Below are 126832 nucleotides of genomic sequence, written 5' to 3' on the forward strand. Positions count from 1 at the left end.
CAGGTGCCACACCATCCCCACCACTTCTGCCATTGGCGGAGAACCGCTGCCACCATCAGCATCAATTTGGGGCAGGATCATGTCTATTTTGGGTGAGATCTCGCCCCAAAGAGGCACAATCTTGCCCCCAAATTGACACAGATGGTGATGCCACTTCTCCACCAGTGAGAAATGTGGCATAGCAAAGGGGCACTTTTTGTCTGGGTGCTCTTGCTTTGTAAATATAAAACTCATCAGTGGTCCATCAGATGGGGTCCAGTAACCATTTTAAGACTAAGCACCGCACAAGACTGAAGCCAGCAAATCCTGGTTCAGAAAACCAGAATTTCTTTCCTTTCATTGCATTCATCTCCCACCTTTTCCTCCAAGGAGCTCAAGGCAGTGTAAACGGTTTGCCTCCCCCTTTATCACACCAACCCACCAGGGAGCAGCTCAAGTTAACCTGTGAGCTTCATGACTGGGTGGGGATTCGAACCCTGGTCTCCCATATTATAGCTCAACACACTAGCCATTACACCACACTGGCTGAAGAGCAGAAGGGGATCCCTGAAGCCAGGACAGTTGCTGCCTCCTTCCTCCACTGCAGGAGACCACCTTGACCCTCCATCTCCTTTGCTGGGGTCATGTCTGTGTGTGTGTGTGTGTGTGTGTGTGTGTGTGTGTGACAATGATCCTGCTGGAAGGTTGTGAACTGGAGGATGGGGGGAGACACGTCTCCAGCCAATGTTCTGGGCTTGCTCGGTGTTCTGTTCCTTTAGTAATTGCAGAGGGCGAAATAGTACAAAATACCTGAGCCTGACCTGCTTCTGATCTCCACGCAAGGAAAGACAAAACATGCCTGGAGCCAGGACCGAGCAGTTCTTCTCCTGTCAGAAGCAAGAAGCCCCATCAATCCTCCAGGGACACAGGTGGCGTCCTCTCACCTGAGGCAGGAGAGGGCATCCCACGTGCTGAGGAGCCCTTGTCCCTTGCTGGAGGGATGCCACATCTACACACAAACACATTCTCTCTCTCTCTCTCTCTCTCTCTCTCTCTCTCTGCTCTTCTTCTTCTTCTTCTTCTTCTTCTTCTTCTTCTTCTTCACCACCCTGTGCAGGGAATTCCTTCTCACCCAGCATAGAAGACTCTCCATTTTCAAAGGATGAAGGATGGTCTACTGTACGCTTCCCTCTAGCAACTCCTGCAGCCAAGCTGGTGCTCTGCTTCATTTGGACCACATCAGCGAGGCCGGTGTGTGTGTGTGTGTGTGTGTGTGTGTGTGTGTGTGTGTGTTGTCCTCTGGGCAGCCCTCCCTACACGCTGCCCAGGCTTGCACCCCAGGGAAGTCACTTCAGTGCTGCCAACACAGTGCTTTGACTTCACCCCTGGAGGTGTACTCCATTGTCTCTTGAGACAAGTAAATTCCGACAAAGGATGGTCATCTGTCTGGGATGCTCCAGCTCTGATTCTTGCTCTGTAAGGGGTTGGGCCATAGACGTAGCCAAGGGAGGGCAGGGGGGCAGATGCGATACCACCCCAATCAATATAAATAATTAAAAATCAATAGAAAATTGAGGTTCTGCCCCCTCTAACAAAAGCCTCTCCTCCCCCCAACAAAAACCCTGGCTACATCCATGGGTTGGACTAGATGAGCCTCAGGAATCCCTTGCAACTCTGCAATTCTATAATTCTATGATGCCCTGCTTGGACTGCAAACACAGCTGTGGAGCAGATTGTTTGTCTCCAAACAATTGTGTTCATTGAAGCCCTTAAACTTGTGTTATGGAAACATCCCCTTATCGTTCTTTGTCTTCAAGAAAGCATTTGTTTATCAAATTGACTGATAGCGGTTTTTAAAAGGCCTTTCACCAGCTGAGTTTTTCTTCAGAGGATAACTGTGTTTTGATTCGCATATTGCTTTAGGAGATGCACATTTCGTAAGCTTGCCTTTAAATGCAAATGAAATTGAATTTCTTCCTCCTCCCTACTTCCCAATTGCATCCCTTGAAAGTCCTGCTCTATCTGCGGGCTCTTGGTCAATGCAGCAATGGAAAAACACAAAGACCCTGGAGCCAGAAAATGCTTACTGAGAGCCAGCAAGCACCTTTATACCACGAACTTATACCCATTTTACTTTGGTTTCACTGGCCTTGAAGAATTCTGTGAATTGGTTTGCTGATAAGGAGATCACTCTCCCATCCTGGGGCAAAAGGGGGTGCCTGAAATGCATGGTGTTCATTTCAAAGAGCTGCAGTCTGTGGGGCAGGACCAGCAAGCCTCTCAGCACTTCCACCTCACCCCCAGGATTCCTTGGGAAAAGGAAGCTACAACTGTTAAAAGTGACAGGGATATAACTGAATTTGGTCCTTTTCGGGGGAGTTACAGGTTTAGAACAAAACTGAGAAAAATTAGCTGATCCCTCATTATCAGAACAGGCCTTTTTAAAATTCAAACAAACAAACTGGGGCTACTATTGTCTCACACTGGAACCCCCAATAGCAGTGCAATGTTGATGCAAGCAAATAATCTGTGGGTCTGGGGAGAAAGAAAAGGCATCCTCTTCATTGCATATTTGCTGTGATTTGTACTCAGGGTGGTCAGACACTTTCAATACTACTTGCAGCTACAAAAGTTTTGAGGTGGTCATACTGCTTCATTTGCAGTTGCTACATAGCCCATAACTTCCTCCCCACCCCGCATAAGATTTTATTAAAGCTTTTTCATATTACAATAAGATAAAAGAAACTCATCTAGATAACAACAAAAACAGAGAAAGAAAGAGAAAAGAAAATGCAGAGTCCTCTGTCAAAGGTAGATCTTAATCCTTGTCTCACACAGAAAGGGGTCGGATTTAGGTTTGAGGAGGCCCTAAGCTCTTGAAGGTAATGGGGCTCTTTATATGTCCAGCTGTCCTTTGTCAACAACAAATTGTTGCTGTTTTTTGTGTTGAATATATAAAAAGGTAAAGGTACCCCTGCCCATACGGGCCAGTCTTAACAGACTCTAGGGTTGTGCGCTCATCTCACTCTATAGGCCTGGAGCCAGCGCTGTCCGCAGACACTTCCGGGTTACGTGGCCAGTGTGACGAAGCTACTCTGGTGAGCCAGAGCCGCACACGGAAACGCCGTTTACCTTCCTGCTAATAAGCGGTCCCTATTTATCTACTTGCACCCAGGGGTGCTTTCGAACTGCTAGGTTAGCAGGCGCTGGGACCGAACTACGGGAGCGCACCCCGCCGCGGGGATTTGAACCACCGACCATGTGATCGGCAAGTCCTAGGCGCTGAGGTTTTACCCACAGCGCCACCCGCGTCCCTTGTTGAATATATACTATATGGTAATTTATGGAGCTAATAGGTATCTGACAGTGGAAGACAGAAGTGCCTGGCGTGCTCTGGTCCATGGGGTCACGAAGAGTCGGACACGACTAAACGACTAAACAACAACAACAATAGGTATCTAAAGTCATTTGCACATAACACAAAACACTGTTGCTGTATGTAGGTTTTGTTTTATTATTTTTTATCTTATATTTTGGAAATGTACATCCAGGTTTTTTTCCCTTTAATTGTTTTTGGGGGAGCCAAGAGAGTGAGGCCCTAAGCTATAGCTTGTTTAGCTTATACGTAAACCCCCACTGGAGTGGACCCTCCCAGCTCTCACCTGGGAGCTTTCCTTTCTTCTCCCAGCCTCCCACCCTGGGAGATCTTCCCTTCCCTGTCCATATCCCAAAACGACTTGATGAAATCCCATACCTGTTCATACCACAAGTGTTCAGAACCCCCAATTGGTTGCACTATGGCCCCTCTGGACAGCCATAAAGCATCACTGAGACTTCCTCCAAAAGTGGTGGACTTTCCTTCATCGGAAACTTTTAAAGAGAGGTTGGATGGTCACCTGCTAGGGATTCTTTAGCTGTGCTTCCTGTTCTGTAGGAGGGTTGGACTGGATGACCCTTGAGGGTCCCTTCCAATTCTATGATTCCATGTTAAAGCAGGAGAAATCCACTGCTCATGCCTTGATATTGTGTCTGTAACATGTTGCAGAATTCACCCACAATAAAACACCAGTCTGGTTGGGGATGGGGGTGAGGCAGGAAGAATGGCCCAAGGAAGGGTGTTTGGAGCTGACACCCGGAACAAAGGAAGAAGAACCATGCGGTTTAGGAAGAGACGCCGCAACAGCAATAATTGCTTGAAAAGCAAAAGCACCATCTTGGGCAGCCTTTCCCTCTGCAGGTCAAAACTTGCTGATCCTGAGGCACCAGGAGATCTCAGAAAGGGAGGAGTTGCATTTCAGGGAAGGCCCAGGTGGAGACACCTGCAGAAGGGATGCAGTTTTGCCGTGATGCATCCAGGGCTGCTGAGGCGGCTGCTGCAGAAACGGAGCAGCTCGGAGGAACTGGGAATGCGGGCTGGAAGAGGACAAACAGGTGACTCAGGAGAGTCGCTCCCTGAAGTTGCTCATCCGTTCAGACCTGGGAGCACCCAGCTTGAGAGGGACGTGGAGCTGCACCCCACCAGTGCCTGGAACGCAGGGGCCACAGGGAGCCCCCACCCCTCTGTAAGACACTCTGAGGATGTGAGGCTCACCAACCAGTATTTGCTGGCTTCTTCTCCGAAACAGAGGGCCACTTTTGTAGCCAAACTTCAGCTTCTGACTTTTCTCCATTTCTGTGATTTTCTGCAGCTGGCACAAACCCAGCAGGTCACTCCTGGAATAACAGACCAAGGGGGAATCATAGGATTGTCAAGTTGGAAAGGGATCCCAAGGGTCAACTACTCCAAACCCCTGAAATGCAGGAAGACAGGCACTGGCTGTGGCACTAGGGAATGTTCCATCTTTTCCCTGCTCAAGGATGAACCGGATTTCACCCAGAAGCGAAGAATGAAACACTAAACACTTGAATGTTCATCTACCCGGTTTTTCTTTAAGACAGACAACGTGCCTGAATCATGGTGGCAGGATTGACAGGTGCTCCAGTCTTCATGTCACTGCTTTGTATGCCTGTCATTTCAATTTGTTCATTTGTTATTGCAAACCTTCATCCAAGGAGCTTGGGGTGATGTATGTGGTCCTCTCCGCCTCCCTTCTCTCTTCAAAAAATCACTGTGTGTTTAGCAAGGCTGAGAGAGACAGAGAGACTGAAGTCACTCAGCAAACTTCAGGGCTGAGTTTGAATCTAGTCTCCCTGGTCCTAGTCTAACCACTACACCACATTGCCTCCTCAGTTGGGAAGAATCTGGGCTCACCCCAAGGCTGGGGGTCCAAGTGTGAGGAGCCTTCTCTCTGATGCTTTCCTCATGTGAAGTGTGACTAGAGTATGAGAGTTGATAAATGAAAGTCACATCCATACCATACATTTAAAGTGTGTTTATACCACTTTAAAAACCATGCTTTCCCCCAGTCCTGGAAACTGTATCTCTCCAAAAGCTACAATTCCCAGCACCCTTGACAAACTGCAGTTCCCAAGCTTCTTTAGTAAAAGCCATATGCTTTAAATGTGTGTTAAATGGTTTGGAAGTCACCAAAGACTCACATTTTTTCATAGTTCTGGGCAGGTAGTTTACTTTCATGGGCATGAGGGTGGCGGGTGAATATTTAGATTTTATGCTTTATGGAGAGCTTTTGTATACCCTTCAGTTGAAAGCTGCTCTCAAATTTGCAAAGATAATACAGGCTAGAGAGAGAAGGAGTGGTTCAAGTTGGAATGGCAGAGAGAAACGGGGGGGGGGGGAGCTGGAGAGGCTGCCCAAAAATTGTTCCCTGGAAGATTTTCTATGTTTTCCTCTTTGCTTCTACTTGGGCTCTGCTTGTTATATGAGAAACGAGGGGGGGGCTCTCTCATCTGAAGGAAACAAAACCCCAAAAGAAAGGGCCATGCACCTTCACAACAGAGCAGTGGCGTAGCGTGGGTTGTCAGCACCCGGGGCAAGGCAAGTAATTTGCGCCCCTGCCAGGTAGGGGCAGAGAGCTGCGAGTGCGAGTGCGCGCCCCCCCAGATGTTGCGCCCGGTGCGGCTGGGCCCCCCTGCACCCCCCACGCTACGCCACTGCAACAGAGTATCTGCTTTGCACATAGAAGCTCGCAAGGTTCAATCCTCAACAGCATCTCCAGGGGAAGGTCTCCTCTCTGAAAAACCCCGCAGAGCCATTGCTGCCAGTCAGTGCCGACAACACTGAGCTTGATTGATGGACTCAGTCTATGTTCCCTCTAGTCATTTCCCTAGAATGTCTCAGTCAGGGAAGCACATGACTCTCCCTGACGTCAGCCTCCCTCACCATTTCCTAAGAATGGAACTGTCCTCTCTCTGCTTTGCTGTCCTTCCATGGGGCAGGATTGCAAAAGGGCCAGAAAAGGGACAACCTGGGTCATCAAGGGGATGATGCAGCAACACGCCTCTGAAGAAAGGTTGTTTTCAACATTTGGGACTTTTTAGCTTAGAAAGAAAGGCAAGTAAGAGATGACGTGATAGAGGCGTATAAAATTAAGGTGTGGAGAAAGCGAATAACGTTTTTTCCTCCCTCTTTCCTAATACCAGAACTCATGGACATCCAATGTAGTTGAATGTTGGAGGGTTTGGGACAAATTAAAGGACTTCCTCAAAACAGCGCAGAGTTAAACTGTGGAACTCACTTCCCCAGGAGGCAGTGAGGGTCACCAACTTGAATGGCCTTAAAAGAAGATTAAAGTGGTACCTTGGGTTAAGTACTTAATTCCTTCCGGAGGTCTGTACTTAACCTGAAACTGTTCTTAACCTGAAGCACCACTTTAGCTAATGGGGCCTCCTGCTGCCGCCGCGCCGCTGGAGCACGATTTCTGTTCTCATCCTGAAGCAAAGTTCTTAACCTGAAGCACTATTTCTGGGTTAGCAGAGTCTGTAACCTGAAGCGTATGTAACCTGAAGCGTATGTAACCCGAGGTACCACTGTATACAAATGCATGGAGGAGGGGGCTATCAGTGTCTCCTAGCCATGATTAGTAGGTTCTCCCTCCACTGTTGGAGACAGGATGCCTGCTGGGAAGCACAAGTAGGGAGAGACCTGCTGTTGTGGGCTTCCCATTAGGGCATCTGGCTGGTCATGGAGAGAACAGGATGCTGGGCTAGATCCCAGCATCCCAGATTCTTCTTCTTCTTCCAATATGGGTACCAGGAAAGATATAAGCCTAATTTTTGCACAGTTGGACATCCAGGTGACATCCAAATCACTTCTGGAAACTAGCTGTGATTTTTGCATCGCAGGGGGTTGAATGAGATGACCCTCTGGGTCCCTTCCAACTACAGGGAACAGCTGTTTTGTGTGCATTCAAAGCACACATGACCATGCACACATGGGCTGTTTTTGGACCTGGAAAAGGACATAATGGAGGGGGGCAGGGGCATAACAGGGCATAATGGGGACAGGGTGGGCTTATGAGCTTACCAGTGCACACAGTGACCCAGAATGCAAACCCCGTGCAAATCACAGGTTGCCTGTATACAATTCTATGATCCTATGAAATGCTGAAGAGAGACATCTGTCGGTGTTCACTCCAGACATTGAAAGCTCTTGACTTCCCCCAAAGAATCCTGGGAACTGTAGTTTGCTAAGTACTGGGAATTGTATCTCTGTGGGGGGAAGCTACAGTTCCCATTATTCTTTTGGGGGTGGGCTGGGGAGGTGTGTTTTAAGGTTTAAGCAGCTACACAGGTGCTTGCCAGCAATTCATGTCTTGAAAGCAAAACCAGCCTGCCTGCTGCTCTGAGAGCCCTCTGGCTTCCCCAGCTGCCAAACTCATCATGAACCCTTTGTTTACACAACTTAGAGCTTCCTTCCCGTGCCAAAAAACGGTCCCCTGGGCATTGTCTTATGTGAGCTTTGCTTGCTCGTGCATTGGCCTTTTAGAACGATGCATTCATTCTTCCAGAGTTCCACTGAGAAAAGTGCAATGGCCACAGCCCGGCACTGTAAGTCATACATTGCACATGAGGCCCCATGATGTGAGTTTCGGCAATTGCACAAGCGGTGGAACAAAACAAAGAGGCAGCGTTGGCGGGGGAAATGTCAGGTTCAGAGTCAACAAACTATCCTGGAAGCTTTTGTGGAGGACAGCAGAGAAGTCTTTAGAATAATGTTGCTGATAAGGGTCTGCATATTCCATGTTAGGAATGTTTGAAGTAACTGAGAAGAGGGCCTCTAGGCATGTGCAGAGTGCATTTCTCTTTCTAGGCTTCCCTCCCACCTTGCTTGAGATCAGGGCATTAAAAGGGGGGCACTTGGGCTACACAGACCAAGGGACATGTTGCATGGGGTTGGTCTAGATCAGTGGTGGCCAAACCTGGCCCTCCAGCTGTTTTGGGACTACAATTTCCATCATCCCTGGCCACTGGTCCTGTTAGCTTGGGATGATGGGAGTTGTAGTCCAAAAACAGCTGGAGGGCCAAATTTGGCCACCACTGGTAGATGATCCTTGGGGGTCCCTTCCAACTCTACAATTCCTTAAGATGGCACCTTCAGATGTTCCTAAGCATCCTCCTGCTTCTCCTCCTCCTCCAAGGAAGCCAGCACAGTCAATTCCAGCTGTGTGTCTGCCATCAGCAGGGCTGTGGTGAACTCTGCAAAGACACTTGCTATCTCTGGAGAGGAGAAGGCAAAGAGACCAGCCCTCATGAAGGAACAAAGAGGTTTGTGGCCAATGTGTTTGGTTTCTCTCCAGAGAAGCATGGAGTTTATCTTGGAATGTGCAAAGTCAGAAGCAACAAACAGTGGAGAGGGAGCAGGCTCTCTGGTCAACTTTGTGCCCCGCTTGGTAGCCCTGCAGGGGCATTGTTGAGACAAGGACCCTGCACATGGGTCTGATCAAGCCCATCCCTATCAACACCTTCCTATGTTTAAATGGACAGTGTCCCATGAGGACATCAGAAGAGCCCTGCAGTGCTGAATCAGGACCTAAATAGACTTCTCCTGGATTTGGAGGTTCCATAAGAAAAATTCTGTGGCCAGGTCAGGCCAGAGAGGCTGCATTCAGCCCAGAATCTTGTTCTTGCAGGGGCCAAAGGGATGTCCCAATCGGAAAAGACACCAAGGAGGAACTGAGCGCCACTGGAGGGGAGAAACCACAGGAGGCTCTTATGCTTGAATCCCACAGGCAACTACTACTAACAGGATGCTGGACTAAATGGCCCGTTGACCTGATCCAGCAGGCTCTTCTTACGCTCTCTCCCCACCTGCGATTCCCAGCAACTAATTCAGAGGCATTTTGAGGATTCAGGACGCGAAGGGGCTATGAGCTGGAGGAAACCTGTCCTGGGCTGGGTGGTTGCTCTGCAGCAGACGAGTCAGGCAGGTCCCGATTCCCCTCCTTCTCTGCTCTGCCCCGCACTGAAAGGTCGCCAGAAGGGGTGGGCAGCGGGAGCAGCCTCGCAGCCCTGGTAGTCAGAAGCGCAGCGCCCCCTGTCGGAAAGGTTGGCGTAGAGACGGCTTCTGCGCATGTTCAGAGTGCTTTTTCTTCCCTAAGCCCGGCACGCCTTCCTTTGCCAGCCCGCCGACGGGGAGGAATCCAACTGGAGCCGCATCCTCCCGCTTGGGAAAAGCTTCGCCGGCCGCATTTCCGCCTGCCAGGCCGTTGTACTAACTAGACTGAGGAAGAGGTGGCGACCTGCGGGTGGGGGCGGGCGAGGATTTGGCAAGTGAACGGGAGGGGAGTGGGAAGGAACGGAGGGCGCTCCGGGCAACAGAAAGGGGCAGAGGCGACGGAGGAGGCGGGAGCTCCAGGGAAAGACGGAGCCTGAGACGGAGCCGTCGGGGAAGACGCAGGAAGGCGTCCGCGGGACCAGCGGGAGCACCTGCCGCCAAGCAGGCGGAGAGGCAGGTGAGGGATGGGCGGGTCGCTCCTTCCAAGGACCCCTCCGAGCCGAGTGGGGGAAAAGGGAATCAAACTGTCCGGGGGCTCCGTCGAACCGGAGGGCTCCCTCTTCCGCCGGCTCCCCTCAGCGATCATCTCCGGGAGGGGGGCGCCCCTGATCCCACCTAAGGGATCGAGAACAGGAGGAATCCCTAGCAGAGCGGGAGGGGTCGCCTTCGATGAAGACAGAAGAGGTCCCCGTGGCTCAAGTTCATACGACTCTTGCTTATTGGAGTCCGGAACGTTCCCTCTTCCAAGAGGTCTGAAAGCTGCCTCTCTACATCCAAAAAAACCCCCCTCCTCTTTACTTGCGATTATTATAGGATGGAAATCTCTCTCCTCCCCCCCCCCCCTTAAACCTTAAGAGAACCTCCCTGGGTTAAGAAAGGAGTTAACTTCATTCCCAGGGGGCGAGCAAGTGCCAGAACCCTTCACCCACCTGGGCGCTGCTGCTGCTTCCCCCCTCGTCTTCTAAAGCTCTCCACCCCTCAATTGGCAGGGAGTTCCAGTGGCAGAGCACTACAGGTGTAGACAAATCCATGGCGGTGAATGACGCTATCCGTGGCTACCAGCCGCGGTGTCTGTGCTGCGCTCAGGCTCTGTTTGTGGGCCTCCCAGAAGAGGGTGAGAACAAAATGCTGGACTAGGTTACCCTACCCCGTGTCCTTTGTCCTGATCCAGTGACCGTAGGGCTCCTCCAATGCTCTCTTGACCGTAATTTATTTTAACTGATTTAAATACAGTGGTACCTCGGGTTACATGCGCTTCAGGTTACAGACGCTTCAGGTTACAGACTCCGCTAACCCAGAAATAGTACCTCGGGTTAAGAACTTTGCTTCAGGATGAGAACAGAAATCACGTGGCGATAGCGCAGCAGCAGCGGGAGGCCCCATTAGTTAAAGTGGTGCTTCAGGTTAAGAACGGACCTTAGGAACGAGTTAAGTACTTAACCTGAGGTACCACTGTACTGTAATGGCGTTTTTAGATTGTTGTAACGCCTCTGGAGACCTCCGTGTTGAAAAGGTGGAGGGGTAGTAATCTAATGGCCACGCTGAGGCCGTTTTCTGGCTCAGGGTTAGCTAAACCGGGAGAATAATGACACACACACCCGCAATTGGGAGCAGGGATGCACAGTGTTGCCTAAACCTGCTCCACTCCTCTCTACCAGGGCCAGATTTGGCTGCCCATTGCCCCTCCCCAAGAAACAGAATTGTGCAAGACTGAAAGCACCAGCTTTTCGACAAGTGCAGCTCATGTACATGGTGGAAAACGTGCGTTTGGCATGTGCACCATGTTCTGCTGTTATATGGGAAAGTGTGTAATGTGTGAAGTGACCCTAGGAGGGGGATAAGGGTTTGGAGCAGATCATGCTGGCTGTGGGGAGGAGGCGGCGGCGGCAGCACACAGGAAGGGATAGCTCAGTTGTTAGAGCATGAGACTCTTAATCTCAGGGTTCGAAACCCATGTTAGGCAAAAAAGTTTCCTACAGGGGGTTGGACTAGATGACCCTTGTGGTCCCTTCCAACTCTGCGATTCTATATGGGCACAGCATTGGAGGTAAGAGTCACCAAAGTGCATTGCCTTTCCCCTAGTTCCCGCTAAAGACCCAATCCTTTTTATTTATTTTTTTATACCGGTAACCATTTCCAAATCCTTTTTTTTTTTAATTCTCAGGAAAGGCTCCTTTGAAGACCCTAACCCTTCCCCAACCTGGTGCCCTCCAGAAGTTTGGGGCTACAGCTCTCACCAGCCTCTGTGCCCTGCAGCTATGCTGCCTGGGGCTGATGGGAGGTGCCACCCAAAATATCCAGAAGGCATCAAGTTTGGGGAAGGGTGGTTTAAGCCAAGCTGATCACCAGCAAAGGAAGCACTTCTTTATGCCCTGCATAGTTAATCTTTGGAACTCCCTCCCACTGGAGGCAGGGATGACCACTGACTTGGATGGGTTTAAAAGGGGATTAAGCAAGTTTATATCAAGGGCTACTAGCCATGATAGCTATGCTCTGCCCCCAAAGTTGGAGGCCGCCGTGCTTCTGAAAACCAGTTGCTGCAAACCACAGGAAGGTAGAGAGCGCTCTGGGGCTGAAGTCCTGCTTGTGGGTGTCTTATAATAGGCATCTGCTTGGCCACTTTTAGAACAAGATGTTGAACTAGATGAACCATTGGCCTGATCCAGAAGACTCTTCTAACGTTCTTATGAAGCAGGTATCAATCAATAATAATATAAAAAAAGCCAGTTATTGCTAGAAATACTCGAATAACTCCCGCCACCTTTTGCTTGAATAAGTCCCTAAGCCAAGAGCTGGAGGCATCCTTAACCGGCCTATCAAAGATCTCTGCTTATTTAAATGGTGGTTATTCCAGTTTCCAAACGAGGAGTCAAAGTTCAAGAAGCTCAGTGAGTGATCTCAGGTGGTTCAAACTATTTGTTCTTCCCAACCTGAAGGCTTTGGGCTCTGAGCCACGGGCAGCCTGAATGATGGAGGGAGGACCTTGCGCTGTCTGGGTGCCAAGAGTCTTGGACTCCCAGAGTCCAGTTTCTGCCTGTTTTAAGTGAGCAACTTTGCTGTGCTCATAAATGTCCTTCTCTTCTGCCTTGTTGCTCAACTTCCCTGTCAAAGACCAGCTCTTGCAATCCCCAGTTTCTGCATGCTAGAAACAGCATCCAAAGAGCAACACAGAGCTGTTTCCCCAAATGTGTCCCATTTGCCGTGCTAGCCAGAAAACATCCTCAGTGCTCTGCCAGGTGAAGTGTGTCCTGCTGAGCTTGATGAGAGGCCAGGTTGTTGTGGGCGGCGGAGTTTTTTCCCCAGCGTCAGGGATGCCAATCCAGTGCTCCCAGCTGACGCTCGCAAGCCACACCTTAGTTTCAACAGCTGAGTGAGCAGCACAGGTGGAACAGCTGCTGGAGGGAGGGCTTCAAAAACCCCAGGAGATGTTCACCTGTCTCCCACACCCTTGCACTGCATCAGACCATTCAGTCCTTCTAGCTCAGTACTGTCCACACCGACGGGCAGCAGTGGTTCTCCAGGGTTTCAGGTGTCTCACCCAACCTGACCTGGGGACTGAATCTGGGACATTTTGCTTGCATTTCCCTTTAGTTCTCAGTCACACACTCAGGCTTGCTGCTGCTGCCGCCTTGGGCCCATCTAGCTTCCTTGCCTACCTGGAGATTTTCCTGCAGTCTCTTGCTCCTCTGTTGCCCTACATTCCCATTTTGCATTTCTACTGGGGGATCTTCATGGATCCTCTGCAGTGTCAAGAAGTTGGAGCAGCAAGTACCAGCTCTGATGGCATCTGTGAGAGTAGTTCAGTCCATAGAGCAAGCGACTCTTAATCTCATGCTTAATTTGCCCCACGTTGGGCAAAATATTCCTGCATTGGAGGGGGTAGGACTATCAGGGGTCAGCAAACCTTTTCATCAGGGGGCCGGTCCACCATGCCTCAGACCTTGTGGGGGGCCGGACTATATTTTTTTTGGGGGGTGTAAACAAATTCCTGTGCCCCACAAATAACCCAGAGATGCATTTTAAATAAAAGGACACATTCTACTCATGTAAAAACACGCTGATTCCCAGACCGTCTGCAGGCCAGATTTAGAAGGTGATTGGGCCAGATCTGGCCCCTGGGCCTTAGTTTGCCTACCCCTGGACTAGATCAGTGGTGTCCAAACTTTTTTCAAAGAGGGCCAGATTTGACGAAGTGAAGGGCCGTGAGAGCCGACCAAAGTTGTTAATCTTTTTTAAGGGTTGAAGTTGTTGAGGTTTTTTAGGATTTTTCCCCCAGGAAATAAACAGCCACAGGGGCCAGATTAAACTGACCAGTGGGCCAGATTAGGCCCCCAAAATGGACTTTGGACATGCCTGGACTAGATGAACCTTGTGGTCCCTTCCAACTCTACAATTCTGTGATTCGATGTAGATTCAAGCATTTGTGTTCATCCCCCTGCCCCATGAGATGCTTCTTACCTGCATTGAGAAAGACTGCAGGGAGGATCCATTTACCCCCCTACAATCGCAAAGCTTAACCCAAATTTTAAAATCTGTGTGCATCCTTTCAAACTTTGAGATCTTCAAATGTTGAGAGGAGAATCTGAGGGATGAGTTTTAAACTTGCTGCACTTTCAAGGCAATTGTGCCTCCTGTCTCTGCATAGTGTAGGCTAAAAACACAGAAAACTGCTAAACAATTTGTTTTAAAGACATCTCTCTGCCTTAAAAGCCTGAGAAGAGTCTTGTGGCACCTTAAAGGATAACAAATTCACAATAGCAAGAGCTTTTGTGGAGTACATGCCACTGTATCAGGTGTATTAAATCATATATTGAGTTGCAGGTATATAGTCACATAGGTGGGGTTTTTTGGAGGGAAGGGGCATTGTCAACAGTGAAGTCAGAAGGAAATGAATGCAGAAAGGGACAGGTGGTGATAATGACATTTTTAACAGTGGTCATTTATAATCTGCCTCTTTCCCCTTTGCAGGAGACAAAGGAGACATCCACTTTTTGCACACGTGTAACTCCAGGCTTGTTCTGCTCCCGAAAACAGCCATTGCTGCCAACGCCTGAGAAATTCTGCCGCAGGAAGGGGCTGTTGGTTGAAGCTCCCTTAGCTCTGCCTGGGACTTGAGTGGGTCTTGGAAGGCACTCGCCTCCCGTTGGCGAATGGAGGACAGCGCGCTCTGCCCATTTCACTCCCCCTGTGGCATCTTTTGAGCCAACGCCATCCTAGATCACTATGGATCCATCAGCAATTACTGGAGAAGACAGAAGCTCGCCAGGTAAGGCACAGGGAGGCTGCACCTAGAAAGATCAGCTGGGTGGACCTAGCTCAGTTTGCAGACAGGCTCAATGCAGTAGTATCCTGCATGGCGAAATGGGTGGTGGTGAAAAACCAGGACAGGTCCTAAGATGACTCTCTCTGATCCATTTCTCCTCTGGCAGTTATGCCTACCAGGCTCCCTCCTCACATGGAGTGATCCTGGATACAGGACTCCCACCAGTGGCGTGTAGAAGCAAATAAGGAACATAGGAAGCCGCCATACTGTCAGACCATTGTTGTAGCTCAGTATTGTCCACACTGACTGGCAGCTGCACTCCAGAATTTCAGGCAGGCAGGAGTCACTCCCAACTCTAGCAGGAGATGCCATCAAGAATTGAACCTGGGACCTTCTGCTTGCAAGGCAGATAGCTCTGCCACTGAGCTATGTCCCCTCCCCAAATTCTGAGTTCCGGGTGCTCTACAGCACAGGTTCCCTTCTAAGCCTATCCAACAAAAATGTGCTTTTGGCCGGGGCAGACACAGTGGCTTGAACGCCCAATTCTTTCATCCCTTCCACTTTGATCAACTTCCAGCCTGTGGAAGAGATCTGGTGGACTCAAAAGCTTGCTCAGTTATTCTGCAGCATTTCTGTTGGTCCTAAGAAAGCGGCTTTGGGATTTTCTCAAAATAGAAGGTGTGCTTGAAACCTTGGCCATGCGTGCTGATGGAATTGATTCCCCCTGCGCCTGCTTAGCTTCCGTGAGTGGGGACCTCTCTCTGAGAACAGCTTCTGACTTATTTGGCATGCAGAAGATTGGCTATGATCTGGGAGAAGATGTGGTTGTCCCCGCCATGGAATTAATGGTGAGGCTTTGGCCTTGCTCCACTCCACCGCTGGTTCTTGCCAGATGTCCTCCTCTTCCTTCCTGTCCGTTCACCCTGAGGTGTCCTGGGGAAGGGATGGAGGTGGGCCCTTGGCCACCCGAGGGCCTGCAAGAATGAGGGAGCCTCCTGGTCTGCCAGCCCCCAAGCTCCTTGGCTGCTGATATCTGCCAAGGACTCAAAAAATGCCAGTCCCAGCTCTGCCAAAGGAGCAAATCAGGGCTGGGATGGTCTTACAGTAGTGCGGTAAAGGTAAAGGTACCCCTGCCCGTACGGGCCAGTCTTGACAGACTCTGGGGTTGTGCGCCCATCTCACTCAAGAGGCCGGGGGCCAGCGCTGTCCGGAGACACTTCCGGGTCACGTGGCCAGCGTGACAAAGCTGCATCTGGCGAGCCAGCGCAGCACACGGAAACGCCGTTTACCTTCCCGCCAGTAAGCGGTCCCTATTTATCTACTTGCACCCGGGGGTGCTTTCGAACTGCTAGGTTGGCAGGCGCTGGGACCGAGCAACGGGAGCGCACCCCACTGCGGGGATTCGAACCGCCGACCTTTCGATCGGCAAGCCCTAGGCACTGAGGCTTTTACCCCCAGCGCCACCCGCGTCCCCTCCACAGTAGTGCTGTAGACCCAGCTGAATGGGCTTCCTTCCAGCGGCAGAGCATATACCTGCGCTGCCCAGGGTGGGCGCACTCCCAAGGGGGGCGTGGTGTGGAGGGTGCCCTCCCAGGATAGCCGCTCGGGTGTCTGGAGCGGCCTGCAGCCGGAGGCGGAGCGAGCAGCCCATGGGAGTGGAGCGTGCCGCCCATGGCGGACATTCAGCGCGCCACCTGCCCACAACTCCCAAGCCTCCCCCAAGCTGTCAAAACAAAGTGGGAAGGAGGGAATGCTGCCGACAGAGTGGCACAGCTCCCCCAATAACCCCACAGCTCAGGGTAGGCTTGGGAGTCACGGGCAGGCGGCGCGCCGAATATCACCCCCTCAGTGAGGGCACCTGGGACGGTCTGCCCCCACCGGCCCCCTTCCTACGCCCCTGCTTCCTTCTCCTGCAGTCATCTCTCTTTCCACATCAGGGAGATGAGTGAGGCAGAACTTGTCCTCCACAATTTTTCCACTTCTGGCTTTTCAAAATGTGTAGTGCCTCTTTGCAAGTCTTCCTAGACTGGACGAGAGCCATAGCCACACACAGTGGCGTAGCGTGGGTTGTCAGCACCCGGGGCAAGGCAAGTAATTTGCGCCCCCTAACCCGTGGATTTTAGCACTCGAGTGCGAGCGCGCCCCCCCAGATGTTGCGGCCGGTGCGGCCGGCCCCCCTGCACCCCCCACGCTACGCCACTGGGGCTGGGGGCGAGCAAAGGAGCCAAGGACCCCCCCAAAGGCTCAGCAGGAATTTATTAAATTTATTATTTGCGGAGCCCCCGCGGGCCGAGGCAGCCGAAGCCCCCTCCCCTCGGGTGCCTCCCCGCCCCCTCCTCTCCTTGGGCTGTAGGTGGAGCCCGCGCTCCGAGGCGCTCCAGATCCAGGCTTGGCGAGCGCCTCTTCTCCTCCCGGCCAGGTCCGGGGGCTTCCAGCCGTGCTCCGTCCTCGCCCCCCCCCCCCCCCCGCGGCTGAGACTTGCGCTGAAAGCCGGAGCCAGCGGCGCCCCCTTCCGCTGGGAGACCCTCGCCCACCCGCCGGCTTCCTCTCGGAGGGTTTTGGGGAGGGCAGGGCGCGTCGAGGCCCCTCGGAGCTCTCCTCCCTTCCAGTCAGCAGAAGCAGCTGTGGCTGGGCCGAGGGGATGGCGGCGGCGGCGGTGGCGGGGTGCGAAGGCTGCCCGTGCCCGGCCAGGCGTCGGTGGTGGCGGCGGCGCTGCTGCAGCGGCTGCTCCTCCTGCGAGCAGTGAGTGGAGCGCAGCTGCAGCGGCGGCGGGGGGCGCGCGCTAGGGTGCAAGGCTGGCGGTGGTGGCGGGGAGCCTGGTGGAGGAAGGAACTTGTCCCTTCCCTCTGGACTCGCGCCCCCCCCAGATGTTGCGCCCGGTGCGGCCGGCACCCCTGGCACCCCCCACGCTACGCCACTGGCCACACACACACACACACACACACTGCTGTTTGCACAAAGAAAGAAGCCTAAAGATTCGTCCTGCTGGTTCAGAGTTTGCCAAACACATGCAACGACAGCTGACTTCGCAGGTGCTCCCCACCAAAGCAAAACTGCGGCCAATTGTAGCACAGATTCTGCATGCCCGGCAAATGTTTCCTTTGCCTGGTCACAGCGCATTGCTTCTGGCTTCCGCCACTGGCTCCCTGCCACTCAGCCGGCCTGCCAGGCTGGAGATTGCAAATGCCTCCTGATCGGACTTCGTGCGCCGTCTGCAGACACCCGTTCCGCTCCCTGGGCCTGCAGTGCCCATGACCAAGGTGGAGAGGCCTTTCTTCCCAGCCTCAGGGAGCAGTGGGTCTTAGCCTGGCTTGACTTTGGTGCAGTCCCTGAGATGACAGCATGATTGGACGCTGCTGCCTTCTACTGAGCTGGACCTTTGGTCCATCTAGTTCAGTAGTCTCTACGCGGAGGGCTCATCCAGACTTCCTTTTGTGCTTCATTTTTAGGTACGGGCCCATGTTTTAAAGCTCCATCTCCTAGCACTTTATTTATTTTTATTTATTTTTGGCCCTGTTGCTTTCTCTGTGAAAACCTGCTCTTTACAGCTGAAAATAAATCCACATAAATCCCAAATTGCCGTTCAGCATTAAAGCCTGTTTTCGTGGGGGAAATGTCATGGCAAACCCCGCACCCCCCAAAATGCTCAGACATGGACTGGGAAAGTGTGGAGCAGTACCTAGAAATGAAGTGTGGATTTCATTTCACTTTTAATTTGTATCCCACCTTTCTATATGGCGGTACCTCAGTTCTCAAACGCCTTGTTACTCAAACAACTTGGAACCCAAACACTGCAAACCTGGAAGTAAGTGTTCCCTTTTGCGAACTTTTTTTCGGAAGCCGAACGTGCTCCATTTTGAGTGTTACACTGAGGTCTGTCTGTTTTTGCTATTTATTTTGTGTCTTTGTTTTTGCGGCTTTTTTGTTTTGTTTTTGTGACTGTGTGGAACCCAGTTCAGCTACTGATTGATTGATTGTGTGCCTGCAGTACATTGTTTATTGCTTTCATTTTATGGATCAATTGTCTCGATAGATAGTAAAATTCATGTTAAATTGCCGTTTTAGGGTTTGTTTTTAAAAGTCAGGAAAGGATTGATCCATTTTGCATCACTTTCTATGGGAAAGCGTGCCTTGGTTTTGGAACGCTTTGGTTTTGGAACAGACTTCTGGAACGGATTAAGTTTGAGAACCAAAGTACCACTTACTATAAACAAGGTGAAGAAACAACAAAATAGCAAATATCACACACCTAATAACAATTGGACCCAATACAAAAAAGTCGCAGTAACTTTAAAATAAACAACATATATCCAATAAAGCAATATTCAGCAATCCATTGGAATTATTGGATGAGCCCTGACAATGGCAGCTCTCCAGGGTTTCAGGCAGGGGGACTCTCTCTCCCAGCCCCACCTGGGGATAGAACCTGTGCACTTCTGCATGCAAGGCAGCTGCTCTGCCACTGAGCTACGGCCCTCCCCTTTGCCTTGTGCTTTTTCACAAGCCAGCTTGCATTTTCTGCACATGCCGCCGTCAGGTTTTGCAGTGTGTGCGTTCATGGTTGGGAAAATCAAAGGCACCCAGGAAGTGTGCTGGTGCTTTGCCAAAGGTAACGTGGGCTCCTGGCCACCTCTCGTTAGCTACACAGCATCCCCATTTGCCCTCTGGGGAGATGAGTGACTCATCCGGGAACAAACACCCGCGCCCAGAGCGCCTGGCATGGCAGCCTTTGCCTAGCAGAGTCTGAGTGTGTTTGCTTCAACCTGAGTTCATTCTTCTCTAATGGGGTTTGCATACAGAAGAAGAAGAAGATGGCCCCTGGGGGAGGGGAGGAATCTCCATCTGGCTCTATGAAAGAGCAATTTGGGGCAGGGCAGCGAGAGATGAGGATCTGCAGGAGACCAAGGCGGGATTCAGCTCCTGATTGTTTAGCAACAAAGATGGTCAGCATTATGGAAAAAAACAAGACCTCTGAGGAACAGGTGAAGAATTGGGTGTGTTTATCTGGCCTCTTCTGTGGTGATTCCCCATTTGTAGAGTTCTTTCCCCAGGGAGGTTCACCTGGTGCCTTCATTACATATCTTTAGGCGCCAGGCAAAAACATTCCTCATCTCCCAGGCCTTTGACTAATTAAACATGGCCTTTTAAACTGGGAGAGGAGGTTCGTTTTTGTTTGTTACTATGTATTTTTGTGTTTTTATATTGTAAACCACACTGTGATCCTTGGATGAAGGCCGGGATAGATGATAGATAGATGATAGATAGATAGATAGATAGATAGATAGATAGATAGATAGATGATAGATAGATGATAGATAGATGATAGATGATAGATGATAGATGATAGATAGATAGATAGATAGATAGATAGATAGATAGATAGATATAGATAGATGATAGAGATAGATGATAGATGATAGATATAGATAGATAGATAGATAGATAGATAGATAGATATAGATAGATAGATAGATAGATATAGATAGATAGATAGATAGATAGATAGATAGATAGATGATAGATAGATGATAGATAGATAGATAGATAGATAGATAGATAGATAGATGATAGATAGATAGATAGATAGATAGATAGATAGATAGATAGATGATAGATATCTGAGAAGATGAACAGTCCCCACCTGGAATCTTATGTCCAGTTATGGGCACCATAGTTGTAGAAAGATATTGACAAGCTGGAAGGTGTTCAAAGAGAGACCAAGTTAATCAAGGTCTGGAAATCAACATTCGAAATTCACCAGGTATCAGGCACATTTTGTACCTGTGCTATCGGCCACTTGCAACCAAGTGAAGATGCCCGGATGCCAGGATGGCACCTGACCTCTCTACCATCTGGAGGTGCATTCCTGGGGATCCTGGGATCTTGACCCTTTTCACACACTAGCAACACATCCTGTAGAATTCTATCCATTACATTTTATCTGCACAATCGGAATGAATTTCAGGAGCCAAAAAAGTCTTATTGAAAAATATGACTTTCAAGCCATCTGGCCCCAAAATGGCAACTAGGCATTCCCTTTTGGTAGATGAAACCCTGGTTTAAAGAGCCATTTGGTGCCTAGCTTATATCTCTGAGTTTCTAACACTGCTGGAAACCAAGGCCGTTGAGGAATGGTTGAGAGAGTTTAGCCTAGAGAAGAGACTGGGAGTTGATTTGATAGTCATCTTCAAAAATCCACATGGAAGATGACACAAGCTTCTTTTCTGCTACTGCAGAGGGTAGGATCAAGCCAATGGAGGACAACAGAGGACATTCCCAGCTCCACCTGGAGATATTGGGGATTCAACCTGGGATTTTTGTGTGTGAAAAGCAATACTCTACTTCCACTGAGCTATGGTTCTTTCCTTTAAAAACAACACAAGGTTCCAGTTCTCATTGTTCTAAATAAAGGGCTGATTTAAACCAGGACATAGGAAACTGAGTGAGACCCCTGGTCCATCTAACTCCATATTATCACTTGGGAAGACAAGCGAACTAATGCCAGTGCAATGGAAGAAGCAAAGATCACAAGTTTCGAAGCAATGATTCTTCAACATCAACTTTGTTAGACTGGTCATGTTGTGCTTATCGTCTTCCAAAGCAACTACTCTATTCCAAACTTAAAAATGGAAAGCGTAATGTTGGTGGTCAACAAACTAGATTTAAAGACTCTCTCAAGGCAAATCTAAAAAATATAGTTTAAACATCAACAACTGGGAAACACTGGCCTGCAAGCGCTCCAATTGGGGAACAGCCTTTACCAAAGGTGTCATGGGCTTTGAAGACGCTCGAACTCAGGACGCAAGGGAGAAACGTACTAAGAGGAAGGCACGCTTGGCAACCCCTCACCATGATCCACTGGCAGAGGAAGGGGATGTGGGCGAGTGAGGGCCGCCCTGGGTGTCATCCCTGAGGGGGGGTGACATCGCCACGCCACCCCCGTTGGAGGCGCCAACCTTGTGCTCGCTGCCATGCCCCCATGGGACACTCGCCATGCCACACTCGTGGGCGGCTCGCCCCGCCCCCAGGTGTGTAGCATGTGCGCCGCTCTGCCTCTGCCATGATCAACTCCTTCCCTGAAACCTGTCCCAACTGTGGAAGGACATGTGGATCCAGAATTGGCCTCCACAGTCACTTACAGACTCGCTGTTAAAACCGTGATCATGGAAGACAATCTTGGCTACGAGTGATCGCCAAAGAAGACGAAGATCTGTGCAGCCTGGCAGTGACTCTCCAGGGTTTCTGACAAGGGGCATTTCCATCCCTACTTGGAGATGCCACTGAGGACAGAACCTGGGACCTTCTGCATGCCAAGCAGGTGTCCTGCCACTGAGCCCTGCTGGCCTTGCTCAGATTAGCTCTGGCTTCATCTCTTAGGGCTTATCCACACTTTTCCTTTCCTCTCTACTTTCCAGCCACGGTCTGCACTTGAAAGCTCTATGTCTGAGTGTGTGTCCCCCCCCCTTTTTTTTTGGCTTTCCCCGCGAAAACCCACTCTTTAAATCAGAGAAAATGGCAATCCAATTCAGCTTTAAAGAGTGGGTTTCTGCAGGGAAAGCTCTGGAGCAAAAATGAAAAAGGGTGCTTCAAAGTGCAGGCCTGTGCCTGGAAAGAACAGGGCCAAAGGTCAGTGTGGATGAGCCCTTACACCTTACAAATCGTTGTCTAAGCACTCGTTGGATTTCTCTTTTCTCTCTCGTTTCGACATTCCACCTTGGGATCGACCGATTCAGAAATATGCATCCTTGGCATGCTAGAGGAGTACAAGGCGTGCCTTTTAGGACTCGCGAGGCCAATGCAAACTCCGCCGCAGCCCTCCATCGGCAGAACAAAATGTACCGATGGTATCTTAAAGGCGAAAGTATTTGAAAAACATAACCTCTGGTCCTGCCCCTGCCAGGCAGTTCTTTCTTGCCTGGGAGGAATCTTCCTCCTTCAGCCTCTAGGAGAGCAGAGGCTTGCTGGGGGGCGGGGGCAGCTATGTTCCTTGCTTCCACTGGGCAGGAGGGAGGGTCTCTAGAGACCATGAAAGCTGCACCCCTAACAAGTCACAGAGGATTGGAAGGTGCCCCAAAGGGAGCTTGGAATCATTTGTTTCCTCCTGCAGCTTCTGAGACCTGTCGCCAAACACGGGTGAAAGTAGTTGGGAGGGGATAAGTGGAGCGGGTGGGGGACACAGTCCAGCTCTTATTCCATGCCCTCCAACATTTCTCCAATGAAAATAGGGACATCCTAAGGAAAAGCGGGACATTCCAGGATCAAATCAGAGGCTTCTCTAAATCAGGAACATCCCTGGAAAATAGAGACATTTGCAGGGTCTGTTCTTCCTTCCTCCCCATAACTCCACCATGTCTGCTTTGTGCCTGAGACCAGTTCCGGGTGACCTGTTTACCGACCATTCATCTTGTTTCATTGGCACAAAGTTGGCTGTTTATCAAGCATTGTAGGGAGGTTGCTTTTGAGTTGCCCGTTGGGGCATCTGGTTGGCCACTGTGAGAACAGGATACTGTGCTAGATGGTGGCCTGATCCAGCAGAACTCTTCTTCTGTTCTTTACATGACGTCAAGCAGTTGCTAACGTACACTTTCTACTCCCTTTCCCCCTCGCCTCCCTTCCCGCAAAAAAATTGGGATTTGGGGGATTGCGCAAGAGCACCCAACCCGCTACTTTAACTGTGCAACTTGAATTGGCTAGTCTACGATTGGCTGCCCTGGAGAACAGTCTGGAAGCAGCCTGAGGAGTCCTGTGGAAGTGTTGCTCTGGCGTATGACACCCTAACTCCCTGGCTCTTCATCGTGAAGGCTAAAATGGCCACCACTTCACAGGGAATTGGTTTTCTGTGGCAGCCAGGCCTTGGCAGGCCATAGTCTGCTCCCCTGTACAGATGGTGGAAAAAGAGCTTTGCCCATCTGCATGGGTTTGCATAGATGGAGAAAGGAGTGGCAGGAATATCTCCTGCTTTCCAGAGAGCAAATATGAATCATTCTGGCAAAATCTAAATCCAGGGTTGACCAAAACATTTGGTGCCTTGAGTGGAAGATCCACATAGCACTTGACTTCCTCCTCGATGACTCCAGCAGGGGCCCCAATCCACCAGGCCTGGCACCACTGTCCAGTTCCCGTTCATTTCAATGAGGTTTACGGAGAACAAATTCCTGGTAGATTTTTCATACCCCCCTGCTCCGGTTCAGACCCATCTCCATCCCTGTCAAGGACCATTTGTTTATTTAGTTTTTTTTATATACTATGTTGTACTTCAAAGGAGACTCTAAGTGGTTTCTATCAATAAAATCAATGCCAATATATTCAATTAAAATTCCGCATTTTAAATGTACAGAACAATTAGATATGATGCTCTTACAATGTAATTGTGAATATCAACTTTCTCAGACCCTATTATCAGCCGGTGAGGTTTTGTTGGTGGTACTGCTACTGGGGGCTGCCCAGTTGGTGTTAACCCATGACAGGGACTTTTCAGCGGTGGCTCCCTGTTTAATAGAATGCTCTCCCTCATTATTGACTTTCAGAAGGAATATGAAAGTATTCCTATTTACCTAGGCATCTGATGGTAGAAGGACACTGTTCTTGGCAACCCTGAGATCCCTTAAAATGTTTTAAGTGTAACAGCTTTAGAATGTGATTTTTTGAATATTTTAAACTGCTCTTGGAATGCTTTTTAAAAAAATGTTTTGTTGTGGGTATGATCCTGCCAGGGTTTGAAATTAGAACAATATGCTAAGGAGTTTAATAATAAAGAGTAGAGTCTTTTGAAAAAGTATGGTCCCAATATTTTTATCGTAAACACCAAATTAAACATGTATTAACAATTTCTGTTAAAAATGTGATATTAACAGTGTGTCACTTATGTGAATTGCATATTAGTTCATGCTTATGAAAATAATAAATTAAAAAGTGTTGCCAACCACACCACCCCCCATGGCAACTAGACATTCTGTTTTGGCGCCCAGGTCCCAGGAGCCATTTGGCTCCAAGCTATTCCATCCCAGTTTCTAACACTAGTTCCCACCCTGGGCTCCTCCAGGAGGAAGGGCAGGATATTACATAGTAAAATACATACATCAATACATAGTAAAACAATACTAATGAAACAAGTATCATTGGGGAGGGGCCACAATAGCAGCTAGCAGGCCTCTATCCCATGATGGGGACTGGACTGATGGCTGCTTCGAACCACAAAACCCGAACTGTTTTCTGTAGTGCCAGGTGGAAGATGCCAAGTTTGCATTACAAGGCAACTCTGGGTGTTGCTTTTTGGCAACTCTGGGTGTTGTTTTTTCAGACGGTTTTCGTTAACGGGTTCTTGTTTCCTCCAATGACAGAGCCCAAAATGACCCTGAAGCGGTACTTTGTGAAGGCTCTCCATCGCCTCCAGAAGGGTCCCGGCTACACCTACAAAGAGCTGCTGGTCTGGTACTGCGATAACACCAACACCCACGGGCCCAAGCGCATCATCCGTGAGGGACCCAAGAAGAAAGTCATCTGGTTCTTACTGACCCTGCTCTTTGCTTCCCTGGTCTTCTGGAACTGGGGATCCCTCATCCTAACATACCTGAGCTACGGTGTCTCCGCCTCCCTTGCCATTGGCTTCAAGACCATGACCTTCCCTGCCGTCACCATCTGCAATGCAAGCCCATACAGGTGAGCTGCTTCAGGACAAATGTCCTCGGACTCACCGCAAGGCGGGCATCCAATATTGCAGTCCAGCATGGGGGGGTGGATTCTCAGCGGTTCTCAACCTGTGGGTCCCCAGATGTTGTTGGACTACAACTCCCATCATCCCTGACCTCTGGCCTTGCTAGCTAGGGGTGATGGGAGTTGTAGTTCAACAACATCTGGGGACCCATAGGTTGAGAAAGGCTGCTCTAGACAGTCTAGATCAGGAGTATCATTGCTTCTCCAGTTGCCATCACCCCCCAGGGATGGGGCTTGATGATGGGAGTTGGAGTCCAACAACCCACAGCTTCTGCACCCTTGATCTGGAGGTTTGCAGCTGGTCTGCCGAGTGGTGATAATAATGATTATATGATTTGTACCCTGCCTATCTGACTGGGTTGCCACTGCCCATCTGGGCAGCCTTGTCTGAAACAGGTGTTATGTGGGCTTTCTAGTTTGAAAAAAAAAGGCAAGTAAGGCTGTGTGTGAGACAGAGGTGCATAGTTGTGGCTCCTGTATTGCAGGGGTTGGACTAGATGACCCTGAGGGTCCCTTTCAAGTCTACAGTTCTAGGATTCTATAAAGCTTTGTGTGCTGCGGGACAAAGTGGAGAGGGAGAACTTCCTCCCTCGTAATACTAGAACCCAGCAGGGTCACCCAGTGAAGCTGTATGGTGGGAGATGGAGAAAGGACTTCTTCATACGGAGCAGAGTGAAACTATGGAGCTCCTTGCCACAGGAGGCAGTGATGGGCACCAACCTAGATGGCTTACACAGATTAATGGCTACTAGCCACAACAAGTAGGTTCTCCCAGTGGTGTAGTGTGGTGTAGTGGTTAAGAGTGGTAGTCACGTAATCTGGGGAACCGGGTTCGCGTCTCCGCTCCTCCACATGCAGCTGCTGGGTGACCTTGGGCTAGTCACACTTCTCTGAAGTCTCTCAGCCCCACTCACCTCACAGAGTGTTTGTTGTGGGGGAGGAAGGGAAAGGAGAATGTTAGCCGCTTTGAGACTCCTTAAAGGGAGTGAAAGGCGGGATATCAAATCCAAACTCCTCCTCCTCCTCTTCTTCCTCTTCTTCTTCTTCTTCTTCTTCTTCTTCTTCTTCTTCTTCTTCTTCTCCCTCCACGGTTGGAGGCTGTTATGCCTCCGAATCACACCGATTTCCGGGAATCACAGGTGGGGAGAGGAGTGCTGTCATGCTTATTTCCAGTCTGTGGGCTTCCCATCGGGTCATCTGCCTGGCCACTGAGAGTAGAGGACCCTGGACTAGATGGGCCATTGGCCTGATCCAGCAGGCTCTTCTTATGTTCTTAGATCAGTGGTCCTCCCTGGGGTGGTTTCCCATTGGGGCAGGATGCTAGACTAGACGATCCCCCTCTGGCCTTATGCAGCTTCCAGGTCGCTCTTTTGTTTTTATGTGTTAAATTAGTTGGGATTAAGAGATGCCACTTGAACCCCAAAGGGCGGCAGCTCCTGAAGTCTACCCACATGGCTGCACCTGAGGAGCCATCCTCCCTTGGGCAGCATGGCTGCAGGATCTGCTGCTCTCACTGCTTGCAAGGGTTATCCTCTGGAATGCTGCAGAACAGACTTTTCATTCTGGGGATTCCTGTGCATAAAAACTATCTGCCTTGGACCTTCAAAGACAAAAGTTCATGGTCAGCGTACACACCACCAGTTGGAAAGCAGTTGGCACCCGTGTGGCAAGAGCAGGGATGCCCAGGGAAAGGTGTTATGTTTTAGGGCACCCTTTCCCCCCAACCTGGTGCCCTCCAGGAATTTGGGGCTACAGCTCCCACCAGCCTCAGCTTGCTATGACTGTGCTGGTGGGGCTGATGGGAGGTTTGGGTAAGCCTGTCTCAAGGGTCATAGGATGGAGGATGTTGGTAATTTAGCTGGAACTGGCAGCTTTTAGAGAAAGTCAGAAGTAGAAAGGATTTCTCCTAAAGGACTTGGGCATCAGAGAGGAGGAGGAGGACCCTAACTCTCAGCCAGCCACTTTCCCAAGTTCCAGGAAAAATTATCCCCAGGATCAACTTGCTGGTGGAAATATCACTCTCTAATCTAGCCTTCCCTCCCTGCTACTTTATCCCTGACCTGAGGGTGAGATTTCTGCAGTAGTTACCACTAGTGGGGAGCAGGGGTGGGGGGAATTGGCATTCAAAGGTGAACCGGCTAGATTTCCACTTTCTGAAACAGTGTGCGGGCTGAAATGCAAAAATGTGCCTATGAGAAGAAATTTGCAGCACGATATTGTTGCATTTTCATGACATTCACAGGCGAATGGGGAGAACTGAACTTAAGGTTGGTTGCTTTCCAGATATTCCAAAGCAAAGCCCTACTTGCAGGAGTTGGACAACCTCATTAACGCCACCCTTGAACGAATCCTGCAGCCTCCCAACGAGAACATGACTGTGTCTAGCCCAACAAACTCCAGCCAGGATCTGAACATGCAGCTGTGGAACCAGATCCCCCTAATGCTCATTGATGAAAGCAACAAGACTCATCCAGTCATCTATGACATCCTCGGGAACCACTCCTCTTTTGCAAACCTAGATGGCAAGAACTGCAAGCTGGCCTTAAAGCTGGTAAGGGGAGGGGGGCCCACGGGACCAATGGAGGTGGGGGGGACCCAGTAGGTGGAGAGGGGAGGGGCACCACTGAGTCATCCTGCTCTGCCCCAGGTGAAAGAGGGGGAACACTGGGAACATGTCACCGTGTGACAGAGAAATTCTTCATGCAATGCATTGTTGAATAATGGAACTCCCTCCCGCAGGAGGAAGTGATGACTACCAATTTGGACGGCTTTAAAAGAGGGCTACACAAATTCATGGAGGAAGCTAATAGCCATGATGGATAAGCTCTGCCTCTCTATTCTATATATGGCAGTGCCTCTGAATACCAGTTGCTAAAAGCCACGGGAACCAAGTGTTGCTTGTGTGCTTAGTTCCTGCTTGCAGGTTTCCCACGAGCCACAGTGGTTGGCCACTGTGAGAACAGGATGCTAGACTTTGGCCTGATCCAGCCAGCTCTTCTTAAGTCCTTATGAACCCTGGATGTCTGAAACCGGAAGCAAAGGAGAAGAAGCTGCTGCTGTCTCTAGCCTTCCCCAAAGCTGTTTTTGGCCCTCTTTGTTGCACCTCCATTCGAAGGGGTGGGTCCGTCATCTCACCTAGTCAGGTGCCTCTGATAAAGCCACAAGCAGGCAGCAGGGGGGAGCTAAAAAAATCAGGCAATCCCTGCAGTGCTGGATCAGGCCAAAGGGGGGTCAACCAGAAGCAGCAACAGGAAGAATCCACAAGCAGGCCCTGAGGGCAACAGGAGATCCTCACCTGCAGTTCCCAGGTGCAGCATGACCCATAGCCATTGCTAGCTGACTCCTCCATTCATTCATTTGAAACCTCATTAGAACCCAGGAAGCTGGACCGCTGGTCCATCTAACTCAGCATCGTCTGCACTAACTGGCAGCAATGGCTCCCCAGAGTTCAAGGCAAGACTCCTAGACCTACCTGGAGATGATGTCAGAGTCTGAACCTAGGACCTTCTGCATGCCAAGCAGGTGCTGTGCCTCTGACATAGGTCCCTTCTCCTGTGACTCCAGCTGCCCCTGAACATAGAGGTTCCATTTAGTGATCTCTTCTGCAAAAACGTGCCTCCTTTTGCTTCTCTCCCTCACCACTCTCTAATTCTGCTCAAAGTGCACCAATAACGGCACCAGTTGCACCTACCGGAACTTCACCAGCGCAGCCCAGGCAGTGACCGAGTGGTACGTCTTGCAGTCCACCAGCATCTTGTCCCAGAAGACAGAGAGAGAGAGGATTGAGATGGGCTACAAGGCAGAGGAAATGATCCTGGCCTGTCTGTTTGGAGCAGAGCCTTGCAATTACAAGTAGGTATCTGGGGGGACCTTGCCGTGTTTTTGTTTAACTGAAAATCTTTAAATGAAGCAAGGTACCGAACTTTGTACGGATATCAAATGCTGTGGAACAGTGCTCATGTAATAATGTAGTCACAGCATTTGATATTTTCATTTACATACATTCATTTGAAATAAGATGAGTTTATGAAGCAATTTTATATCCTCCCACCATGCTGACGAAGAATTCTACAAAACAGTAGTCTAGATCCGGAATCACTGTTCAGTGTTGGACATCATATTTGCTGAATACACAAAGCTTCACAGCTTGTCTTTCATCGTACAAAGTTTGGTACCTCACTTCATTTAAAGATTTTCAGAGACTTTGAGACTAAAGATTTCATTTTAGACTTGTTATGGTTTGAAGGAATTCTATAAAAGATTGTTTATTGCGTATGTACATGGTCATCGTGTTGCCTGTACATTGCCAACGTTCTCTTTGCAACACAGGGGTTTGTTTGATTCTGAGCTTGAGCAGAATGGTGGGGGCAGCTGCATGAAAAATCCAATGCACAGCAGGAAAGGAGTTACCCTGACCCCAGCAGAAGAGCCCAGCTGCTGGATCAGACCAGTGAGGCCCAGCCTGGCCCAGCATTCTCCTAGCAAGCAGCACCTGGCAGCAACAGCTCTCCCCACCTGCGATTCTCAGCACATGGTACTCAGAGGCATATTGCCTCCAACAGTGGAAGCAGAACATACCCATCATGGCTAGTAGCCATTGATAGCTGTGTCTCCTCCGTGAATTTGTATCACCAGATCTGCAGTACAAGATGACATGTGCAAGCTATGAAATGTGTGTAAGATCTGCAGGGAACTATCAATAATTTCCATTCCTTCCTTGGCTCAAATTGCACCCGAAATCCAAGGGTGGTACTGCACAGTTGATCTACAGCAGACTCCACCAGTCTAGGGCCTTCCAGCTGATGTGGACTATAGCTCCCATCAGCCCCTGCCAGTGCACCTGGGAGTTGTGGTGCAAAACAGCTGGAGGGTGCCCGGCTGGCAAAGGCTAGAGCTGTTTCCTAGTTCAGAGGAGATGGCTGGGGGTGTGTGCAGAGGGTGGATTTAAGGAGCCGTCCCATCCTGCTCCACCCCACTCCCACTGCCGCCTTAGTGCTTCTTACTGGCACCAATAGCCTGATTTGATTTAATTAAATTTCTAGCCCAATCTCAAGGTTTCAGGTGGATTACTGTCTGAAAAATGACATCCAGTGTACTGGAATCAGATTTTAATAGACCTAAAATCCTAGACCCTCAGAAGCTTAGAGGCCAGAACAAATAAGACCAGTTTGCAGAATCGCTGAAAGGAATGCAAGTCTTGGTCAGCTTCCAGTGGACAATCTGCCGCCGCCACCACCTCTGCCCCCACCTTGAAATGGACACAACTTTTGGCCCAATATTTCAGCTGCTGCATGAGTCCCATCCAGCAGGAGAAGCAAAACTCTCTTTTTGTTGGATTGGCTAATGGTAAAAATGCTTGGCGTGTGACCTTTCAGATTACACAGAAGCCTTTTTCAGACGCAGATGCTCATTGCCAGAGGAATCATAATAAAATTTAAGAGCGATGTTCCACGTCCAGGCTGATGTCAACCTGGTAATGTTGCATGGTAATGAGAAGGATTTCTGCTTTTGTATACAAGGACTAAGAATTAATCAGCAATCTGGTCTTGCTTGGGACACTGAAGAAGGCTTCTGTGTAGCTGCAAAGTTTGCTCGCTGCCTGCATCTGAAAGATGAGGAATGGCTTGGCTTGCTCTGTAGATGGAGGGTTTTCTTTCCCTGCTGCTGAGTCACCCGTGTCCAGTACATTGCGGCTAATTATCAATCAGCAAACACTTGGGGCTATTTAATTAAACCAGGAACAGATTGGTTAACAGATTGGTTATCAGAGCCCCAGGCTAGGCGGGCTGACCTGGGCTTGCTGCAGTCAGGCTCACCTGGCCACTGGCCAGAGCTCTGGAACTCACAGAAGCGCAGGACTCATTTCCTCTCCCTCAGCCGAAACAAGAAGGGCCTCCTACTGGCTCCCTGCACATCTGCCGGCCAGCACTGTGCTCTGCCCACATTGGCTGTGACTGCAGCTCCTGTCACATAAGAGCAACGCAGGGAGGATCACAGCCTCCTCAGCCCCTGTCCTTGTTGCACACGTATCTCCTACAAAGGCGGTTCAAAGAAGCCTCAAAACTGCTCTCTCTGCCTTCCCCTTCGCCCCACAAGCTTTGGGGCAATGGAGTAGACATTCTCCTGGTGTGCAATGGCAGATTTGGCCAATGCCCTGTCTAGTCCAGGCTCCTGTTCTCACAGTGCTCACAGTGTGCTGTGGGAAGGACTTATCTGTCCAGAATCTTCCAACATTCCACTTCCATGAATTCTACTGTTAGGAGAGAGGGAGAAAACTTTGTGGGCAGATCCTGTTTTAGAGTCAGACTTCCACAGGGACAATTCTAGAACTGGAGGGGTCTTTGAGGAAGAAGAAAAAGAAGAGGAGGAGGAGGAGGAGTTTGGATTTGATATCCCGCTTTATCACTACCGAAGGAGTCTCAAAGCGGCTAACATTCTCCTTTCCCTTCCTCCCCCACAACAAACACTCTGTGAGGTGAGTGGGGCTGAGAGACTTCAGAGAAGTGTGACTGGCCCAAGGTCACCCAGCAGCTGCATGTGGAGGAGCAGAGACGCGAACCCAGTTCACCAGATTACGAGTCTACCACTCTTAACCACTACACCACACCACCCCCCTCAGTTGATGATGCAACTGCAGAACAAGAACCTCCCTGAACCCTGGCTCTCTGGCCTGGGCTTGTGGAGTTCCAGCAAGGGAGAGTCCACGCTCCATCTCAGTTCTTTCTCAGGTCAGGGTCAAATTGCTCTTTTCATCCTCCAGACGACCTCTTGACTTTATTTGCTTGCGCAAAGCTGGCCCGGTCTTCACTGAGTGTTCCCTCTAATTTGTTTATGGGGCGGTTACACAACAAAACAAATCCTTAATCCTGGTTTGCAGGCTTCCATCAATCACCCCACACTTTTCAACGTATTTACCCACCATTTAAATAACTGCAAAAAGTCCTCTTTTCTCTTTTTTTAAACTGGACATTGTGCCAGGGAGGCAGAGGACTCAGATCCGCCTTAATAGCACCAACCTAAAGCTCTTGTCTGCTCTTGAATCCCTCCTGCAAAATAGCGACACAGACCTAGAGGCCCCCGATGTGTCTTCTGCTGCCCTTCTGAGGTCTATCCTGTAACTCAAGCCCACTTTATTTTGCCCAAAGGGTACATTTCCCCCCTCTTCCATGGGACAGGTATCCCTACCTCCTGCTCCCCAGCCTCCCACAGTCTCCTTCCTTGGAGGTTTCTAAGCAGAGCTTGGATGGCCATCTGTCAAGGATTCTTTAGCTGCAATTCCTACTTCACATGGGGTTGGACTAGATGACCTCTGGGGGTACCTTCCAACCATCCTATGATTCCATTAAATATGCTCCAGTTCCTTCAACCTTCCCTCACAGGACTGGTTTTCCATCTTCATTGCACTTCTCTAAAGCTCTTTGTTGGTGTCCTTCAAGAGTGGTGTCCAGCACTGGACCCAGGAGTCCAGATGAGGCTGCTCTATTGCAGAACAAGAACTGAACTCTCTCCCCTTGACTTGGAAGCCGTCTTTCCATGGAGGCAGCCTAAAGGGGCCTTGGCCTTTCCTCCAGGGCTGACCCCACCCCGCTGCTTCCCATCATTCTGGCTGAGAAGGACCTTCTCTTTGGAGTGACGTCTGGGATTTCGCTGAGAGCCACCCCCTCACCCCCCTTCCAAGTGCCAAAAGCCAAATGTCACCCGACTGGCGCATCCCTGACTTTCCTTCTGCTCCACTTGGCTCTTCGCTCTCTTGTTTGCAATTTGCTTTTTTATCCCAAGGCCTGTCTGTCACCAGACCTCTCAGGTTCTGTTTGTGAGGACCAGAAATCAGGTGAGCAAATAAGTTTTGCCTGACGACATGCACCTGACCTTCAAGGCAGGCCCTGCTCCTTTTGTTGTCAAGAAAGGAGAAAGAAAACCCCTTTGGCCAAAGGCCATCAAGATAGCAGTTGACATATCTTTTTAGCCCTTTAGGATGTTTTGATGGGGCAGGTGTTGCTTGTAGCTCAGGGAGCTTGGTGGGAGAGGGTGGGGTTGCCTTCTGCTGCAGTTTGTGGTTTGGGTCTTTGGCTCAGGCGCTTTTGAGAGCTCCCCCCACCCTCCTCAACTGGTGCCTTGATAATATGATGCAGAGTGAGGTGGTGGCTGCTGGCTCTGATCATTTACAACCAGCTTTTTGGCACTGATAAATACAGACAGGGGACAGAGGAATTAGCAGTGATGGATGGTTGGATGGATTGCATTTATGCCCCACGTTCTTTCCTCCAAAGAGCTCAAGGCGGCATACATAGTTCCAGTGCTTTAATTCTGGCAGGATGCAGGGGTATGCATACCCCTAAACATTTTGTGGATCTTTGTACTTTTGTCCATTTACTGTATTTAGTTTTCCCAATTCGAACTATAAAATGGTGGTTTTCTTGAGACAAAATGAGAGTACCCCTAAACATTTTATTTTTTTTAGAAAAAAGCACTGCATAGTTCTCTTCCCCCACATTTTATCCTCACAACAACCCTGTGAGGAGGTCAAGCTGAGAGGCAGTGACTGGCCCAAGGTCACCTAGTGAGCTTCATGGCCGAGTGGGGATTTGAACCCTGGTCTCCCAGGTCCTGGTCTAACATTCTAACCACTACACTACACGGACCCTCAGTGCAGGAGTGGAAGACCCAGGCTCAAATCCCGCTTCTTTACAGGAGGTCACCCTGATCTCTCAGCCTTTATTTGTCTGGACAGACAGGAGAGGGCATTTTGGACACTGAAAGGTTTGACGCAAAAAATAGCAAGTTTTTGTTTCTGTTGGCTGTGGCAGAGTGGTCCTCAAAATGGGTGGAACTGCACTTCACTAAGTGTGAAAAGGGGCAACAGGGGGTTGGGACTGGAGGTTTAAATGGCTATCGTGCTCTGAAAACCTTGGTATCCCTGAATCAAGTTCATCAGTGTTGTTGAATGAATTAAACTAGTTTTAACTGCATGTTGAATAAACACACATTTCTACTTCACAGGGGGTGTGACTGTTTTAAACTGTATTGGGTTATTATCTTCCTTACTGGGTCATGCAAACCACTATTCTGAATAATGCATTATTTGGGGTGGAGGGGACTGGAGAGGAGTTTAGGGAACCAAGGGGGTGAGACCCCCCAAAAAAAAAATGTTTGGAGACCACTGGTGTATTAGAGGGTCCCTCCCCAGAAGGTTTTTGTTTTGTTTTGTTTTTTGCAAGCCAAGTAAACTGCTCCCTTCCCAAATGTGCGCCCCTCCCCCCTTTTCTCACCTGGGCTTTCTTCTGCAGGAACTTCACCCACCTCTACCACCCAGACCACGGCAACTGCTACATCTTCAACTGGGGCGTGGAGAAGAAGCCACTCATCTCTTCCAACCCTGGCGCAGAGTTTGGTAGGTAGCGCAGAAGAGGCAAAGGAGTAGCCCTGACATCTGGCTTTGCTTTTCCCTTCCAAATCTGAATGTCCTTGCAGGTTCCTCTTGGTAGGAAGGAAGGGGGCCCTCTGGAGTCTTAGGGTGCCATCGTGAAAAGGGGCCTGATTCCCAGGCCTCCAGGTGGAGGGAGTGATGGGGAAAGTACCTGCTGTTTAGCTGGGCATTCCTAATCCGTTCTAGGCGGCTTCCAACAAAATATTAAAATACAGTGATGCATCAAACATTAAAAGCTTCCCTAAAGAGGGCTGCCTTCAGATGTCTTCTAAAAGTCTGGTAGTTGTTGTTCTCTTTGACATCTGGTGGGAGGGCGTTCCACAGGGCGGGTGCCACTACCGAGAAGGCCCTCTGCCTGGTTCCCTGTAACTTTCCCAGCCCTGTGACCTTTTCACTGGAGATGCCTGGCAGAGGTTTGAACTAATGCTCTGCCCCGAAGCCATGCAGTCCTGCAAGGCCTGTGCATGGCAGGCAACCAGCCACCCCAACAGCAGGGCCGGCTTAAGACATTTTGTCCCTGGAGGCAGAAGAGCCAAGGGAGTCTTCCCTCCCAGCATGAAAGCATGTCCATGTTATTTTGCCACCTGAGGCCCTGATGGCTCTCTTTTTTTCCTGCCTGAGTCAGCCACCTCCCTCTGCCTAATGGCAGAGCCGGCTTTGCTCCCCAGACTAGAAGAGACCACAGAGTCCTCCCCAGGCCAGGCCAGACAGAGCCAAGCCCTCTCTTCTCCTCTCCAAAGGTGCCTGTTGCAGCTAGAATGAGGCTCAGGTGGGGACTTTGTGTCTCTCTTTGTGCCCACCCCCCACTGCCGATTCCAGCTCCCGCGCTGCTTGCTGGGGGCCGCAGGCTGACGATTGGTCTTTGCTCCCTTTGCCCAGGGCTGAAGCTGATCCTAGACATCAGCCAAGATGACTACATCCCCTACCTCACCTCAACGGCCGGGGCCTGGCTGATGCTGCATGAGCAGAAGACCTTCCCTTTCCTGAAGGATCAGGGCATCTATGCCATGTCTGGGACAGAGACCTCCATTGGTGTCTTGGTGGTAGGTGCCTGGCATGTCCCGACTGTTCACAGAACTTGGGGCGGGGATGGGACTGGCTGAGACTCTCTTGGGTCCAGCCAACTTGGGTCCAGCCAGTAGGGAGGTGGGACTCTGCTTTGTTGTTGTTTAGTCGTTTAGTCGTGTCCGACTCTTTGTGACCCCATGGACCAGAGCACACCAGGCACTTCTGTCCTCCACTGCCTCCCGCAGTTTGGTCAAACTCATGCTGGTAGCTTTGAGAACACTGTCCAACCATCTTGTCCTCTGTCATCCCCTTCTCCTTGTGCCCTCAATCTTTCCCAACATCAGGGTCTTTTCCAGGGAGTCTTCTCTTCTCCTGAGGTGCCCAAAGTATTGGAGCCTCAGCTTCAGGATCTGTCCTTCCAGTGAGCACTCAGGGCTGATTTCCTTAAGAATGGATAGGTTTGGTCTTCTTGCAGTCCATGGGACTCTCAAGAGTCTCCTCCAGCACCATAATTCAAAAGCATCAATTCTTTGGCGATCAGCCTTCTTTATGCTCCAGCTTTCACTTCCATACATCACTACTGGGAAAACCATAGCTTTTACTATATGGACCTTTGTTGGCAAGGTGATGTCTCTGCTTTTTAAGATGACAGGACTCTGCTTTTGGAAGACTCAAACGCCAAGCCTTCCTTGGCCGAAACTCCTCCCCACCCTGAAGCCAAACTTTATCCAGCAAGACAGAAAATCAGGGTGCCTGTTTCAGTACACCTAAAATCCAGTTTCACCAAGAGTCAGGGCAAGAGGGAGTGTCCTTCCTTCTTGCTGTCCCGCAATACCAGTTCCTGGGAACCACGGGCAGGTGCAGAAGGTGCTTGTGTTCAGGTCCTGCTTGCAGGTTTCCCATTGAGGCATCTGGTTGGCCAGTGTGAGAACAGGAGGCTGGACTAGGTTGGGCCCCTTTGGTCTAATCCAAAAGCAGGTCTCTCCTCCTGCTCTTATGGCACTGTCCTCTGTCGGAGGCAGTACGCCTCTGAATACCAGTTTCTGGGAATCCCAGGTGAGCTGAATGCTGTTGCTTGCACAGGAGGCTGGATTAGATGGTCCTCTTTGGCCTAGTCCGGCACCCAGGCTTTTCTGATGTTCCTACTTTGCTTGCAAGGCTGCGTACACATGCTCCAGTTTATTCTGCATCAAGCGTGCTCCCACAACTGGTTTGGGAAGAGGCGTACACGTGACATTAGCCAATCCATACCTATCCTGCCGTTTCCTATGAAATTCTGCGTTATGGTGCACTTCCCCACAAAACCAGCTTTGATCTTAATTGAGAAAAGTACGACCTCACTGTGTTTTCAGCCCGGGGAAGTGTACACAGCCTAAGACTTCAGGAAAACATACAGATGTTTCTTGATGCAACAAAACAGAGACTTTTGCATGCAGGGAGCAAAGTCCCCTTCCTCTCTTCATTTCAGGGCAGTATCACTGCCTTTCAGGGATCTGGTGCTTCTTTTATGGGGTGGCAGGAGAACTGAGAGCAAGAAGCAACTGTTCAGGGATCCCGCCTGCCCTTAAGATTCCTTTCTTTCTTTCTAGGATGAACTTGTGCGGATGGGAGCTCCTTACAGCGATTGCACAGTGAACGGGTCAGACATCCCTATAAAGAATCTGTATCAAGACTATCCTACTTACCAGGTGATGATTTCTCCACTGCACTCCAATTATTAATTTAGTATTAATTTATCATCATCAAGCCCTCCACCCTAAGGTCCCAGAGTGGGTTACAACAATTAAAACACAGTTTAAAACAGTGGTTCCCAATGTGTGCTGCCCCCTGCGGGGGTGCAGGATTACCTAAGGGTCTGCTCAGAAGCAAGGGGGCAGCGGGGGGGGGGTGTTGGAGGTGTGAATGACTATCAGTATCACGGGATCAAGTCTGTCAGTTTTGTTAATGAAGCTAAATATTTTAAACTGGATTTTGAATAAATGGGCAGTTAATGGCGACTGTTTTGAATTGTGTTGGGTTATTGTCTTCCTAACTGGGTCCTGCAAACCGCTATTCTGAATAATGCTTTTTATAGGGTAGAGAACACTGGGGATGAGTTTATGGAACCAAGGGGGCAGTGGCCCAAATGATGTGGGAACCACTGGTCTATAACAACTCAGAGAAGGGAAACACCTTTCAGTGCCTGCTCTCTTGATTTTAAGTCACCCTGAGAACGGATGTCTTTCTCTGGGCAGTTGGGTCCCAAAATTCAAGACTTAGTCTTAGGTGAGTTTGGAGGCCAGGAATCAGCTTAGGAACCTGCAGATTATAATTATATATAACAGCAAAACCACACAAATGGGATGTCCTTGAGCATGGGCAGAGCGCCTTTCCCTCTTCCCTCTGTCCTTGTGTTGGGGGGCAGTTTTGCCTCCTGGCCAGAGTAGCTCCCAAGCATGCAGGGTGATTTTGTTTGTTTGTTTGTTTGTTTGGAAGTAACCCATAGCTGTGATTCCCGCATTGCAGTGGTTGGAATAAATGCCCTTCCAACTTTACAATTCTGTGATTCCCCTGATGAGCAGAGGTTGCCTCTGCAGAGCAGAGAGGGTGGCTTGAGTGGTGGGGACTCTCCTTTGCTGGAGGCCTCTGCTCCTGCCACGCATATTGCTGCTGCTGCTGCTGCTGCTTTCTGCAAAGCAAGTCGAAGGGCAAGTTTCCCAGCATTCCTCCCCTCTTGCACAAAATCCCAACAACTGTAAACTGAAAAGCCAAAGTTTGTTTCAGCCAAGGGGCAGGAGGCTGGGGAGGGAGCAGCCAGCTGCCTCCTCCTTTCCCAAGTCCCTAAGTACTTCTCCGCTGCTCTAAATGTGTCTCTGAGAAGGAAAGGCTGGTGGTCGCCTCCTTCCTTCGACTCCTGCTCATGTAAACTGTTTTCATGTAAACAATGGCAGACAAGCCCTCCAAACATGGAAGGCGCAAGGTGTTTGGTTTCTTCCATAGCCAAAGGCAACTTGCCTTACTCTGCCTTGGCCACTCTGCTTCCTGGGAGGGGAAATCACCACTCATGTTGTAAAGGACGTCAACAGGTTTAAAAGCCCAGTAAAGAACGGCTGGTAAATAATACCTGTCTGATGTGTGCCAAGAGGCGAGAACTTCAGTAGCGCGGATCAACTATTAACTAGGAACATAGGAAGTAAATGCTCTACTACCACTGAGCGACGGTCCTTCCCTTAAAAACAACACAAGGTTCCAGTCCTCTTTGTTTCTGAATCAAGGGCTGATTTAAACCGGGACAAAGGAAGACACCTGGTCCATCTAGCTCAGTATTGTCTACACTGATGGGCAGCAGATCTCCGGTGCTTCAGGCAGGGGGCCATTCCTATTCCTATCTGGAGATGCCATTTAGGATTGAACTGGATGTTCTGCCATTGAGTTAAGCTGCCCTCTGGATGTTTTGCATTACAACCCTTCTCATCCGCCCCAGCCACCAGTGGCTATGTTTCCATACAGCCGGCTGTGGCTGATGTCCAAAACATCTGGGCAACAGCAGGCTGCAAAAGGATGGACTAGGGAATGTAGGGACATTATAAAATCCAATATGCACTTTTTTGCCCATTCCAGGCTTAGGATGAGTCAGGTTTTTAGACTGAATGGAGCCTCCTAGTCTGCAGAAGAACGTCTCTTGCCAAGATGAGGGAGTAGGCAGCTGGGTCACAACCACTTCTAAGTCCTGTGATGAGATGTTGGGTGGATTCAGATAAATGGAGCTTCCCCAGTGCCTGGGGGCAGAGTTGTTTGGGCTTTTTCCCTGATCCCTCCACTAGGAATTGAGCGGAATCAGCTTATCTGGTCGTCGGTCAGGGATTCTTGAGCATTTCAGGGGGTTGGACTAGAAGACCCTTGGAGTCCCTTTCAGCTCTGTAATTCTACAATCCTAGGATCTGGTCTCAGCAGGAGATGATATGGTGGAAACCTAACTCACCTAGGTTGCCCTCTTCCTCAGGGACGGGTAGCTGGGACAAGGGGCAAGGAGGATTTCCTGACCCAACAAATCCAGAAAGGTTTTACTTCTCCCCTTCTCCTCCTCCTCCCTGCAGGAGGAAACAGTGCCGACTGAGCCCTGCTCCAACTGCACCATGGAAGACCGCAAGGAGAGCTCCACAGGAGGGGTCTACAGGACAACCTACTCCATCCAGGTAAGTAATACAGACCGTGTTCTGTTCCCCCTCAACCATCCAGTCAAGCAAGATAGTCCCAAGTTGTGTCTCCTTAGCAACTTTTGATGCAGTTTCAAGAAGGTCCGATAGTGGTGGGTTGCTGAGGTCACGGTTGGACCTGCCCCAAGGTTTGATTTACCTGTTGCAGCACTCCAAGCCACTCCTGGCTAGAAATACAGGTGATGTCCTTTCTCAGTTGGTCTCCCTCCTCACATGGGGGATGGAGGCTGAGAGAGACTTAACGCAAGGTCCCCTCTTGGCGGGATAGCTCAATCGGTAGAGCATAAGGCTCTTAATTTGAGGGTTGTGGGTTCGAGCCCAACGTTGGGCAAAGGATTTCTGCATTGCAGGGGGATTGGACCAGATGACCCTCGTGGTCCCTTCCAACTCTACCATTCTATGATTCCAAGTCCTCTTGGGAACTCGCTGGCTCTAAGCAGAGTCCTCTCTTCCTCCAGGCTTGCCTACGCTCCTGCTTCCAAGCTTGGATGGTGAAAGACTGCAACTGCTGCCACTACTCCTTCCCTAGGGTCCAAGGGAAGCCTTACTGCAACAATCAGGAGTTTCCAGACTGGGGTGAGAATGGACACAGAAAGGACGCGGGGGGTGCTCCCCTTCTTGGGGAAAGTGTGTTTGCCCTGCAAACACTGCCCAAGCAGCCCAGCTTCCTTGTTTAGTTACAGCGATTTGGTTTATTTAGTGGGTGTTGGATATTGTGTGTGTTCCACCTGTGTAAATGGGTCATTGACTATGATGGATTAGTCAAGCAATGAAGGGACACTGGGAGCCCGGGCATTGCCTTGAAAGGGCCAGGAATTAAAACTCATGCATCTGTTTTTGTTTTGAATGTCTTTCCATCGTTTGGTGTTTTTTTAAAAAAAGTGAAGTGTCAAAGCTTGCAATTTTAGATTCAACTTGTGAAGATAATCTGTTTTGTTTTATTTCATAGAGTCTTTATACACCACTTAATCGTAAAAACACAACCCACCTCAAAGTGGTTTACACAAAAAAAAGCATTAAAAGTGTAAATCAACAACAATAATTTAAATGTTTGAAAAGTTTAAATAACAATATATTGAAGACAGTTTTAAACAATTATGTTTTCAGCAGGTGTGCAGTGAAGGTGCCTGCCTGATATCAATAGGCAGGGAGTGCTGCCACACCATAAAGTCAAGTTCTTATGAATGTGGGACGGGTTGCCAGAGCAGTGTGGACCTTCAGTTCCGCTCCGGACAACAGCAGCTTGACTTGGGGTGAGGGCAGTGCCGGATTTACATATAAGCTAAACAAGCTATAGCTTAGGGGCCCCACTCTCTTGGGGGCCCCAAAAAAATTTAAAGGGAAAAAAACCTGGATGTACATTTCCAAAATATAAGATAAACAAATAAAATAAAGCCTACATACAGCAACAGTGTTTCTAAATGGCTTTAGATACCTATTAGGTCCATAAATTACCATATAGCATATATTCAAACACAAAAAAACAGGGACAATTTGTTGTTGACAAAGGACAGCTGGACCCATTACCTTCAGTAGCTTAGGGCCTCATCAGACCTAAATCCAGCCCTGAGTGAGAGAAGCAGGAACAATCCTCCCCCCTTTGGCACTTCCACGAGCTTTTAAGCCCCGCAAATTCAGCAGGGAGAAAACAACTCCACTCAAGTTCCTGAAAGCAAAGACTGTGCTTTGTTTGAACTCTGCAGCATATTGCTTCTCTGAGCTGCGCAACCAACTGGAGATCCGCCAGACCTGCATCGAGTCTTGCAAGGAGACCTGCAAGTAAGTACAGGCGGCATCCCACAAAGTTCCCGAGGCACAGAAGTCCTGCTCTCCGTCTTGCACTGACCCCTGGGCCTCTCCAGTGGGGCAGCTGGAATAACCCAGCTGGGCTTTGCTGTGCAAAGAGACGGGGAAGGGGGGACAGGGAATGACAACTCTCTCTCCTTCCTTTTTTGACAGCAACACCCAGTACAAGATGACTATCTCCATGGCTGACTGGCCTTCTGAAGCTTCTGAGGTGGGTCTCCCGGAGATGTTTTTGGGGAAATCTTTTGTCTTCTGGATGTTCTGAAGATCTACCCACATGGAGTTGGGTAGATGCTAAGGTGGTTGGTGCTTTTAAAGCAGCTCAGTCCCAGATTCGGGTGCGTAAGATTAAATTTATTTTAAAAACACAAAGAGAAGTGGCTCGATTTAAAAGGGATGAAATTCATCCAATAGGGAATATTAAAAATAAAAAAATAAGCTCCTGTTTTAAGAACATAATAGCCTGCTGGATCAGGTCAAAGGGGTCCCATCTAGTTCAGCTCCCTGCTTTCACAGCGACTAACCAGATGCCCCATTGGGAATCCTGCAAGCATTCTCCCCTCGTGTAGGTTTCCAGCAACTGGCATTCAGTAGCATTGCTGCCTTCATCCATGGAGGTAGAGCATAGCCATTGTGGCAAATAGCCATTGATAGCCCTCTTCTCCATGAATTTGTTTAATCTTCTTTTAAAGTCATCTAGGTTGGTGAATATGACTGCCTCCTGTGGGAGGGAGTTCCATAGTATAACTGGGTGAAGTAGTACTTTCTTTTATTTGCCCTGAATGGATAAAAGTGCTTTATGTTTCTAAAAATGTACCCACGTCAGAAAGGCAATCAATTAATTCATTTACATTTATTCATTTGCAAGGCACCTGACGTTGCATGTACAAGTAAGGAAAAGGGGGGGGGGACGTCCTGCACACAGATGGCAGTCAGAGCATCCCTCCTTCCAGAAACCTTATTTTGTTTCTTCTTTCTAGAACTGGATATTCCATATTTTATCCTATGAAAGAAATAAGTCACGCGATATCACTGTGAACAGGTGAGTAAAAGCCAGCTGCTCCATGAGCCACAAGGAGTGGGTGGGGAGACACAAGGAGGAGGGCTGGGGGGAGGGTTAGACAGGGAGATGCAGAAGAAGGGAAGGTAAAGGTAAAGGGACCCCTGACCATTAGGTCCAGTCGTGGCCGACTCTGGGGTTGCGGTGCTCATCTCATTTTATTGGCAGAGGGAGCCGGTGTACAGCTTCCATGTCATGTGGCCAGCATGACTAAGCCACTTCTGGCGAACCAGAGCAGCGCACGGAGCAGTACCTATTTATCTACTTGCACTTTGACGTGCTTTCAAACTGCTAGGTTGGCAGGAGCAGGGACCGAGCAACGGGAGCTTACCCCGTCGCGGGGATTCGAACCGCCGACCTTCTGATCGTCAAGCCCTAGGCTCTGTGGTTTAACCCACAGTGCCATCCGCGTCAGAAGAAGGGAATGCAGCTACTTAAGCTGTCAGCCTGGGGCTTGAAAGACAGTGTGGTGCAGTGGTTAGAGTGCCAGAGGAGGACCTGGGTTTGGATCCCCACTCAGCCCCATATGGGGCAGCTGCTGCCTCTCAGTGGAACCTACCTCACAGGGTTGTTGCGGGGATTCAGTGAGAAGGGGGAAAGAAGCATGTATGCCACCTTGAACCCTTTGGAGAAAAGGGTGGGCTATGAATGCAATAGAAATCAATGTGTGGTAGAGGCACGGTTGGCTCCAGGGCTTGGAGGGGCCTGAGGCAAGAACTCATCCAGCCCCTGCCCAGCTCTCTGGCTGCTCCTCATCCCTGCCATGTAACTGCTTGCCAGGCAGAGAGCAAGCAGAGATCCATCAGGCTGTGGCCTCTCCTCCCCACCTCCAGGATCAAGCAAGTGGGGAGGAGGGGGAGGGAGCCCTCAGCAGATTCCCAACCACACCAGCCTGTAGAGCCGAGGTATGTGGGATGAAGGCTCCTTCTCCAGGGAAGTTTTTGTGATGCTCAGCTGCTGAGGGCCAAGCCCAGGGCGCTGTGCTCTCCCTGCTCCTGTCAGGCCTTCTTGGGATAGTTGCTGCTCCTTATGCATGGCTCCTCTTTTTTGCGTCTGCTCTGGCCACAGAGCACAGGTGAGAACCTCCAAAGCCTCCTCTGGCTTCTGAGACTCGCCCAGCCTAGCTGCTCTCCCTGCTTTCTGAGGCCCCAGGAGGTGCCAATCTTCCAGGCCCAGAACCCACTTTGGAAAGCTCTTGTGGCAAAGGCAGGCCCAGGAGGAATGCGCTTCAGCCAGCCCCAGCTGTTCCAGGCAGTGCATGGTCCCTTGCAGCAGCTGCTGCCGCCATATTGCAAGCCTTTTACCTCCACTGATTGCGAAATTGCAGCTCTGCAAAGTGTCTCAGCCTTCTCCCGCAAACTGCAACCAGTTTGATCTTGGCTGCTCCGGAGCAGCCGGAAGTTGGGCAAATGGCCCCAGGTTTATAGGCACACTTTGCAGCTGCAGCGGCTGCCACAGCCTTGTTTGCTGAGCCTTCCTGTGTGCCACGTACACCAAAGCCACCAAGTGAGAGTGGGGTGCCTGTGGCGTGGAGAAAATGGATAGGGGAAAGTTTTTCCCCCTCTCTGCTAATGCTCAGAAGTCCAGTGAAGCTCGGAGATTCAGGACAGGTGGAGGAAAGTATTTCTTTGCGCAGCACAGAGAAACTGTGGAACTCCCTGCCACAGGAGGCGGTGATGGCCACCAACTTCAGGGCAGGAGCCTATAGGAAGGGAAGGGCAGGATCTCAGGCAGCAGCTTATCAGGCCTGGTGAATGAATGTTTGATGAAGAGGAGCTCATTGTTTCTCCTCTCGCTTCCTGCAGGACTGGGATCATCAAGCTCAACATCTATTTCCAAGAGTACAACTACCGAACCATTGTGGAGACAGCAGGGACAACTGTAAGTGGGCTGCGTCCAGATCCCCTTGCTCAGCCTATTCTATGAAGCACAGGGTGGGGGGTTGTATAATAGTAATGCGGGATGTGTTTTAAGCCCCGCCCTCTGCACTGGAAATGCATTTCCCTTCTCTCAGGTGCCTCCTGGTTTGGCTTTTGTTTCTGAGTTGTCACAGAAACTGTCTCAGGGATGCTATTATTTCACATGTTGCAAAGGGTGAGTTGTGGCCTCTGGGAAAATACTGATTTGGTGTTAAAGAATGGGAGCCGTCTGTGAGCAGGAGAGCTCTACAGGACTATGATGAGATGGGAAAGACCTCAGAGCTCATTCCAACTTTGGAATAAAGACAAGCTTAAACTGTTCACTCTTCAGCTTTTGAATCTCCAGCACTCCCCCCGATAGTTTATTTAAAAGCTGAAGTCTTGTTAGTTTCCCCTCTGAAATTGGTTGTGTCCTTGGCTGGGAATACAGTGGTACCTCGGGTTACATACGCTTCAGGTTACATATGCTTCAGGTTACAGACTCCGCTAACCCAGAAATTTTACCTCGGGTTAAGAACTTTGCTTCAGGATGAGAACAGAAATTGTGTAGCGGTGGTGCAGCGGCAGCAGGAGGCCCCATTAGATAAAGTGGTGCTTCAGGTTAAGAACAGACCTCCAGAATGAATTAAGTACATAACCCGAGGTACCACTGTACTACAACACAGTCGTACCTTGGTTGTCGAACGGAATCCGTTCTGGAAGTCCGTTCAACTTCTGAAAATGTCCAACAACCAAGGTGCGGCTTCCGATTGGCTGCAGGAGCTTTCTGCACACAACTAGAAGGCACAAAAGCCACACTGGACGTTCGGCTTCCAAAGAACGTTCACAAACCAGAACACTCACTTCCGGGTTTGCAGCGTTCGGAAGCCAAAACATTTGACTCACCAGGCATTCGGGATCCCAGGCATGATTGCAAAATAAGGATTTTTGTGATAAAAGTCCAGTGAGGACAACTTGAATACAAAGCCTATTCCATCCACTGGACTTGTTCCACTGGAAGGCCATCCTCAAAGCAAACAGTTTCCCCCCTGGGGTCAGGACCCCCCTTACCTCCCCCTGCTCCAAACGCCTTCTCAACCTGTGATTCTTTCCATTGCAGGTTGTCTGGCTTCTCTCAAGCCTGGGTGGCCAGTTTGGCTTCTGGATGGGAGGCTCTGTGCTGTGCATCATTGAGTTTGGAGAGATCCTCATCGACTTTGTCTGGATCACTGTCCTGAAGCTGATTGGCTGGTTCAAGGGGCTGAGGAGAAAGCAGAGCCAGCCCCCGAAGCGGGACACTCTTCCCACCGTGTCCGAGAGAGTGGAGGCTCACACCAACCTGGGCTTCCAAGGGGAGGAGGAAGGGGAGGAGGGAGCCAATGGCAATCCTGGGGACGACGACTTGGCCGCAGATGGTGAGGCTGGGTCTGAACCAGGAACGCCACCTCCCCAGTACGACTCCCTCCGCGTGTCAGCCATGGATGTCATGGAGACGGATAGCGATGGGGAAGTAGATCCGACTAAAGCTTAATTCCCAGCTGATGTGGAAGGGGAGCCAAGAAACCCCCTCTGTCCTCGAAGGGAGCTTCATAGAATTGCAGAATGGAAGGGACCTCAAGGGTCTTCTAGTCTGTGCAGGAATGCCCACCTAGACAGCCTGCTCCTTCTCCCTCAGCTGCTTGCAGCCTGGGACATTTAGGGATTCAAGAGTGGCTGCTAATGCAAAGCCCTTTCTCTTTGGGCTCTTGGTTCAGCTTTTGTCCCGATTGGATTGCACAGAGGTCAGGGCATGCACAGTCTGCTTTGAGTGTCTGTTCCGCTTTGTTTACGGCAAATGTGCATTCATTCTGATTCACTTGCATAATCAATAGTTCATCATCGGTACATTTCTCTATCCCTATCCTAACTGCCCAAAGTCTGTCTGTAGTGGTGGTGGTCTTTTTCTCCCCCAGTGGATTCGTTGGGTTAGAGTGGCAGAGCACTTTTAAGCACAGGAACATAGACGTTCCAGTCTGTGCTGGACTCCCCCCTGCAAAACAGTGATCAGTTGGAGGTCTCCCATTTTGCTCATCTGCTTAGTTGGAGCATCATATCTGGCTGGAGGAATGTGCATGGCTGCAGCTTCTGTGGAACCCTTTAGTGTCGGGCAGAGCCTGAGTTGTAAAAATGGGGGTTATATTGCAAAGCTCCATCCAGACACCTCAGTTAACCCAGCCAGGGCTGACGTTTCAGTGATGCTGGAACCCTTTTGCTGCCTGCCTGAGCTGGCTGCCCATGCACCTGACTCTGCTGCCCTCAAACTTTGGGGTTTTGAAGATGGTGACGCTGCAAGGAGGGGAGGGAGTTTTTGTTTGGAGAGAGAGGGTAAGAGTCCTTTGCAGAATACCAACTCACCTGTGGTGGAAAACATTTTATGAGTTGGACTCTTTGTGGGTGGGGTTTATTTTAGATGAAGAGAAGCAGAAGAGGAGTCCACCATCAACCTGTGCTTGTTAAGAGAGCAATACAAGCAACCTCCCATTTCCTACAGCTCAGGCCTTTCTGTGGGCTAACAATAAACGAGACAGACAGAGCAACTGCCTTGCCTGCTTCCTCAAACCTCCTCCTCTTCCCGCCCTCTCCTCTACTTGATGTGAATTGGAGCATAGGCTAACGTGCTCTAGGAAAAGAGGAACATGACACACCAATAAAGAAAGATGCTGCTTCCTTTTCGATCTCTTTGGCAGAATGTGCCCAGTTTTGGTTGACAACCAGGTGGCCTCTTCCTCTTGGCAGACACTCTACCTGCACATGGGAGCCTCTGTGATGCACCAGCCTCCAGCGAGGAAGGTGGCATGATAATCAAGGGCTTATGCCTTGTGCCAGCCACACACACTGACACACATGCACATGTTTAGTATAAAATGGATGAAGGTCTGTGCAACTGGCCTCTTTCTGGCCTAGTGCCAATTAGCAGAAGGGCTGGGACAAGGCGAGAACCACAGAGCTAGAAAAGGTAGACGAGCGTCACATCAAGCAATGCTCCGCTGGGCTGATCGCCTCCTAAAGGGAGCTCAGCAATACAAGGGGGCAAAAGGGGAGTAAATAGCCCCCTGGTGGGGATATATAGATACTGCTCTCTGGCCACCTGACTCCTGCTTTCCTGAACTGCACTCCCCTAAACTTACCTGGGAGATGGAGGAGGAGGAAGTGGTAGGAGGGGTTCAAAGAATCAGGCCAAGTGCCTGAAATGCTCCACAGCCCTCTGCCTACCACGGACAGTGCCTGCCTCTCCTGACATGGCTATTGACACCTTGCATTAGACAGATTCCAGGCCCCAAAAGTCACCTAAACTGGGAAGGGAAGGGAAGAAAGAGCTGCTTTTGGGCAACAAAATATCTGGGACTGGGCTGTGCAGAGATGATGGGAAGGTGATAGCCTCAGGGTGTTGGGGGAGAGAGACCTTCCTTCAGCCAAGCAACCAATCAAGGCTCCAGCTCCTTCCTCCCACCCCCACTGACCATACCAGAGGACAGAAAAGAGCCCCCAAGCTGTAGAGACGGACCTGCCCTTTGCAGCAGGCCTAGAGTTGCCTTGTGCAGGAGGAGCTTTGCTGCAGCCTCCCAGAGGCTGGCTCTTCCCAACCCCAACACACACACCCCCAGCACTGATGTCGCAAGTCACACCCCTGTCCTGGGTGAATCAAGAGCTGAGCCACGAACAAGCCCATAAAAATGGGCAGGATGGCAGCGAGGGCAAAGTGATCCCAGGAACTAGGAGAGGCAGCCTGCTCCAGACAGCTGGATCCGGTCTGTGCAGGCCACCGCCTGGCTCAGGCTGTCCGTCAGAAAGGGGCCAGCCTGATGGACCAGCCCAGGAGGAGGAATGTCCACAGCCAGCCCATCCCACCTGGTCGCCAGAGCACATGGCAAGGCTGCCCTCAAGAGAGGATGCTGTGCCAGGCAAGCAAGGACTAAGCCTCACAATCGTTGGCTCTCCTAAGCCAGGCTCCTCCCCATTTCCCAGCCTGTTTTCGCAAGTTGCAGAAAACGGCACCCAAACGCCACATGCACAAAACTGATACCTGCCGCAAGGTGGGCTAGGGGGAGGAGAGGGTGCAGTCCAAGCCTCACGTTGCTCTCCTGCCTGCTCCACTCATGCTGTGCCCTGAGCCTGGAGAAGAACACCCCTCACCCCCTACACTGCCAGGTTTTTATTTTTTTGTTACAGAGCCAGAAAGAGGGCCCTTGAAACAGGCAAGCCCCATCAGCTCACCTGCTTGCATAACCCACCTGACCAGGCCAGAGTTAACCCCAGACTTGGAGGGGAAGGAACATTTTAGGTGCAAGCTTCACTAGGCTGCACCAATTACAAGCAGATGCAAGTTTTGAATTTGACAAGAGCTCTGGTGGCTAAAGAATTATGTGTGAAATGCAAAAGCCTGTCTGGCTCCTAGAAAAGTCGAGTAAAGAAACTGTGTTGCTTTCTCTTCTTGCTGGTTCTTGTGAGTTCAGAGGTTTTGCTGGTTGGAAGGTCACTTAGTCCTCATTAAGGATTTCCATTAGATCAGGCAAAAAGCTCCCATTTGGTGAAGTATCTGCTTTTTGCAGTGATCAGCCAGATGCCCCAACCAGAAGCCCCAAAGCTAGAGATGAAGGCAAAAGCCTTCTCTCAATCTGCTGCCTCTCATGGGGAAGGGAGTATCAAGCCATTGTAACTGGTAGCTTTCGGCCATAGACAAGGATGGCTACCGAGTTGGGTGGCTTTACACGGGAATGAAACAAATTCATGGAGTTGAGTGCTATCGGAGCACCTACTAGTCGTGATGCCTACATATTGCTTTGTGGGTCGCAAGAATCATTGCCTCTGAATACCAGTGGCTGGAAAGCCCAGGTAGAGAGAGTGTCATGGGTCAGGAGTCAGCTTCACCTGTTGAACAGCAGCCTGAAGGGGGTGAAGGTAAAGTGACTCCACCTGCACCTGATCAGCCTTCAGGGTCACAGAGCAGAAGGCACCAATGAGAACCAGCTGGCTCTGGGCTTCTTAAACAGAGCTCTCAGCAGCAGTCAGGTTCAGAAACAATGCCTATGGTTCCTGGCCCTACCTTGCTACTTCCTGCTCTCCATCTTGACCCTTGGGCTCTGTGATCGTCTGGATTCCCTGACCTTTGAACTGTCTGACTTCATATGTGTATTCTGCTCTCTGGCAAGTGTTCCTCATAGACTCCTAGCCCTTGCTTGCTCGGCAACGAGACTTCGATGGGGCTACGACATAGAGTCCCTGTTGTGCTCAGGTCCAGCTTGGTGGCTTCTTCCCTTTGGGGCATCTGGCAGAAACAGGACTACGACAGGCCCTCTTTTTTATCTGATCTAGCTGAAGCCAGACTCTCCTGATGTTCTCAGCCATCCTGGCTGCCCTATGTTCAGTTGAGGCAAGAACAAATTAGGGCTTTTTAGAACCGGTGACTGGATTTTCCCAGGAAGGAACAAGAGCATCGCATCCAAATTCCAAGAAAGGAGCCTGGGCCTCTCACAAGGCAGGCAGCGTTAATCGCATTACAGCAACCCACAGAACTGGTTCCCTAGCCTAGCAGGCGCACCACAGACAGGTCCCTTCAGGAGGAGCCTCTACCTGCTGCATGAGGACACCCTTGAACAAGAGGTGCTTGATGCCTGGCAGGTATCGTGCCCCATCATGCCAGAGCTGGCACAAATTAGCAGGCCTGTCCCTTCTGCAGCACAAGACAGGAGCAGTGCCCCAGCCTTGCCTGGGTATTAAGAAATGTGATTATGGAGCAGGCACTGCTTGAAGGGATTAGAGGGGGCAGTCTGATGCCACTTGCTCCCTTGCCTAATTTTAATCCAGCCCCATTTATGGTCTGCCACACCTCTTGGCCTTACCCCTAGCCAGCCCAGCACACCTTTGGCTGGCTGCCAGCAATGGCATAGCATGGGGGAGCCACGGGGCAGTTGCCCCCGGCGCAAAATTGTTAGGGGCACAAAATTTCAACACCCAGTGCTGCCTCAATACAGCTGCGCACTTCCATTGCTGGGATCCACTGAAAACAGCTTCTCCTTGCGAACCAGGAAGTGACCTCTCCAGATAATGGAACAACTCATCTTATTTCTACGGCTGTGATCTCATGGGTGATGCGGAAGCCGTTAGACACTTGAATGTGCATGCGTACTCCGTCAGTTTCCCTCCAACCCCACCACGCGGTCCCAGGTACTGGCAACTCATGCTACGTCACTGATTGTCAGATTTGCTGCAGTATTTGGATTCCACCTGAGGAAATGTTTGTTGGAACTCCCCATTCCTCCAACTCATTTCTGCCTGTTCTGGAGCTTCCAGGTACAGACATCCCCCTACATACACGACCACGTATACACGTGGCACCAGGAAATAATTAAATGGTTGAATTCATACCCAGAAATGGAGGGAGAGAGCTGGCTCATGAGAAGCACCTCCCCAGAGCCCAAAAAGGGCTTCCGTGAGGGTGGAGATGAGGCTGGAGGCGCAACAGGGCTGTTTAGGCTGCTCAACTTCCCCTGCAGCAGCAGCTTTTCCATGCAGCCTCCAGCCAGTCCCCGAGTTTCAATTCCAGTCGTGGATATTTTTGATACTGTGGTTTTTAAAATCTGGATTGGAGAGGGAGCGGCGGATAGGACATTTAAAGGGTGTTTAGAGGCTGTTCCCCACTTATGTGATTTTTGGGGGTGGCAGAACGTAACCCCTGTGTAAGTTGGGAGTGGTCTGAAGTTGAAATCAGAACAGCAGCTGGGTACTGGTTGAGGAGCCTTGCCCCTTCACCCTCCCACCCACTTGGTCTGATTCCAGCAACCATTCTCCCAGATCTGATCAGCATGGTGATGGGTTCCTCCACCCCAAATACAGGTGACAGCACTGTTTGCATATGTTCAAGGTCTCCCCAATCTCCGAAGAAGCCTCCTTGGGGAACAGCTGCCTCTTTTAAGAAATTTATTGAGCGACTTACAGATAAACCCTCTCCCTCGCAAGTGCCCACATCTCTTCTGTGCTTTGACAGCGTTCCTCCACCTGGGAAGGAGTCCGTCCGTCCTGCTGCAAGGAGTTCTGAGTCTCCACGCACCTCGGATGTTTCCGCATCCAAGTGCCAGTCTAGAATTCTGAACTTTGTGCTAGGAGCAATCAAGGAGTTTAGTAGTCCAGGCCCCTCATGGCTGCGATGCTGGTGGCCAAGCGACGGGGAAAGCTTTTGGCTGTCTGCTTGTAGTCCTCAGGCTTGGTCTTCAGGAGAGCCACCATGTTCTGCAGAGCCTTGGAAGGCTGGAGGCCCAAAGCATCCATCACGTTGGCCAGGTAATCTGCAAGGCCAAATGCCGGTCAGAGGGAAAAGAAAGAGGCCGGGCAGCCCCCTCCCCAACCCTGACAGCCAGGCGTGAGATCTGTCAGGACCAGACATCAGCCTGATTCAAAGCCCTGATTTGTCCAAAGCAGCTGACAGCTGCACCCAGAGGAAGGGATGAGTCCCAACAAGGTGGCGCCCAAATCCTTGTCCTGGTGGAGATTCCCAGGGGATCTTCACTGACACGCAGTGTTGTATAGTGGTTAGAGTGTTGGGCTAGGAACTGGAAGGCCAGGGTTCAAATCCCTGCTCAGCCATGAAACTGACTGGGTGACTTTGGGCCAATCAGTGTCTCTCAGCCTGACCTAAGATAACCATGTATCCCACCTTGGGAGAATGGGATGGGATGTAAACAATGAAATGGAGGTTGCGAGGACAACCTCCTGGATCCTAGCCAGAGCGAAAGCACCAGCTCCCTTCTGCGAAGAGAGGCAACCGCCCTTACCGATATCCGTGGCCAGCTGCTTGGTGGAGTGTGGGGTGAGCTCGGGGATCTGGAGAATGACCTCACAGTACGTCTGCATCGTGGCTCTGGCGAGGGAGCCCAGCCAGTAGTCGGCCATGTTGTCCAACTCGGGGAGGTCATCACCTGGGGGCGACAGGGTGGGGGGAGAGAGAGAGAAGCATGTCAATTGGAAGTCACCAGAACTGAGTTCCGGCACCTCTCAAGTGGGCGTCATTGCCATTGTAAGAGAATAAGGGAGGTGTTCATGGTGAGTGAAGTGTTCTATGGCCTGAAGGAGAGTGGCAGCCCTAGTCTCTAAGGAGAACACCAGCTGTCCCCAGCACCAGTTCCTGTGCCCCTGCACTATCCTGCCTAGGAAGATTTGCAGCAAGGCCACCTCCGACTAGGGCTCCCCAGCTGGTCCTGTGAGGGGAAGGAGTCATAGTCCATGGGAAGAGCACCCATACTTTGCACAAAGGAAGTCCCAGGTCCCAACCCCAATGGCATCTCCAAGTGGGGCTGAGAATGTCCCCTCTCCGAAGGAAACCCTGGATAACTGCTGCTCATGCAGATGACCTGATCTAGAAAGACCAACAGCATGATGGTTCCTCAGTTCCAGCATTTGCTCAGCTGAAGGCAATGTAATGAAGAGGAGGAGAGACACCCACTCCTGGCCTGCTGGGGCACCACCGAGCAGGCTGCCAGCTTTCAATCCACACACCCCATACCACAAGCAACCTGCAGGTTTTTAACTTTTGCCCAACCCTTCTTTCCTCTCTCGCTCTTTCCAAAGGGCTAGCAGAGTGCGGCTCTGGAGAAGACCTCCAGCGGGAGGGAGGGAAATCACTAAGAACAAGTTACAGAGAGAGTCCATAAAGGCAATGCTTGGCATCCAGAAGGACCTGGACAGGATTTTGGAATCCAAACAGCAGCCTAAATTATACCTAGAAGTCTAGTGCCAGGGCAGACTGCCTTACACTGAATCAGAAAACTGTCCCATCTAGCTCAGTATTGTTGACACTGATTGGCAGCAATGGCTCGCCGGGGTATCAGGCAAGGGACATTCCCTGGACCTGGGCAGTTTTGCATGCAAATCTGATGTTCTGCCACTGTGTTACTACAGCCTTCCCCAAAAGGGAAGATCCTGGGGCACCAGCAGCCCATTTGGCTTCATGGAACATCTCAGGGACGGCTTCCAACCCTTCACACCTATAAGCCAGACCACAGTTCTCCCAGACAGATCTGGTCCACGGCGACTGCATGCCCTGAGACACACAGACAGCTGCCTTTGTACAAGGGGCTGAGCGCCAAGAGGGAATTAGAACATGGTGACCTGGGCCACGGCCAACACTCCCCCCTTTCCAGCCCATGGGTAACAAAGGCAAGATTAGTCATGCTCTGCTAATGTTTCCCCGGCAGAGACTCCTGGGCTGAGCCGTGCGGTGGGTGCCCCACTCCCTTCTCATCATCCCAGCACCCAATGCTCAAGAAGAAGTGAGGGGTGAAGAGGGGACCCTCGAGGCAAGGATATCTCCCAAAGGAAGGCAAATCCTGATCCTGGCCAGGGTGAGGGAGTGATGTAGGATGGCCCAGCTCCAGGCACAGCTGTCCAGCTCCCTACTAGAATAAGCCTGGAGAAGAGGAGAACTGAGAGGTGATGGGACAGCCGCCTTCAAATATCCAAAGGGAATATCTGCAGGGAAGATGGAGCCAGCTTGTTTTCTGCTACGGCTTCAAATGGCAAAGAAGGATATTCCTACTAAAAATTAGGAAGAACTTGTAACAAAGGAATGGATGACCTCAGAAAGTGGCAGGATCTCCTTTGTTGGAGGTTTTTTAACAGAGGTTGGGTGGCCACCTGTCAGGGATTCTTGAGCTGCAATTCCTGTCTTGCAGGGGGCTGGCCTGGATGGCCTTTGGGTTCCCTTCCAAGAATGCAGTTCTATGAATCTATCCCTGCCTGGCCTGCCTCGGGAGCAACACAGTCGACAACAGGATTCGTGGAGAGGTAATCCTGGGCCATTCAAGCAAAGGAAAGAGCAGCACAGGCAGCTGTGGGAAATCCTGAGAGCTGCTCCCTTTCAAAACTTCGCCTTTCCCCACCTTGCTCTGGAGGAAAGGGCAGCTTCCCAGCATGCAATGCCAGCTCTAGAGCTGAGTCTTCCTGGGTCACAAACGGTTCCAGGTGGAGAGGCAGAGACATGATGTACTGGCCAATCTAGGAAGAAACAGAGGGGGCTCCATCGTCACACAGTCATTTATTTAAGAAGTTTACATACCGCTCTTTGTCAAAAAGGCTGGTTTACAACATAACAGCATAACAAACAACACAGGGTACATACATACCAAAATATCCGTAAAGTACACACAAAAACACCTGCAAAATGCAAGTCTAAGAACCGAAGACTAAGTAATTATCTGCGCATTTCAGATACAACTATAAAGCACGATACATATTTAACAACAGCTGTAGTTGGTTTTTTAAAAAGTATTTCTGAATCAGGCCAGGGGGCGGGCATCCAGTTCAGCCTCCTGCTCCCACAGTGGTCAACCAGACACCCCAACAGGAAGAAGCCTACAAGCAGGGCTCAAGTGCAACAGCAGCACTCTGCACGCCCGCAATTCCCAGCAATGGGTTACATAGAGGCATCTTGCCTCTGATGCTAAATGTAGTAAGAACGGAAGATGAGCTGCTGGATCAGGCCAATGGCCCATCTAGTCTAGCCTCCTGGACCAAACAGATGCTTGTGGAAAACCCACAGGCAGGATTCAAGCACAAGAGCACTCTCTCTGCTTCTGTGGTTTCCAGGAAATGGTTTTCAGAAGCACTGCTGCCTCTGGCTGTGGAGACAGAACACAGCCATTGTGTCTAGCAGCCATCAATAGCCTTCTCCTCCTGCATGAATTTGTCTAATCCTCTTTTAAAGTTGGTGGCCATCACTGCCTCCTGTGGGAGGGAGTTCCATAGTTCAACTATGTGCTGTGTGAAAAAGGACTTTCTTTTGTCTGTCCTGAATCTTCCAACATTCACTAGAAATCCATAGATCTCTAGTGTTAGGAGAAAACCTTTTCTCTTTGCCATACATAATTTTATAAACTTCCACCCTGTTGCCTCTTACATGCCTTTTCTCCAAACTAAATGCCCCAGACGCTGCAATCTTTCTTTATGGGGGAATGGCCCCATCATCCCCTTGATCATTTTGGTTGTGCTTTCCCTGAGCCTTCTCCAATTCTACAGTATTCTTTCTGAGGTGACACAACCAGCATCAGGGCAGGTCTTGTGTTTTGCTGCCTGCCTGTCTGTCTCCCATGCACACATGCACGCACACACAAATGATCTTACATTGCTGATGTATTCCAGGGGTGTGAGGCTGAAGTTGGGCAGCTCATCTGTCAGCATCTCCCCAGTGCCACTGGTGCTCCAGCTCTGGAAGGCAACAAAGCAGAGAAAAAGGCAGCTGAAGCCATGCAGGCGCCAAGAGCAGCACTGGCATGATGGCTGGAGGGGGAGCCCATTGAGCAGGGAGGTTCTCCCCGAGATGCAGCAACATTCTTGGAAAGATTGCCCCACCCCACCCCCTCCTCATCGCAGGAATCCTAGAGGCACCCATTGGAGTTTCCCTCGCAAGGTGCCGCTCACCTCCATCTTGGAAACCAACAAGAGCTGCTGCTTGATGCGAAGAAAGACGGAGTCGAAGGCCAGCTGGTGGGCCTGCTGGTTGAGGCGCATGAGGGCCGAGCGCGAGGCTGACAGCAGGTTGTGGCTGGTCCCTTTCTCCTAGGGTGGGGAGTCAGGGAGTCAAGGCCAGAGGACACAGGACACACTCAGCCCTACCAACGCCACCCATTTTTTTGTGTGAGTCTTGTGCACCCTGAGGACCAGGGACCACTGGTCCATCTAGCTCAGTAACGTCAACACAGCAGCTCTCTGGGGTTTCAGGAAAGTCAACCCCCCCAAAAAAAAACCCAACCTGGAGATGCCAGTGACCAGGGTCCTTCTACAAGGAAGGCAGGTCCTTTAGCCACTGAGCTGCCGTGGTCCATCCTTGAGCCAACACTGAGCATCTGCTTTGCCTATGGAGCCTGAGCTCTGGAGCCCATAGTACAATGAAGCATCTTCAGGAGGATACTTGGTTCTCAGGCTTGTGGGGAGGGGTGGAGGGGGCTTGTTTGGGCAAAGGACAAGATGGTGCCCTCCCCCAAGGCACTTACAGAAGCCAACTGGATTGACAGTTAAATTGGACTCCAATATGAGAGAAAGGATAGTGTCTTCCACTGCACCTGAGGGCGGCTGGCTAGCATGGGTGGTACTGGGAAGGTGGCATGGCGCCTGGATGCTCACCACACCTCCGCATCTGCCGCTTAAGGCGGCTGCCTCACTCTGTCCCATCACAGGGCCGGCCCTGACCCCTCCCCTCCTTCCTGACACCATGGAGAGCTGCTGGGAGCCAAGCAGGAGATGCTTGGCCAGGTGTGACTTGCTCAAAAGGCCCCACACTGTGTGGCTTGAGGCAGCCTCTTTTGCAGCTGCACTGAGAAGGGCCCTTTTGGGGGCCACCTGATGCTCCCTCCCTCACCACCACCTGTCATCAGTTCATGCAACCATCCTGGCTTCTCTCCATGTCCCGCGGGAAGAGTGCCCTGCCCTTTCCAAAGAAACAACTGAACAGCAAAAGAGAGGTCAACTGGGGCCAGCCAGGACACGGCATTCCCAGAAAGCAGAGCCGGCACACGGGGCTCTCGACACCCAGCAGGCACGTGGCGGGGAGAGTGACCTCAGCAGGGGCGTGCCCTGAGCAGCAAGAGATCCCAAACCCCCGTGAGAAAATAAGCAAGGGGGCAGGAGCACCGCAAAGAGGCCCCCGGAAAAGCAAACAGGCTGCTGCAGGGAAGGAGCTGTAACCAGAGCTGCTTGCATCCCCTCCCCTGGGACAAGTTGGGAATAGGCAGAGACCAAGGGCAGCCTGGGAAAGCACCAGCAGGAAAGGAAGCCTCAAGGGTTCAGGGTTGCAGGCGCACCATGTATTTAAAGCACATCCTCCCCTTCCAAAAACAGAACGCTTGGGAGCTGTAGCTTGCTCCTTACATAAGAGGAGCCCTGCTAGGTCAGGTCAATGACCTGGCTAGCCCAGCCTCCTGTTCTCATAGCGGCCAGCCAGATGCCTGTGGGAAGTAGCACCCAAACACAAGAGCACACACACACACTCCTCCTGTGATCTTCAGCAACTGGGATTCAGAAGCATTGCTGCCTCCAACTGTGGAGGCAGAACATAGCCACCCTGGCTAGTAGCCATCGATAGCCCTCTCCTCCATGAATATGTCCAATCCTCTTTTAAAGCCGTCTGGGTCACTGCCATCACTGCCTCCTGTGGCAGCGAGTTCCACAGTCTAACTCACAGAAGTATGGTTCCCTTAAAAAGCGCCCTGAAAAGCTACAGTTCCCAGGATTCTTTTTTTGGGGGGGGGGAATGTGCTTCAAATGCACTTTCAATGTATGGTGTGTGTGCACCCCCTGGTTCCAGACGGCACATTCTCTCTCTGCATCTCCCCATCCACCCAAGTGTGGGGGACAGCTCAGAGCCAGGAGGAGCCCAGTCTGCCCCCTAAGTACAGAGCTCCGCCAGCAGCCAGCTGGAAGCCCCACCTTGAGCGTGTAGAGGGTCTCCAGCAGGGCAGCATACTCAGCAGGGCTCTCTTGCTGCAGGTAGTTGTGTTCCTGCCAGGGGTTCTTGAGGGGGCTCTGCTTCTCTGTGCTGGTGTCTTGGAGGCCACTCAGGCTGCAGGGGCTGTAGGAGTCCGAGAGGTACTTCCCTGCGGCGGACAGGATCCTGCAAACGGCAGGAGGGAAATGGAGCTGAAGCTCCTCCATGGGGAAAGATCCTTCCCCCTCCCCAAGCCAAACACCACCACCCCCAACAGGTCAAGGCCCAACCAGACCTCCAGATCTTACATCCTGCACGGAATCTGTTGCACGACAGACAACCGACAGCTATCACAAGGCGACTGGCACCCTGCTCCCCCTGAAGCCCACCCAAACTTTGCACAGAAGACATCACCTGTTTGCCAGCTGCTGCTCAAAGTCTCCACACTGGCGCAAGAGCTCCCCACAGGTGGCGATGATCCTGGGGGAGAGGAAAAGCACCTGTGACATCACAGCATTCGTAAGCCGCCACCAGGCCCAATGGCAGGAGAGAGCAGACATTGTCAGAGCATCTGGTTGGTAAGAACAGGATGCTGGGCCAGGTGGGCCAGGTGATTCCCATCATGCAAACATCAGAAGACCCTGCATGGCCCAACTGTATCCTGTTCTCAAAGTGGCCAAAAGAGTGGACACACCGTTTCCTTCTCATGCTGTATCCAAGAGCAGAGAGAGAACCTAGACATTGTGGCCGGCAGCAGCTGTTTATATCTGTATCTCCCACTAATCTTTTAAAAGCCATTTCAGTTTGGTGGCTGTCATTTGTCTAGAAGCAAATGACAACTAGAAGCAGCTTGTTGGAGGGGGGGAGTAGAGTTGCCCCCAAGAATCAGTGGGTGGATTTTTTATTAAGTTCTGTCCAGTTACGGAGCTTGGAACGACTTTCCCTTTCCTCAGCAACATCTGCCTTGGCTCACAACCTTGAGCAACCTGTAGCCTTCAGCTCCACAAATGCAGCAGTGTAACTAGCCACTTTGGTGCCTGGTGCGGCATGTGTGTCCTGCAGCCGGGGATGAGGCGTGCTGCATGGAGCCTCTTTGCTGCCTCCCCAGGGGGCCGAGGGAGAGGCAGTGGGCAGACACAAGCCCCATGCTGCCGTTTCAGGCAGCGCGGAGCCTGCAGGTGCCCAGGAGAGCCTCATGGCTTGGGCACACTGCAGGCCCTGAGGTAAGTGCTGGCCCCTGCAGTGTGGCACCCAGTGTCAGCAGCATTTCGTTACGTTGTTGACTAAACTAAAAAGTTTCGTGAGCCCAATTTATTATTTTTATTATTTTTTAAAACTCATTTTTTGTCATTTTGCCTCCTCCTCAGTGATGACACCCAGGGCTGCCCACACACCCCTCCTCCACCACTGCACAAATGCCTTCTGCAATGCACCTGGCTCTCTCCATGTGTCGTGTGCTGGGGTGGTCTGAACCATTCAGGTTATTAGGGGGGAGCTGGGGTTAGTGGGTTGGTACTGCAGAGGAGGGGGGCTCAGCGTTATGTTTAAATCTGCTCCCAGCTTGCGTGAAACCACAGCTACAGGTACACCATACATTTAAAATATGTTCTCCCCCTGCCCTGCAAGAATCCTAGGAACTGTAGTTTACCCATACCAGAGCTACAATTTCCAGCACCCTTGATAAACTGCTACCCCACTCTCACCGGATTGCGTTCTGGAAAGCGGTCCAGTCTTCTTGGAAGAGCGAATCGGAAGGGATGTCCTCCAACTGGCACTTCTTCCTGATTGACTGGAGGGCGTTGCTGAAGTCAGAGGTGTATCTGCAGAAAGACCCAGAAGTTCAAGATGCACTGAATACCATGCCAGTTTATGATCTTTGATGGCAGGGTCACATTACTGGTACGTTTCTAATTCTTCATGTGTTTTTAATCCTTGCATATACGTTGCTTTGAGAAGACAACTAAGAAATCTACATCACCACCACACAGGGTGAGAGCTGAGCACCAGCCCTCCAGGCAGGGCAGCCATCACAAGAGAGGGAAAGCAGGGTAGTCAGGGCAGCAAGAAGCTACATCCCCCAACTCAAATAACCAGGCTTGCATCTTCTCTGTGCTAAAACTCCCCCACCCCTCCAAAAAGCAAAACTCTGTGGCTTTCATATATTGCCCAGTGTGAGCAGAACAACACAGACACATTGGATTGCATCCAGCTAAGTTCTGCCCTGAGTGGAGCTCAATGAGTCACGCCTATCAAGTTCAATGGGTCTACTCTTAAGCATGAGCAGTGCTAGAATACAACCCACTGTTTTGGAGGCATCTGTTATTCTCCTTGTCACAGGAAGCAGCCAGGAACTATGTTGGGAGGGGATTTGAACAATCAAACCCCCAGCAACCCTGTGGTTTTGGGGAATCTGAATCCTTTGCTCACAACCACATTTGGGGGTGCATGGGTGGACTGGCACTCACTTCTAGAGAATGACAAAATCCAGCTGCCTTTGCCAATGGCAGGGAAAGCTTCAAACGTCCATCAAAGGAAGGAAGGAAGGGAGGGAGGGAGGAAATAACAGCTGACTTGCTAGCCAGCTCCCTGAGACTCACTTGCTGAAAAGGGCTCGCAGGGCCTTGAGGAGGCCTCCTACCCCCAAGCCGTCCGTCAGCTTGAGGCAATTGTCCACAGCCTCCAAGGCCAACCTGAAGAGCTTGTTCACGGAGTGGCTGAGCTCCTGCACGCAGTCAATGACCTCCCCGTGCTCCTGCACAACCACAGGACATAAGTCATACCTGATACTAAAGAGACAAGAAATCAAAGCAAATGTTTCCATTCGGACCCAGAAGCCTCCATCATTCCTCAACGCATCCAGCAAAAATGAAAAAGCCCTCAGCATTTAAAAAGAGCTGGAGGGGGAAAGGTTCATCTCTGCCATCACTCACCTGGCAGGATAGGTAGGACTGGACCTAAGTAGCTTGGCAGGTGTTTTCACAAGATAAACACCCTCCAAAGGCAGCAGAGCGCCTCAGCGGTGCAAATACCCCCGAGGAAAAGTTCAGGGAGCAAAAGCAGCCAGAGGCTTCAGCCGTCAGTGCAAGGGGTGACTCAGAAGCCCTGGCCTACAGGAATGGTGGGTGAGCTTCTTCAAAAGCCTTCCTGGACTGGAGTAATGAGGAGGCTCAGAGGCCCTCCTGCTTCAGAACCTAAGAAGAACCTGCAGGATCAGATCTATGGCTCATTTGGTCCAGCATCCTGTTCTCAGAGTGGCCAACCAGATGCCTATGGAAACCAGAAAGCAGAACTTGAGTACAAGAGCCGTCTCTCCTTCTGCGGCTTCCAGCAACTGGTATGCAGAAGCACTGCTGCCTCCAACTGTGGTGGCAGAGCAAAGCCATCATGGCTAGGAGCCATCGATAGTCTTCTCGTCCTCCGTGAATGTCTAATCCTCTTTCAGAGCCATCCAAGTTGGTGGCTCTTGTAGGAGAGAGTTCCATAGTTTAACTATGCACTGCCTGAAGAAGGACACTTTTTCCATCCCGAATCTTCCAGTGTTCACTTTGTACATCGCAGGGTGGGCTTTAGATGGCACCTCCCTTATGAGGGGGGCATTTGTGCATTTGGCTGGTCAAACCAGCCTTCCCCACCCTGGTGCTCTCCTGACATCGTGGGCTGCAACTCCCACCCATCAGTTTCAATGACTCTTGGCACTGCACTTTTTGTTGTTGTTAGAAAAGTGGGTCACACACACACACACACACACACACACACACACACACTCCTCACAGACAGGAGGGTCAGCCAATGTGGTGCCCTCCACAGGATGCTGGACCGCCAGCCATCATCCCTGCCCCCTGGCCATGTTGGTTGCTGGGGCTGGGAGCTCAATGCTCCTGGAGGGTCCCTTGGGGTCAACAGGCAGGCAGGCAGGCAGGCAGGGCTCCCTTACCAAGGGGACAGCGCTCAACTGGATGAGGAGGTTCTCTTCCTCCAGGGCTCCATACTGCAACTGGAAGAGCTTGTAGGGACCATAGACAGCTTCCACCAGCTCTGTCACCTTCACCATGTTGCATTCCCCTAAAAGCTCAAGGAAAGAGCATCACAGCACTTGTCCCCAATGCTTTTCCTCCCACCACAAAAGTCCCAGGACAGGTCCTAAAAAACCCCACCCTTTAATCCACTATAGGCATTTTCACACACTCCCTGCCCCCTCCCCCCGTTAGACCCCAGAAGAGACCCCCTCCCTCCATCCCCCAGCTCTTTCTGGGTCCTACACTGGCTCCCACTGCATGTCTTGCTGAGGCTCCCCACTCTTCCCCGCAGTTTTCATCAACTCCTTTGTGCTGGGGAGGGGTGGGTTAGGGTACTTTGGCACCTTCCTGGCACAGCCCAGTGTACCCCAATTTTTCCCTCTCCTGAAAAGGCCTACGCAAGCAGAACAGGCAGAAGGACACTGTCCTGGCACAGAAGGAAACTGCATTGTTCATGGCACACATTTTATTTTATGATGGCGATGTCAGCTGCCTTGTGAGGCCCTAAAATGCTGCAAATCAAACAAACTGAACACCCAGCTTGGGAAGGGTCCCCTGGGGTGAGAGGGAAATAAAAGGCATCCACATGCTCTTGGCGCTGTGTTTTTAGCCTTCCTTGACTAGAAGTCTTCAGTGAGTTCCTCACAGACACCAGGACAGGCTGCTGCTGCTGCTGCTGCCAGCCAGAGCTGGGATGATGCAGATGCTGCATCTAAGTCTGAGAGGGAGAAAGGCCTGGCCTGCCCACTGCGGGCATGTGGCTCCCGGAAGATTGCCCAGGACAGACTGAGTACCTTGGGCTGAAGGAGGTTCCCCACCCCAGACCCAAGAGCAAGTGAACCCAGGCCGGCAGCTCAAGAGGAGGTTCAAAGGCTGCCTCCCCCCCCCCATGCGGCTGGGTGGGAACAAAGCAGCCGCCTGTTCCAGGAGGGTGCTGGGATGCTACGAGAGTTTGTTGAAAGCAACAAGTGCGAAGATGTATTTACTCAAGGTAGTATCAGAACTGTTCGGCTTCAGCAAACACTTTAAGAACTGTGTCAACACCGCTCAAGTTAGTTAAACAAAGTTTGGTACAAATGTTATGTAACCGATAAATGGCATCAATGCAATGCTAACAAATTGCATTCCGGTAAGAATATATATAAATATATCCCGTGCACAGAAAGGGAAAAAAAGGAAGGGGGGACGAGAACAAAGATGTTATAAGAAAGAAAGAAAAACTTTCCACTTTCCCACTCTGTATCACTTTACTTCTTTATAATTTGAATTCTTCCTTTAATATTAAAAATTTTAAACAACAAAATAAAAAGGGAGAGAAAAAAAGCAATGTACTTGGAGGACTTGCACAGAGATGGATCGGGACAACACGCAAGCAGGCATGGCTCAAGAGGGCACTTACTCAAGACGGGCAACATGGCAACCTCCAGGCCGCGAGCGAAGTAGACCGTGGCATCGTACAGCCCCAGGAGGCGGCTCAGCCTGCTTTCAGGGCCAGCGCGCTCCATGGCAGTGCTGAGGCAGACGGGGATGGAGGGGACCAGGGCGCTGAGCACCTGGATCAGCAAGACAACCACGACTTGGTGGGGGTTCTTGAAAACCTGCAGGAGGAAGGGGAGGCGGGGGATGAGACCGGAGGCTGCAGTCGGTGGACCTGTCTGTAAATGAACACTGGAAGCTTCCTTAAGACAGTCAGACCACTGGTCCATCAAGCTCAGTGTTGTCTGCACAGACTGGCAGCAGCAGCTCGCTGGGATTTCAGGCAGGGGCCTCTTTTTCACAGCTCTACCAGGAGATGCCATTGGGGGTTGAACCTGGCACCTGAACCTGCAAAGCAGGGGCCCATATGGCTGGAGGCATCCCGCAGCCTGACCCATGTGGGTGAAAACTTGCCTGTTCCCAAAAGCTAGAAAAGGAAACCCACCCTGGAGGGTCTGTCAACTACAAGGACATGCTGACCCAGAGCTGGTCTGAAAGGCTGGCAGACTCACCAGGCGCCATTAAAAAGATGGGAGGGAGGGTGCTGATGGCAGCTGTGAGACACATGCAGTTCCCCAACCAACAGCCTCTCTCTGGACAATCATTTTATAGATTCCTGCACTCCATGTGGAGCACACAAGCACAACAGGCTTGACAACACTTTCCACAGCCAAAAGGATGAAATATTATCCTACATATTTGCACATTTGGCCAGTTCAGAAGTGACTTGGGATCCATAGCAGCATCTTCTCGCTCGCTCTCTCTCACTCACAAACACACACACACTAGTTTTTCTTTCTCCCTCCCAGAGCTACAATTCCCAGAGTTCCCTGGGAAGAGGGGTCGACCATTAACCACACTGGGAACTGTAGCTCGGGGAGGGGGAAAGGGGCCTCCTAACAACTCTTGGATACCTTACCAAACTACAGCTCCCAGAGTTCTTTGGGGAAGCTGTTTCATATTGTGCTTCAGGTGTATGGTGCCGACACAGCCCATGATTATCACAACCCGGAGAGGGGTGGGGTGGGTTGAGAACTCCCTCTGGGCTCCTTGCTATAAAGAGGCCTCCAACATACAAGAGATATACATCAGCTTTCTCCTTCATGGGTGATAGGTCAGCTCCAGTGGCCTAATCTGATGAAGTTGGCAGCAGCCTTCTGAAACTCCAGCCACAATAAACTAGCTGAGCCTCCAAGATACTGCAAGGACCTTTGGTATTATGCTACAGGTGCTGCTGCTGCTGCTGCAAACGGTTCCCTTCAGGGACTGCACCTGCCTTGTTGCTACAGGCACAAGCCTCCCACAGTACAGGCATTTATTCTCCCCAGAGATAAGAATAGCCCGGTGGCTGGATTAGGCCAATGGCCCATATCTAGTCCTGCATTTATTCATTCAGCCATTCGTTTATTTATTTATTTCATAAAATGTATATGCTGGTTAATTGTTAAAAAAAATATCTCAAGTGGTTTACGAAAAGGATAAAACGATTAAATTGTCAATTAAGATAAAAAGCGAAAATAACAGTAAACTAAAAGCAGATGAACTTTCTAAAACACCCAAGTAGACTCGTCTAAACAAGAATGTTTTTAGCAGGCACCAAAAACATTGCAGTGAAAGCTCCTGCCTGATGTCACTAGGCAAGGCGTTCCAAAGTTGTAGGTGCAGCCATACTAAAAGATTGAGTTCTTACAAATGAGGAACAGGTATGATGTGGCATCTGTAACAGGGCCAGTTCCACCAATCAAAGTGGAACAGAGCTCATGGTTTGTTAAAAAAAGCTATGGTTTAAACAAAGCATCACATGGAAACCAATGTGTGCAACCTGTGAGAAATATGGAGGTACGGGGGCTCCAGAGGAACAATCTGAAGCATGATGAGAGGTCACTGCAGCCTCCTATTGTCCCTAATTTATACTCTGCTTCTCAGCCTGCTTTTGCTCCCAGGGAAGCTGACAGCTACAATTAAGTGCTAGCCGCACTTAAATACACATGAGAGACAGTGTGGTGCAGTGGTTAGAGTGTCGGACTGGGACCTAGGAGACCAGGGTTCAAATCCCACCACTTGGCCATGAAGCTCACTGGGCAAACTTGGGCCAGTCACTGCCTCTCAGTCTAGCCTACCTCACAGGGTTGTTGTGAGGATAAAATGGGGTGAGGGAGATCTATGTACAGCACTTTGAGCTCCTTGGGAGGAAAAGAAGGGATATAAATACCATAAATAAATTAGTGCCACCTCTCCTGCCCCCACTCAATTTTAGACATATGCAGAACTGCCCACACTGTGTAATTCATCTGGTCCTGTTTGTCATAGAGAAGGATGAGGAGCTGTGGCGAAACGCCAGTCAGAATCCCCTACTGAGCAACCTTCCTCAGAGACTCCTTTTAGCATTGCAAGGCTCCGCAGCCACGAGCGTCAGAAACCTGCATTTTAAAAATATATCTCTGAGCGAACATACACACAGAGGATGCCACCAGGATGCCAGCATTCGCTTCACACGCCAAAATCCCAGACCTGCCCAATGCAATTACAGAAACACAGGAAAAACACCAGCAGAATCTTTTTGTAGAACCGGGCTTGAAACCGATGGCTGCAACAGCCCATTTGTATTCAAGGCCTCCTTCGTTATCAAGATGAAAATGCTAAAAAAATTGCAAGGGAACTCTCCTTCGAACTAAAATCCAGCCAAGCTACACGAGCTGGTTGGGAAAACCCTGGAGGGGATATGCCAGGCCATAAACGAAGTGCGCATTTTGCAACTGCTCAGCTGAGCGACTCGGCTACATTTCAAAGAGATGGAGGAGATAGAGCAGCTTCAGAAGCAGCTGCACTCCAAGACCAGACCTACCCCCAACCCCTACCACCCTGGTTTGTGGCCAACTCTTCCACCTCCCTGCCTGGCCCAGCCCCTCCTCAGCCAGCCAGCCAGCCAGCCAGTCCACCCCATGGCCATACCTGCGTGGCCCACTGCAGCTGAGAGTGCCACGTCCCCAGCAGACCATCGTAGAGCTCCGTTAGCTGCCGGTCCAAGGGGAGAGGAGACTGGCACAGATCCTGCCACACAGCCACCAGCTGCACCTGAGGGTGAGGATACACGTCAGGGTCGCATTTGCACAAGAGATTGCTTCTATGGCGCCTCTGCTTGGTGATGTGTAATAAGTGGCACCGTATGGATTCAATAATTGGGTTTTGTTCTTCCAGAATGACATGGAGAACAAGAGAGCAGCTTTTTATGATTCTATAACCTGCACCCCAAGAGCAGCGGACTGACTTGCCTTTGAGCAAAACAGATGTTATGGTTAAGAGTGTCAGGACTGGGAGACCAGGGTTTGAATCCCCACCCAGCCGTGAAGCTCACTGAGTGATCTTGACCTGGTCACTGCTTCTCAGCATGCCCTACCTCACAGGGTTGGTGTGGGGATTAAATGGGGAGGAGGAGAAGTATGCATGCCCCCTTGAGCTCCTTGGACGAAAGGCTGGATGGAAATGTAATAAACACAAAGTAAATGAAGCTCATCCTTCCATCTGATGAGCTGTGGGCAGCAGGATGCCAGACATGGATCAGAGTTCAAGCCCTGACTCAATTTACAGGGTGGCCTTGGGTCTAAGCTGCTTAACAGGGCTGTTGTGTAGACCAAATGAGACAGGGCCACACACCAGCCTGAGGATGCTTAAGTGGAAATCCAATAAAACAGCAACTGCTGCAGGGACCACCATTCAAATAAAGAAGCTTGAGGCTAGCATTACACACGTGGCCCCCAAAACACTTGGACCAGGGAGCATTCCTGGAGCCAGCTGCCACTCTGGGCAAATCACACATACCCAAGCACAAAACGATGTCAGAAGAGGCCCTGGCTCCCTTGTCAATTTAATTAAAACTGGTATGTTACTGGGAACCAGGGATGAAACCAACACTACTCAGTCCAGCCCCAGCCCGGCTGCTGAACTGGCTGTGTCCCAGGGAAGGGCAGCCCAGAAAGAGGATTATTTGCTAGGGTCAGCCCTGCCACCCAGAATGTAGCCCTTCCCACTGCCAAGAGCGTTGCATAACTCTCACCCAGTGGGCAATGGGAACCTGGCGTCACAAAGGAAGGGGCAGGAAAGGCTCTTGGAAGGCACACACGTGGGGTGGGGGGTGGGAACAGAGCGGGAGAAGAGGGCAAATGAGTGCCACCCTTGTCTGCCCCCTGGTGTTTCTCCACACTGTTGCTTGTGCAGTTTTAGCACTAAAAACAGAAGGGCAGGAAAGAGCACCTGGAAAAAAGAGGTGCAAAGAGGCAACGGGAACTTGGGCAAGCCAGGATTGCCACAGGGGACTGGCACCATCCTGAATTTCCCTTGCCACAAGGAAACAGGATTTTGTGTGTCATGGGCAGTAGCAGAGAAGGGGTCCAATCCAACAGGGCTTGTGGCGGATGCCGTGTGAATTAGCAAGAGGTGCCATGACGCTGTGCCAAACATTAGTCAGAGTAGACCCTGAGAAATTAGTGTGCATTGTGAGTTAAACCACAGAGCCTAGGACTTGCTGATCAGAAGGTCGGCGGTTCGAATCCCCGCAACGGGGTGAGCTCCCATTGCTCGGTCCCTGCTCCTGCCAACCTAGCAGTTCGAAAGCACGTCAAAGTGCAAGTAGATAAATAGGTGCCGCTCCGGCAGGAAGGTAAACGACGTTTCCATGTGCTGCTCTGGTTCGCCAGAAGCAGCTTAGTCATGCTGGCCACATGACCCGGAAGCTGTACGCCGGCTCCCTCGGCCAATAAAGCGAGATGAGCGCCGCAACCCCAGAGTCGGCCGTAACTGGACCTAATGGTCAGGGGACCCTTTACCTTTACCTAACTTCAGGGTGTCTACTCTGAGCAGATCTTAGCTGGATACAACCCTCAGCAACCAAAATGCCATAAGTGGACCTGGGCGCCGAGGGTACAGGAGAAGCATCACCTGCCACCACCGTCACCACCCCATTTTGTGATCTGCCATCTCCCCAAGGCTGGCCAAGCAACAGGGAAGGCGGTGCTCAGGTCTGCAAGAGCAAAGGAAGGGCCAATCTTCCTCATTCCACCCAGAGGAAGGCAGTGGGGGTTCGATCCACAGCAACTTGTGTGTTTCAGTGGGAGGAAGGGAGTACCTTGTGGCACTTGTAGTAATAAGCCAGCAGCTGCGGCATCCGGTCGATTTCAGTGAAGACTTTGACGAAAAGGCGGGCCTGATCTAATAAAAGGCAAAAGAGCTTCGGTCAGACAGTTTTGGGTGGCAGGTAGGGAGAGAGAGAGGTCAGCCTCTTGCCCAGGCAGAGCTCAGATCAAGCAGGAAGCACAGAATCCTTTGCCTAATCCTCTTTTAAAGTCCAAGTTGTTGGCAGCAGCAGCAGCAGCAGCAGCAACTCTTTTCATTTCCTAAAGTCCCCCTCACCAAAACTTGCAGGTGCAATTTAGAGCAGATCCTCGCTTCACAAATGCTGTCCGTAGACAACCCAGCCCCACTCTCCTCCACTCCCTCCCGCACATGTGTGGGTTTGTATATTGGGGGTGGGCAAGTGGACAGGTAACCTCTGGGCCAAACATAAAAGCAGGAAATGCTGTGCTGGATCAGGAGGGAAAGACGCTCAGCCTCACACAGGGCCAGGCAAAAGCCTCATGTTCAGTACAAGGGTGCCCCCTCCTGGTGGCTCCCTAAAAGAGCTTCAAGTGATCCCGTTGTGATTGGAGAGTTTGCCAAGGATCCGCAATCGATTACTACAGTTCTTTAATTTATAGTCTGGCCCCATCTAGGATACTCAAGGAAAATTAGCTGTTTAAAACAAGAACTTGAGTCTAAAGGATTTTTCCCAGGAAAAAAATAATTTAAAGGATCAAACCTAAACAACCGTCACAACCCACTAACAAGCCACCTGCTACACAATTCCTGGGACAGCATGACATGTGGAATAGCAGCGCAGGGTGGTCCATCTTTTCATAACAAGTGGGCTCCAAGAGTACTTTGACATAGAACCTCCGGGGCCCTACACTGCCTTGTCGCATGGGATGGGGGAACGAGGTCAAAATCTGACACCTCCCACCCATCCCTCCCATTGCCTTCCCAAAGCCAGCTAAGCAAGGTGCCAGATTTTCAGAAGGAGGTGCAAGGCTCTGGCAGGGTCCTGAAACCCTTCCACCTCCTTCCCAAAGCTGGGGAAAGCACTAACTAGGCTTTGGGAAGAAGGCCAAGTTGGACCACCCTGGTAGTATCAGACTAGGACCTGGGAGACTACGGTTCGAATCCCCACTCAGCCATGAATTTCACTGGGTGATCTTGGGCTGATCATTGCCTCTCAGCCTATCCTACTTCACAGGGTTGTTGTAGGGATTACATGAGGACAGGGAGAAGAACCATGTATGCCACCTTGAGCTCCTTGGAGGAGGAAAGGGGGTATATAAATGAATAAGAGGACCAAAGGCCAGACTCACCAACAGACTGAGCATTGAAGGCAGCCACGATCTGGGGGCTGGCCAGGGCCTCCAGCCGGTTTTTGAGTGCTTCCAGATGCACACACTTTTCCGAATAGTCCGGTGTGTCCACCAGGACTGCCAGGCTGCTTTGCATGCTGGTCAGCTTGGCTGAAATCACAGACACGTCCTGGACCCAGAAAAGAACACCACCACTTGGTCATCGGAATTGCCCAGTGAGCACGTTTTGCACACCCCACCCACACCCGCAAGGCACACTTCTGTTCCCCTTTCATATGAAGTGCAGGACAACCTCAACAGCTCATTTTGCTCAGGGCAGGGGGGAGGTGGAATCCGAAAAATAGATGGTGTCCATTTAAAAAGAAATAACCTTGCACAGTTCCAGCTTGAGAAGAAGCCAAAGAGGATAACCAACCAGCAGCAGAAAGAGATTTGGAGCAGAGTTCCAAACTCAACAAACCATGAGATTCTTCTGCCATGTCAGCATCTTACACAAGTCAGTAGCAGAGAAGCAGAAAAAGTGCACAGGCTGCAGAGACAACCCAGACAAACGCCCAGCAGTCTCCTTCAATAGCTTAAAAAAAAACTGTTCCCAAGGCAGCAACTCAAAGATCTCTCTTGCTCTCTAGCTGATCAGTGCCTGGTTGAAGGCTATCAACCCCAATGGCTCTTATTTGCCTCTAGTCTGAGGCCACAATACCAGATGCTGGAAGCCACAGGAGGGGAGAGGGTTCTTGTGCTCAAATCCTGCTTGCTGGTTTCGCACAGGCATCTGGCTGGCCACTGTAAGAAAAGGATGCTGGACTAGATGGGCCATTGGCCTGATCCAGCCAGACCTGGGGCTGATGGGAACTGTAGCCCAAAACATCTGTACTGCAAGAGGTTGGCAAAGGCTGACATCTAGAGGTGAGATGCACTTTGCAGCCATGTGAGAATATACACATACCTGTGTTTTAAACGTCTCTTCAATGTCAGCACTGAGGGTGCTCCATTTGTCTGCCTCCTGGAGAGAGTCGGCGGCCAGCTGCATCCTGGATTTCACATGATCCAGTTTGACCAAAACCTGGAAAAGAGGCAGAAAGAGCCACAAAAGATGGCAGCGAAACCTGCCTTGTGTTGCATCTTAATTTTGCAAGTGACGGTTGGTTTTTGTGTTTTTCATTTTAATGATAAAGACACTCCCTGTGAGTTACACATTTCTCTTGGGCTGTTTCTAAATAACTAATGAATGTTGAAAACATATCCAACTAGAAACAAGAGAAATTTGGCTGCATAACAAAGCACAACTCCGGGATTTGGGGGGTGGGGTGTTCCATCTACCATTAAAGAATGTAAGGAGAGCCCCACCGGGAAAGACAAGGGGGTGGGAAGCAACCTATATAGGTTAGCATCCTGTTCCCCAGACTGAGACAACCGGACATCCTTAAGAAGCTCTCAAGCGGGACACTAGAGGCAAAGAGTCTCCCAATGGCTGCCACTGAACCCAAGGCAGCTTGAGGGCTTTTAAAAGGGGTTAGCAAATTCACTGAGGAGCAAAAAGCTATCAATGGCTACTAGCCACAATGGCTTTGATTTTACTTCCACTGTTGGAGACAGAAAATGCTTCTGAATGTCAGCTGCTGCAAACAGCACACAGGGAGAATGCTGTTGCATTTATGTCATGCTTGTGAGTTGCTTCCCTTTGGGACATCTGATTGGCCACTGCAAGGACAGAATGCTGGACTAGATGGGCCCCCTTCAGAGAGGCTCCTCTGCTCTTCTTATCTTTTCAGTGCTTTGCAATACAATACTGTACTGTACGTACCAACATGGCAGCCAGAACAAGCAACTGCCATGAGCAGAGCAGAGGTGCAAGTTTGGGAGTTGAACTGGCCTGCCCTGTGGCTTCAGGCAAGGGTGGGGAAATATCTGTGGCCCTCCTGATGTTCTTGGACTCCAGCTCCCACCAGCCCCAGCCGGCTTAGCCAATAGTCAGGGCTGATGATGGGAGTCGAAGAGCAACAATAGCCAGAGGGCTGCCGGTTCCCCATGCCGGGCTGACCCCTTCCACGCTTGTGCCTCTTGCAGCCAGCCTGCAGCTACTCCAGGAAAAGGACAGCCCGCCTGGCCATGCCAGAGGATCAAGTACCTGCATCGACTGGGCTGTATCCTGCTCCAGCTTCTTAATATCTTCCCTCACCAGGACCATTTGCTCCTTCAGGAAGGTTGCCTCCTGCTTCAAGGCCTCCATCTCCCGAAGAACTCTGGGCATGCTCTGGAGAGCCTGATGGCTTGTCTCTGCAGAAAAGGAAAGGCAACTGTCAATGATTCAGTGGCTTGGTGTAAAAAAGAAGAAGAGATTCCTTACTGAGAGTCCAGAAAAAAGAGGAATTATATCCCCAGAGGATGGGGTATGGGGGAGGGAAGAGGAATCACCAAGTGGGGAAAGCAGGGGTGGGGACACTGCAATTCAACACAGCACTGAAGGCTAGAAATACAAGGATATGAACAGCAACTTTAAATTCTGAAGCATTCTGACTTCTTAGATCCCCCGTTTCTGAGCATCCAGAACAACCTTGCAGGCTCACTTCTGACCTGTTCATCAGCTTTCTGGAATAACGTCTCTCTTCCAGCTAAACTGGCACTCCACACTTCTCTCATCCACTGCTGTTATAGTCAGCATCTTCAACACAACCACTTTGTGTCTTTCCATGACATCACAGAAGCACATTGTGTCTTTCCATGACATCACAGAAGCTCAACCAGTGGCTGGGAAGGCTTCTGCACTCTCACCAAGTCACCTAAAGAAGCACACAATGTCACATTGCAGACCAGCCTTCCCTAACCTACAGTTCTCAAGCTGTTTCGCACTGTAACTCCCATTAGTTAGCACAGCTGTGTGATGCTGGGGGGCTGATAGGTGAACAGCTGTGCTGGACTTGGCCGATGAGAACTTTAGCCTCCAAAAGCTAGAAGGCACCAGGATGGGTTGGCTGGCTCATTATTTGCGAGTCACAACATCTGCTTCTACTGTGGCTGCTATGCAGGATGTCACTGGAAAAACTTCTCAGAGACTCAGCTCATTCTACTCTCCAACAAAAAGACTTTGCATTTTTAAACTTTAAAGTCAACCAAGCTGCTTTCCTCTTCTGCGGTGTGAGTGGCCTCAGTGTGAAGCTTCAAAGAATCCCTCAGCTTTTTTCTCTCCTGTTTTCATCAGTTTTCCACCTCATCTAAAAACACACAGCAAACTGAAAAACTGCTACCTTTGAGTATTGCAATAGGGGTCAACAGTCACAAAACCAGGCTCCAGTAAATCCACTTGCCAAGTTAATTATGGAATCAGGGAAATAGAAATAAAAGAGCATGTAAAAGGATAAAAAAGGAAGATGGAACGCCTCTCTCCTTTCCTTTGATAAGCTTTCTACTTCTGATCAGCAATTTAAATGGTAAAACATCTTTGCAAGATAGTTTGTTATTTCAAATTAAAGCTAAAGGCTGCATTTCAGGAAATCCTTTGTGGAAGAAATGCTCAATGTGTTTTGCAAGTTGAACTCATGCACATTTAATCAAAAGCAAGCTCTGAGTTCAGTGGAGCTTACTTATAGGATTTCAGGCTAAGCGGCAGAGTGTGGTTGGGAACAATTGTAAGCTAGGTGGGGGTCTATAGTTAGAATACAGCAGATCTTTCTCCCATCTACCCCCTCCCCCCATTTTAAATAGGGACATTTAAGCCATTATTGTATTCCCACAGAAGTGTTAAAACTCTAACATGAATTTTGGGTTTTCTCACAAGAGCAAAGTTGTATCTGTTTGTAATAGTTTGATTAGATCATGTATTGTAGAGGACATAAATCACCCAAGAGGAGTTTACATGCCAAAAATTTGGTCCTTTCATTGAAGAAAACCCTAATGTAGATTTCCAAATCCCAAAGACAGAGATATCTAGTGATCCAAGTTGGGGGGAAAACACATTTGAGAAACAGACTCCAGCCTATGAAAGCTTGTGTCACCAAAAAAATTACTCTTTATTAAGGTGCCACAGAACTGCCAAAGAAACTAGCCATTTTCCCTACATTCTTTTGCAATAAAATTTCTTAAAATAAGCATCTCACTGGCCAGCTTCCACACTTTGTGGCTGCACCAGAAACAGCAATGTAAAAGTGTTTTATTATTTTAACTAACTTGTTTAAACAACTGCACTGGAATGGGACAGTCTTTACATTTTGAAAAGGTGAAAAACTTGTCAACAGCTATACAACAAATTTCAGATTAAAGGTTTCCTTTTAAGTCAACCTATGTAAAGTCTGTTGCATAATTTAATCAGTCGATATCCATGCTGACAAATTCATACTGTGCTGTCAAGGTGAGAATGGACTTCACAACTGGCTTGCAGAAACTAATGTTTAGCTACTAAGTTCCTGCCCTGGAACCCCAAGTTGCACCTCCTTAAGTTGCCATTACCTTCCACGGCATTGTTGACCTCTTGGATAAAGAGCTGCAATTTCATCACCACCGTGTTTGCGTGGGCATCCAGCTTCCCCGGGGCCTCCTGTTGGACTGCACGGAAGACCCCATTCACCCAGGCCTTCACCTCAAAATCATCAGCCAGGAACTTGGAGAAATCCATGCTGTCTTCCACGCTCTCCCCTTGTGTGGGAGCGAATCAGCAATGCCTGGAAGGATACAAGATGGACAGATGTGAACAAGGACAGGGTTGCAGCAGCTCAGTGGCAGAGCACCTGCCTGACATGCAGAAGTTCCCAGTTTCAATCCCCACTGGTGGCATCTCCAGGAACAGCTGAGAAAAGTCTCCTGCCAGAAGCCCTGGAGAGCAGATGCTGCCAGTCAGGGTAGACTAGGAGGTTGGCTGACTTTCACAGGTCACAGGTGTGAATAGGTTATCAATTCAGAGTTCCGGCAAGAGTAGCCTCTCTGTCAGCTAGCAGTCAGAGTGTATTGGAAGGACACAGGAAGACAGAGGGAGAGCTTGGTGCAGTGGTTAGAGTGTTGGACTATAACTAGTTGGGCTGTGAAGCTTACTGGATGACCTCAGGCTAACGGCCACTTCTCAGCCTAGCCTGGCCCACAGGGTTGTTGTGAGCAGAAAAGGGGGAAGAAAAACATGTATGCTGCTGTCAAACTTCTTGGAGGAAGGGTCGGGATACAAATGAAATACAGAAGTATGCCATAGTGGTTAGAGACTTAGACTAGGACCTGGGAAAACAGGGTTTGCATCCCCCCTCGGCCACAAAGCTCACTGGGTGATCTTGGGCTAGTCACTGCCTCTGAGCCTAGCCTACCTCACAGGGTTGTTGTGGGGGCAGAGGTAGGCCACCTTGAGCTCCTTGGAGAAAAAGGTAGGATAGAAATGCAATGAAATAAAGATGTGAGATGAGGAGAGGGCAAGACCATGCCACTGCCATCCTTAAATACAGTATTACATTTATACAGACTATTCCCTAATCCAGGGGACGCGGGTGGCGCTGTGGGTTAAACCACAGAGCCTAGGACTTGCCGATCAGAAGGTCGCCGTTTCAAATCCCTGCGATGGGGTGAGCTCCCATTGCTCGGTCCCAGCTCCTGCCAACCTAGCAGTTCGAAAGCACAAAGTGCAAGTAGATAAATAGGTACTGCTCCAGCGGGAAGGTAAACAGCGTTTTCGTGTGCTGCTCTGGTTCACCAGAAGCGGCTTAGTCATGCTGGCCACATGACGTGGAAGCTGTCTGCGGACAAACACCGGCTCCCTCAGCCAATAAAGCGAGATGAGCGCCGCAACCCCAGAGTCGGTCATGACTGGACCTAATGGTCAGGGGTCCCTTTACCTTTATTCCCTAATCTACACTTATCTATACAGAGAGAAAGGGGTCAGTGTCAGTGAGAGCGAAGGGAGAAAAGACGTAACTTACTCCTAAAGGAGATAAAGAAAAGAGGGTGCTGCTGCTGCCCCACCCCGCGCCCCTATGTGCCCCTCACCCCGACTTCCTCATCAGGAAATAAGAGGCGTTCAGCACAAATTTCCTTTCCCCCCCTCGCCCGCCCCAGTGCTCTGCCTCTAGGGCTTGGCCCTGAGGGATAGACTGCCCCTGTCCATGGCGGATCCGCTGTCTCACCTGCCCGCCCGGAGCCCACCTGCGCGCACGCGCACAGCCCCGTCTATTTCCGTCACTCTTCAGCCCAGTGGGCCGCCATCTTGACAACGGGCCTGGGTTGGCTGAAGCTCCGCCCCCGCCGGCTTCACGCCGGGCCCACCCTTCCATCCCGTGGATTGGCTCCGCTCCTGCCGTCGTGGCTCCGCTGAGAGAGACCCCGCCTACACGCTGCGCGCAGCTTGTCTGACGCCGGGGCGGAGACGCCTCGAGGGGGTTCTTCTGCGTTTTCCGTAAGGGGCAGGCAGGCAGAGAGCCAACAGGTGCAGTCTTTTCCTGCCTGAGTTTCTGCCCCTGATAGAAGGCTAAGCAGTACAGGCACACGTTGGCTGGCAAAATAATAACGGGCTGTATGCAGTGCTAGCCCTACTTTGGGTAGATCCATTGAAATGAATGATCATGACTAAGGTAGGTTCATTTATTTCAATGAGTTTGCCCTGAGCAAAAGATAGCTGGATATAACCCACTCAGAATAATGATTGATTTATGCCTCTTTTTACATTCATTTCATGTATTTTTGTTCTGAACCTCTTTGATATTTTAATGAAATAGTGGTCTATAAATTCTTTGTCGATTATGATGGCTTTTGATTTGATTTCATTCTGCAGGCAAAAAGCATTCCTCTCCTCCCTGGCGTTTGGCTCATTAGCAATCTATGGCCTTTTAAACAATATTATAATATTGTGTGGTTTTTATATTGTGAACCACCCTGTGATCCTCAGATGAAGGGCAGTATAGAAATTTAATTAATAATTCTGAGCCATTTCTCCATATTTATTTCTCAATGCTGAAATTGAATGTTTATACTTCTGCACTTCACTCAGTCATAATTACAGTTACAGTTACGGTTTTTTGATTGATCAGTACGTTGACTTTTTGCAGTTGTATACTTAAAAATTAAGAAAACCATGTTAGAAGTAAGTCGGGCAACTCAAACAGAGGCAGCCATGCAAGACCCCCCTGAAGTCACCCTAGGAAGAGTCCTTGCCCACTACAACTGCTCTTGGGTTGAGAAGACACAGAGAAGACTGACACCTTTGGAAAACCAGGCCATGCACACTCCGTGTGCTTCCTCCTAAATGCAAAAGGAGTCACACAACCAGCAGCATCTCCCTGGGAAGCAAGGGTGCTGCTGTGTCACTACTAGCTCAAAGGAAGAGGCATGCAAACCAGTTTTCTCTAGACCTCTTGGCAAGAGGTGGCTACCCAGGGCAACATGTTTTGATTGGGTGTCATTACCACAGATCGAGCCCACAGGGCAGAATGCTTAAGCTGTTTTCAGCATTGTCTTTTAATTGTTATAAGCTGAACCTGGGACTTTAGGATGAAGGGTGGGTAATAAATTATACTAACGTTAGCCAGCAGCTCTTCTGGGAAGGCGTTCTGTGCTGGCAGCAGCAGAGCATGGGTGGTGCAGAGATAGAATCAGAATTGTAGAGCTGCAAGGATCTGGAAGGGTCATCCAGTCCAAACCCCTGCAATGCAAGAGTCACAACCAAAGAACCCTTGACAGGTGGCCATCCAGGCTCTGCTTTCAAACCTCCAATGAAAGAGAGTCCTCCACGCAGACGCAGAGGTTCCTTATCCCCTCCCATCCTCTCAATAGCAAACTGGTCCACACAAGGCACCCTGCAATTTCAGGCAGGCCCCTCTTTAAAGAAGGCAGCCAAACTCTTTGGAGCAGATACCACTCTTTGGAAAGTAAAACAAATCCAGCCTACAGCAAAGCGTTTGTCACACATGTGCATCGCGTCATGTGTTCTGTTGGTCACATCTTGCTCCCTCTAGTCATTCCCATGGCCCTCTTTCATCTCCGCTTTTCAGCTTCCTCCACAGCCCCAAATTCTTTATTTCCAACAACCCTCTTGCCAGAAATTAGCCAGTATATTCTGTTGAGGTTTTTTTCCATGTTTACCTTTGACTCGTGTCTTAGAAACAGAAAAACTTTATTATCAATATTCTATGGACTATTGGGTTGCACACATTCCATGACATCACAGCAGCTCAGCCAACAGGTGGGAGGGTAGCTTTCATGTGGACCATCCTCAGAAACGAAGTGATCCCTTCCAAGATTATTGGAGGGAAAAGTGTCCAGTGCTGTTTACATAGTCCAAATGAATATAAAGATAGCTGCATTTTTTAAAATGTACGGATTGGTATACGCGAAGAAGAAGGTATCTTGCTCCAAAGCGTAATTGGCATTGAATGCCTGGGCCCTGGTGAGGTTCATCACAGTGCCCTGAGGCCATGAAGATGGTGCTCTGGGGAATCTTCTGAAGTCACCGGGCAAGCAGTCCCCATAACTCTGCATGGGGGAAATCAGATACCTCCCCAGTTTCTGTGCAAGGTGCCCTATTTTGGACGAAGGACAATCTGTATCTCAGTCGGAGTGGAGCCTGGGAACAGGGGAAAAAAGATATAAAGTGGAAAGACAGACACATAGACACTCTGCAGTTTCTGGCAGGCCCCTCTTTAAAGCAGGAAGCCAAAATTTGCCCATTCTCTCTCTGGCGCAAACATGCCAGGGCAAATTCAGCTGTAGTGGAGGTCGTTCCACTCCTATCTAGAGCATGGTAAATCTGGGGGAGGGGATACTGCCAATGGACCTAAAATGGGCCTCTCTGTTTTTTCCCAACTTCCTTCCGGCAGGCTTCTAAATCTGTTTCTTACAAAAAGCAGGTGCTGTGATCCTATCTTGGATATGGGCTTTACACAATTCCCATTCGACAGTCTGAGGAGAAGCTGAACCCTCATCAGTTTCAAAATGTTCCTGAAGTTCGCCTCGCGCGCCCCCCCATCTTCTAACATTCTCATCCCTACATCTCAGTCAGCAGGGCCAGTGGTCAGAGGTGATGGCGATGGTGGCGATAGGACTCCAACAACATCTGGAGGAGCACAGATGCTCCCCAGCCCTGCCCCACATTCTGAACAGGCAGCCAAAGAATAATAATAATAATAAATAATAAATTTTATTTATATCCCGCCCTCCCCAGCCGAAGCCGGGCTCAGGGCGGCTAACAACACTAAAATAGTGCAACATTATAAAAACATTATAAAAATTAATTAAAATCAAAATTGATGGCAACCATAAACTAAAGTTCTGTAGAGATTGCCAAAGGAGGGAGTCAGGCTGCGCCCTGACCAAAGGCCTGATGGAACAGCTCTATCTTGCAGGCCCTGCGGAAAGATGTCAAGTCCTGCAGGGCCCTTGTCTCTTGTGACAGAGCGTTTCACCAGGTTGGAGCCGCAGCCGAAAAAGCCCTGGCTCTAGTTGAGGCCAGCCTAACCTCTCTGTGGCCTGGGACCTTCAAGATGTTTTTATTTGAAGACCGTAAGTTCCTCTGTGGGGCATACCAGGAGAGGCGGTCCCGTAGGTACAAGGGTCCTAGGCCGTATAGGGCTTTGAAGGTTAAAACCAGCACCTTAAACCTGATCCTGTACTCCACCGGGAGCCAGTGCAGCTGGTATAGCACCGGATGAATGTGATCTCGCAGCGAAGACCCCGTAAGGAGTCTCGCCGCGGCATTCTGCACCCGCTGGAGTTTCTGGGTCAGTCTCAAGGGCAGCCCCATGTAGAGCGAGTTACAATAATCCAGTCTGGAGGTGACCGTCGCGTGGATCAGAGTGGCTAGGTCAGGGCGAGAGAGGTAAGGAGCCAACTGCTTAGCTTGGCGGAGATGAAAAAATGCCGCCTTTGTTATAGCTGCAATCTGCGCCTCCATGGAGAGGGAGGTATCGAAGATTACACCCAAACTCTTAACGGACAGTGCTGGCACTAATTGCACCCCCGCAAGAGATGGGAGTTGCCCCCTCAATCCCATATCGTCCCGTCCCAGCCAGAGGACCTCTGTCTTCGAAGGATTTAACTTCCCACGTAACCATCCAGCCACAGCTTCCAAGCATCTGATCAGTATGTCTGGGGCCGAGTCAGGATGGCCATCCATCAACAGATAGAGTTGGGTGTCATCAGCATACTGATGGCAGCCCAGCCCAAAACTCCGGACAAGCTGGGCGAGGGGGCGCATAAAGATGCTAAAAAGCATCGGAGAGAGTATCGCACCCTGGGGCACTCCACATACCAAGGAGTGGCGCGATGACAATTCCCCCCCAAGCGCCACCCTCTGTCCCCGACCAGAGAGAAACGAGCACAGCCATTGAAGGACTGTGCCCTGGATCCCCACGTCGGCAAGGCGGTGGTCCAGGAGTTCGTGATCGACCATGTCGAAGGCTGCTGACAGGTCTAGAAGAATCAGCAGCCCTGACCCGCCTCGATCCAGCTGCCTGCGGAGATCATCTGTTAGGGCGGCCAGAGCCGTCTCGGTCCCATGACCAGCGCGGAAGCCGGACTGGAATGGATCCAGAGCCAATGTTTCATCCAGAAACCTACCAAGCTGTTCAGCAACCGCTCTCTCAATCACCTTACCCAGGAATGGAAGATTCGAAACCGGGCGGTAATTGGATAGATCTAAGGGATCTAATGATGTTTTCTTTAAGAGCGGGCACACCACTGCCTCCTTCAGTTCCCCTGGGAATGTCCCGGTGCCAAGGGACAAATTGATGATATTCCCCAGGGGGGCCCGCACCTCGTCTGGACACGCTCCAATCAGCCAAGACGGGCACGGGTCGAGAGGACAAGTGGCGGGGTTTCCAGCTCGGAGGAGTCTGTCCACATCGGCTGGGGATATCCGGTCAAAGTGGTCCAATACTGGACCCGAGGACAGTCGAGGGGCCTCCAGTTCCTTTATTGTATCCAAATTGGCAGGGAGGTCATGGCGGAGCAACAGGACCTTCTCCGCAAAAAAGCTCGCAAATGCCTCACAGCTGTGTGTCAAATTGTTATTTAAATTTGGCTGTCCTTCGAGGGACATTAAAGGCCGAATTATACTAAATAATTGCGCCGGGCGAGAGCTAGCGGATGCAATGGAGGCCGAGAAGTAGGACTTCTTAGCGGCCTTCACTGCCATCTCGTAGGTTTTCATAAAAACCCTATAAGATGTTCTTGAAGCACCGTCACGGGCACCCCGCCATACTCGCTCTAGCCGTCTGAGGTCCCGCTTCATTTTCCGGAGCTCCTCGGTAAACCAGGGAGCCCGGTTTCTGCGGGGTCGCAGAGGGCGCTTCAGTGCGATCTCATTGATGGCTGCCAGGAGCTGGGTATTCCAGCCCTCAACAAGCTCAGTCAATGAGTCGCCAGGGGGAGCAAGGTCCCGCAAGGCTTGGCGGAATCTATCAGGGTCTATCAGCCTCTGCGGGCGAGCCCAAATCGGCTCGCCACCTAAGCAGGGTGGGGGTGGAACGTCAATCCTGGCTTTCAGAGCATAGTGATCAGACCATGGCACCTTCATCGAAGGAAACATGATCACATCTATACCGACGCCAAAGATCAAATCCAGCGTGTGGCCTGCTGCCCAGACCACACACCCCAACCTGATCCAGCCACATACCTGGTGAGGGTTGGCCAGAAGCAGAACTTGAGAAATCACTGTTGGGGGAAGGAGTGGGTTGAAGGCTGGCAGCTCGGAGCCTGTGGCCGGTTGCAGCTTGATGGCCATCGACTATCATTCAGCAGCAAGGAAGAGGAGAGGGAGAGAGAGAGAGAGAGAGAGAGAGAGGAAGAAGGATGAGGTCTCCTCAGGCACAAGCTCAGCCCAAGTGGGGTCGCTGGGACAACTCCATGGCCCAGTGCCCCAGCAGCATATCAATCACAACATTTTATAAATTATCCCCTCTTTCTGTTTCAAGTTGAAACCCCCAAGGAAAATACACCCTCACACCGCAAAGCAGGAAGGCAAGGCAAAAGTGACAAAAACAGTGGTCAGGCCAAAGACCTGCTGGAAGAGAAATGTTTTCTGCTGGCCTGGTCTGTATGGGAACCTAAGATCCTTGTGACATCAGGTGAGAAAAGCCTCAACCTTCCCTGACAGCAGCAAGAAATGGAACCTTTAGCATCATCGGCCAAGTCCTGTGGGACCTTCTGCCACTGGAGATTCAGCAGGGGCCTTCTAACGCCTGCTGAAAACTTTTCTATTGTGCCATACCTGTGCAGGCTCCTTCACAATGGTGTCTGCTTTTTAACTTTTGTTATGGCTTGTATTGTATTGCTTTTATGTTTTTATTACTATAACCTACTTTGTTAAATTATTTATGGCACTGCGGCGTACACATATTTTTATAAGTAAATAAATGAAGGGCACTATGTAACTTCCTGAATAAAATAAAACAATCCACAGGGAGGGAGGAATCCTGCTGATCAGGAGCACAGCTCTCTTGCCTAGATTAAGAGCCAGTTTCTCTCACCTTGGGCACAGCAGCCTGGAAGACGATGTCCTGGACTGGGTGAGGGGCAGTGCTCAGCAGGGAGAGAACCAGCACCTTGGTAGCTGGTTGGCCGGGAACCGGGTCCCTGGAGAAGTGGAGCATGGCTTTCAGGCCCTTCTTCTCATAGACCGTGACCGGAGGGATCGTGCCTGTTGGGGGCAAGAAGACAGACAAACATGGGAAGCTGCCTTATACAGAGTGAGACCACTGGGGTCAACTAGCTCCACACTGTCTACACTGACTGGCAACAATGCAATGACCCTCCAGGATTTCAGGCAGAGGTGTCTATCAGCCATACTTGGGAGATACTAGAAACTGAACTCGAGACCTTCTACACCCAGAACAGATAGAATCATAGAATTGTAGAGTTGGGAAGAACCATAAGGGTTATCTAGTCCAAGCCCCTGCAATGCAGGAACCTTTTGCCCAATGTGGGGCTTGAACCCATGAACCTGAGATTAAGAGTCTTCTGCTCTACCAACTGAGCTATCCCAGCTAAGCTCTACCACTGTCCTTAGGCAATCTGGTGGCTAGGATGAGGATGCCAGGATCCAGAGGGAGGGGCATGGAAAGTGGGGGGGGGGAGCATTTATTTATTTCATACAATTTATATACTGCTTGATTGCAGAAATCTTCATCCCAGTTTGCATAAAGAATAAGACAGTAAGGTAATTAGTAAAAACTATTACAGCATGGATAACTGCCTTGCCGTGGCGAAGGGGCGTGAATAACTCAGAGAAGCTATGAACTATGCCGAGCAGGGCACCCAAGATGGACAGGTCATAGTGGAGAGTTTTGACCAAACGTGATCCACCTGGAGCAGGAACTGGCAAGCCACTCCAGTATCCCTGCCAAGAAAACTCCATGGACAAAGACAACAGGCATATAAAAGTTATGACACTGGTAGATGAGCCCCTCAGGTCGGAAGGCGTCCAACATGCTACTGAGGAGGAGAAGGGGACGACAGAGGACGAGATGGTTGGATAGTGTTCTCGAAGCTACCAGCATGAGTTTGACCAAACTGCGGGAGGCAGTGGAAGACAGGAGTGCCTGGCGTGCTCTGGTCCATGGGGTCACGAAGAGTCGGACACAACTAAACAACAACAAATTACAGCATTCAAAAAAATTAAAACCATCCATAGAGCTAAAAACACACCAGCATCCCAAACATCAGGCTTGTCTAAAAATGTTTTTGGCAGGTGATGAAAAGAACAGAGAGGCAGGGAGTTCTCATGTGTAGGTGCTGCCACACTAGGAGACCAGTTTCCAAAAAATGTAGAATGGGCATTGTGCGGCACCTATAATGGGGCCAGTCCTGCAGATCAAAGCAATCAAGAGGATGTATAATATGGTCCCAGATTACTGGGGGCTTTGTATACTAATGGTGTAACACCTTGAGCCTGGCCAGGTAGCAAATAAGCAACCACTCCAGATATCTGAGCACAGGCGTGAAATCCTAACACGGCCTCACTCCCATCAGCAATCGTGCTGCAGCATTCTGCACTAACTGCAGCTTCTGAATCGGGCTCAAGGGAAGCCCCGCACAGAGTGCATTGCAGTAATCTACTCTGGAAGTAGCCAGCGCATGAACTACTTGCAGCCAAGCCTTCCCGGTCCAGGAATGGCCGTAGCTGCCATGCCAACCGCAGTTGGCAACAGGTAGCCACAGAGCCTCACAGAGGGGCAAAGCAGAACCCTATATGGGGCTCTGTCGCCCCACCAGAGTCCACATCCCACCACCAGATCGGGGGCAGCTGCTCAGCTCCTGCCCTGTGAACAGTGGCGTAGTGTGGGGGGTGCAGGGGGGACCGGCCGCACCGGGCGCAACATCTGGGGGGGACGCGCTCGCACTCGCAGCTCTCTGCCCCTACTAAAATCCATGGGTTAGGGGGCGCAAATTACTTGCCTTGCCCTGGGTGCTGACAACCCACACTACACCACTGCCTGTGAAGAAAAGCCCCCATCCTGGCACTTACTCAGAGTAATGGAACTCAGCGGAATTGAAAGCTTAGCCAAGGAGCCGCTGGAGGACGCAGGGCAAGGCGGCAAAGGTGCTGGTGCCATTTCAGGTATTTGGCTGGAGACTGGAGGAGCCGCCGCCGCCGGGCTGATGGGGAGACCTGGGGAAAGAGAGCCACAGGAACATGGAGGCAACATCACTATCCCAGCAGGGAACTAACCCTTTCCTTCCGCAGCTCCCCTCCCCACACCCTGGTTGCCTCTTTCTTAGATGCTAATGCTGCAACAACATCCCCGAAGGCTCCTCCTCCAGCTTTGGTTATCCATGAAGACCCTGGTCCAGGATGCGCAGCGGGATCTGAAGCCAACGAGGGTGCAAGCAGCTCAGACCCACTCCTCTTCCACCAGCCCAGGAGAAGGAGGATGGCTCTTGAGGCCCCTGGCATGGTTTTCTCATAGCTGGATCTCCCTGGGGGGCTCGGAAGACCCCACCAGAAGGAAACAGGGCAACTATAAGAAGGACAGTTCTAACGGATTTATTTATTTTAGGGTTTGGAAACGGTTCCACAGCAGTGTACAAAAACAGAGTCTAAAGCATAATGGAAATCATAAAGTGGTGTTGAAAACATGGAGCCAATAACAGCTTGTTATGTCCTGGTTTGGAAAACACATAGAGTTGCATTCAAACATATTCAGAACCAGTGTGGTGTAGTGGTTAGTATTGTGCTAGAAAGTGGGAGAGCCAGGGCTTTTTTCCCCAGCCGGAACTGAGTTCCAGCACCTCTCAGGTGCCATTATAAGAGAACCCGGGAGGTTCCAGCACCTCTTTTTGTAGAAAAATAGCCATGGGGAGAACTATGTACACCACCTTGGGCTAGTTGGAGGAAAGGTGGAATATAAATATAATACATAACATATTATTAATAATAATATTTTACCCAGAGTAGACCCACTCTGAGCCCAAGCTGGTCATGGCCAGGGTCTACTCTGCATAAAAGCTAAGTCAATTTCAATGGGTCTACTCGTAAGTAGGGCAAACACTGAATACAACTCTTGCCCTCCTCAAATACTCTCCTCCTACAGGCCCTTCCCAGCCACAGGAAGCCAGAAAGCAGGGCTTTCTACATCAGAGAAGATGCAGCCCCTGAGAACTCCAGTCTAAGACACCAACCTAACACCAGCTCCTCATCCAATGAGTGGGTAGAAGAGGAGGAGAGGAGCCTGTCCAGAAAAGGCTCTGTCTTTGCATTCTCTTGCAAGGCAGCCTGGCACCCAGCACCCAGCTCAGAGAGGTCGATGAGGGTGAGGCTGCTCGCAGCGTCTGGAAGGGGCTGAGGTCCAGCTGAAATGAAAGCAAGATTTGTTTTTTAAACAAAGTAGATGGCCATCCCAAGGAGGCTCAGCTGGGAGAGAATGCTGGGGAAAGGGAAGATCTTCCACCCACAATTTCAGATTGCTGCCAGCAGTTCTCCCGACACAAAGGTGGGACTCCCTTCCTCTCCCCCCCCCCCCCAACTCTGCATTTCACTTGTCTATTACTGGGTAAGGCAGACAGCCAAGAACTTAACCAAGATCCACCACTCAAAGCAAAACGCTTCTGACACAAATCCGTTCTCTTGGGAGCAAGTTAGCATAACTTCAGCCTTACTAAACAAGCAAGAAAACCAGCAAACTGTGTCAGGCTTTTGAAACTATAGGCTGGCTAGCAGCTCTGGTTTACCAAAGCTTCCCAAAGTGCTCCCTGACTATCCTGACCTGCAGAGCAGAATGTTTTCGTTTACTGTTGTGCTTCAAAGCAGAGACTTAAAGAGCTGGCAGCTTTTTTAAAAAGGGGGCCATCCTGCAGTTTGTGGTTCGCAAAACGGAGTAGTCACCTGATGCGGTTTTCTGCTTGCCCTTCTGACCCTCCTTTTTTCCTTCCTTCTCAAAGCCACCTCCTCAACCCCCTCTTTAAATCCCTTCCCAACAACTCCGAGGAACAAAAAGGCACCTGTATGATAGCTCAGTCAGTAGGGCATGGGACTCTTAATCTCAGGGTAGTGGGTTCAAGTCCCACATTAGGCAAAAGGTTCCTGCATTGCAGATGGCTGGACAAGATGTGGTCCCCTTCCAACGCTACTATGATTCACCCTAGCCCATCTCAATCTGCCCCTTGGCTTCACTGCAAGCAGGGCCTCCCCAGTCCCTTTACAAGACAGAGACAGCCTTGCCAACCTTGACCTACCAGAGCTGGTCCCAGAATCCCCAGCGGTGCCCACAACGTCCTTGTAAAAGCACAGCGCCCGCGTGAGCCTGTCACTTGCCTGCAGAACCTCCCCTACAGAAGCAACAAGAGCGAGAATTTGCACCACGGGCTTCACTCAACAATTACAAGAAAACAATTGTTATTTGTAGGGTGGGGGCTGCTTTGTTCCCTGTGTTCTGTATTATTAGCATTAAAAAAAATTAAGTTACCCCTGTTAAGAAATTAAAACCCTGGAATTCTAATTCTCGGGGCTAACAACATACACACAAACCCCATCTAATAAAATTGATTTCACCCCAAAATGGAAAGCCAGCGAGGTCCCAACTAAAGAAGAATGGCAACTTAAGTTGACAGAATATGCACAACTCACAGACTTAACAAATAGAATAAGAGAACAAGAAGAGCATACGTTTAAAGAAGATTGGAAAATGTTTGTTGAATATATGGGAAATAATGATGTACAGCTGAAAACGTTGGTAGCATTAAGATAAATTCAACAGTGTAAATAAGTTTTGATGGACGCAACAATGGAATACTGAATGGTATAGTTTTTGCAGGGATTTATGATATGTAAAATGAACCATGGAAAGAGAAGAAGGAAAGTCACTGATATGTTAAGGATGTAAAATGAGTATCTTAAACTGTAAAACAGAAAACCTAATAAAAATTATAGACAAATAAATAAATAAAGGTGATTTCAAATCCAGCAGTTTCCTAATTTGAGGGTAGAGAGAATAGGGGACAGCTGTTCCTTTCTCAGCCAGGACAAGACTGCATTTATTGGGCCTCTGTAACATCCCTCTCTCTACACACACACCCCTGCCCAGCCCCTCCACTTCCCTTCCCTTGTTTGTCTTTCCCGTTCTTACCCAGAGCCTCCTCGTCTTCCACCGTCTCGCTGGCCACACGGAAGAGCAGTGGCTTCAGCCTCTCGCACTTGGCAAATGCGGCCTGTGGAAGGACACAGCCAGAGGGGAAGTGCCACTGGCTCAGCCTCACAGCCCAGCTGACCCAGCCCCACCCCACCCCAGCTGTGGCCCGAGGGGGGGGGGAGCGCACCAAGCATGCTCAGAGGAACTTTATTCATCGTGTTATTATAATATTCCACTATGTGTTTCAGGGCAGATTCCAGGCACCCAGAATTCAGTTAAGCCCAGTCCAGTTTTCTAGCCAGATGGGCACGTATGCAAACGAAGAACATCAGAAAAAACCTTGCAGCCAGAGGTCCATCGAGCCCAACATCCTCCCCTCACCAAGGAGGCCAACAAAATGCCACAATGGGAAGCCCACAGACAGGACCTGGGTGCACCAACAGCAGTGCTTTTCCACCTTGTGTGATTCCCAGCAAATGGTATTCATTGAGAATTGTGGGAAGGAATCTGAAAACAGAGGTCCTCTCTCCCCCCTGGTGACAAACGAGTCAACCAATGCATACTGCAGAGGCCCCACCATTGTCCTCAAGAGCCCCCTCCCCATAGCCAGGCAGAGGGAGGTCCTGGAGCATATGGGGCTGCCCTGAAGAAAGGCCTTACAGAGCATGCTAGCTGCTGTGCCTTCCATGCCTGGACTTCAGAGGTGTTCCCCAAGGGTCGGGAGTGGGGAAAGGGAGAGAGCAGGACTTACCTGCAGGAGCTCCAGGGTTGATGTGGGGGTCCCGGCTCCCTTGCTTTCTCGCCAGCTTCTTAGCATCTCCTCCAACGCCTCTGCACTGCTGCGGGCTTCCTTCAGAGCGTTCAGTCGCCTGGAGACCTTGGCCGATTTCTCCTGCTCCTGCAATGGGCCAAACACACTGAGATTCTTTAGCTGTGTTGCAGAGGGTGGGGCCAGATGACCCCTGGGACTGTTTTTCCAACTCTACAATTCTGTGACTCTTTGATTCTAGGTCGCAAGGCATTTTCCCAAAGCAATTAGCAGCCTCAGCTTGTGCCTCTCATACCAAGGTTTAGCCACCAAGGTTTGAAGACAACGACCTGCGAATCTGTGTGCCTGCATTTCTTTATTTGTTGCCTTTATATCTTTTTCTCTCCAAGGAACTCAAGGATTCTCCCCCCTATTCATAAACAGTTCTCCTGCACTTCATTTAATCACCACAACAACCCTGTGAGGTAGGTGAGGCCGCAAGGAGTGAAGTTACGAGGAACCAGGCAGAGGGCCTTCTTGGTAGTGGCGCCCAACTTGTGGCATGCCTTCCCAACAGATGTCAAGGAATTAAGTAACTATACAACTTTAATAAGACATTTGAAGGTTTTTATATTTGTTGGAAGCCACCCACAGGCAACCCAGTCAGATGAATGGGGTAGTAATAATAATAAATAACAACAACAACAGTAGCAGCAATTGGCCCAAAGTCACATCCGGTGAGCTTCATGGCTGAGGGGGGATTTGAACCCTGATCTCTTCCAGGTCATAGTCCAGCACTCTAACCATTACACCACACTGGCTTCTCCATGAGCATGGAGCCCTCTGGCACCAAATGCTGCCAGACAATGGGGGGAAATGGCGGAGAGAAGGCCTACCTCTCTGATCATCCCTTTGATCAGCCTGTTTGCTGCCTGAAGGTCCTCTGGGTTTTTGCTTTTCAGGAGCCTTGTTAAAAGCTGAGGAGAGGAGGGGAGAAGGTGAGGACCAGGCCAGAAGCATCACCGCACAGTCAAGGGCACACTTTGTCTCAAGCAAAGCTGTTCAGGAGCAAAAAAAAATAAAGGGGGAGGGAGACTCCTACTTTTTTAAAAAGGGGCTGCTTTGAATATTTATCAACAAGGCTTTCAGGTGGTCTGGTTTTGCATGGAAAAAGCAGCATTTCTCAGAACAAAGTTTTATAACCAGAATGTTTTTTTTAAAAAGCAAGGGAAGGGCTGTGGGCTCAGGGGACAAAAGTCTGCTTTGCATTCAGAAAGTCCTTGATTCAATCCCCAACAGACTTGTCAGGGACCCCCGTAGGTCACCCTGTCGGCACCCACTACCCAAGTCCATTATTATCGTGAGCAATAGTGCAGCGTCCAGCTTGACCACAAGGAGGAGCAGGTTACCTTGGATTTCTCATCATCAGCATCAAAAATGGAGCTAGCCGGCCGTGGAGAAGGTGGTGGCAGGATTTTGTCTTCCGGTAGTTTGGGGTCTTGTTTGACGATCCCTGAAATAAAGCTTTGCAGTGTTGGCACACCCACAGTTCAAGGATGCTTAGAGGCCATTTAAAGTGACAAATCACAACAGCATTTAAAGCTAGTTGCCCGAGCCTGGAATTCAGAGATTCAAAATGCAAGAAACTAAAAATTGAAAGCAAAGGAGCAAAAGCTGGCCTTAAACCACCTGCAATTTGTCATCTGCAAGGCTTCAGATTCCACTGCAAAAAAAAATTGGATGCAGCTGTTAAGAGTGTCGGACTAGAATTTGTTTTTTAAAAAGGATGATCATTACAGAGGAATCTGTGAAACAAGCAGCATGTTAAAGGGGATGAATTGGAATATATCTGAGAGTGGGAAACCAGTTTTTTGGGGGGGAAAGGGTATTTAAATTAAATTAAATTTGGTTATGATGTTCTATAAATTTAAAAATGAATAAAAATTAATTGGCGAAAAAAGAGAGTGTGGGACTAAGACCTGAGAGACCAGGGTTCAAATCTCCCCACTTGGCCATGAAGTTCAATAGGTGTGACCTTCGGCAGTCACCACTTCTCAGCCTTAGCCACCTCACATGGTTGTTGTGAGGAATAAGTGAGGAGAAAATGGAGGCCAACTTGAGCTTCTTGGAAGAAAAAGAGGAGATACAAGGGCAATACAGTGGTACCTCAGGTTACATACGCTTCAGGTTACATACGCTTCAGGTTACAGACTCCGCTAACCCAGAAATAGTGCTTCAGGTTAAGAACTTTGCTTCAGGATAAGAACAGAAATCGGGCTCCGGCAGCGTGGCGGCAGCAGGAGGCCCCATTAGTTAAAGTGGTGCTTCAGGTTAAGAACAGTTTCAGCTTAAGAACGGACCTCCGGAACGAATTAAGTACGTAACCAGAGGTACCACTGTAAATAAATAGACCCACCACAGTAAGTAGTTTAGAAGAGATAAGAGAGGTAAAGCTGCACAACCCCTTTTTTGTGGTCCCAGGAAGAAAAATACCTTGTTCTGCTTTCTCACGGAAAAACCTCGTGAGGGAAAAGGGTGTTAGAAGCATTTTGGTCAGCAGGCTTGTGGTTTAAGGCCATGTGACTTTGAGATGGGAAGGAGGTGGGGGAGAACACAGACAGAAGAAAAAGCTAAATGGAGACCTTGTTTCTTCAGCATTTGATAAGCGTCGCGGATTTTCACTTCCTGAGGAAACCACACCACCCAACTGAACAGCAGCTCGACGATGCGGGATTTGACTCTGTCCGTCGACCACTCTCCGAGATACTGGGAAGCCCAAAGTAAAGATGGTTGGAACCAGAATAAGAAAGACCAGCACCTTGGGGAGTCCCCCGCTCCTCACAAAGCAAGACTGTGGCCGCAGCATCTTGTACTCCCACCCACGCAAAATAAATCCTTGTACATTTCAGATGTTTTATGCCTTCAAAGGATGCACCTGTACCCTTAACAGTGGGAACAGGGGATAACCAGTGGCCCTGCAGATGTTGCTGGAAGTACAGAATCGACCCCTCTTTTAAAAACAACCACACACAACCCCAACTTTATCTTGACCTTTAGGACTCTGAGGAGGCCCTTCTGAAGAGACCTCCCAGCCACCCCTTTTCTGACAAGGGCCCCCTCCCTTCCAGGCTTCTTTTTCTATATAATAATAATAATTTATTATTTATACCCTGCCCATCTGGCTGGGTTTCCCCAACCACTTTGGGCTGTTCCTAATAGAATATTGAAAACACAACGAAACATCAAACATTAAAAACTTCCCTAAACAGGGCTGCCTTCAGATGTCTTCTAAAAGTCAGATAGTTGTTTATTTCCTTGACATCTGATGGGAGGGAGTTCCACAGGGCGGGTGCCACTACCGAGAAGGCCCTCTGCCTGGTGCCTTGTAACTTCACTTTTCACAGTGAGGGAACCACCAGAAGGCCCTCGGAGTTGGACCTCAGTGTCTGGGCTGAACGATGGGGGTGGAGATGCTCCTTCAGGTATACTGGGCCAAGGCTGTTTAGGGCTTTAAAGGTCAGCACCAACATTTTGAATTTCTGAGCTTCACCTGCCTGGGCACTTACCTTGGGAGAAAGGACCTTGATGAGACCGTTTAGAAATCGGAACTTCCCCATTTCATGATGAAAATTCTCTCCGCAGTTGTTCACACACATCTCCAAGACCTCATAGGGGGAAAGAGGCAAACACAGACCTTGATCCTAAAAGAGCGGGCAAATCCACAGGGAGCCCCCAAGACCCCATCACGCCAGCCTTGTCCTTAGGCAGTGGGGTCACCAAGCCATTCAAGGTGACAACACATGGTGCAGAAAACAGAGCCAGGTAACTTTCTCTAGGTAAAGGCAGCGGGAAAGGGGACCCAGGGGTGCAGGGAGGGGGAGGTGCTATTTTCTCTAAGTCTTCATAACTCCAAATAGAAGTGCAAAGGGCAGCCATCACTGGCTGGGTGCTCTCCAGATGTTTTAGACTGCAATTCTTGTCAGCTGCAGCCAGCATCTGTGGTGGGATCTATAGTCCAAAACACCTACAGGTCAGTCACTAGGTTTGATGAAGGCTGGCAGAGAGACTCTGGGTTCGTTAAAATCCATATCTGCCCTTGCTCATCTCGATATGGGAATTTCAGGAAGGAGAAAAGTACTCTGCACATGCTCACAGACGCTGCATTTTTAATAACTTCACACTGGCCACAAGTGACCCCTGGCACTGATTCCAAGCCTAACCTAACAGGCTGTTCAGAATAAGCAGGGAAGGTGTTCCAAGCAGTGCCAGTTGTCAGGCATAACTAAGTGAACAAATGAGGTAGGAGAATGTGGACTCAGTCAGGCTGAGACTGATTGGGATGGGGGGGGGACGAAGGTTGTGTAATGCAGATGTGACAAGCTACAAGAGCAGGAAGCTCCCCCTCAAAAAAAGAGGGAAAAAAGAACCACCAAACTGCTGAATTCTCAACCCAGATGCTCATCAGTAGCTGCTCTGTCCACACAACAAATGGGGGAACAAGAAGCCTGGACTCCAAAGAGGAAATGCAAGGCCTTGCATGCATGATATCCCTGTGTCCAGCATACTGCAGGACACACTGGGTTGCACAATGCTCACACTTATTTTTTGCATTTATATCCCACCTTTTTCTCCAAGGAGAGCAAGTACACAGTTCTCCCTCTTCTTATTTAATCCCCACAACAAGCCAGTTATGGGACTGAGAGGCAGCGACTGGCCCAAGGTCACCCTTCATGTCCAAGTGGGAATTTGAACCCAGGATTTCCAGGCCCTGGTACACTTACGGTTAGCGCATGCAGAGCCTCTGCCTCCTGCGGCGACTGGATCTTATGTTCCAGCAACTTCAGAGCTGCAGCAATGCTGAGAGAGAGGTAAAAAAGAAAAACAGGCATGCCATAGTCCCTGAAATCATTCTTGAATACACCTTGACAACAACCAGAGGAGGCAGGTGGGTATTGCATGCAGAAGGTCCAGGAAGGGCTGGGGAGGGGGAGAATACTCCCTGCCTGAAAAACTTGGAGAGCCACAGCTGCCAGTCAGCATGCACACAATCCTGAGCTAGCACAAGGCAGTTTCCTATGTTTTCAAGAGAAAGAGGGCAGTTTGCTCAGTGATGGGCAAGAGAAGAGCTGTACTTCTGCACCCAAGACTAGCTCTCTGCTTTTGCCACACAAGATCCAGGGATATTTCATAGGCAGCTGACACCTGCCACTTCCAACTGCATGACATTTTAGGGTAATATCTGCTGAACCCTGTTATTTGGGTTTTTTTCTTAGTCTCTACAGGAACATAGCTGAGGAGTGGAGGTAAACCACTCGTCGTTTCTTCTCTGAGAGTGTTGAACGTGGTTTGTAAGAGTGATCACTGCTGCTTGTGATGGCTAAACATGCTCCAGTCTGGCACCTTGCCAACAGGTTGTACAGGCTTTTTAAGCAATATAGAAGAAGCCAGCTGAACCTGTTTGACCAGAAACAACTGCAAAAGAAAGCAGATAGGTGCTTGAGCCACAAGAAGCAAAACTGCTCCTCAAGAAACAATAGATCATCTCCGCCAAGGAGCTCAAGCACACTCTTGGCATGACATAAAATGCCAGGCAATAAAAGGATGGAATGAGCAGAAACTGTGGCAGAAAGACAGCTGAGGTTCGTTCCAAGCCCATCCCCAGTCAAGGAACATTGCCAGACATTCAAGTTTCAATCGGCTGCTATGTTTTAGGAGATGCAAACGCTCTCAAGAATTCGTTTGCTTTCAGCAAACAGTGCCCAAGGCTCAAGGGATTCCTGGGCAAGGAAACACAAGCAACACACACACAACGCAAGAACTTCAAGCCAGAATCTGACCACACACCGCAAGAAGAGGGCAGAGACGCTCTCTCCTCTCCTGTTCTGCCTGGGAATCTCCCACAATCTACCCTGCTGTGGTGCCTCTGCACATGGGCAAACAGAACTTTTGGGTAACACAAGCTCTGACGCGGATGGCACCTTGGGTTAAACCATAGAGCCTAGGACTTGCCAATCATAAGGTCGGCGGTTCGAATCCCCGCGACGGGATGAGCTCCCGTTGTTCGGTCCCAGCTCCTGCCAACCTAGAAGTTCGAAAGCACATCAAAGTGCAAGTAGATAAATAGGTACCGCTCCGGCAGGAAGGTAGACGGCGTTTCCGTGCACTGCTCTGGTTCGCCAGAAGCGGCTTAGTCAAGCTGGCCACATGTCCTGGAAGCTGTCTGCGGACAAACGCCGGCTCCCTTAGCCAATAAAGCGAGATGAGCGCCGCAACCCCAGAGTCGGTCACAACTGGAACTAATGGTCAGGGGTCCCTTTACCTTTTAAACTCTGACCACCTCTCCATGCTCAAGACAAAGCCTTTGCCAACTTCCACATCCACCTCGAGCTGGAAGTGGCCCAGCAAAAGGTTCTCCTCACCCAGTGCAGCCTTACCTGTCAGCATCTGCGTTGACCTGGTCACTAAACCTCTGGATACATTCCCAGTTTTCCTCGGGGTCACTGGGGTCTGTGGCTTTGTCTGCCATGGAAGACAAGGTTGGGAAGTGTCACAACAGTGCAGCACAGCTGGGCAAAACACCAATGTCTGATCGGCCCCAGGTGTTGACTGCTATCCAGCCCCAGCCCTGCTCTGTTGCCAGTGAAAGGACACAGAAAAGAGAAAGGGAGCAGAAAGTGAAACAGCTTTATGCTTGGGAGGCAGCCTAGTCCTCTCCCCTAGGCAACCATATCTAAGGGGGCTGCAGTGTATTTAGAAAATAAGCTAGGAAGGAGAGGAAGAAAAGTCACCAGACAGGGGCCTTTTCAGTGGTGGCTCCCCAGTTGTGGATTGTCTTCCCTAGTGAGGTGTGCCTGTCTCCATTGCTAGCAACTTACAAGAGGAACCTCAAAACATTCTTGTTTACCTGCGCATCTGTTGGTGGCTGTTCCTGGAAACTCCGAGATCAGTGAATGGAAGAATGTTATTGATTGCAATTACTTTTAGACTATTTTTAACTGTAACTGCTTTAGGGTGTTTAAGCTGTAACTGCTCTTAGAATGTTTTAATTCATTTTTGCTTTCGTTTTCAAATTGTGTATCTGTTTGCTAGCCTGGGCTCCTTGGGGAGGAAAGGCGAGGCATGAATTCAGTAAATATTAATAAAAATAGATACTGATGGGAGATTTGTGTTAAAAGTCTCAAGTGGGAGGATGAAAACAACTGTAAAGTAAATGGTACACAGAAAGGAAGGCCTTTGTTTAAAAGAAATTAGATACTTTGAAGAGGATGAGATAATATTGGATGGAGATTTTAAAAGCTTTAGATATGCCCACTGATAAAACAAAGAATAAACTGAGTTTTTGGTGTGTGTGTTTACATTTTTAGCTTTGTTGGCAGCCAAGAAACAACAGGGAAGATCCAACCTTTTAGTTAGAAAAAAGAAACAAGACCAGGTTTGCTATGAAAGAAAGAGACAAACTGGGGGCAGAGTGTATCTTCTTAGAAATCTTTTGTTTCTGAGAGTTTTGAAGACTGCAGATTTTTAAGGGAAGTTAGAAATTGTTGCAATATCCTCAAAAGAGAGAATGATGCTTAATAATTCTGTTCAGTTGACAAAAACCAAGCGATTGAGCAGTTAAAGAAAAATGAAACCATTGCACTTATAAGAGAGTATACAGCATTTAGGCTGCGATCCTATACCTACTCACCTGGGACTAACCCTATTGAACTCAACAGGACTTACTTCTGAGTAGACACATATAGGATTGGTCAGGCTCTTTAATTAGGAAGGGAAATCCAGGTGTAAAGAGGATGGAGTGTAAAGAGGATGGAGAATGTTCTTTCCACCAGTTCGCTCCAGCAGAATTTTGAAATACTATCTACTGTATGGGCAAATTGACTGATAAATATACAGGCGTTGATCAGATGCATTTTCATGCCTGGCAGGAAAACGTCAGATTGCATCAGATTACTGCTGGCTCAAATCAGAACAGAAAAAATTACAGGGATTTTTTCCTTGCGTCAGAGAAAGCTTTTTATAGAGTGAGAAAATAATCTTTTTTTTTCTGTAATGAAGGCATTTGATTTAGGGAAGCATTTATACAGCAGACAGCCCTAAAGCCAGAATTAGCTGGGAATGTGTACTCTTGTTTTTATAAAAAAAACAACAACAACAAAACTAGGCAAGGAGTTACTCTTATTTGCAGAAACTAGTCAGAGGCAGCAATGCATGTGAATGCCAGTTGCTGGAAGCCACAGGAGGGGAAAGTGCCCTTGTGCCCAGGCCTGCTTGCTTTGATAGCTTCCCATGGGCATATTGTTGGTAACTGTGAGAACAGGATGGCAGCCCAGATGGCCTTTGGGCCAGATTCCAAAAAGGCTCTTCATATGTCTTTAACTTTGAGCAAGAGCAGTAAGAAATTGCCCATGAATAAAAGCAGTAAGGATAATAGGTCAATAAAAAAGTATCTTACATTATTTATTTATGAATTTATAACCCACGCTTTCGGGGGGGGGGTGACACAGCAAGGTGGAGTACAACATATAAAGTTATAAAAATCAACAAATGGCCATAAAAACATGGTTAAAATTTATCAGTGAATATCAATAGACACTGACTGATTAAAACAAAACATCATTTTGTAAAGGCCTGTCTGAACAAGCAAAAAAAGTTTTAAAAAGAAGGGATGATGTAGTATTTAAGTCTGACTAAGCCCACCTGAGTCAAGAGTGGGGATCGAATAAAAAAAAATTATGGCAAAATATCAGGTTATTAAGTCCAGGAGGCAAGAAGTACCTCAAACATGACGAAACTAGAAAATCCCCAAATTATCTGCCCTCAAATGAAAAAAAAAAAGAGATGCGGCAACATTGAATAAAAGGAGTATTAAAGCAGCTTTGACGGGGGGAGAAATCGGAAGCCAAAACTGTTGCCTTTCAGGGTCCCCCAGTCTGGATTGAAAAAACACGCAGCCACTTTGACTCCGCCTTGCCGAAGGGGGCCAAGTTTAAGCCGCCTGGTGCAAAACCGCTTCCGAGTTGCACCGTTTGACGCTTCAGGTGGTTTGCAAGAAAAGCTCCCAGCGGTGAGAGCTTTGCAAGACACCCCCCTCCAGGTTCATATGCCAGATTTGGGAGCGAAGGGCCAGCCCGGTCGGGTGGGGTGTCCTTCTTCCTCCTCCCGCGTCTCAGGAGCCAAGCAGCCAAGCTCCGCGGAACTCAGCCCGGAGAGGCGCCCAATCAGGCGCCGTAGCCTCTGAGCGCGTGCAGAGCGCCCTCCCTCTCCTCCCCACACTCACGCAGCAGCAGCTCCAGCGCGCCCGGAGGAGCCGCCCGCGCCATGGCCTGCCTCCCTCTTCCTCGGCCGGGCAGAAAATTGGCCCGGCACGCCCAGCCCGGGGTGGGACGACCCTCCGGCGCCCAGACCCCGCCTCGGCGCCCGCCCGGGGCGGGGAGAGGCAGCCGGAGCGCCGCCTGCGCGCCCGGTGCTGGGCAGGAACAGGCGGAGGCCAGGAGCAGCCCCGGGCCTGGCAGTGGAGCCCCGCGGGGCAAAGCGCACCAGCAGCCGCCGCGAGGGGCCGGGAAGCCGCCCAGAGCAGCCTCTCTCCGGGGGCTCCGCGCCTTGGCCAGCTCGGCCAGGGGCAAAACATTGGCGGGGGGTGGGGGCAAGGGGAGCATAAGGGGAGCGAGGACAGGGGGCAGATAGATTGATTTATACATCGCTTAAAAAAAAAGCAGCTTAAAGTGGTTTACAAAAAAAAAAACCCAACAAAATTATCAGTAAGAAAAATGAACATCAATAATGTAAAACTTTCGAGAAGTTAAAATAATAGACTCAAAATGGATTAGTGTTCACTTCAGCTTGGAAAAGCACAATTAAAAACCAAAGCCTCCGCCCACAAGAAAAATAAGGACAATCTGTATTACAGCAATGTTCTTGTTAGGCTGGAAGTGGGAAAAAGTTTGCCCACTCCTTTGCAACATTTGGGCTGGCCTAACGGAGGTGAGGCTCTTCTAAGGATTTGGATTTTTTTTTGTTTTTGGAAATATTTGCTTATAGCTCAGTGGTTCCTAAGCTATTTTGGACCTCTTGGTCACATAAACTCATCCTCAGTACCCTCTGCCCTATGAAAAGCATTAGTCGGAATAGTAGTTTTCACCACCCCAGGAAGATAATAATGCATTAAAATTCAAAATTAACAGTAGATTGCACATTTTATTAATAATTACCGTTAACTGCACATTTATGCAAAACCCAATTAAACTCTGTGGTTTGAGTGGTTCCACAAAACTGACGAACTTGATCGAGTGATACCTGCTTTTCAAAGTCAGATAGTCACTGACACCTTCAGCACAAACACAGACCCCCCCGCTAGGTATCCCCACTGCCCCCATGAGGGTTGTACCATCCACTTTGGGGAACCACTGCTCTGTAGCCTGGGGTTGGGGGCCAGTTCGCACCACCCTCACAGCAAACACTGGTCAGTGATCAGAGTCCAACAACATTTGGAGGGGGCACCAGGACTTTAATCTAGAGCAGGATGGTCCAATGGGAAGTCTGAAGGGTGCATGCATCTCCAAGCCCTTGCACTGCCTTCCCAAAGCCCAGCACTTCACTTAGCTGGCCCGCCCTAATCTAGAGAGAACTGGGATACCCCAGCCAGAAGAGAATAGTGGGCTGAAATAGAGAAGTATCAAAGACAATGGCCAAATCTATTAAAGATAAAAGGGGAGTGATTTAGCATACTGTTCCCCTCCCTCCCCCCAACATGGCTGGCCTTAGGACCCTACCTGGGTCAGCTTATCTATTGTTTGTTTTGTGCCCTATTCTTCAGCCAAAAAGGCCTGACAGTCCCTACCCTCAGGTCTACAATCTTAAGAGAGATGACAGGACAGGCAAGGGGAAAGGGACAGGGAGGGAGGAAGACAATCAAAACTCAGGCAGTTGTTCCTGTAATGAGCAGCTGGCCTAGCTCAGGAACAGGAGGTGCGTCATGGAGCTGGGCATTCAGCAAGATGCAATGGGCTTTGCTCCCCATCTCTCTTGCACTGAGGCAGTCTGCTGGAATGGCTGCCCCCAGGTGACAGCGGAGATAGACTGAGCTCTGCTTCCCAGGCCCCCCACTGCTTGCTTACCTTCCAAGCCAGCCTGTAGCCACACTTGACTTGGAAGAGTCACCTTCCTTCACCACAAAGGGTCGCAGTCTGAGCCATTCAAGGTTGCTCATATAGGGATGTCTGAGGAGGGCACCACCCTTGTTCTGGAAAGACATCCCAAAACGGTGCTCAGAGGGCTGGATTAAGACCTTTGGAGGCCCTATGCCATGAAAAGATTTTGGTGCCCCCACATATATCTAATTCAAAATATAAACAATAATAAACTGCAACATAAAATTTTACTTTTTGAAATGAAACAAAAACTACAGTAAGATGGAAAGTAATGTTTATTTTTGCATAGTTGTAGAAATGATGTTTGTGTTCAGCTACACCATATGGTCCATGGTAAACCCGGCAAGGGTGAAATCCTGTGGTGTCCTTCTTCCCTTGATGCCCTAAGCACATGCTTATTTTGCTTAATGCTTAATCCAGCCCTGGGCAAAGAGACTAGGCTGAGCACAGGAGATGCTGTTACACCCAGCAGGACCACGCATCTCTGTGGATTTATGGCTGATGATGGTGCAAACGTCACATTAAAGATTTATATTGATTTTCAATTGTATTTTATTGCTCCTTTTCATAGAACCAGAGAATTGTAGAGTTGGGAAAGTCCCCAAGGGTCATCTAGTCCAACCTACTGCAATTAATTATCTCTGAGATTGTAATGCAATAAAAATACCCTTTGAATTTTATGGAACTGGACCTTCGGAGCCTGGTTTGGCTCACTCTCCTGTGGCTTCCAAGGTTGAGGCTGCTCCCCAGCCCCAAAGGAATGCCCAGCGGGGTGACGATGGCTGCGAGGCCACGTGGAAAGTGGTCACAGCAGCACTTTGACCTCCAGCCAGTGTTTTTGCTTTTTTAATTAATGCCACGTCAGACTCAACTAGAACCAGAAATCCCCTTAGTGTCTCAGTGCCAATGCCAGGCTGCCAACCCCAGAGCACTTTTAAAGAGAGAGAGAGAAGTGGTCAAGTCCGTGGCTGTGGGATGCTCTGCAGTCCACAGGAAGGTGTTTGAGCTTCGTGGAAGGCTTGACATGGAAGCTCTATTGAAAGTTCGGTTGGCTGTTTTGCTTCAACAGGTCAGCTGCAAAGGGCTCTCTGGATCCGTGCGCTGGCCTCTCTGGGCCCCAAGGAGACCATCATTTCAGCAACGCTGGGTCCTTCCTGAAATGGACAGGGAGGTTACTCCAGAAAGGGAGGGGGAACCCTTGCCAACTGGAAAGGAACACCTCCCTACTTGAAAACAAGAGCTGAAGCTTTGTGGAAGCTAGAGTCTGAGAGACCTCCATTACAGCACTCCCTCTTCCATATCCATACCACAATTCCATTGACGGAGTGCTCTACAACCTTTCTAGCAGCAGTACCACCTGAGTAAACGGTCTCGGCCCAGTATACCTGAAGGGGCGTCTCCACCTCCATCGTTCAGCCCGGACACTAAGGTCCAGCTCCGAGGGCCTTCTGGCGGTTCCCTCACTGCGAGAAGTGAGCTTACAGGGAACCAGGCATAGGGCCTTCTTGGTGGTGGTGCCCACCCTGTGGAACGCCCTCGCACCAGATGTCAAGGAAATAAACAAGTATCTGACTTTTAGAAGACATCTGAAGGCAGCTTCCTATGATTTCAGCACTGCCCAATAAATGGAATAACATTTTAAAAACTGGCAACCTGTTTAGCTGGCATCTTCATGTTGCCATTCAGGGGCCAAGTAAAGACTTGCTTATCAGGGCATGCCTCGGGGTGTGGGGAGGGCTCACAGAATCATAGAGTTAGAAGGGACCCAGAGGATCGTCTAGTCCAATCCCCTGCAATGCAGGAATATGCAGCTGTCCCTGAATGGAGATCGAACCTGCACCATGCTCTAACCAACTGAGCTATCCATCCTTATTCTTGGTTTTATTCTAGCTCTAGCTTGACCTGTGGGTTTTTGCTCATATTTTTTCATTATTAATTGTCAGGAATGGCCCATCCGTGTTAACTGGTTTCACGTGTTTTTATTGTTACAAGCCACTGGTTTGCTGAAAATGAGGTACAAATAATTTTAGGTCAGCCTTTGTCAATTTGGTGCCCTCTATGTTTTGGACTACAACTCCCATCAGCCCCAACATGATTTGGCTAGGGCTGATGGGAGTTGTAGTCCAAAATACCTCACATCTACCAGGATGGCTCTTTTGATTACAGTGGTACCTCGGGTTACATATGCTTCAGGTTACATACGCTTTACGTTACAGACTCCGCTAACCCAGAAATAGTGCTTCAGGTTAATAACTTTGCTTCAGGTTAAGAACAGAAATTGTGCTCCGGCGGTGCAGCAGCAGCAGGAGGCCCCATTAGCTAAAGTGGTGCTTCAGGTTAAGAACAGTTTCAGGTTAAGAACAGACCTCCAGAACAAATTAAGTTCTTAACCCGAGGTACCACTGTATTTTAAAGAGATATAGCAACTACCACTGAGGTCCATTAGCAGAGCCAAGCCACCTATTGGCTTTCAAAGCAGAGCAATTCAGATGATGAGATTTGGGAAGTGGGGACCAGGGAAATTTACCTTCTGGCCACTGAGGGCCAAGCGGAGAAGCCTCATCATGCCACTGTACTGGGTCCCACTTATCTGCTCTTGCAGCCGCCTCAGGTCTTTGCCCAGCTCCTCTGGGGTCAGAGCAGCCACCGGCTGTTCCAGCAACCTTTGGGAAGAGAAGAAGAAAAAAGGATATTTAAACTCGTTTTTCTAAACTGTGGCTCAGTTTTCACTTGGAAAAGCTACTGCCAAGTAATTTATCGTATCCATTTTGCAGGGCAGATTGTTTCACTTGCAGAAGACCCTTCATGTGGCAAGAGTCATAGAAGTGTAGACTTGGAAGGGACCACGAGGGTCATCTAGTCCAACCCCCTGCAATGGGGCTCAAAAGTGGGGGAATCTTTTGCCCAACGTGGGGCTCAAACCCACAACCCTGAGATTAAGAGTTTCATACTCTACCAGCTGAGATAATGTAAGGTTCTACTGTTTATTTACCATATGAGGGAGACCGGCTGAAAACAAGCACTTACTTCAGCATGGAAAGTACCTGCTGTCACTCAGGTGAGGAGGAAGGTGGAGGAGGCCAGACCTCTAGGTGGCTGCAACATCCCAATGGGTTAAAAAACAACCACAGGCAAGGTCCAGGGCAACTCACCTGAGAACCAGCCTTCCTATTTTGTCTGCCTCTGCTGAAATGGTTTGCAGCTCCTCGTGAGGCACGGAGGGCCGGATCCACAAGAAAGAATACTTGGGTGACACCAAGTCCTTGAGGCGGCTTATGTGACCCTGAGGAGGAAGGACCACTGAGGATCAGAGAGACAGGCAGATCAGTTCCCCTGGCTGGAGCCCCCACCCCAACATCACATCTCTCCCTGCCCCGCTGCACCTTCTTACCTTCAAGTCAAAGAGTTTCCAGCTAGGAAACATATATAGCATGAAGTTCACCTGGCACCTTCATTATACACCTTTAGGTGCCAGGCAAAAGTGTTCCTTTTTAACCAGGCCTTTGGTTGATCTGTTTGACATCCTATAGCCTTCTAAAATGTGGCTCTTTTCTGGGTGTGTGTTGTTGGGTTGTTGTTTTTATTCTGATTATACAGTGGTACCTCTAGTTATGAACTTAATTATTTCCGGAGGTCCGTTCTTAACCTGAAACTGTTCTTAACAAGAGGCACGCTTTTGCTAATGGAGCCTCTTGCTGCTGCTGCTGCGCCGCCAGCACAAATTTTCCGTTCTCATCCTGGGGCAAAGTTCTCAACTCGAGGTAACTCTTCCAGGTTAGTGGAGTTTGTAACCTGAAGCATTTGTAACCTGAGGCATTTGTAACTTGAGGTACAACTGTATATGTTGTGATCTTTTCTGTGGACTGCCCTGAGATCTCCGGGTATAAGGCGGTATATAAACTCAATTAATAATAATAAATAATAATAGTATTTCTCATGCAAATATTGAGGCACCCAGTCACTCAGTGCCACCAGTGTATGGAAATCATCTGGCTCATTTAAGCCTGTGTTATTTCATAATGATGAAACTCACAGGAGGAGGACACTGTTATTTTTATATATCATTATTATTTGTAAAGGAAATCTATGTCTGAGTTAACACTTTGTTATCCCTTTGGAGACGTGCTGTACCTTTTGTGCTTCCAGGATGTGACGCTTTGTGGTGTTAAAATTTAAGACCTTTGTTTTCTTTCCTTTTGTTATGTTGGCAGTTTATTTAAAAAAAAAAAAAAACAAGAAAGCAAAGAGGCAGGTGCACTTGTGCACAGACACACACACACCCTCTTTGCCTGACTTACCATTCTAAGCAGCAGCACCTGCTCCACGTAGCCCTTCTCAAGGACCCCCCGGTCTACCACCTGGCTCCCGTAGGTCTCCTCCACAGAGGCCTGCACCTCTGCCACCAGCTCTTGCCGTTGCAGGTCATCTTCAATCCGACGGGTCAGGTGGATCCTGTGCACACACGCACAACATAGCATCATACAACTGAAGAGTTGGAAAGGACGCTGAGGTGCATTTAATCCATTTCCCTGCAGTACTAGAATATGCAGCTAGAATATCCACATGGGTATCGAACCTGCAGCCTTGACATTGTCAGCAGCATGCTTTAACCGGCTGAGCTATAAGGGGTGGGATGAACTTTTAGGGATACACTTCCTCAGTTTCTCAGCGATGCCTGTTTGCACCCTCTGTGACATCTTGCTTTTTCTTCCCTGAATGCAGCCTGACTTCAGAAGAGACCCCTGAGCTGGAGGGGGACTGGGCTCCAGGGAAGGGAACAGGGAAGGGGACCAAAAGGTGATGCTCAGCAGATGCAGACCCCCCCCCTCGGGATAAACAGCCCGCAGATCAACAGCCAACCAGGAAATGCATGGAAGCTGGTGCTACCCCGCCCCTCTGGTTCCTCCACCTGTTGAACTCGGACAGCTTCTCAAGATCCAGCAGGGCCGAGTGCCTTTCGATCCTGCTCACGTTGAACTCCTCAGTCAGCTCCTTCAACGTCCTGCCCATCCGGTTATCTGCAAAAGAAACCAAGAGTTCTGATTAGATTTTGATTTGATTGATTAAAATCTCAAACAGGAATGGAAATGTGTAGAAGAATACATGACCAAAACATGCTCCAACAAGAATTTATTGATATGTATAGACTGATTTCACAAAGTTAAGTTAAGCTAAGCAGATATATAAGACTGAATGTTTAATTATTAAGATACAAAATACTATCTCAATAATAAAGTTATAAAATGATAACAAGGAAGTCACGCACGGGTGGAGGGAAGACACAGGGCAAGAAATAAGAAATGGATAAATGTTGGTACATAATGAAATGTGATAATGTGAATTTACAAATATAATGTATATGTATCATTATGAAAAGATTTCATATATGTATTGCAACATTAATAATAATGCGCTCATCTTTCACAGCTGCCCACTGGCTGCCATCAGGAGCTCAGGTGAAGCCCATCAGCAAGCAACTCCAATGCAGGCCCCTTGCAAGTGGACCACCAAGGCCACGTCTCTCAGCACCCATCAGCTGATCGGCACTGCCTCTGATGCCCTTTGGTTTGCAAACAGCCCTCAAAGGGATGGCAGCCACCAGCCCTCTGCCACACCTTCACCTAAAGTCACCTCTGATGTGGAGAGCAAAGGGGAAAGGGGTATGTGGTCGGAGGTAAACAGCTTTGTGGGCTAATTTAGGCCCACAAGATGCAGATCTCCCACTCCTGGGTTAGGCGATGCTTTAGAAACACAGGAAGCTGCCTTACCCCATCGGACCTTTGTTCCATGTAACTCAGCACTGCCAACACTTGACAGGCAGTTGTTCTCTAGGGTTTCAGGCAGGGACTCTTTCCTAGCTCTACCTAGAGGTGCCACTGTGGATTGAATTTCTGAGCCTCCAGAGTCTGGACTTCCTACATTCAGCAAGGGATTAGACTCCTGCTGCCTTGGTTCCATAAACACATCCCCAGTGGCCCCAATTTACCATACAAAAAGCAATATTCAGAGTAACAGTTTGCACAACCCACAATTGCACAATTATTCAAAATTCAATTACAGTTGTATCTTGGAAGTCAAATGGAATCTGTTCCAGAAGTCTGTTCGACTTCCAAAATGTTTGGAAACCAAGGCGCGACTTCTGATTGGCTGCAGGAAGCTCTTGCAGACAATCGGAACTCGCATCGGATGTTCGGGTTCCAAAGAATGTTCGCAAACTGGAACACTCACTTCCGGGTTCTCGGCATTCGGGAGCCAAAACGTTCAAGTCGCAAAGCAGTCGACTTCTGAGATACAACTATTTAATTTAATTAATTCATCAACCTTGATGATAATTATTTCCACCTCTAGCACCAGCCTGCAGCTCCCTTGCCCAGGTAATCCAACTGCCCCCCACTTTGGGACCCACTGGAATCGATGGCACACAACTCTAGGATTCCACGGAGAAGCAACAGCGATGGGCTAAGCAGAAAATGTCCTGGGAGGCCTCAGGAAGCCCAGTGACTACCTACTGAGGAAGGACCAGCTCCAGGAGAGACTCCACTGAACACAGTCATTTGCCAAGACAAGGGGGAAAAGGGGGACACCCATGATTTTATAAGCAGGATTCAAATATAAGCAGAGAATTCACACCAACTGAGCCAGCCGGCTGGGGTACCAAGGGCTACGGCCTCATTACCTGCAAATCCAGAGCCACAATTTGTCATGATGTCCAGCAGGGCTTCGGGCAACCAGCCATCCTGCGCAAGCTGCTCCACAAAGATGTCCCCTTGCCTCTTGGAAAGTTTGCTGCCGTCTTTGTTCAGGAGCAGCGGGAGGTGGCCAAATTGAGGTGGGTCCCAGCCAAAGGCCCTGTAAAGGAGGAGGTGCTTGGAGGTGGAGATGAGCCACTCTGCCCCCCGCAGGACATGGCTGATCCCCATGACGTGGTCATCCACCACGTTGGCCAGGTGGTAGGTGGGGAAGCCATCGCTCTTCAGGATCACCGGATCCCCTTCGACATTGGCGACAACGTGCTTGCTCCAGCCGTGGATCAGGTCGCAGAAGGGTTCCGAGTTCTCCTCCAGGCGGAAGCGCATGACAGAGTCAGCGCCCTGAGACACCTTCTCAGCCACCTGCTTGGGGCTCAGGTGGCGGCACCTGTTGTCATATCTGTAAGGAGAGGGGCAGGGTTAGGAATCACATCGGAAGCAGCAGCAGCAGCAGCAGAAGGCTTCATCTGTAACCTAAGCTGCTGGTTCTCATTCAACTGAACCAACACAAAACTCCAAGGCTTTGAGAAACCCAGAATCCCAGCTGAATGAACCACCCTGCCTTTGATGGAGGCAGGAAACATGTCTCCAGAACTTGTACTTTTACAGGGGTCGCACATTGGCACTTTGGAACTCCCTGCCTGTTGATTTATTTTTTTATTATTCATTTGCAGTATTTATAGCCCACAGTATTTTCAATCCCGGAGTGGGGAACAAAGCAATGAAAACAGAGAAAAACAACATATAAAAGTCACAAAAACAGTAAACAACTAAGGTAAACAAGGAAAATTACAGGAATGCAAAGCCTGTATTTCCAATTTAACCAAATACCTAGGTAAAAACAAGCAAATCATTCAAACAGATTTGTTTCAAACAGAGCCAGTGTGGTGTAGTGGTTAGTGTGTTGGACTAAGACCTGGGAGGCTGGGGTTTGAATCCCCACTCAGCCATAAAGCTCAATGGGGCCCCCCTGGGCCAATCACTGCCTCTCAGCCTGGTCTACCTCACAGGGTTGTTTTTAAGGACAAAATGAGGAAAGGGAAAATCGTGTATGCCATTTTAAGCTCCTTGGAGGAAAGGTGGGATATAAACATAAGAAAAAAGAAGACAAACAGATGGTCTTAGTGATAGTTCCCATCCCCTTTTCAATTATGGCTGCTGACTCTTTCCCTCTCTGTCTCTCCCACAAAGAGAACCTGCACTCTGTGGCTTTTGACTTAACACATTTTGCCCCCGCCCCCAAACCCTCCAAGTTCTCACTCTGAGCAGGATAAATTGTTGCCCACAAGCAGCCATAACAAAAGATCTCCCAAGCCCTTCTCCACAGTAGCAACAGAGCAAGGAACATATACTAAGGAAATTTGGGGAGGGGGCGTCAAGCCACAGCTAGTGCTTCTCTCTCTTTCCCTCTTAGATTCACAGAATTAGTCCAACTCCTTGCAACGCATTAGGCAAAGGTCCTGCTCTATTGTTCCAGATACAGCTGGAGATTGAGAAACAGGCCTCTGAAGCTGATAAGCCTGATAAGGAAAACACTGGCCTTTCCCGGCCATCAAGGCCATCCCTGAGTGTAAGCATGCTGGATCAAGGCCAGAAGTCCACAGAGCCCCACACGGACAATTCTTTGGACTCACCCAGCCCTGCCTCCTGATTCCCCATCAGCCAAACATCAGCCCCCATCCCACCCGCATTCAGGACTCTCCTTGGAAGAACGCAGAATTGTCAAAGGCAGAGAGACGTGTAGCAATCCTGCGGCTGAGCAGGACCCAGGTTGCGTCAGCAGCCATGCAGAGAGTACACCCAGGTCTAACCTCCACCTGATCCTTACCGCGGCGTCTGCCGGTTCCTCAGCGCCTCTTTCTTCAGTAGCTCCAGGCGCTGGGGGGTGCAAAAGCAGTGGTAGGCAGCCCCCTTCTCCAGAAGCAGCTCCGCGGCTTCCCTGTATAAGTTGAGTCGCTGGGATTGCTGGTAGGGGGCCACTGGGCCGCCCCGGCGAGGACTCTCCTCGGGTGGGATGCCTGCAAGGGGAGGCAGGGGACAGCTCTTCAGAAGCAACCAAGAGCAAAGGGATCCCAAACGTGGTCCACCCTGCCCTCCCGTGGACCACTTGGAAATTGCTGAGGATGGTTAAGAGCTGCTGCCACCGCCAGGCACAAGGTGTGCTGCCCACTCGCCTGCCATTTTGTCACCCCCCTCAGTCATGACACCCAGGGCGGACTGCTCCCACCGCACCCCCCTTCCTACGCCTCTGGGGGAACTCGAGTGCAAGTTTAGAAAAGTGCAGACAGAGATAGTCTTACAGTGACTCAGATCATTTAAATCCCAGAGAGGCTTGAAGTCCCCACATCCCATAATCACATGATGATTTTCTTAGGTGAAGGAGTGGTGACTCATTATCTGCTCCCCTGATTTTTTTTAAAAATCCCCATTCCCAGGTCACTTAAATCCCAACTCGTTGGACTGTGCTGCAGCCCAGTGGTCAATACACACATTTCCCCCTTTTAAACAAGGTTTTTCTGACGGAAATGCCTATAGCAAGAGTTGGAGGAAGATAGCCCAAAGTATAAAAGGGCAGGCAATCTTGCAAAAGAGGTCCAACCCTCAGGCACCCCAGCGACAAAATCATCAAGAAGTAGGCAGGTGAGTTAGGCACCTGTGAGAGTGCAGCCACAGGGCAAGGAGGCCAGAGCAAACAACCCTTTCCCTTTTTGGATCTTGCAAATCCCGACATTCCAAACAGAAAAACTATAACAAAGAAAATGCACATTATAGAGGTGGAAAAACAAATCAAGTGTGGGAGGGAGCCATCCAATTTCTGAACACAGAGTGTCAGATGTACAATTCTTTGCTTGCTGGACAGAAGTCACATGTGTCTAAAGTGTGGTGGATAACTCACCATCAGCAAATAAATTTGTTTCCTTGAGGCCAAGGCAGCTGACCTGGAGATTGTGTTTTGCTTGGTTTTTTTGCAAGTAAGCAAGGAAACAAGGAGAGGGGACTCTGAACCCCTTTCTATGAGGTTAAGCATCAGGGAGGGTGGATAACTTGCTGAGTGATGGGGCAGCTGTCCTGTTCTCCAAGGTGGTTTATGATGATGATGGGGGGGAGAGCGGGGGTGGGGAGAGGAGGGGGCTGGAATATTTTCTATTTCCCCACTCCCTGGATAAGACAGAAAAACCAAGAACAAAGAGACCTATATTGGCTCCCAGTACGTTTCCGAGCACAATCCAAAATGCTGGTGCTGACCTTTAAAACCCTAAATGGCCTCGGCCCTGTATACCTGAAGAAGCATCTCCACCCCCAACATCCAGCCTGGACACCAAGAGCCAGCTCCGAGAGCCCTCACTGTGAGAAGTGAAGTTACAAGGAGCCAGGCAGAGGGCCTTCTCGGTAGTGGCACCCACCCTGTGGAACGCCCTCCCATCAGATGTAAAGAAGATAACAAACTATACAACCTTGGGAAGAACTCTGAAGGTAGCCCTGCATAGGGAAGTTTTAAAATGTTTAATGCAACCCAGTCAGATGGGCGGGGTATAAATAATACCTGGCAAAGGATGCAACCCCACACACTGTTTGGCCCCTGTGTTAGAGCCTGAACTGCACGCATGTGTGGGAAAGAAGAATTACCTGCCCATTCCAGCATATCTTCTATGCCTTCAGCAGCCCCGGGCACCACCCGGCTTTGGTCTGTGTCCTCCAGTCTGAGGATGAAGCTCCCTTGGTGTTTCTTGGCAAAAATGTAGTTGTACAAAGCAGTCCGCAGGCCACCTAGGTGCAGGAACCCTGCACAGCACGTAGAAAAGGAAGAACAGGGTACATGAGGCACCACTCTGGTGCTATAATCCGAGGCTGTTCGCTGTTCTAGCTGAAAAGAGAACCTCCACATCAAGAGTCATTCCACTTCCAATTACATGAGCAGGAGAGAAGTGAACGGTTTGAAATGTGCAAGCAGTTGAAAAATATCTTCCTTCTCAAAATAATATTAGAATTCAGGCTGGCTGGTTCAGAACATGCAATGCATATCACAGCCCCAAGAGAAAGAGGAGACTGTTTACTTAGTTAACTTTAAAAAGAGGAATAGGCAAAAGTAGGGAGAAAAGGTGTGCTGAGAGATGTTAACAGTGAAATGGAACTCCATGTTCAAGAGTGTTGGGATTCGCAGGATGCTGAGTAAGTCTGCAGGCTTCAACAGGCTGATGCAACACTGTACTTCTGTGAAGTGCTGGGTCAGAGTGACCCAGCAGGAATGTGATTGGCTATCACCTGTTTTAAAAGGAAAGCCTGTTCAACAGTACAGTGGTGCCTCGCAAGACGAAATTAATTCGTTCCGCGAGTTTTGTCGTCTTGCGATTCTTTTCGTCTTGCGAAGCACGGTGTCGGGAAAGTTTTGGAAAAGCTTCAAAAATCACCAAAGTCTTTAAAAACCTCAAAAAAGGCTACCACACCACGTTCTATGAGTTGCTCCTCGAAGTCAAGTCGCAACTGTATTAACGGTGTTAAGAAAAAGGAAACAAACTTGCAAGACGTTTCCGTCTTGCGAAGCAAGCCCATAGGGAAAATCGTCTTGCGAAGCAGCTCAAAAAACAAAAAACCCTTTCGTCTAGCGAGTTTTTTGTCTTGCGAGGCATTCATCTTGCGAGGTACCACTGTAATTGTGGTTGTGCTGTGGTGTGGTGGTGCTGTGGTGGAGAGTATTTGTTTGCCTCAAGGTGCAAGTACTCTGTATGAACTGCTTTTGTAAATACTTGTATATAGCTCACATTAAAAGACTGCACTAAAGAACCTGGGACTCTGAGCGTTCTGCTAAAAGCGCCGCGAGGAATTCGCGACAAAGAGCAGTCTACCTCTGATTAACAAAGGATTATGAGCTTCCCAGAAACATGCACTTGGCCTTTTTTGGATGCAGCTGTGATGGAATAGAATTTCCACCTTCTGCAACCAGCACTGTTATGATGGCAGTTGCAAGGCAAACTATATGGAGATCATCAGGTTGGGGAAGCCTGAATGAGATAGGTTTTTGGTCTGATCCATGAACCTGGGCAATTCTTGCGCTATCCCCACGTATCCAACTTCACCTGGGTTCAGGGACCTTCAACCACAAGGGTAAGCAAACTTCCATGATCTACTCTGATTTCTGAGACACCTTTGACAAACCCCCCTTTGTTTTTGTTCATCCCACACCAAGGGCATAACAGCAGCATCTCAGCTCCAAGGACAGTAATAAAAACCAAGAGGCATTCAATTAGGCCTGCACAACTCATGATTCATGAAGCTGACTAGATCCCACCATTGGTAGTTACTTATATATAACTCAATGAGCAAGTGTGTAGCGGTCAGAGGCCTAGGATCTTGGGAGACCACATTTTTTAATGACTAAGTTGTTTTTAATATAGTTTGAATGCTGTAACCCATCCTGGGACCTTAGTGTGAAGGGCAGGTAAAAAAATTAATTGATACCTATTAATACTTGTTACTGTATATGGCTATGCATAATCATTTAGACATAGCGTGGTTCCCATTTATAGCCAACAATAGTGTATTACACAAACCTCCAATGACTCATGCATTGCTATGGAATGGGTTATTTGCCTTTCCCTGATGGGTTCTCTTAAACCTGTTTCAGACTATCCCTTTGTTGTTGTTGATGATGGCACAGTTACAGCTGCGGGGTTTGTTCTCTTTTTATTTCTCTGCACATCCTATTGACTTTTTACAGCTGTAGTTTCAGCAAACCAGCAAACACGTATTTTTTTAAAATATGATAACAATATCCGATTTGGCGAATCGCTTTTGCAAACTGCCCGGGAAGGCAGCACGAAAGCACCCGAATAACCCTAATCATGTCAGGCAGCGGCCCAAGGAAGTCCCCGCGGCTTCGGCAGCTAGGCGAGGAGCTCCGCGTGGCTCCGGGGCAGCTCACCTGTGGGGCTGGGCGCGAACCTCACCCGCACGCCGGACCCCCGGACTGCGCCTCGCAAGGCATCCCCCGCCGCTGCAGCCCCCAGTCCCATGGCGGCGGCAGCAGCAGCGGCCTTCCAGCTGTAGACTCAACAAGCAGCGGCAGAAGCGCACGTGGTCTAACACAAGGCCCCGCCCCCCGCGCTCCATTGGCTACATCCTGTCGGTCATTCAGTTTCCGACAGGAACAAGGGGCGGAGCCAGACTTAAAGAAACAGCGTCCTCGCTGCGGCCGCAGAAATGGGGCAACGCCGAAGTGGGACCAAATACTATCAGTTTTACTTTTTATTTTTTTAATTATTTTAAATTTTTAATAGTATCTTTATTTTTCTATTCTATATTAAGGGGAGGAAGAGAGGGTGGATTTATTTTTTATATACACATTATTTTTGCGGGGTTTTTTGGCTCGTAGAACGTGGATCAAGCTGTTCCAATCAATTTATTCTTTATATACGTGTGTGTGTGTTTATATTATTTATTTCATAAAATGTGTACACTGCTTGATTGTGGGGGAAAAACCTCTTCAAGCTGTTTACAAAAATAAGAAACAATAAAGTATATGAAACAATAAAATTATCAATAAGACAAGTTAGCAACAATAATCTAAAACTTTAGTATATGGCAGCACAGCAAATTAGCTAGAAGGCTGACCATTGGTGTCTCCTTTGCATCCTGCTTGGGGTGGGCTTCCCAGAGGAGGATGCACCTAGTTGGCCACTGCCCCTGTAAGAGACAGGCTTGCAGCGGAGCTCCAAGGGCCATCCTTCTCCAGGTAAGACAACCTTAGCTGAGAGGCAGAGCTACTGCCTGCCATGCAAAAGGTCCTGGGTGGGAAAGAGTCCCTGCCAGAGTTCCTGGAGACTGGCTGTGCTAACTAACTATGTTCCTGTAAAAGCAACCAGTGACTTATGGCAAAAAAGGACTAGTAACTTTATTCTGATTAGCTCCATTTATTGGCTGGCTGGTCCTGTGTTCTCCTGCTCCACTGAGGCTCTTTTGAGGCGTGTTGAGAACTTGGCTTTTGATAGTGCTCTTTTTATTAGCTGTATTGTAATACACGTATTTTTAATATTGTTTTAATTCTGTCAGAGTTTAATTACTTATCAATGGTTGTCTTATATATATATTTAGCTTTTTTTGTATTTTATCTGCGTTGTTTTTATTTGTGGAAGCCATCCTGAGTCGCCTTATGGGGTAAAAGCAGGATATAAATACTGTAACAAGAAGAGACAGGCGGCAGCAAGAAGGCCGTGGCCAAAACTGTGTCAAATATTTAATAAATAATAATTAAAGAATATTTATTTATTTTTACTTTTTTTAAAAGCGTCATTCCCTGTTCTATATTTCTTTAAAGCTTTTCCACCGCCTCTCCAGCTTGGGCGACTTACAAAACCAAACCACGTGGAACTTCAACGCTACGACGGAGCAGCCTCCGCCAACTTCGTGCCCTCCATCGGGCTTTTGAACTACAACTCCCATCAGCCCCTGCCGCCACAACAGCCATGTTGGCTGGCTGACTGTAGAGAAGGAGGTGGCGGGAGCTGTAGTCCAAAACATCCGGACCGGCGAGCGAAGGTTTCGAGGCGGAAGGGGCGGGCTACGGAGGCCGACGGAGGCCAATCCGGACCGCCCGGCGCTTTTCCCGGCACCCCCCCGGGCGGGTTGTACACAATCATCATGGCTGCCGCCTCTGCCACCCCCGGTGCGCGCGCGAGAGAGAGCGGGGTCCGCCAGGGGCGGGGGCGCGCGGAGGGAAATAGGGGGCAAGGCCTGGGCTGTACACATTGGGGGTGGTCGACCCCCGGCCTTCCCTCTCCCCGTGCCAGGGCAGCTCCAAACTCCCCCCTCAAGGCAGCGACTAGGCTGGGTTGGGCTGGAGGTTCACGCTCACCTGACTCCCTTCTCTCGGCTTCGTGCCTTGAGCCACTTTTTCCTAAAGCGCCACCCACCCAGGAAAGCTTCGGAGGGTCTTCCTCGGGGGAGGCGCCCTGGCACGAGGGAGGAGAGTTTCCCAGGCGGGTAGCCGATGTCTGCCTGGCTTCAGCCCTGACGGGCTGGCCCGCTAAACTGGGGGCGAGTGCAGAGGTGGGGGGTGTAGGGAGAAATACTGCAAGGCATAAGAATGAGGAAAGTAGGGTTCTGCTCGCCAAGCGGGTACAAGTGGAGGAGGCACTCCGCTACTGGGATAAATGCTATTAAACAAAGAGAAAATCGTTCCTGTTAGGAGTGTTTTGAGCTGAGACTGTACCTGCCACTGACATAATTCAGCCCCGACTGAAGTCTTAATCTGGAGTGGTGGGGGTTTTTGTTTTTATTTTGAGTGTTGTCCCAAAACAGCGCATAAGGAGTGTATGTATACATATCCCACCTCTCTCAAGGGGGCTGTTCTCATTTGTTTCCTTTCTTTGCAGATTCGGATGACACCAGCATGGATGCAGAAGCTGAGAATCCGCCTCTAGACTGCAGGGATGGCAGCGATCCTCTTTCTGCTGAGAAACCTTTGGAGACTGATGATCCTCAAAGTGATCCACCAGACCCACAGGCTTCTGTCAGCAATGGCGGCGATTCTGAGATTGGGAAAGAGCTGGTTGAGCTAAAAATTATCTGGAACAAAAATAAGTATGACTTGAAGTTCCCACTTGATAACACAGGGGCTGACCTGAAGCAGAAAATCCACTCACTCACAGGTGAGGCTGTCTGTGTTTTATGGAGAGGTAATTCTACCACGTGACCTTCCCATCATATCTGGAAGAAATTCCTGCGTTAAAAAGTCTTCCCTGTTGATTCCTTCTTTGCTAGGCCTTCCACCTGCAATGCAGAAGGTCATGTTCAAAGGACTTCTACCAGAGGATAAAACTTTACGGGAAATCAAAGTGATCAATGGAGCAAAAATAATGGTGGTTGGCTCAACTATCAATGATGTCTTGGCAGTAAACACACCGAAAGATGCTGCTCAGCAGGAAGTGAAATCAGAAGAGACCAAAAAGGAGCCCCTTTGCAGACAAAAGGTTGGTTACATCTGCCAGTCTAGGTAGCTTGTTTGGACTGAAGGTGTACATGGATCTCCCAGGTAAAATGGGGGTACCCCTTTTGACCATAGACCTGTTAAAAGGAAGGATCTTGAGGTCCATGTGCTTCAGTGACAGGTTAACTTGAAGCTCCTTATCTTGATAATTCCTGCAACAGCCTTCTGGTTAGATCACTATTCCAATAACTGTAAAAACTATCTGCAAGTCCAAGGTTGAAGAGCCATTTGAACTCTATTTAACTTTAGTGGAATGGACAGTGTAGTGACTGTAATTTAGCAATAGATAACATTTTATAGCCAAATGGTGCTGCCCTTCAGGTAGTCCTGTTGAATTTGGCCTTTGTCACCTTTGGCCGATAGCTAATTCTGCTATCAACTGGCCAGTTTTGAGGTGGGAATCTCTGTGAGACCTTCTCGTGCTTTCCTTTGCAAAGTTACTAATGTGATAGTTTTCACCAAAGTTGTGGTGTAAACCCTTGAATTTTAGGGAAGTGTGTGAATTTATAACTTATGATAGACAGCATACTATGCATTTCTTGATTGCATTTGGATTGTGTGGCTAAGATAAGAGGTAACTAGTTGCCTGTGTATCTTCTAGAAATTCTTAAAAATCTCAATATGTTAGCAAGTAGGTAGATGGGAAAATCTTCTAGGCTTTTGTCATGTTTATTTTTTTTTTTCCGCTTTGTTACAGCAACACAGGAAAGTGTTAGATAAAGGAAAACCTGAAGATGTGATGCCTTCTGTCAAGGGTGCCCAGGTGTGTGAGTAGGCTGTGTCATTGTCGAGGTCCATAGGAGCCAGTGGCAGATTCTGGGGCTCTTCCTTCTCTCCTACACTTGTGTCCTGTAGAGGAGGGTGGCTTTTTTAACTTTGTGCTGTAAAGCTGGCAGAAGCTTCCTGTTGTTCACAGAAGACCTCTGTTCTCGACTTCTTAGGAGCGCCTGCCAACTGTTCCTTTATCGGGCATGTACAACAAGTCGGGTGGAAAAGTGCGGCTCACCTTTAAACTCGAACAAGATCAGCTCTGGATTGGCACTAAAGGTAGGTGCTCAAAATTATATACTTTGGGGGGACCTGAAGACTTATCTCTGGGGGAGTACTGATGGCATGTTTAGTGTTTCACAGCTGACCCCTTGCAAGATTTCTGAGCCTGTAGAGTCATCCTGTTCGGGTGATGGTTTAGGAGCAACAGGTAGAAACATGCTACAGTTCATGTGAAGCTTGAGCGGAAAAGGCATTGGTGATTTAGATACCTTAGAGTGCATTTCCTGTACATCTTTGACCAATCAATAATTTGGCCTGCTTGAAGGGTTGACCTCCCTAATATATGAGGGCTTTTGTGGCACTTCAGTGTTTAATACTCTGCCTGTGCCCCTTGTGTCTGTTGTGCAGGAGTCTTTTTGTGTTAGGGGGTTGAGCTGCTTGTGTCCCAAGAACCACCCTGGAGGGAGGCTCTGAAAGTGCTGAAACATTGAGAGCGCTGGCATTCTGCACACACGCACACCTGTGGCACTTTGTTTATTTATTTATATACCACTGTTCTCATAAATATCAGAACATTGCACAGGGGCTGGGCAGAGTGGGGGACCATTAAAAGCAGAACTTGCAGTACAGAGGGTCCTTAGAAAGAGATTTTGTTGATCTGGCTGGCTGGTTGAACTCTGTGTAGTGTTTTAGTGGCTCTGTAAGCTGCACTTCCTGCTTGTTTGCAGCCCCAGGCTTTCTTTAGATGCAAAACTGGATTGAGCAGGCATGATGCGTGGAGTTGAAAGGGCTAAAGAGTCTGTGGGAAATTATGGGTATTTCTGAGTTTCATTTAACAAGGCTAGTTGAGGAGCAGCATACTTTTGCTACACTCTGGTTTCCATTGAAAGCTGGGGCTTACTAGTTTAGATGTTTTTGACCCTCACACAGAGCAACAGGCACAGTGTAGCCCAAACTAAGCTGTTGTATGTCCCATTTGGTTTCAATAGCAGCTAAGCTCATGCTTAATTCTCACCAGATGAAATTAATGGGCACAAAGTGCTTTTGGCCTCAGTCACAACTGTGGTTGTGTAATCTCTGTATTATGACTTCTTAATGGTTACTGATATGACTGAATAATATTCTAATGCAGTAATGGCCAATTTCATTATATGGGGTTTGGTTTTCCCCAATCCAACTCCTTAGCAGTAGGAGCACTTCAACCATCACCTGTTCTTGCAGCAGCCCACCTGGGGAGGGTCAGGCACCTGGTAGTTCACATCTCTGCCTGGCAAATGGCCCTACCATTGGGGAAAGAGAGAGACCATCAGAGTGCCTCAGAAGGGGGATCTTCTCCTTTTGCAAAAAGGCACATCTGTTGACTAGGACAGATGTGAAATGTGACACTCTGTTATGCTGGCCTTGGACCAGCTTCAAACAGGGAGGAAATATGCTGATAAGAGGTTGAAATGCATTCTCATTTTGTCGCTGTGTGGTGTTGCAGACGGACCATGCTTTTGTTTTGTTTCTTTAATTCTATCTAATTTCTTGCCACAGGAATGGTTTAGGGGGTGAACTAGGGAAACAGCAAGAACTTTAAGGATTAAGCTGCATATGGGGTTCATAAATTTCTTTTGTCTTAGCAGTAGAAAGCCATTTATTTATTTATTTAAATCCTTCCAGTGAGTTGAGTGATGCAAAGAGCATTCAGGGTGGAGGGAAGGTCTTCTTTGGAAGAGGAGAGGTTGTTGGGATCAGGTATTGGGACTGGTGCAGTTTTGAGAAAGCCTTTCCTTTTTCATACATTCTGATGGGATGGAGAAGCTCTGGAAGGAAGAGTGGAGGAATGGTGTGAAATGTCATCCTGCCCAACTTGACATGTTTTATTTCAACACAGAAAGAACAGAAAAGTTGCCCATGGGGTCTATCAAGAACGTGGTGAGTGAACCTATCGAAGGACATGAGGATTATCACATGATGGTAAGGAACGGTCCTCTGCAAATACTGCACCTGAACTTTTGCAGATGTTAAGCCCAGGGTTTCAGGAGAAGACTACATTCCTATGAGCAAAAGCAGGCAGCATAAGGGCTAATTTAGAGAGAAGCCTTTCTTCCTTCTATACCCTTCATGTAGCACTCCATAGAGAGGATCATATTCCCTGCTTTTTACCCTGCAAGAAGACTCAGCATTCAGTGAACTCCTGTGAATTGTCTGCCTCTCTTCTATTTTCTATGGAGGAAGTACTTCTCCCTTCAGTGGACAGAAACACACAGGGGCACAGGGCCTCTACTTACATAACAATCTCATTAACTCTTTGGTTTATTTGCCACTTGAAAGGAGAGTTTGTGTCTCCTTCTCTTTCCTCCTCTCACAAATAGAACTGAAGTTGGTGTTGAGTGAGGACCAAGGGGTGTGTTTGTGACCCTCTGGATGTTGCTGAACCACAACTCCCATCAGCTAGCATGGCCCAGCGGTCAAGAAGGATGATCATGATAGGAGTTGTAGTACAGTTTGGATGCATCAGCTGACTGGTTTGCACAAGTGTAGGAGTAAATAATTGAAGCAGAACACCGGGGGGGGGGGGAGGCGCAGTGTGTGAGCACAGAGCTCATTCCCGAAGCACCAAACCATGTTTTGGCTTTTATATTCAAAAGTCTGGGCCCAGTTGGCAAAATGCATAATGTCTCTGTGTGTGAACAAAGTAGTATCCAGCTAAGATTCACCTTGCTGGAGGCAAGCCAATATTCTCTGCCTCAACTACTTTGTCTGTAATATGGAGATGCTGGTGTTAGTGGTGGCCTACATTGTTTGGTTGTTGTAAGGGTTTGGGGATAACGTACGTGAAATACTTTGAACACCTGAATATGTATAAGCAGAAAGTGTCTGATACCAGTTGCTGAAAACCACAGGAGGAGAGAGTGCTCTTGTGCTCAAATCCTGCTTGTGTGTTTCCCAAAAGAGGCATCTGCTTCGCTACTAGAAGAACAGAATGCTGAACTAGGTGGGCCATTGGCCTGATCCAGCAGGCACTTCTTATATTCTTCAATGTTTTGAGAGAGAGAACTGCTGCTCCTCAGGAAACTGCTGAATCTAGCTTGGTCCCAGTGTTGAATGAGGTGGCCATAGTTTGAGAGACCTTAATCCTGAGCCTCCTGTTCTTCTTTTCCCACATCTTCCAGGCCTTCCAGCTGGGTCCTACTGAAGCCTCTTACTACTGGGTCTATTGGGTGCCTACTCAATACGTTGATGCCATCAAGGACACAGTGCTGGGGAAGTGGCAGTATTTTTGAAGGCACGCTCACCTCTGGCACTGGAGACTGACATGAACCTAAGGACACTGCTAGGAGAGGCCTGGACATGGGTCGTCCTGGAACTTCTTATCGATACGATCTCAAAGAGGCCTGGGAGGACGCCAGAGGTGGGGATCTCTCGCCATTAGTTTATTTTTAACTTAAAAAGTGCAGCAGCAGCCTTTGTTCGGCAGCCCAGCTTCAACCATATTTAAAAACAAAAAGCAAATATGATGAAAACAATAAACCTTAATTCACAAACCACTGTGTGTAATACACTTTAACTGTGCCAGGTGTAGTAGCCCTTCTGGTTTTCTGTTTCTGCAAGGAGAAAAACGCTGACACACCGCTGAGGATTTTCTACATGATTTGGACAAGAGACAGATATTTTCGTAACTCTTCATTAACAAGCATTATGGTTTGTTTTGAGGTATGCGCTTGTGACTGGGAGCTTGAGAAGTAGGTTTCTCTCTCTCCTTTTTAATACTAAAAGAAAACTTTTAAATGGTATGCAAACTTGGGGTTTCAGAAGCCATATCTTCCTTGTCCTTAAGTTTCCTGGTAGCTTTTCTGGTAGCAAAATGGGACAACTCTCAGTCTTAACCCAAAGATGCTTGACTCCTTTTTCAGATGCTGGCAATGATTCTTTAGTGGAGTTTTTCATGCCTGTTACTGAGAGGAAGGAAGCTTAATAATGCAGGAGGCTTGCAGCCATGCTGGACTGTTGCTTACTCTGTTCTGTGTTCCGCCATTCTCTCTTTCTCCCTTTCTGCTACCATTATTAGGGGGATCTAGACTGCCTTAAGAAGCATTTCTTGGCTATCCCTGTTGTTACCGAGAATTACTTTGCAGCTAGCTTGTGGGTTTGTTATCTCTTGTTTTACGTATAACATTTGCTCTGCATCCAGACCGCATCCAGTATCACCCCAGCATCAGTGGGGCCTCTGAATGTGTGTACAGTCACACGGCTGCCTCAATGTGCTCAGAAGGGAGGTCCCTCCCTGTGTTCAAAGAAGAGACACGGCTGGTCTGTGTGAACATATGTGCTCTCCTGCGCATTCTAGAGATGCTGGGTTTGCAGCAGTTATCTACAGCAAGAGAGCACATTCTTCACACCCTTTAATATGAGGTTAGTGGCATTGTCAAATGTTTTAGCAACTTTTCCATAAAACGGTGGTTAAAATTGAACAAAGTGGTAGTCACTTGCTTTTTGTTCTTTATACCAGAACTCTGGTCCACTGCGTGGCCTGTGGAGGACACGAATTTGCTTTAGAATACAGGTTTTTTTCTGTTTGGTGCTCTTTATACCATGTTTTCAGCTGAGCGAGTAGCTGGCCATCACCCTGTTCCTTGGCCCACTTGGGGGACCCACTTGGGTGTCCTTGTACCCTATCTTCCAAGCAGGTGTTCCTTGAGTCTTTGCCTAGGTGAACTTGGAGTGTGGCTTAACATCATGATTTGCATTGATCCTGGTAGGAACTGAACCAGAATGAACTGTCATTCCAGCCTAGCTCATTCAGGATAAGTTCCCTGGGGTTCATGTTTTTTAAGAACAACTCAGACAAATTGCATCCATAGACCTCCCTTGTTCAGTTGAGTTGGCCATCTTATTTTCTGCTGAGCTATTGTATAAATCTTTTTGTGCCTGGTGGGGGCACATTTCAAGAACCCTTGAAGTAATTGTGACTTCTGTGCCATCTAATTTTTTGGAAGTGACCAGTCTGGTTTTGATGATTGATTTCCCTGCTCCTAAACATCACCAGGTGTCTGAATAGAGATATATAAAACTTCAAATGTTAATGCTGTGGTTGGGTCAGGGCATGTTTTCCTGGAGAAAAAACAGGCATTTGGAGAAATTGAAATTTATGCAATTCTTTCTTACCAAACCTAAACCCAAGGCTATTAGTACTAACTATCCTGCATTTTATTCATGAATCTAAGAAGTATTGCAGCAGTCAATTGACTATAATCCTTCAAGTGCTACTTTCAAAGGCTTTTTATTCATCATCCTAGTAGTAGAAAAATATTGCATAACAGTTTTTTCAGTCTTTCCTCAAATGCCAAGTTTTTACAGTATTCCCCCCCCCCCAGTATATGTGTTAGGCTACCCAATTATTTTACACATCTCTACTAGTAACTCAAAACTCCTTCTGACAACTAGTAACCATAAATACTTACAGAGTAAGGTTGGCTGCAATTTTAGCATTGGGAACGTAAGACGCTGTCATACCAGTTGCTAGGAATCACAAGTGGTCAGAGGGCCGCTGCGCTCATGTTCCTGCTTGGAGGTTTGCACAGGAATTTGGTCAGCTGCTTTGAGAACAGGATTGCACTAGATGGGCAACCTTTGGCCAGACCCAATGGACTTGTCCTCCATTCACCAGATCAGACAGTTGGTCTATATAGTTCAGTATTTACACTGGCTGTGGCTGTCCAGAGTTTGAGGCAAGCGTCTTTCCAGCCTTAATTGGCGGTGCCATTGGGGACTGAACTTGGAACCTTCTGCATGCAAGGCAGACGTTGTACCACTTACAGCTCTTCTCCCTTCTGATTTCCTCATCCCAGGCTCCTTTGAAGGAAGGCTGTCTTTTAACTACCTGTCTATCATGGTATACTTCTCCTTAGTGCTGTAGTTCAATTCAAGGGTCGTTTGCCTCTGGTTTTCTTTGATCCCTGTGGTGCCCATCGTGAGCATCCTTTGTTGTGCATGGAGGGTGAGCCTCAGTCTGAGCTTTAGCTGCACCTGAAAACATCCCTGGCCCAGATCTGTACCTCCTGGATTAGAAGACTACTTGATGTGAGCATTTCTAAACATTAGAGATCTGGTGTCAATGTCACCTGTCTTCTGCAAACATGTATCCCTGTCTGTTCCATTTCCATGAAAGTGACCTTACGGGATGCATCCACACAAATAATTACAACTAGTATTGAGGTTGTCTGTTCTTTAGGGGACGAGTGGGAAGCTGTAAGAAGGTGTGTGCCTTACATCTGTATTGTTGGCAGCTGTTTAGGAGCAGGAGTCCCTTTCCCCCCACAAGGGGGCTATACCGAGTGATGCTCAGGTGGCACAGGGGCAGAAGAGGTCACTCTTTTGGTCTTTCTCTTTTGGTCTGCTTTCTAGAGAGGTCCTGCTTTAGGAGAACAGGAGGGACATCAGAGCACTTTCAGGGTTTCAGTAGCTATGTTCTCTCTCCAAAGTTGGTGGCAGTATGCCTGTGAATATCAGTTTCTGGGAATGGTGAGTGAGGGAAGTGTTGTTGCTCTCAATTCCTGGTTGTGGGCTTCCCTTTGGGGTATATGATTGACCTCCGTGAGAACATGAGGCTGGACTTGATGGGCCCCCTTGGTCCTGATCAGCATCCTGGTTCCTCTTAATGTTCTTATATTGAAGGTAGTGGCTAATTGTGACAAGTGGAAGGGAGTCTGACATGTGCAATACCAAACTGTTTGGCTGTTCACTCCAGCTCCTTCCCGCAAGTGCTTCAACCCACCTTCTCAAGGAGTATGGCTTCTCTCTAGAAGGCAGAGCAACAATACAAGTAAATGGCATAGGAGTCCTGACAGTGGGTTGCTTGCTTCCTTGTGTACAAGGGCAGCTGAAGGTTTCCAAAGGACTTGCGCCAGGCTGGTTTCTCTCCAAAATTAACATTAAAGTGGTTCAAATCTTTCCCAGGAATATGCAGTTTAAAAGTGACTATGTACTTGCAAATTTCCAAGTGTTTCCTATTTGTGCAGCTAAAGGCACAATTTGTAACGGGCCATAAGTGCAGATAACGTGGTTGACATGGTCTGTCCTTTTATAAGATGATGTGCTGATGCTTTCAGTTGCCTTCCAGTCTTTATATGTGAAGGGCATGTCTGCATAATTGGGGATGTGGGGAAACATCTGCATGGAATAGGTAAATGATTTCTAGGTTCAAGCATCTGTTGTCTTTTTCTCTCTCTAGAAGCAAGCCACAAATTCTTAGTCTCCAGTCTTCCTCAAGGCTCAACCATTTTTCAAAAATTTATCTGCATCATGGGCTAATGCCTTCGGACCCCAGGGGACTTACTCAGCCCAAGCCTAAAGATCCATCTGAACTTTCAACACCTGCATTTTGGCTTTGTTTGAGCCACGGCCTCATTGAACTTAGTCCCACAACCTGTGTTTAGTGCCAAGACGAAAGCCTTGGAAATTGAGAAGTAAAGAAAATATAAGCAATTACCTCTGAGTATAAGCAGAGTGCCTTTCTCTTAACCTGTCAGGCTCCTCTTCTCTCTCCTTCCACCTCCCCCAACACACCTGGGACGCTGTATCCAACATCAGCTGTAACTCAGAGCAAACCCATTGAAATCAAAAGACCACATGTCCATTGCTTTCAACGGGCCTCCTCTGAGCACAGTTAACATTGGAGCCAACCCTTGGGGTTATCGGGCAAGATTCCCTAGCGAGAGGGCTAGAGCTTCAGCTTGGCTTGAGTTCTTATTCTGATCTTTAGGCATTTGGAATGCAGCTCCAGCCCCACTTGAGCCTTTATGAACGATTCCACCTTTGATCGTGGAGGCAGCTCTTGCTTCAGGTACTGACTACGAACAAGCAGCTTTTTCAAGCTTGCTGCATATTCACAACATCCTGCTGTGTCTTTTTCAGTCCATGTGTGTATCTGTACCCCTCTGTGATTCCTTCCTTGCAGGGGGTTGAACTAGGTGTCCCTTGGGGTGCATTCCATCTCTACAGTTCTATGATTCTATGACTATTCAATTGAACACATTTCGATAGCAGTGTGGCTGACCTTTGTAGGTGCTGGTAGTTGCAGTCCAAAACCGCTGGAAAGCGCCAGCTTGTGGAAGAGTACCTAATCTGACAACTCGTTGCACCCCATGTGCTTAGGAGAGGGGGACTTGAGTTTCCTCCAGCATGCCAATATTAATTGGATTTCTGTGCAAGAGAGGGGCAGCCACATTGATGCAGAAGGCTGAACTGGACGGCCTCAGTAGAACTGGCTTCCTAATGCTGCTGGTGTTTTTGTTTTCCCCCTTCATTGTCTGTCCTGTCCTGCTGCCTGAGATATCATTCTTTGCCTCTGCTTGCTTCCAAATTGCAATCCCTTTCTGTGAGGAAGTGTCTTTCTGCAGCTTGAAAGCATCGCTGCTTAAAAGCCTCCCTGGTGCCATGTTTACATGCAGGTTATATTCAGATCATTTAATGAGCCTGTTGGAAAACATTTGCTTGTGTGTGTACCTTCTTAAAGTGTCTCTGAGTGGAAAATGAGGTGTCTCTTCTTAGTGGAAGGAAATATCAAAGGACTTGACTTTAGATTACAGGTGCTGCTTTGGACTGCTTATTAGGGAAGGCTTCAGCAGACACAAAGAAGTGGGTGGGTGTTCCCCTGTGAGTATTTTTTAATGAAAAAACCACCTTGGGAGCATATCTCCATTCACCACTCCCATGATCTCCATCCTTTTTGAGGCAGATTTTCAGTTCTTTTTACAAAAAAACTGCCAGGATTAAAAAAAAACCCCATAGCTTCATGTTTTCCCCTGCTTTCCCCAACCACGTATACTCCAGATGTTTTGGACTACAGCATCAATCAGCCCTAGCCATCATGGGAGATGTTTAAAACATCTGGATGACCTCTGGTTGGGAAAGGAATTTGTCTCAATCGCATGGAGCAGAAACATCCCATGTAATGCTGGTGATTAGGAAATTACTCTGCATTTGGTGCCTAGGAAACGGGGGTGGTGTTCCAGGGCTAATCTTGCTCTTGCTGAGTTGTTGATTTTCTTTCCATTTTCTTAACCAGGGCCAAAAATCTAGGTTCTGTTGTGCAATGAATTTCTCCCACCCAAGGTGCCATATTTGGAGAACTCTCCTCCTTCAGACTTGCAGCCATAGGGAACCTCAATATGCCCTTCTCCCAGCACGGACACATGCTAGCTGTTTGGTCTTACAGGACAGGCTTTCACCACTTGCCCTCCTCCCTCCTAGTCTCCCAGACCTTCCAACAGGCAAGAATGACCTGCCCACATCATGCCCACCCCTTGTGGACAGCTTCACAAGCAAATGGAGCGCCCAAGAAGGGCCCAAGCAGTGAAAGCAGCCAGCTGGGGTGTGGTTGGCATGCACATGTACACACAGACCTGTTTAACACTGGTATGGATGCATTTCAGGGGCTGGGATCTTGGTGTTCAGTATCGGGAAATCTTCCATCTCCCCCAGTATCCCTTCCTGTGTGAAGAGTTGCCCTGTGCTGGGGTGAATTTCTCTTGCGCCATCATGTGCCTGCCCTCTGAATCTTAGCCAGTTCCTTGCATGGACAGAAGCTAGGCAGGCAGTGTGTCTATCCCAAATAGCCCAGCCTGATTCACCCTCATCCCAGGTCCTCTGCAGAGCAGCAGTTTATCATTTCCAGGGCCGGTTATGGGAACAGGAAGGCATGAATGAGGCTGGGTGAACATTAAGTCTTAGACGTGCACTGCTGAAATATTTTTAAGTGTAACTTTGTCCGGCAATTATTCTCCTTGTTCTATTCTGTAAGATCAATCAGTCTTGTCAATTAAACTTTGATAATGAACACTTTTGGTTGTGTTGAGTGGTTTTTCACATGGTACCTGTCCCACATAGTGCTATTGAATTGGGGGGGGGGGTTTGGAGGTGTGGAGGATGGCATCTCAAGGTAGCGTTGGGAAAGACTCGCTACCTGAAACCTCAGAAAGCTGCTTCCAGTCAGTGTTAACAATACTGAGCTAGATGGACCATTGGTCTGACTCCATATAAGGCAGGCTTTGAGCGATGAAAGCCCACCCCCCACCCCTTCAGCAGTGAGGATATTTGGTAGAGAAACGCATCTTTGTCGGGGATCCTCACATGTAACACTTATTGCAAGTATCTCTAAATTACTAAGTAGGTGAAATAATACTTAAGAACATAAGAACCTTCTGGAACAGGCTAGTGGCCCATCTGGCTCAGAATCCTATTCCCACAGTGGCCAACCAGATGCCCCAATGGGAAGCCAGCTAGCAGGACCAGAGCACAAGAACACTCCTGTGATTTCCAGCAACTGGTATTCCAGTAGATCCAAAGCAATAGCCACCATGGCTGGTAGCCATCGATAGCCCTCTCCTCCACAAATTTGTCCAATTTTATTTTGAAGACCTCCAAGTTGGTGGACATCATTCACTGCCTCCTGTGGGAGCAAGTTCCATAATTTTAACTCTGCACTGTGTGAAGGAGTACTTGGCATCCCTGTTGAGTGGATAAAAACTACTCTGTGTTGGGCACAAAGGTGGGAAGTTTAATATAATATATTGGAGCTGCT

At 49.3% G+C, this 126832-nt stretch overlaps 5 protein-coding genes across 5 annotated transcripts; 2 read left to right on the forward strand and 3 right to left on the reverse strand.

Annotated features, from left to right (window-relative positions):
* The first annotated feature begins 14344 nt into the window (after positions 1-14344).
* Positions 14345-46681, forward strand: SCNN1B (sodium channel epithelial 1 subunit beta). Its single transcript, XM_053365176.1, has 14 exons — positions 14345-14639; positions 24977-25295; positions 27633-27900; positions 29011-29201; positions 34637-34740; positions 35656-35819; positions 37374-37472; positions 39861-39959; positions 40439-40556; positions 41684-41759; positions 41940-41997; positions 42767-42828; positions 44652-44727; positions 45865-46681. Exons 1-14 carry the CDS (start codon positions 14597-14599, stop codon positions 46273-46275), a joined length of 2088 nt encoding a protein of 695 aa, XP_053221151.1. The 5' UTR covers positions 14345-14596; the 3' UTR covers positions 46276-46681.
* Positions 46682-51687: 5006 nt separating this feature from the next.
* On the reverse strand, positions 51688-76334 carry COG7 (component of oligomeric golgi complex 7). The gene is made up of 18 exons (XM_053364421.1): positions 76219-76334; positions 74570-74781; positions 72255-72403; positions 71073-71189; positions 70127-70295; positions 68809-68891; positions 66639-66761; positions 63610-63808; positions 62129-62256; positions 60792-60946; positions 59898-60014; positions 58609-58674; positions 58197-58380; positions 56193-56330; positions 55896-55979; positions 54656-54770; positions 52553-52696; positions 51688-52066 (listed from the first exon to the last, which is right to left on the reverse strand). Exons 2-18 carry the CDS (start codon positions 74733-74735, stop codon positions 51900-51902), a joined length of 2304 nt encoding a protein of 767 aa, XP_053220396.1. The 5' UTR covers positions 74736-74781; positions 76219-76334; the 3' UTR covers positions 51688-51899.
* A 2300-nt stretch (positions 76335-78634) lies between these two features.
* GGA2 (golgi associated, gamma adaptin ear containing, ARF binding protein 2) lies at positions 78635-97716 on the reverse strand. Its single transcript, XM_053365613.1, has 15 exons — positions 97674-97716; positions 94831-94915; positions 93178-93253; positions 91963-92097; positions 91039-91162; positions 89806-89909; positions 89293-89373; positions 88400-88546; positions 87646-87727; positions 86756-86848; positions 85703-85873; positions 84549-84692; positions 82552-82721; positions 81682-81809; positions 78635-78650 (listed from the first exon to the last, which is right to left on the reverse strand). The coding sequence occupies exons 1-15, from the start codon at positions 97714-97716 to the stop codon at positions 78635-78637; spliced, it is 1599 nt and encodes a 532-aa protein (XP_053221588.1).
* Positions 97717-100373: 2657 nt separating this feature from the next.
* Positions 100374-112373, reverse strand: EARS2 (glutamyl-tRNA synthetase 2, mitochondrial). Its single transcript, XM_053364965.1, has 9 exons — positions 112213-112373; positions 109920-110075; positions 108121-108310; positions 106220-106692; positions 104453-104561; positions 103842-103995; positions 102696-102826; positions 102071-102206; positions 100374-100697 (listed from the first exon to the last, which is right to left on the reverse strand). The coding sequence occupies exons 1-9, from the start codon at positions 112301-112303 to the stop codon at positions 100614-100616; spliced, it is 1524 nt and encodes a 507-aa protein (XP_053220940.1). The 5' UTR covers positions 112304-112373; the 3' UTR covers positions 100374-100613.
* UBFD1 (ubiquitin family domain containing 1) lies at positions 112302-119796 on the forward strand. Its single transcript, XM_053365614.1, has 8 exons — positions 112302-112333; positions 113543-113952; positions 114662-114937; positions 115050-115258; positions 115973-116038; positions 116217-116322; positions 118142-118224; positions 119424-119796. The coding sequence occupies exons 1-8, from the start codon at positions 112302-112304 to the stop codon at positions 119532-119534; spliced, it is 1293 nt and encodes a 430-aa protein (XP_053221589.1). The 3' UTR covers positions 119535-119796.
* The last annotated feature ends 7036 nt before the right edge of the window (positions 119797-126832 follow it).

This window comes from Podarcis raffonei, chromosome 14, assembly GCF_027172205.1.
Source record: "Podarcis raffonei isolate rPodRaf1 chromosome 14, rPodRaf1.pri, whole genome shotgun sequence".
NCBI lineage: Eukaryota > Metazoa > Chordata > Lepidosauria > Squamata > Lacertidae > Podarcis > Podarcis raffonei.

Coding starts and splice junctions, on each gene's coding strand:
- SCNN1B (XM_053365176.1), top strand. CDS start 14,597: ATGGATCCATCAGCAATTACTGGAGAAGACAGAAGCTCGCCAG. Junction 37,473..39,860: donor AAGACTATCCTACTTACCAG/GTGATGATTTCT, acceptor TCCTCCCTGCAG/GAGGAAACAGTGCCGACTGA. Junction 41,760..41,939: donor TCTTGCAAGGAGACCTGCAA/GTAAGTACAGGC, acceptor CTTTTTTGACAG/CAACACCCAGTACAAGATGA.
- COG7 (XM_053364421.1), bottom strand. CDS start 74,735: ATGGATTTCTCCAAGTTCCTGGCTGATGATTTTGAGGTGAAGGCCTGG. Junction 72,404..74,569: donor GGTCAACAATGCCGTGGAAG/GTAATGGCAACT, acceptor CCTTTTCTGCAG/AGACAAGCCATCAGGCTCTC. Junction 52,067..52,552: donor GCAGCTGGCCACGGATATCG/GTAAGGGCGGTT, acceptor TTGGCCTTGCAG/ATTACCTGGCCAACGTGATG.
- GGA2 (XM_053365613.1), bottom strand. CDS start 97,716: ATGGCGCGGGCGGCTCCTCCGGGCGCGCTGGAGCTGCTGCTGC. Junction 89,374..89,805: donor CTGATGATGAGAAATCCAAG/GTAACCTGCTCC, acceptor TCCTCTCCTCAG/CTTTTAACAAGGCTCCTGAA. Junction 82,722..84,548: donor GCTGAGTTCCATTACTCTGA/GTAAGTGCCAGG, acceptor TGCCCCCAACAG/GCACGATCCCTCCGGTCACG.
- UBFD1 (XM_053365614.1), top strand. CDS start 112,302: ATGGCGGCGGCAGCAGCAGCGGCCTTCCAGCT. Junction 112,334..113,542: donor GCAGCAGCGGCCTTCCAGCT/GTAGACTCAACA, acceptor ATAATAATTAAA/GAATATTTATTTATTTTTAC. Junction 113,953..114,661: donor TGCCGCCTCTGCCACCCCCG/GTGCGCGCGCGA, acceptor CTTTCTTTGCAG/ATTCGGATGACACCAGCATG.
- EARS2 (XM_053364965.1), bottom strand. CDS start 112,303: ATGGGACTGGGGGCTGCAGCGGCGGGGGATGCCTTGCGAGGCGCAGTC. Junction 108,311..109,919: donor AGATATGCTGGAATGGGCAG/GTAATTCTTCTT, acceptor CTCCCCTTGCAG/GCATCCCACCCGAGGAGAGT. Junction 104,562..106,219: donor TTGTGGCTCTGGATTTGCAG/GTAATGAGGCCG, acceptor TTTCTTTTGCAG/ATAACCGGATGGGCAGGACG.